Raw genomic sequence first — 139,206 nt, 5'->3', positions numbered from 1 at the left:
TGCCATCTCTTAATCGTCATGTTTTTCTTCTTTGAAATGTTCTGCATTTCACTAGAATAGAGTGGCAGCTTGGCTAACTTTTTGCGCTAGTAACGTTCTTTACGTACTAGGTACTAAGTACTAATGTGAGATAGCAGTGCGTGCGTAGAGCGAGCTGCTCACTACCCACACACCCCTTGAGGGATTTTTTCTTGAAGTTTAACCGGCGCACACAACACCTAGCCGGTCTTCGCAGCTCCGCCTTAAGAGCAACGTCCCGTAATCGCGCACCCAGCGGAATATATATCGAAAGCAAAGCATAGAACGGCCGGTCACATTATGAGAAGAATCGATGATAGATGGACTAGAAGAACGGTAGACTGGACCTTTTTACGCGAAGGGTCCTTCGAAGAAGACCGCAGACGATAGTTCGCTGCACGGATGGGCCAACTGAGAGCTCAGGTGGATACGGCTAGAGGATTTCGTCAACATCAGTCACGAAACTTAAGATCATCTTGAGTAACAATGGCGGGAGAACGAAAGAAGTAGAAAAGATGCTGGGCTCGCACGTCCAGTGAAGACGCACTATCTAACCATGTAAATGACTATGTTATATCATCCTGCGCTTATTGAACCTCACCTTTATAGGCTTTGCAAATGCCTAATGTGGAATTACAGTTGTTATGAATAATGCAACCAACCTTGCAAGTCCATGCAGAAGGGACATGAAAGGCAGCGTCCCACGAACTGACGATATTGGGTCACTGTGGGCAAATATATAGAATTCGGTATAGATTACGAGTATGAGCGTGAACCCTAATCGTCTTGAAAAGGGGCGTGGGAACGTAGTTTATTCCTAGGAGGTGCGTTGTAACGCACCTCCTAGGAATAAACTACGTTCCCCCTTTGTAGACGGTCCGATCAAAGTTTGTCGAATTCGCACACTCGGATAGTGGAGGATATGGACAGATGGACAGAATTATGATCCTCTTCGGCGCTCGGGCAGTCATAAAGGAGATTAGCCCCAAGGACCAAGTGGTAAGATTAGGAACATAGTATACGACGAGTTTTTCCGTTGTAAAGCCAAAAACATCCTATTTTCTCGAAATAGCCAACAGAGTCCCTCCATGATTCGGTTGTTGAGGGTTGTTGCGTGCGGTGCTTGCGGCGCCTCCGCTGCGTAAGGGAGCGCTGGAAGAACTGTGGAGTCAAACAGATGGACACGGTGATATTGGTCCGTCAGTTGGTCCGTAGCTTCCCTGACGGGTGAAAATGCTGCCCAAGCTCCTCTCATCCTCCCATTCAGTTCTTCCTTCATGTCGTTTTTCATACGTCGTCCAAGGTAGACATTCGACGAAGTTTTCACGATATGGTAGTCTTCAAGTTGTACTCCTCCGTCCATGCAATAGACGTTCTTAATGAATTCTTCTTTCGGTTTATTGGCAATCCTATTCTTTTCCCTGTTTCGCTCAATTCCTTGAGCATCCTTTCTGCTTCACTGGTACGTCTCGAAAAGAGAACGACGTCGTCCGCAAAACAAAGATTGGAAAGGAGGAATCTCCTCTCAACTCGTGTCTCGCTTTGTTCCCAGAAAAGTGATTTCATCGTCAATTGCAGTGCGGCCATGAACAGCTTCGGCGATATACTATCGCCTTGCCGTGCCCCTTTTCCAATAGCTATGGTGATGGGGGGGGGGGCGTGGTGGAAAAGCTGTAGGTTAGTGGTTTGGTAGTAGCAATTGGCTAAGGTCCTCGGATAGAAGATGGAAGATTCACGCATCCACACCTTGGTCGACCAGCACTGACAGTACTGCATCCGTTTCTACGCTGTGGAAGGCCTTCTCATAGACGACGAAGGTTAGAACAAGGGAGAGGCGTTGTTCCCGGCAAACCTCCATGACCTTCGACACGTTCTGGATGTGACCCGAAGCTCTGACAGAATCCTGTTTGTTCTTGAGGGTGAGCTTCATCCAGCGTCCTACATATGCGCATGGGGATGATTTTAGTGAGTACTTTATATATATACAGTATATATATATATATATATGTATATATATATATATATATATATATATATATATATATATATATATATATATATATATATATATATATATATATATACAACACCGCTACTAACTTGTGTCCCAAAATCCGTCGCAAACCGTCGGAATTCTTGGAAGTGGGCAAAATTAAATTTTGAAAATACCATTCGAAAGCAAATGAGCTGCTGATTTCAAATATACTTCAAAAATTTACTTTTGACAAATGTGTGTCCTGAAAACGGGCAAAGTTTCCTTAAGCCCCGTTAATTACTTTCACACCTCCGCAATCCTGCCATTGGGATATCCCGCGGATACATCTCCATGGAAGGAAAGGGTGTTCATAGGATTTCCGCTTATTTCTCGAAATTAAACAAAATTTTTATTACATCCGTAATCAGGAGGCTATTTAGAGCATTTTGGTACCCCACATCATATGTTGGTTCGAAATTTCCATTCTCTTCAGAAATTGACGAAAGTGCTCCATCGAAGCTTAATAAAAAGCCATACTTTCCAAGCTGTGAAAAATCTCCTCGGAAATTTTTCAGTGAACAACTTGTACTAGACAATAGTTTATACTGAAAGTTTCTAGGTTTGAAAACGTCTAGTTTTTCCAGTGTCCAACTTACAACATTACTTTATTTCGTTATTTGGTCCAATTTTTGAACAGCTGTCAACGGCTTGGAGTGAACGCTTCTGTCTCGCGATTAGGTACCTGCTTAGAGCTCTTCTTCCTTTGCGAGAAGTGAATTAGGTGCTAACATTGGATGACAGCTGGTCATGGTTTTAGAGTGACCAAATTGGAGAAAATTTCGTCTGTCTTCACAAAACAGAAATTTTTGTAGCCTCTATGAATTTTTTCAGTACCTCAAATAGCCAGTTCTTCTCACAAAAAGACGCTCTTTCGAATGATGTTGAATTCACTTTTATTTACAAACTTCAAAATTTCAACACTGACTCCGCCCTCCTATATAGCAGGCAATGTTCTATAACTGGAATGGTTGTCGCGGCCCAGGCATGGTCAGGCATCTCACACCTTCGATAGGTGACTCCTCTGGCGATTCGGCGTCACAGAGAGACAATAATGTTTGAACATAAGTGAACAAGAACAACAATTCTACACAGTTCTTAGTCATCGGAACCATACAGCTTCTTCAATTTCACAAGCTTTCAGAAAGAAATACAAACAAACGAAATAAACCTCCTGAAAAAAAAACAAAAATAAAACAAATCAAGACGTTTGATGGAGGAAAAAATCGGAACTTCTCAAATTTTTTTAATTTTCCGTGTCTTCCTTTTCTTCCCTCTCCTCTTCTTTTTATTTCTTGGCTTGGTTTCGTCAGTCATTTTCCTTCCTAGCCGATTCAAATTATCGCTGCTGTTTTTACAAATAAGAACTCTTTGGAAGTCTCGTCCCTGTTCACTTATGTTCAAACATTATTGTCTCTCTGTGACGCCGAATCGCCAGAGGAGTCACCTATCGAAGGTGTGAGATGCCTGACCATGCCTGGGCCGCGACAACCATTCCAGCTATAGAACATTGCCTGCTATATAGGAGGGCGGAGTCAGTGTTGAAATTTTGAAGTTTGTAAATAAAAGTGAATTCAACATCATTCGAAAGAGCGTCTTTTTGTGAGAAGAACTGGCTATTTGAGGTACTGAAAAAATTCATAGAGGCTACAAAAATTTCTGTTTTGTGAAGACAGACGAAATTTTCTCCAATTTGGTCACTCTAAAACCATGACCAGCTGTCATCCAATGTTAGCACCTAATTCACTTCTCGCAAAGGAAGAAGAGCTCTAAGCAGGTACCTAATCGCGAGACAGAAGCGTTCACTCCAAGCCGTTGACAGCTGTTCAAAAATTGGACCAAATAACGAAATAGAGTAATGTTGTAAGTTGGACACTGGAAAAACTAGACGTTTTCAAACCTAGAAACTTTCAGTATAAACTATTGTCTAGTACAAGTTGTTCACTGAAAAATTTCCGAGGAGATTTTTCACAGCTTGGAAAGTATGGCTTTTTATTAAGCTTCGATGGAGCACTTTCGTCAATTTCTGAAGAGAATGGAAATTTCGAACCAACATATGATGTGGGGTACCAAAATGCTCTAAATAGCCTCCTGATTACGGATGTAATAAAAATTTTGTTTAATTTCGAGAAATAAGCGGAAATCCTATGAACACCCTTTCCTTCCATGGAGATGTATCCGCGGGATATCCCAATGGCAGGATTGCGGAGGTGTGAAAGTAATTAACGGGGCTTAAGGAAACTTCGCCCGTTTTCAGGCCACACATTTGTCAAAAGTAAATTTTCAAAGTATATTTGTAATCAGCAGCTCATTTACTTTCGAATGATATTTTCAAAATTTAATTTTGCCCACTTCCAAGAATTCCGACGGTTTGCGACGGATTAATCCGTCGGCGACGGTTTTTGGGACACAAGTTAGTAGCGGTGTTGTATAGTTTGCTCAGCAAGCATATCGGATATAGCATAAAGGTAATTAAATCGACTTTGCGGACGAAACGATTATCGTATCCGTAATCAGCGTACACCAGATCCGCAAGCACGGTCAAGCGATCTGACACAACGTTGTGGGATACAACTCCACCCTCCCGAAAATTGGCTGAGTAACGAATGGCTAAGGTGAAAAAAATCGAACCGAAAAAAACACCAATTAGTGGAAAAGCAAATTCGCTGAAACGTTGTTGAAATATTATTGTTGAAACATTTCCACGTTTTAACATCTATGAAATATCTTTAAATACTCATCAATGAAAATAATGGAAACAAAAAATAGAAAAGTGAGCTGCAGGGGTCGAATTAAGAGGAAGGACGAAAAAGAAAAACAAAAAAAAAACTTCTTTGACAATGTAATAATGGGGCCGCACACGTCCAACACCCCGCTGAGCCAAATTTTTACAAAAGAGATGGAAACTTGGAACTGAAAACTCTTGCAAGGTGAAGAGTTTGATGGTACATAGTTTTCAGCAATTTAAACGTCGATTTAATATAACTTAAATGTTAAAAAAAGCTCACAATCTGTGCTCATTGATAGGTTTGGAAGATCGCAAATAACTTCCTGATAAGAGCCCTCTTGAGAAATACTTTCAGCAGTCTTTTATAAGAGAACGTTTGCCCTATAAAATAGCAAAATAACTGTTTCACGGGACCTCCTAGTTTTTTTGAGTTCAAATGAGACAGAGGAGGAAAAATTCCAATCTCTCATATTTGTCTCAATTCTAAAAAAGATAAAGTCTAAAATTTTGAGAGACGGCAAAACTTTACAAATCGCTATATACACGAGCTGATAGTGAAAGTCTTTGGCTACAAAACACCAGAAGACGATTTGCTAACATAATGTTACTCCGTATAAGCTAGACTTTATTCAAGATCATGCTCTTTTTGGAGCTCGAGGAAAAATCGGAAAAAATCGGAACATTAGCAAGTATTCTCAGCAAGTATTCTCAAACGGAGTTGTTCTTTAAAAAATCATCCATGTATTTAGATAGAGCGACTCAGGAACCTCTATATGCAGATTTTTTCTTTTTCTTTTTTGTTTAGTTTAGTTTTTTTTTAGTTTCGGGGAATAGTTTAGTTCACCCAGAATTCAGAGAGGAGAAAATTCAAAAGAAGTTATCTGCAGCCGAATAAGTGTCTACAGAAGAGGCTGTCGGTAGGCTAGAGCAGGCACATCTTAGGCTAGCAGTGATCAGTACACCACGCCCATCCATCACCACATGTGAGGTTATGTGCCACTCTGTTTGTATTGCAATTAAGTGATATAGTTAACTTCTAGGAAAGTTCAAAGAACGAAAAGGTAGCAAGTGGAAAAAGACGTAGAAATTGAAAAATGCTCAAAATGAAGCAAAAACATATAAGATTTCTATAAGAAGAGATCAACATCAGAAAACATTATTGAAGCTTAAAACGTTCCGAAATAAAAGTTTAAAAATGTAAAAACGAGAGCCCGGTCGTTGGAAGACGTAGATTTGTGATTGGAAAAACTTCATAGAAGATATAGACATATATTTGTATTTATACAGAGTATTTATTGCACGTAAAATACTGCTATAGTTTGTAAATGTTTCGATTTGTTTTTGTTTTACACAAATAAAACACTATTATTTCCTATTTCTGGGATTTTTTGTGCAGTTCGATATGTCTCTGTATGTAAGCGATCGATACTCCGCACAGAAGCAATACCAGAAATAGTGTGCTCCTGTGAGGCATGTTTCGCACCTTATTAGACGATGAGGGTCGAAGATGGACGATGTGATGGGCGGGGCCTAAGGCGAACGCAGCGCAATGCTCTGCCGTCGCAAAGCTGCGGGTACCTAACCATGCGTACCCAGTGCTATAAAAGGAGCATGCAGAACTCGATAACCCAATTTGCTTCTTTTTTTTACTTTTATTTTTTTTTTACAAAAAAAAATTGGAAAGGAACAAGGTACTCTAGAGAAAACAAATCCAATTATAATTGAAATTCAGTGTAGCCATCAACGACAGACCAAAAACATGGAATGTCTTCAGTATAGCTCTGCAAGAGGCTCAGTAGTAAATAATTCCCACTATGACGTCACTCCTCTTCCTCTCAAAAGCTGCTCTTCCATACCATGACGGATAGACGACAGGACGGATTCTCACACACAGAGCATTTCCACCACTTTTTTTTTGATAAGATTCCAAAGTCGTTTCCGGTTCAGACACTAACCACGTGCTCCACGTTGTTTAACTGACGTAACAACCGGGTGGTGTTTTCAACGTGGTGTGGCCATAAGTGTCTCATTCCTAGTACTCCTGCGGCACTTCGGATCCCGTAAAATATCAAACCGTGTGTGTTAAATCAGCATCTATAGAACCATTCAACTGTCAAATTTCATGTAAGTAAGATTTAAATACGGTGTCAATCGAAGAAGCGCCCTCTCTATGCTCTATTTTCTATTTTCGTATTCTCTACCTTAGCTAGATTGGGTATCAGATTTTCAAAATGTCGAGCAGAAAAACATCCCGAGATCACGCTAACGTTGCTGGTATTCCCCCTATGATAAGAAGCAAAGGGTGCCTGGGATTCTCAACCCGTTTCTTCTCCAGGTGCTAACAAGGCCCAACGTTGTTTAACTGGCCAGATATTCACTCTTCTGAAACAACTTCCGCTGTTCTACTGCTTCTGATCATTGGAAAATTTCCATTCTATCGGTTTTTCAGCTCAGAACTGAACTGAAGTGATCTTCAGTTTACTTTTGCTGTCAAGATTTTTTTAGTGAGGATGTAATTAAGTTCACTGATCATCAACAAAAATGGTTATTTACAAAACATAGCTGTTCACTTACATATAATGTAGGAGGATACAATACTTGCATTTACTCTGGAACGGAGAGAGCTGTTAACTTCAGGTTCTTCATTAATCCCGTAGAAAACGCGTCTAAAGATAGGAGGTGCAGTGAAGAGTAACCTTCTAAACCATTTACAATCTTATCACTTCACAACACTACGCAACTTTAAACTGCTTGAAGACAGAAGGAAACATTGTTTCCTTCGTATGGACCAGAATGGGATTTATTCTAACTAAATTCCCTGCCCTTACAATACACAGTATTTAAATTCGTGGACACTTTTTGCTACTAATGACGACCTTGGGCAAATCAAATGTTGACAACATGTTGGTGGGTGGCGGGACGAAAAGAGGTTAATCGTGCGTCCGCGCATTAGTTAAGCGAACGTGTCCCTACAATATCTCAACGACTGTCATGCCACAAATACTTCATCTCTATCTTCTGATTATATCGACAGTATCCCGTAATGTTTTCCTAGTATAGCACTTTTCACTATACATGTTGCTAAGATAGACGTTATTGCAGTCCGTCAGCCTTCGTGTCCCAATGATCACCAACCCAAGTTGGATAAAATAGGTCGACCAATTCAGTGCCTTCCAGGTACTTTGTCTCGCCCATTGATCCATCTTTAGTCTGTGGAGAACTAAAATACAATTTTTGCAAACTAGATTTGCAATTTTGCTTATGTTTTGTTTGATTGTCGGGATATATATTGCACCATTGGGATTAATTCAAGTGCTAATCTTAAGGAATAGTCTTCTCCAAACTAGTGTTTAAAAAATTATGGATGCTGTTAACTCCAAAAACAATCAACCGCAACCCAAGCAAGGCGCATTGAAATAGGTCACGGAGAAAGAACCTGTAAGTATCAAGCATAGAAAGTATGTATGGTGTGAAAGTTGTCGCGGTCATCCGGCTGCAGAATTTCAACTTATCCAACTCTACATAGTAGTCAGGAACGATTCAAAGAGAGTTTTGAACAACACAGGATCCTTGAAGGTAGTCCTGTCAGACTTTTCCGAACTTTTCTGAAGCGTTTTCGAACTACCTAAAATCCTAATCGAAATTTTAAGGAAAGCAGACACAGTTTGGACCATTCCTGATCATTTTCGCAGCAGTCAAGAATTCTCAGAGGCAAGCCAGAATTGCAATACAAGCTTTGTTTGCAATGATATTAGATGGAGCATTTGACCAGAAATCTTATTCGTATATTTGTTGAAATATAAACTGTGTCAAATGATAGTAACGAACATGGTTTGGGTGGAGAACATGTGCGCCTTGAAGAGGAAATGCAAAAAAATACCGCAGAGACGGCGTGATCTTGCGGGCAAACATAAGAACATAAACGTTGAGGACTACGTGCCTGACATTTAAAACGCTTCACGAAGGACCGCTGAGACTCGCATTTTCAGGGTCGTCCTCGCACTCTGTATGCGGTGATGGTCATGCATGTTTCTTTTCTGGAATGAATTACATGTGTTGCCCTACCAATCAGTCCTCGGGTAGACATCAGCACACGTGTCCCGCTCCAATGGTTACTGTTCTGGACTCAAGTGGAGCACCGCTGAGATGCAAGTCTTGGACTCGCGCATGCCCTCAGGTAAGTATTGGAGAGACTTGTGAAGTCTTCCATTGTTGTGCCTTATATTTCTTTAATAGGTGGGATATGTATGCAATTTGGTGATCACTTTCTATATCGGGGTCTAATCACTATTGACAGCCCAGACATAACGTGATTTCGAAGGTTAAGAAATGCAGTGCTTCCACACCTTTCTGCACAACTCTGAAAGAATAAAAATTTATGTTAATATAATCTCCTGTCTTGTAAGCTACAACCCAAATGTCTATCAAACTGTGCTTCTAGGATCAAGCGTGTAGTTGGGACACGATCCTCCAAAATCCCCTTGTTCACTCAAGTATAGTCGTTCATGTGGCAATCAGAAATCAAATGTTATAAACGAGTTTTGAAAATTAATGACAAATCAGTGAATATATAAAAATAAAAAGGTGGTGAACAGCAGGTAAAATAAATATAGATGAATAAGAATAGACATACAGCATTTACGCGCGATTTCGAGGTGACCTTAGTGATAAACACCGACCCTGATTGTGACCAACTGTAGGTCTGGTGCGGGTTTTGGCAGGTTGAACTAAGTATTTATACCGTGGCAAAAAAGAAATATGAAAGGGCTAGTGGGTGTGCGTTTCAAATAGGAATATTTGCACTACAAAAAAATTTAACTATCGTTATCAACTTCTTATCCCCATAGGTCTCCTGATTCTCCCTAAAACTACTTGAAAAAGATCTAAAGATGACAGGAAAAGTTTACCATTTTTCTCAACCAGGTTCCAAAAAAATAAAAGTGTTAGAGACACCAACTTTTGCACAAATATAGAAGTATCTTGTCTCCACAAACCTGCAAAATAGTACTGCATGAAACTTTTTGAGAACGTCTTACTTTACATTAATTTTACATATATTGTCAGTTGTTGTCTATTTTCGCATACAAGTAGCGTCACATTTTTTTTGGTGATAGTATGGAAATTCATCACTGTGGAATATCCTTACATAACCCTATAGTGCTGAATGCAAAATTTCACTCCTGCCAGGAATTGATCCGTGACAGTAATAATAGAAGTGAAGCTACACTGCACTGTGCAATACAGTTACACCAGCCAGCCACCTCTCACCAATCTACACATCAGCCATCGTAATAAATATATTAAATTTACTCAAAATATTAAAGTGGCCGTAATGGAGGGGTATCGGAAGAGTGTACAAGCTATACAGGGAATGAAGGTTGCTTCCTACGGTCCTTCAGTACCTAATACGAAGTCACCTCTGGCCAGTTTCATCTTTCTAAAAAAAAACTGATTACACAGAAGTGTGTAGTACTTTTGTCTGATAATTGTGAAAGCAACTTGATTTTTCAGAGGAAACTCAGTTTTTGGGTAGTTACGTGCATTTTGAACTATTGCCCTTCCCATTTTATTACCTTCACATTTTTTTAAAATTAAGTCTCCATGTAGGACTTTAAATAAACCTCGGCATGTCTACGATTCAATATTTGTGTTCTTAAGTTGAATCGAACGCGAGGTTGTTACGATCCTTTATCACTGGCTTTTTCAGAGCCTGGAGATGATATCGAACGTGACTTATCCTATCAAAAGCCGCATCCGCCTAACAAAGAAAGTCCCAAGTTTACTGTTGGGTCTCACAATTACACTTGGAAAAAATATTAAAGTGGCCGTAATGGAGGGGTATCGGAGTCTTACCTTAAGTCTTGCCTAAGACGCTGAGGATTTCTTGCCTCAGCTATGTAGATACATGTCATAAAAGGCTAGCGCACCCAAAAAGCAACCTTATGTAGGTGCTGAGTTCCCGCATAATCTCTCTTTGCGATTCATCTTTGGACTACTGGAATGTATCCAAAGCGCTTCCAGGGCCTTTCGCGCGACAACACTAAGTTCGCTTGTTTGCAGTGGAGGAGAGGAAAGACAAGAATCAACTGAGCGCACTAGGGAAGTTGCGGTCAGTAACGTCGGTAATCTGGTATGGAGAAAATACCCTTTCGTATGCCGTTCATTTCCGATGAGGTTAGCGCTGCCATTTAGCGGCATCTGAGGAAAGTAAATATTAAAGAGTCCGTAACGATGATTGTAGAGCTCCATCAAGCAATCTTAAGCAAAGACTCATAAACAATTGCCAATATGACCGTATTTGCACTATACCGGAGTGCAAAGATGTCCGTCAACAAGAAGAGTGATTGCATGAGTTCATGTGTTGATTATCTATCTGGTTTTCTGTATGAAGTGCGGTGACGAACAGATAGGAGAAACGCCCAGACCCTTTTGTGTTCGAGTTAAAGAACAGCTGGATGGCAAAGAGAAATCACGCGGCTCTACGGCATTAGGCGGTCGGAGGGTGCACCGTCCTAATGGAGGGGATTTTGAAGTTAAGATCAATATGTTGGCGTGTGAATCTAGTTTTGCCGCGCGAAGGGTTCTGGAATAGTTTTGGTTCCGTTCCAAGCGCCCAAAGATCAATTGTAAAGGGGAATGTCTCAGTGTTACGCGAGAACACGCTCCCTATTTGAGGTTCCTATTTTATTCGCCTCACCACAGGTATCTAACTGCGACAGAAAAATCATCCGACCCTTAGTTAGGCCTTACACTTCCACTTGTAACTATGAGACTAAACACTAAATTAAGGATTTTCTTTGTTGGGGGATAGGACGTTTGATCGGATAAATCACGTTCAATTTCACCTTTTCAGGCTCTGAAGAAGACAAACTCGTTGAACCGTTAACCAATAATTAAGGATTATATCAATCTTGCGTCTAGCTCAAGTTAAGAACACGAATATTTTATTACATTGTACATTTGTAGTCCACCAAAGAGTTTTAGTTAATCGATGGTTTTCCCTCATATTGACAGCTGACCGTATATACCGGATATGATTTTGCACGGTTTAACCCAGGGAAGCGAACCCTACGTCATCAAGCAAAGTTTACAGCGGCAAGAAGATCCTAAGTTATCCATCATCAAGATTGACTCATGGGGTAGACTAGTCCCACTACCGGAAGCATTTATAACAACTTTTTAAATTTTGATTTTGTACCTTGTGTACTCTCATGTTATCTAAACTATTTTCCCCGTTTTAGTTGCGAGATTTTCTCAACCATTTACTCAAATATTAGACGACTCCATTTCGAAGATAAATATCGAGTATGACCCCTCGAGACTCGCTCTACCTCCTATCCTCTCTTATAATCCCTCTTGGAAAGATCCTCTACTTCCTATCCTCTCTTACGATCCCTCTTGGGAAAATCGCAACGTACGATCGATTCTGTGTGCTACCTTGATACTAACTTCGGTTACTATCGGACGCTGGTCAATCACCGCCAACAAAAGTCTCGTATGTTTGTCGTGTTTCCTAAATAGTTTGGTATCGTGGAGAAATAGTGAATTGGTTTTTTTCCTCCCTGTTATTGTGTTCGCTGTTTTCCCTTCCGCAGCGTGCATAATTGGATTAAAGGCATCACCCCACGAGTCTAGGGTGGTGCGGGTTTCAGGTGGGTTATGCCTATACTGGGTCGTAGATTATGGCGATGAGGGTGATTCCGTCCATTTCTTCCTAATTGCCGTAGAAAAACGGCCTGGAAGATGCGGCTTCTACCGTTTCGGGGCGCTATCTTCTACAACGATTTCGATTGGAGCGCGCCAGCCTTGTGCACGCGCCGTATCTTCCTGGCTCTTCTTTTACGGCAATTAGGAAGAAATGGACGGAATCAGCGTCCTCCCCATAGTCTACGACTCCGTTAGGCATAGCCCACCTGAAACCCGCACCACCCCAGATCCGTGGGGTGATGCCTCTAAACCAGAATTAGTCCGAATTGAGCATACAGCGAAGATGTCGCTGGCGTCCCGTATGCATATGTCTCTCTAGTGTAGAAACCTGTATGACACAAGAGGTGTCTCCTTTGCTGCTTCTGGGATTCGAGAAAAATGATTTTTGTGAGCCGTTTCCACAAGGCCACACTGTCACCTGTTCCTATACGCTAGTCAGCTCCAGAAGTTCGCATCGGCCGTTCGAGAAAAACGGCCGAGACGAGCTTCAGAAGCTACCTCCTCCACGATAACGCTAGGCCCCATGTAACTAAGGAGATCTATGAAAAACTGTACGAGTTAGGCTGGGACACGGTGCCCCATCCCCCTACTCTCTCGACCGTGCCTCTTCAGAATGCCACTCATTCCGGCTCTTCAAGGCTTTCCTTGCTAAGAAAATCTTCACCAAGTTTGAAGAAGTCAAACGGGCGGTCAGCGACTTCTTCGACTCCCAGTCTCCCCAGTCGTGGAAGAAAGGGATTGCTGACCTGCCTATTAGGTGTGACATTGTTGTAATTACTAATGGTGATTATATTATTGATTAATTTCTATTGTAAGCTGAGATAAAAAAAGCAGAAAAAGTGACAAATGGCGACAAGACTTCCCGTCCAGCCCAATAGAAACACACTGGAAGAGTTCAATCATGTTTCCTGTTCTTTACTTCTTGTAGTCATTTTCCTACAACTGTCTCGATATTCTACGTCTGGAGGATACTAAAACTTGATTTTACATCCATATTCCTTTGACTACCGCAGCAATTTGAGCACATAATTTGTAGTATCAGACAAGTTTCTCGTTTTTCTACTCATCACTTGTAACAGAATGCAAAATGAAGTCACTTGAACGTCAATCATCATACTCATAAAAATAAAGCTGTTACGTTAGATCACGTAAACTGCTAACTACTATTTAGGAAGGGTCTGAATGTGTGTATCCAGTCTCTGAAGAAAGGATCCGGCACACGTGGTGAAGGTAATTACAATAGAGTAGTTATACGGAGTACATTAGAGTCTATGCAGCTGTTACGACAATAAAACAGCCCACAATGTCTCGTTTATTCAACCACAAAACGCTCGGAACTACTGTTCTAGTTCCTGGGACCATTGCACCAAACTTGTGCCGTGAAATCCCACTCAGTGTTTTCTGGTATGTACGAATCAAGTCAACGACTTAGACCCTTCTCATCCCATTTTATCGCTTTTTGACGCTGTTGGATCTGTTATTCTGCTTTCTCAATTTAATTTCAGGCACCTAAATGCACGTGACAAAGTCCGTTGATATATAACATGTACTGGAGAAAAAAAAAACACTGCGATAACACCCCAAAAACACCGTGTCTGCTTATGGAAGGCAACTGCATGGTCACCGTGCTCGGATGATTGGAGTCCCAATGACTTTTTTCTTCGGGTGCGCCCCGACAGAGGTTTTCAAAGATTGCCCTTGCTCCTTGCACCAGCAAAAGCAGTGCATTCAAGAAAAAATTCAAGGGATTTCGTCCGACATGCTAGTGAGGATATCGAAAGATTTACAAGAACGGCTCCATATGTACATGAAACGTCAAGGCCGCCATTTTGACGACGTAGTTTTCAAAACATAAAGTAGTAAACCATGCTGTCTATATTTGCAGAATAAAACGTTTTTCTTAATATCTCGTACCATTTCTTTCCAATCCCCTTTAAAATAGGCGAGTTATTTCCGCCGCATCCTTTACTAGCTGTATGTTGCTAGACAAAATCGTTGAAACAATGCTATGAACTTGCATCGAAATATTCTTGGAGTGCTGTCTCTAACTTATGTTAAAAACAGCATTCCGAGAATATTTCTATGCAAGATGCCCTTTAGTGGCAAACAGGTTGGGGATTGAAATTAGTTTACATGTACACTTGTACGAGTTATGAAATGAAAAACGCATAGGGAGGATTCCAGATGAATTTACTTAAGCAGCAATTTACATTCCTAAGATCAAATCAACTTTACAGGTACCACTTCACCCCTTCGGAGTCGAATATAAGGAATTTCTCCGTCGAGTGGTCTAATGTAAACTGGTCAATCTCAACCATCTTGTTTCTGGGTTTATAAGGGGTGCGGCCTGTCTTTGGTGTTACTTGAGAATGTCGTCTGAAACCCTAACTGCTACCGAAGAGGACTCAACATTTGCCTGAATGCTGCCGTAATTACAAAAAGATTTTAGACATCAATGACCTGTTTTGCCACTGGTTTTGACCACATATGTTGTAAGCGTTGGTTGGGAACACAGTACGCTAACAACACAAACACCACATCGCAAAAGGTGTCGCGAAACGAAAATGATAAGGTTCTCGAGTGTCCGCAGAATTCTATCGGGTTGATTGACCGCAAAGGACTGCCTGTATTGTGTAACTCTACTAAGCGATGTTCGGTGAGTTGTATTTTGATTTCTGAATAATTTCTAAACACTGGCGTCTTACCTAGAGGAATGCGTTTTGCCACACTGTCGGAAGTCGTTCGATATGCTGTGAACGGTACGAGTTCGCTTCGAATGCTCTTGAACATTCGGTAACCCCTCCTCCTGCACTGATTCTACCTTCAGTAACAATTATGGACCTTACTAGATCGAACAATTCCGGTAATTCCACTATTTTTATTGTTTAATTGCTCTAGCTGTGTCATTAGATACATACAAATACTAAGTATTAGTGGCGAGTTGCGCATGTTTTTTTTTTAGAAAATGCACTAAAAATCGTGGAATCGGCTACAAACTACAGAGCAGAAAAAGATGATAAATCTGAGAGGTACCAGAAGCCTTTTACTTCATACAAATACTCCACCACAGAACAACGTCCCTCCTAATTATTAATGCAAACAATACCACCCTCTTCGTTCATAACACAAAACCCTAACAAATTGCCACAAGCAAACAATTCAGGAATGTTACATTAGTTTTAGTGTAAATGTAATCCAAAGACACTCAATACATAACCGCTATCAAAATCAATGAACTTTCTCCATCATCATTTCAACAGAGATTGGCTAGGCTCTCTGCAGATTCTGATTCTGTCTGCTTGCATCCGACAGTCGTATTGCTAGGTTGCCACCTCCATCACTTGTCACCTGTGGAGCACCTGTGTTCCCGTTGTTGATCGATTTGCTCGAGCGGGCATCAGTAGCACTTCCATTTGTTACGATCGCATGCAGGTGCAGTAGTATCTCTTCTCGCGAGGTACTCGAAGAGCGTCGTACTTTTCTTTGAAGGACTTCGTAAAGAGGTAGATGGTCTTACTGCAGTGCGTTTGATGTCGCATGGTATCCAGTCGCTTACTGCTCTGGTCCAACGATTGTCGTTCACGCAAACGGATCACGTTTCCGGCCAACCTAATTTTGTTTTCCTCGGCATATGCGGAAGCATCTCTCTTCTTCGGTGGATGACGTAGGAGTGAACTTTGAATCCCTTCTTTCACTTGCTTAAATCGAGTTGCTCCTAGCATCACCCTCTCAATTCCGCGTTCTATGACGCTGGTCGCATGTATGACGTTTCCTCCTGCTTGCGAAACCCCATGTTTCTGAAGCGTAGATCAAAGCAGGAAGAACAGTGATGTTGAACAGGTGCGCACGGAGCCGGATGTTCTTAGTCCACTTCACTACATCCTCGATGCTCTTGAATGCTCCACAAACCGCTCGTTTCCTTCTGCTCAGCTCGGAGGTCAGGTCGTTCATCATGTTGATTTCTCGCATTAGATGCACACAGTTGGAGCATTCGGATATATTTTTCCGTCGAGCATGAGTGAATAATCAGAAACCCATCCGTTCTTCGTGAACATTTACCTTCCTCCTGGTTGATGCTTGATGTTATAAGAAGGATGTCAGCCGCAAAACGAAGATGGTGTGAATGTCCGCCGTCAACTTTCATTCCCATATTTTCCCATTCCAATCCTCGCATCGCGTTCTCGAGAGTGGCATCTAACGTGTCGGGTGAAATTGTGTCACGCTGAGGAACCCTTCTCTTCTTTTCGATTATGACACCACTGCAGAATAGGAAATTTTGTTCGTGAATTTGCTATACAACTTACGAAGTATCTTTATGTATGGAGTAGGGACGTCTTGGTTGTCCGAGGCCTCCCTACTCCATACATACTCCATACGCTTCGGTCTCTACTGTATCAAAGGGTTTCTTCAAATCGATGAAAGTGAGATACAGCAGCATCTTGTACTCTCGCGATACTTTTATGAGTTTTGAAACCGTATGTATGTGGTCAATCGTACTGAGCCCTTTTCGAAACCCTGCTTGCTCGCCTGGCTATCTTTCATCTAATGTTCTTTCTATCCTGTTTAGGATTACTCTTGTGAAGAGTTTGTAGTTGACAGACAAGCAGATTGGGCGATAGTTTCCGAAGTCATCTGGGTTTCCCTTCTTATACAACAGCACAGCTTTGTTGGTTTTTCATTGCTTAGGAACCTTGCATTCCGACAGCTAACGAGTGAAGAGCTTCTCTATGTGATGACGAGGACTAGTGGTAGGTACTTCAGATGTTCATGCTTGATTCTGTCGGGCTGAGTGAAATACAATTCTTCACCGACATGATGGCATGTCGGACTTCGGAAGGGAGAACTTTGAGAATGACATGTCCATCTTCCCTCAGATGGTGAGGAGGCAAGTGGACGTGGCTGTCGAAGAGATCCGAGTAGAAGTAGTGAATGGCCTTTTCCATCACCATTCTCGATGCTGTAGTTCTTCCATCTGGGGTCCGGAGAGCAGTCATTATTGTATTACGATTGGCGAAGTTCCGATGGGTGTAGCGAATGCTCTGCCCCACCTCTACAGCTTCAGGCAACAATTCTGCTCTTCTCTCTTTGAGGTCTCCCTTTATCGCCTCTCTGCAAAGCCTTGCGGGCTTGGACGTGAGTTCTTGGTTGTTCGCAACTCGTGCAACTCCACGCTGACGTATTAGCTTTAGAGTTTTCGGAAGCAGGCGTCTCTCGGTGGTTTTGAAACTCTTTGCTTTCCTCGCACAGTCGTGAAGATGTTCTGGGGAAGATGTTCTCGGTGGGGGCGATGGTTCTATCCTCGATGGCGATGGTCTAGAACTCTGGCACAACAGCGACATCCGTCAGGCGGAACCTTTCACTGACAATGGTGTGGTCTATTTTATTACGGTACCCTTCACCGGGTGACTCCCACATCCAGCGTAGAGAGGAGTGCTTCCGGAATTGCGAGTTCCCATGGATAGTCTTGGTCGTCGCGGTGAACTCGGAAAGCCACTCTCACGTCCAGCGTAGAGAAGAGGGTTACTGGAATTGAGAGTTTCCATGGGTGGTCTTAGTCATCATGATGAACTTGGAGAGCCCCTCCTCCTGTTAATTCCACTGTAGACGATGGGTCCTATATGAAGCTCCTCAGGCATTCCCCTTGGGCCAATTTTGGCGTTGAAATCACCAATTTTGACTTTGTAGAAGGTATGATCTCCTCTGTAGAACTTCTCCAGGTCCATACAGAAAGCTTCGACTACTTCTTTTTTCGTAGCTTGATGTTGGAGTGTAAACGACAAAGATTGTCAAAGCCGTTTTTGATCCACATCTTCTCGGCCATATACGTCCGAATCTAGTTGTAAGAACTTCGGAAAAGTCGATGTTTACTACCACACTCGTGTTGACGAGAACACTAACTCTACTAACTCCTCTACTGTCGCATATTAATAAGAACAGTTCTCTAGTGTCATACACGGCGTTCGCTGGGTAGCGTCGCCTCGTCTCGGTCATTCCGATGAAGTCGTACTTAATTAAACTTCAGGGCTTGCATCATCAGATCTTCAATGGCCGCATCCGATGCAAGCGTTTGGGCGTTGTAGGTACAGGTCGTCATCCAGGTCTTTTTCCGTTTCGGAAGCCTACATGACCACCGTCGTTCCTAGCGCTACCGTACCAGGCTTTCCTCTGGAATCAGGAGACTCTTTTCTATTAGATTGAGTCGAAAGTTCTCGGACAAAGTGGTAGTGATGACTTCTAGAGATCATTACTCAGCAAAGAGCTGACAAAAATGGATGTGTTAGCTACCGTTTGATAGAGTAAAAAATTCTCTTCAAAGTGTAGGTTAACAATTACACTGAGCTAGTTCCTTTCCTGCCACCATGCCGCGCAATTTCAAGCCGTCGTCACTCCACCTCCGCAACGTCATAATCTTTCTCCATCTATCTGGCCAAGAACCTGCGGATATCGATAGACGTCTGAAGGAAGTTTACGAGGAGCACACCCCCGCTAGAAGTACAGTCTACAAGTGGCACACGAAGTTCGCGTCGGGTGACTATTCCATGGAATATGAAGACCGTTTGGGACGCCCGATGGAGTTGGATTTCGACATGCTGCGGAGACAGGGGGAAACCGACCCGTATCAAACCACTCGCGAACTGGCAGTCGCTCTTGGGGTGAGTCAAACCAGTTGTTCGCGATTTGAAGTCAATCGGCAAGGTGCGAAAACTAGGTCGATGGGTACCACATGCCCTGACGCAATATGAGATGGACTGCCGCGCTGATACAGCACTTTTTCTCCTCACGCTCAAGCGCACCCACACCTGGCTTGAGCACCTGGTCACCGGGGATGAGAAGTGGATTTCCTATTCTAACATTCACCGGCGTGCCCAGTGGATTGACAAAGGTACGGATGCAGAAGACGTCCCTAAACTCGACGTGCACGCCAAAAAGGTTATGTTCTGCATCTGGTGGAGCGTACACGGCGTCGAATACTGGGAACTGCTCGCTGAGGGATGTACAGTGGCCGCAGACGTCTACGTTGAGCAACTGAGGAATTTGAAGACATATCTCGAAAATGCACGCCCGCAGCAGAGCGAAGTCTGCTTCCAGCACGACAACTCTCAGTCACACATTGGAAAAATGACCAAGGCTGAACTGAAGAAGTTCTTCTGGACCATTTTACCACACCCACCGTATTTCGTAGGTCTGGCTCCCTCGGATTACCACCTTTTTCCCTATCTCCAAAATCATCTGGATGGTCAATACTTCCAAACCCGCGACGACATCAAAAAGGCACTCGAGCAGTTCTTCAGGGAACAGTCGCCAGCGTTCTGGAGAAAAGGCATCTACGATCTGCCTAGACAGAAAACCATCGATGCCAATGGGGCACACTTCAAATGATTTACAGTTATCGTTCGAAAATTGCAAAGTAAATAAAAATATTGTCAATTTATCCGAGAACTTTCGATTCAACCTAATATTACTATGTTTTGCATAAAGGGTGGAGCTTATTTGTTGGAGGCGACTCTAAACCGCCTCCCTTGCACCTCCCAGTCATTTGATTGCAGGCTTTTGGTCGGACCGACGTACGGTATACGGTAGTATTATGAGCCGATCCTGGCACAGCAGAAACAGGGAGTCTATCTCCACCCGCGTCTCAGGGCAGGTACAAGGTCGCGTTTGGTCCGCGATCAGCCCCCTATCCGCCACCTGGGGACACGTCACGTAGTCTCGCGAATAGCCGGCCGTGTCCCCTCCAATGAAGGAGATCGGTGGTGCCACCTCCATAACAAAAAAATGGCGTCACGTTTGGAGTTCAGGAGCATTTCCCAAAGATAGTGATCAACGCCAAAGACTTCGTCACTTGAAATTCAAGGAACATACACGCTATGCTACCTTCTAGTGAGAGTATGTGCTGACATACCATCAAAATGAAGAAGTAATTCTGTAAAATTTAAAGACGTCCTCAGAGAGTAGGGTCAAAAAAGAATCACTTTGGCTACTTCGGTCAATATACTTACTTCCGACGAACCTTCAGTTGAAGCTTCAACACCTTCATTAGTTGTCATTAGTTGTCATTGGTTGTCACTTGCACCGGTAAGGGTCGCTCATGCGTTTGATCTCTTGTAACCTAATCACCTAATCATAAGCATTCCATTGTATAACTGATAAGCTGGAGATTTGAAACCATAAGCAAAGCTGTATTTTTGATATAACAACGCTACATCTCCGGACCTCACCGGCTCATGGTATGAAGCGTACGAGTCTTGTCCAAAATACAGCGAACGTTTGGTCAAAACGAGCGCATAGAACATACACTCCGACTTTATTTAAAATATTTCGGAACGATCCGTTTTCTCCGAGGCGTGCGCGCGTGAAAATTGCATGTTTTCTTTAAATTAACGCAGCGTGATGTATCGTTTTCGCCGTATGACCACATGGGTATGGTTTTTGTTCAGTCATTTCATTTTTTGAGTTTATGAAACAGATTTGGTTTAGCATTCTCTTACCACAACAAATAAAACCTAGGTTATTCATTAATATTATAGCAACAATGAATGAACTGAACCCCAGTTTCGATTGGCTTTGCTCGAGAGCGAAGATGAAATGGACACTTCCTGAGACGAGTATCAAGTAGCGGCTAAAAGTAGCGAGGAGGGCAATTATGATTGTGAAAGTTTTGGGTAGAAGGTCATCTGGAAAGCGTCGAGTGGACTTCAAGGACAGATGAGCTTCAGCATTATAATTCAGCATATCTTCCAAAACAATAATCCAGTCAGCAGTCATGAGGAACAGTGCTTTGGTAGACGTGATACACTATGTTTCTCCCCGGCCACACAGCCATGAGACAGCGATCTGGTGCATTAGTGTCCGCAACGTGTTAACGTACTCCCTTTGTAATGGAGAGTATACTCCGAGTGTTGGGCATTTGTGGAAACTTCCCTGATAAGCATTTTTGGGATGTTGTTCAGTTGAGCTGTTGGGTTTGTATCAAGTTGGTTAAAACTCTTGCATCAAATTTCACACTTTTTATTCAAACAACTATAACGTTATTGTTCATAGATATCAATCAACAAAACAATGACTATCATCATCCATTACTTATGACCAACACTTCACTAGACTATCAATTCCAGAGCTCTGGCGGCTGTGAATCGAAGAAGCGCGAAATCTCACTTTCTAGCTCTTTGGATCGAAGATCGAAGAAGCGCGAAATCTCACTTTCTAGCTCTCTTTGATCATTGGATGTTTCCTCTTGTAGGTGCAGCTTCAGGGGCCGATACAAACGGTATTCTGAGGGGCTAAGTCAGTAGAATACTCAGGGTGCGGTAGAACATTCCAACCAACCTTGAAAATTTTCCAAGGAAAAATTTTTGTCACGTAAGATCAAACATTGCCATGAAGTGGAACAACATGAGCAATTTCCTCACGCTCCAGGCGAACTGCGTGTGCCAATTTACGTAGGCGAGTAGAGTATGCTTCAGCGTTCACGGCGCACCTAGATGGGAGTAGTTCAATGTACAACTGTGCCTTGAAAAAAAAAGACCAACCTAATATAATGCGTTCAGATCGAGTCGTTTGCAACGCCACTTCCAACTTCAGAGATAGCCTAAAATCATACGAAACTATTATGGGAATAGGTTCATCATCATGACAGAACCGCCAAGGTTTTGCTGCCCACGTATCCATGTAACATCAAGACAATGCTACATCGTCTTGATTTATCAGCATAATCCTGTCTGATTAAATTTTACACCAGAGACATCTTATCAATGCCTTTTACCCCAAGCTTCTGCCAAAATCTCATTTGGTATCGTCGGTCAGATCGTTCAAAGAATTAGTAATTCGGAGGCAATCAATCGCTAACGAAAAAGTTTGATGGTCAAGGTACGTTATGTACGTTGAGAATTTCTCAACAGGGGCGTTGTAAAAGAGTGTGTAAGCAAGAGGGAGAATCGTGAGAGAGGCCTGAAGAGGAAAATGGAAAGAGCAAAGAGGAAGGACATCGAGGTAAGGAGAAATGTGTTATCCTAAGTACGAAGACGAGAAAAACAGCCTATATTACACTATGCGTTCTCAGTTAAAGGCATCACCCCCTGAAGTGATACGGATCTCAGGTGGAGTATTTGTATACGGCATCGTAGATTATGGAGAGGAAGGTGATTCCGTCTATTCCTTCCTAATCGCCGTAAAAAACGGCCCGGAAGATACGGCTTCGAGCGTTCCGGCACGCTGTTTTCCACAACGGGTTCGATCGGAGCGCGCCAGCTTTGTGCACGCGCCGCATCTTTCGGGCCGTTTTTTACGGCAATTACGAAGTAAGGGACGGAATCACCCCCTCTGCATAATCTATCATGCCGTATACGAATACTCCACCTGAAATCTGTACCACCTCAGATTCGTGGCGTGATGCCTTTAAGGTGTACAAGCTTGCTTAAAAGTGAGGTGAATACAAATCATGAGTTTTCCAGTCAACTGCCTATACGAGTACCATCGACTACTTGAATAATTAAAATTACAAATTATCGTAATCATTTTAAAAATTGTGGTAAATGTTGTGAAGGCACTGAAATGAAAAAAAAAATGTTCTCAAGGTACCCAAAATTTCGATCCTTTTAAAAAATCAACTTGTCAAAACTATTAAATGTGAGCACTACAAATTTTTTGTTATTGTTTTATATAAAAAATAACCTCTTTTGTTAAATGGCTAATTAAACTGTTGAAGAGGATGGTGATGTTGTTGATGGCGTAGCGCTTTGTAGCGCTATTTTTTTTTTTACTGAAACGGTCGGGGATCAATCCTGACAGAAGGTGGATATTTGCAATCAGCGTTAAGTAGTTTGAAGGCCACATTTTTATCCAACAATGAATAATTTTCAAATTATCGCTCAAAAACAATTTCGATGCTGTTACTAAGCGAAAAAAGACATCTAAGACCGAAAAGAAGGATAAACTTAGTGCAAAGTAGGCACCACGAGTTTTCTAACGACGCTCAAAGGAAACCTCCTGCAAGACAATTCAGGGCCCTTGTAGAGACTGATCTTGTCTATATTTAAGCAAAGTTCGGTGTTTCTAACTTTCCTAGTTTTCTTGAAACCTAGTTGTGAAATGTGCTAAATGTTTCCCCAAATTTTCGACTTTTCTCAACTAACTTTTGAGAGAAGCAAAATTCCTACAGAGATCAGAATTTGTAGCTATGGTTTTTCTTGATGCTCTATTAAAATATGGTACCGAATTTTTTTACCGTGCTACCGTAATCTCGCGAAGAGAAAAGTGCGAAATTTCAGATTTTCGGCAGCCCATCAAAATCTGTATGATTTCGAACAAAGTTCAATAACTCATGTCATGCTTTGTAAAAACCACTCATCTTGAAGTTTGTTACAGAGGAATTTCTGCTATCAGAATTAATTTTCAGTTTTTTTCCAAGTAGTTTTCATTTTATTCAAAGATGGTTGAGATAGAGTTGAAAAATTTGTCAAAATTCTCAAACTTTCTCAACTGGTTAAAAAAAACCAGTTCTCTAAAAAAACATTAACTGTTTTATAGCGCAAATTTTGCTATTCTTGTTTACCTCAATTTAACAAAATCAGAGCGGTTCAGCAGTCATTTCCAGACAGAGCCTATGTTAATCGCCAACATTACCTCTCAATCACATTTAGGTGCGGTAAGTAATGCTGCCAGTACAACTTCGAAAAAACTGCTGGTGTTTGTTTCTCAGTAACTTTTTTTCGTTTGTAAAAATCAAGATTCTGGTGGGGATCGTCTGTTTCTATGAGTAAAATTGTGTGTTGGAAGTAGGAGGTAGTATGAAAATGTTCTTTGAATGCTTTCACGTATATTACTTGTTTTTTTTTTCTTCCATTCTGCAGTAATGGAAGAAAGAAAAGAAAATAATGATTCCGCCTGGGATGGAACTCTCGATCGTTTGTTATCACTGTCAAAAGAAAAACTGTGTCGTCAAACACCCGTTGAGAACTTCCTCATCTTTTCAAGTTATATGTTCACGTATGCAGTGACACACCTCTAATCTTTGCAGTGAGCTATCTGTGGCGTCTAAGTTGTATTGTATATTTTTATCTTACTTGCAGCACTATATATTAATATTCATTGTTGTACCATCTATTAGGTATTTACTGCATCATTTTATTTTAGTTCATCTATTAAACGTAAATCTGTCCCTTGAATTATATTTAGTACAACTAATTCTTGTTTGCTTTGCTGCTATTTGTTTGGATACCATGGAGGCCAATATCTGCTTACACTTACCAAGGCGGAATCGTAGACCGTAAACTGCAGCTAGTTTTGATACGAGATCAAGGACATACTGTAGCTTTGCGCTACTTTAAGCGAGTATTACTACTTCGTCAGAGGTTAAGGTCGGCGGAAGGTCGGCCAAGGGATGAGCAAGTGGTTCTAGCACCACATCAATGGGACACTGCTTGACTGTTCTTCTCATTATTTCATCGACGGCACAATTGAACGGAAAAGGTCCAGCAACAGCTCCTTGTCATATTCCAGTTTCCACTTCGAACGTTTAAGTACATTCAGCTGGTGTTCGAACAGCAGCAGTTGTTTTTCGATTAACGTCCTCGATTAAACAAACGAACTCACAAGGAACACCACTACGTACTGAAATGACGGCTTCGATGTGAACATTTTTCGTTGTCTAGGAAGACCGACTGCGTAGGTTTTGAGTGCCTATGGTACACTTCGATCACTCTCCTGACAATAAACACGTGGTCAGTCGTAGAGTGACCTGAGCGAAAGAGGATTTGTTCATCATGGGTGGTTCAGAGATATTCCTCTGTTGTCTTTAGGTTCCGTGATGGATAACTTCTTGTAAAGGGAAATTGTGATCGCGTGTCTTCACGAAGCAGGAATTCTTTCGTCAATCCGTACTAAAGGCCTCAGTAGAGCACATGCTTGCCTCCGGTTCTTGTCCTACACAACTTTGTCTTCAGAACTGGAGGGTAGTCAAAAACTAATGCAACCTCACAAACAGCTCTAGATTTTCAGATATCCGGCAAGGACAAGTCGGTCGCTCCTCACAGCTACGGGACGTCCTCTGATGTGTTTTCCCTGCATTACAGCAAATGACGGATACAGATGTCGTGGCAGTCTGGACAAAGCGGATTGCTGGAGTCCACTCGACAGCCATCAACAGTTCAACGTTGTGAAACAGATCTGGCAGATTTCCTGTTCCCCATAGGCATTTGACGTATGAGTTATATGAACTCTGGCACCTTTTTGCAATGTTTGGGAAGTCTGTGCCATACAGCAGAGCAAGTTCTACTCCCATGACGTATTCTCAAACGCCTGTTTGCGTTTAGTGAAGTCAGAGACTACGTGCAGGTGACAATGAGACTTGCATATGCGGTCCCTATATCATAAATAGTGAATCCGAAAGTTATTCGTCAACAAAATAAGTCTCGGGGTTTCGGATAGTTACTAAACCTCTCATAAAACTATATTGACTGAGATTTAAACTAAAATCCACTTGTGAAACTTTAATGTTAATAAAGTAAGTCGCGAATCCTTATCAACTAAGAATAATTGCACCTACAAATTCGAAAAGTCATGCAAATTGACTAGTAATCAATTCGAAAGCAAACCAGCTCGAGACATCAACAATGATTAGCACCTATCAGAAGGAATCAGTCTACCAGAATAAGCAAAGAAAAAATCATATGCAACTGTAAGTACGGATGCTAGTAGGCAGGTAAAAAAGTTTTAAATTGAAAATTAATTCATTTTCAAGGAAGTGCAACGTCGTGCCATGTTTTAGATTCACTGGCAAAACCAATGAGTGAAAATACAGAAAACTCCCAGTAAACGAAAATGTAAACGAATAAACAAATAAGTGGGGGGGGGGCACTCTATAACTGCTCTGATCGCATTGCGGCTAGAGCGCGAAAATCGCTCTTGACTGCCAAATGATCTTTCAATTTGAGAAGGCGGTAGCTCATCACAGTTCATCACTGGAAGTGAAATGCTTAACAATATCGTGTTTTACTTTCAACGAAACAAAAATACCCGAAAATGCATGGGAGATGCTGAGAGATGGCTAATGCGCAATCTTCATGTGACAATAAGGATCGATTTTTGTTTTCTAAGAATAATTCATATGCTCTAAATGCAGTTTGATTACAGTTGTTTTAGAGTGCCCCAAAAAAAGAAAAAGTGAACGAAAGGAAATGGAAAGATTCCTTCGCCGTAATCCTGCTAAATACTCTGTTCATATTTGTTTCAGGCCATGTACCTTCATTACCTTGATCACCTTGACTTCCTTTGTTCTTCGAACTGGGCGAGCGGGTGCCAGAGTTGCTCAGTGGTTCCTCTTTTCGCGTAGGACACGGAGAGCATCATAATTTTCTTCGAAGGACTTCGTGAAGAAATCTGACCATTGGGTCTTCCTGTAGCGCTTAATATCGAGGGAAACCCAGTTACTCACGGCTCTGGTCCAACGTCTGTCGTAAAAAGCGCCTCGCGGCCACCTTATTTTATTTTCTTCGGCAAATGAGGTGGCGTCTCATCTTCGATCGCTGACGTAGGAGAAAACTTTGAATCCCGTATCTCACCTGTGTGAAGAAGGATACTCCTAGCATTACTCTCTCAATTGCGCATTCAATAACGCTCATCGCGTTTCCTTGCTGTTTGCGAAATGCCCAAGTTTCCGAAGCATAGGTCAAAGCGGAGAGTACCAGTGTTGAGGAGGTGAGTGCAGAACCGGCTATTTTTGGTCTTCTTCACTACATCCTCGTTGCTCTTATACGCTCCCAAATCCGCTCGTCTCCTGCTGCCCAGGTCGGAGGTCTGGGTCGTTCTTTATGTTCATTTCCCGACCCAGATAAAAGTAGCTGGTGCATTCGGATGCGTTCGCTCCGTTGAGTTCGAATGGGGCATCCAAGACCCATCCGTTACACATGAACACCGTCTTTTGCTCAGCTGAAAGTGAGATTGTATCACTCTGCCGGACCCCTCTCTTCACGTCAGTGATGATATTCTTGTAGAATCGCGAAATTCTGTTCAAAAAGTTACTGTACAACCTTCGAAGTCTTTTATGTAGTGAGTAGGGACGCCTTGATTGTCCAAGGCTTTCATGACCGCTTCTGTTGCATCCGTGTCGTAGGCTTTCTTCAAGTCGATGAAGCTGAGACAGAGCGGGATCTTGTACTCTCGTGATACTTCGATGATTTTCGAAAGAGTATAAATGTAGTCGTGCTGAATTCTTTTCGAAACCCTGCTTGCTCGTACGGTTGTCCTTCATACAAGACCTTTTCAATCCTATTAAGGACCACTCTTGTGAAGAGCTTGTAGATGACGGATAGTAAGCAGATTGGGCGATCGAAATTGAAAAGTGACGACTTCCAATGAACCTCGGCATAATTGAATGTCGAATTGATTTGATAAGCTGTACACGAGGTTGTTAAATAATTTGTATTGCTAACGTTTCGGTAGAATCGCCTTCTCCAGAGTCTGAAATGGGCGATTCAAATTACAACTTAAACGACCAAACCTCTACAAAAAAAATTGATGAACTCCATGGCTACTTTTTGGTGGGTAGGCATGGAGCTCATCAGTTCAGTTGTGGAGAGGTTTGTTCGTTTAAATTATAAATTGAATCGCCCATTTCAGGCTCTGAAGAAGACGATTCTGCCGAAACGTTAGCCAATAAAATTATTTAACAACTTCGTGTACAGCTTATAAAAATCAATACGATTAGGCTATAGTTGCCGATGTCATGTAGATCTCCCTTCTTATACAACAACACGATCTTGCTAGTATTCCACTGTTTAGGAATCTTGCATTCCGACAGGCAACGTGTAAAGAGCCTCGCCCGAATGTTGATGAGCACTGGCGGAAGATTCTTTAGGTGTTCTGATCTTATTCTGTCGGAACCGGGTGCCGTACGATTTTTTACCGACATGATAGCATCTCGTAATTCGCACGGAAGTACCTCTGGAAGGACATTCCCATCTTCTCTTAGATGGTGGGAAGGCAAGTTCACGTGGGTGTCGAAGGATTGGAGAAGTTGTGGATGATTTTCTCCATTCCATTTCTTGATGTAATCGTTGCTCCATTCGTGTTCTGTAGAGCAGACATCTTTGTCTTGCAATTTGCGATTCCTCGGCGGACACGGAGAACGCTTTTTTTCAGCTAGCACTTCTTCTGGCCTCTCTGAGAGTTCTTCTTTTATTGCTGCTCTGCAAAGCCTTGCGAGTTTGGAAGTGAGTTCTTGGTTCACTGTGGTTCGTGCTGCTCCATGCTGGCGTATCAGTTCATGAGTTTCAAGAGACAGGCGTCTCTTGATGGTTTTAAAACTCTCAGCCTTCCTCGTGAAGCCGTGAAGGTGTTCAACTAACCGGTCGTATTCCTCGTTGATGTTGTCCATTGCGGAATCTTCCCAAAAGCCAGCTAGCGTAGCGAAGAGATCCCAGTTAATGATAGTTCTGAGACTTTCTGAACTTAGCGGCTTTCTCTTCTCTCCTTGTGAAGGAAAATCTTCTTTGATGGAGGCGATGGTCCCATCGCGTATAGAACTCTGGCACAACAGCGACATCCGTCAGGTGGAACCTTTTACTGACGATGTTGTGGTCAATTTCATTATGGTACCCTCCATCGGGTGACTCTCACGTCCAGCCTAGAGAAGAGGGTTGCTGGAATTGAGAGTTTCCATGCGTGGTCTTAGTCATCATGATGAACTAGGAGAGCCTCTCCCCTGTTCATTCCACTGTAGACCATGAGTCCCATATGAAGCTCCTCAGGCGTTCTTCTCGGAACAAGTTTGGCGTTGAATTTACCAGCAATGGCATTATAGAAGGTATGGTCTTCCCCGTAGAACTTCTTCAGGTCCATATAGAAAGTCTCCACTTCTTCTTCGTAGCTTCATGTTGGAGCGTAAACGATCCGATCCGTTGTACTTGTTCAGGCCATATACTCCTACTAATCAATGAAATTAGTTATAAAGACAAAGACGACTAAGCGAAGATTGGATGCACCAACACATTCGATTCAGAATCGTTTGAGATTTAGGAACGCGTTTGCGACCTGATACAATACCGCGGCTGGTCAAGTAATTCTATTACTTGACCAGCCGCGGTATTGTATCAGGTCGAGCAGTTCTATAACTGGTCAAGTAATTCTATTACTTGACCAGTTATAGAACTGCTTGACCAGCCGCTGTATTGTGTCAACGTTTTCGGCCTTCGAGACAAGGGTGGTAATAATTTGTCGACCTCGAAGGGGAGAAAGGATTGATTACCCTACGGCGACTTCGAACCATTGAATGTACAGTCGCAGTTGAACTTCTTGCTACTGAGCTATACTCATCCTTGAAAATAGCTACAACGTAAGTGCGTTGTGACGGCTCTTGAGGCCAAGAAGCGAGCCCTTTTAAGGCTTGCTCTCAGCCCTCTCTAAAGTATAAAAAAAGCTTCCCAAATTCGTTTTTCCTTGCTTTTTCTTTCCGACTATTTCTTTTGTTTGATAGTGTACGAATAGGATCATGTAGTCTTTGTGGAGTTCATATCCATTACTTTTGTCGTGTGTTTTGCAGCAAGAACGCTTCCAGTATCTTACAACGAATTTATTTCCGTCCCTTTTTTGATTAATTGTTTCCGCAGTCGTGGTACTGAGAACACCGGTTTCAGCTGGTTTGATAGTTTCTGCTGATTTCAGAGTTTCCTTTGAAGAGTTCGGCTTGTAGGAATTGGATTTCTGCCCACTTTTTGTGTTACTGTGCATAGTTAGCCTAGAACTGATTTTGGGATTTTACTACGACTTCATAGTCATAGTGAAAGTGAAGTGCACAAATACACAAAATAGGACAGAAATTAAATCCTCACAAACTAAGATATTGGAGACTTACAATTTTAGTTCCAGGAGCAAAACATCGACAAACCTATTGAAAAAGCACTTTGTTTATGCCGCATAATTCTATCTATCTATTCTTCTACAGGAAAAAAAGTACGGACAACTAGAAAAACCAGAAGCCGAAGAGGCCCGGAGAGAAGTTCTGTAGAGGGAGCCCAATGCACACCTTCACCAAGGCGTTATCTCGTTATAATACATTTGTGAGGTTGCCCACTTTTCCGATTCGTAGCAGCTACGGCCGTGAGTTAAGGGAATATGAGTGCTGTCGAATCGTACGAGGCATGTTATAGACCGTGATGAAAGATGCATCATTGAAATCACATTGCAGCAAACTTATGAGTGCTTGAAATAAGGGAAACTTGTATTCAGCTCTGCTTTCTCAACCTAATACCCGCCACTTCATCTCACGCAATATGGTATTCAAACGAATTATCACAGAGATTTTCCTGTTGGCCTTCTGTACAACTAACCGTCTCCCTCCCAATGGGTTTCGAAGCAATTTCAATTTCGAAGATGGGATTCCTATGTAGGTAATAGCAAGTGCAAACAAAATAAACAATGGGTAGTCTATCAATAAAATCGTACATTAACTCCTCTACCTTGTCAAAACCGCAAATCTAAGTTGTTTCTTTGTTTGAGGTGACATTGTTCTCATTACCTTCTGCACTAGCTTTCTTTCCACATTTTTTCATCATTCCAATTACTTATCCTTAGACATCCCGTGGTTAAAGCGCAGACATTTGATGTCCTATTGGCTCTCTGCCTTACCTCCGTTTCAAGTTCGTGTCCTATTCGTCGTTATTAGACTGATGCAAAAATAATGAAAAAAGAAACTTTTTGTTGCTCTATGTTCACGACAAATTTTTTCCCGTTACACTCAGCTTTAATATTAGAAGCCGTAGATCGTTTTATAGTGCATTTCGCTGTGGTTATTAGTGGTGAAGTGATTTTGAACGGGAATCAATATTTGGTGAGTATCAAGGCTGAGAAGATAATATGTCTAGGCAAGATCTTCACCAAATCTTCTTCTACGAGCTCAAGCTGGACAGATCTGCAGCGGAGACAGCTCGAAATATCAAGTTTGAGGTAAAGGAAGCACCATCGAATTTAGGATACGGCGTTGGCTTCAAAGGTTTCGTTGTGGCGATATGAGTCTCGAAGAGAAAAAAGCTTGCGGCCGCCCTTCTGAAGTTGACGACCACTTGCTGAAGGCAACCACCGAAGATGACCCGCTTAAAATTACACGAGAGATTGCCCAAGAATTAGGCTTGGACCACTCAAAAGTTGTCCGCCATTTGGAAAAAATTGGAAAGGTGAAAAAGTCGAAGAAGTGAGTGCCGCTTGAACTGAGCAAGTATCAAAGAAACCGCCGTTTTGAGATCTGCTCAGCGCTTCTGTTATGCAACAAGAATCTCTTCCATTTTGCGATCGTATTGTAACGTGCGATAAGAAATGCATCGTTTACGACGACAGGAAGCTCCTAAGCTCTTCCCGATGCCAAAAGTGCGCCGAAGGAGACCCTGGTGACTGCAAAGTTGTGTGCTACAGGTGTAATCTACTACAGCTTCATAAAACCTGGCGATGCCATCACCGCATACAAGCACTGCCAATAACTGGACGAAATGCAAACTCCAACTCCTTTGTATGGCGTTAGTGTACAGAAAGGTCCCGATTTTCCTACACGATGCCCAGCAATTTCATTTCAAAAGTGACGCCACCGAAGTTGAACGATTCTGCCTCACCCATACTCGCCAGACCTTCCGCCACCGACTACTACTTTTTCAAACTTCTGGACAGATGTGTAAGAGGTAAGATATTGATGCCGAAAACGACTTTCGGATGTTCGTGGACTCCAAAAGCTCGGATTTGTACGCAGCGGGAATAAGTCATCCTGTGTGTCTTTGACGAAGATGAAGATGAAGAGACGAAGATGGACTGTAACGGTTTTCTTGTTTCGATTGATAAAGTTGATTTTGAGGCGAGTTGTAGCGTTTTGAAGTGAACGTTTGAAAACGCGCATTATTTTTGCATCAACCTGATAGGATGTTCTCCACCGTCTTTATTAGGTGTAGTCTTACATTCCAGGAATGTCATGTGTTTGAAAAATAGATTTAGAAAGAAGTCCATTGTCACGACTGTGAGAAAACTGCATCCTTCGATGGCGTTCGCACCTGCTGTCCAATGGACCACCTCCTCTTCTATCACTGAATTGGGACCAACATTTGTTTCTGCTGCAAATGAAGTCACTACGAAATTCTCTATAACAAAAAAGGTGAGGAAGTATATTGTGTAGATTTTAATGAAGGAAAAATTATAGCCCCATTTCTTGGCTATATTGATATGGCATGCCGCACTTTTTGATGTAACATTTCCATTCCAGAGCGTAAGAAGGAGTCGTCCAGCTGCAGTGTTTGCTACCGCAGTGGGGGCATTGATTGTGGAAAATAGCGCTAAGCCTACTGCCGTAATTCCTCCTTCACAACTCTTTTCGAAACAGGCAAGAAACAAGTTTTGTAGTATACTGCTGCAACAGTCGGCAACGCTTCTACGAAAAACGTGGAGTGTCTCCACAAGAAAAATCTATAGACGCAAATGTCCCAACTCGACGCTGTTGAAGAAATCTTTCTCCGGATCGATGAGTGTAATCAAATACTGAAGTTGCTGATATACCCAACGTAATGAGACTTCGGCATAGCACTGTCGAGTTCATCGGTCTTTCAGGTTCACAGAACCAAAAACCTGACGCTTCCGCGTGATTTTTGCTGATAATGATGGCTTTTTGTGATCTTTGTCATCTTTTGCAGCATTACAGTATCTCTATTGTTATCAGTTTAGTTAAGACATTTAAGTTTTTCACATCACAACTGCGAATACTTCTGCTTGATTGTGTTTTTTACCTTAACTGTTGTCATTGTCTTTGACTTCAGTTCGGGATACACGCATCAACTGCAACAAGATGGCAAAAGCAAATGAACGCAAAGAGTGAAGGGGTTTGAGAATGCATGAATTGGCAGGAACCTGAGGAATGCCTTCATTACACAAACAGTATAGCGGCAAGATGAAGGGATGTTTACTAGTCTTCGACGCTGCAAATGGGGCCGCCCATGTGATGTTATCGTCATTCATCAAGGGAAGCTATCGAGAACTCCAATTGCTGTTATACATATATATATATATATATATATATATATATATATATATATATATATATATATATATATACATATATATATATATATATATATATATATAGTTTTGGAACGGATTATCTAAGACATACTTATCAAACACCCATGATGCAAAAGCCGACGTTCTGGTCGACCTACGCGTGACTTATTGTCCATCGTCAGAAGAACAATGAATCGAAAATCAACTGCTGTGTTTCCAGCATCTCTCGCATATATTTTACCGTTTGAACTGAGTGAAGTAGGATGAGAGGCAGTCGCCGTAGTACCCTTTCTATTCAAATTTGCAATCGGTGGTTTCATGCATTGAACAATCGATGAGTGCTCTGCCGATATCATATTGTCACCAGCAACATCCTTTCAAATGGATTTCAAGTCAACTGAAGATGTTGTTATATCTGCAGAAGGCAGTATGGAACCATGACAGGGTGTCGATTCTGTACAGAATCTAGCTCAATCACACTTCACATGTCTATTCCCTGATAAGTGTTGGCAAATGTGGGTCTTTGAGACTTTCAACGAGAATCAGATTAAACGGTTGGATCGGTGGCTGAGTTCTGCTTTTGGGCTGCATGCTAAGGAGCAACTTAAGCTACGAGAGGGATACATAGGAAGAATAATAATACAATAAATAAATAATAATAGAATAATAATGCATAACAAAAGCCTGCTCACGTTAACTCATCGACCCATGATATTCTTGATGTTGTGGTCGACTTCCTTTATTTACGAACTCTACTTATCGGCTATTTGCCCTATCAAAATCTATGGATCAGGGAATTGAGGAACACTACCACTGGTGATGGCAAAGCAGGAGAAGGAACCTTGCTCGACGGCTGCTTTTTTAATTTCAGCCTAGATTATGCCATAGTGAATATCTTTATGCGGAAACGGACGTGGTGTACATTTAGATGGCTCATAGAATGCATTAACACCTTGCACAAGAAAAAATCGTCTTTGCTTCTGTTACTTATTTATGGGAAGATCAGCAGAGCGCTGCGTTCAACTTTTTCTCAAGAGTCTTTGAAATTCAACGCGGAAATGACCGGCTGTCCGGAAACGAAAGTATGAACTAAGGTGGTGAACTAAAAAAGGATCTGAGCATGCTCAGCATCGATAAACAGTTAAAGTGAGACATCGATTTTACGTAATATGAAAGAGCGGGAACAGATGAGTTTCTCTCTGCGAGAGGGTTGTTCAGGGCTGCGTTCGAGGACGACTCTTCTCGACAAAGCTGCGAGCTAATGCTTCAGGTGATATATCAGTCAGCCGATTGATTCAAGTCAAAATAAGACAGAGACTACACTGAGAAAGTATTTTATAAAATTTGGGTGGGTTTCTTCCGTGTGAGTTGAGCAGAGATCTCTAATCAACAGCCTGCAAAATCAGGAATAAGCAATATCAAATGTAACCGCATGTCCTTTGCCAGAACTGCATTAAGGTTCAGAAGGGAACTATATCCGTGAGTGGCACTTTGCGTCACGGCACTATGCTACGAATTTTCAGAGCGAATACAAGACATTCGTGGGAAGATAAGCAAAACTTATAAGATCGTCAGGAAAGAGTGCCTAGCATGGTCTTAATTCTCCCAATCAACCTCATCAATAACTCCAGTGTGCAGTTTTTCAGAGAAACTCTTTTTTTCCAAAGTTTCAAGTTGTTGATTGGAGCTGCTTTAGTGCAGTAGCATTAGTCAGAGCTGGCTGTGCCTAGCTTCAGACTTCCTATTAGGATTCAAAGACAGCGGATATGTATCCATCCATAGTCGTGATCACGCTCGACTTCCCTTAATAATCCAGAAGGGTGAAATAGCATTAGATACATCCGTGTGCTCAACCACGCAACTTCTTACAGGTAGTGGAACGATGACAATTCGCAGTACGTCTGCGTACAAATGTTGGATGACGACGGAATCGTCCCCGTTCTATGGCTGCGATGTAACAAGTTTCATGCTTGAGGCACGGGTGCAGCTACGACTGTGTTCCCACGCCTCTTAAATCAAAGCCTCGTTTCAAATATACCTGCAAAATTTGGATAAATTGGTTTGAAGGCAGTAGCCGGAATAATTCTCGAACTTGGGGTTTTTCCACCAGTAGGTAGGCACTGGAACGTAGTCCACAAGTATAAAGGTGGAAATTGGTATACAAATCTAAAACTTTCAAACACAAGCAATCAGAGAAATCATTCCGCGTTATGTCTGCGAAAACTTGTCCGAAAAAATTACTTATGCGTATACATAAAATGAGGGAAATGACAAACAATAACAAAACGAGAAACACAACAGATCTGCAAAAAAAACTCTAATGATTAACTCATTGATTAAGCACTGTACATGACTTCATTTTGTGACCGGCTTTAAACTCTCGAAGGTGGCTTTCAGCACAGAACTTAAATAATTTCCGCTATGATTGCGCTGAAGTTTAATTGAATTGGAATGATGAAAAAATTTGATTCATTGATTAAGTTGATCCGTATCTAACCCGGAAATTGTACATGTTCATAACAAGGTGATTCCAAAATGACTTTTCGAAACCCCAACTTCAGTCTGAATGACTTAGGCTCAGATATGATGATTTGGCCAAAAATAATTTTGACAACAAAGACATTGATGAAAAATTCTGGTTTTAATAGAAACAGTATCGTTGTCCCACTGGAAAGTAGACGGGTATTATGTGACTGACCTTGTTAATAAAGTTACGGTGAACCTTGACACCTTCAGGATACCACACCCATAGTGGCAGACCGCTCTCATTGTTGATTTAAAACAAAGGATAATGCAAATGTTTAGGTTTGGGACAGAATCTATGACGAATTAGCTAATAACAACTATTTCTGCTGGTAATATAGGGTTTCTTTTCCCATATGTTAATTTTATAATGAAATAGTGATAAATAATTCTACTATTGACTATTATTAATTCCCTCCACAAAGGTTTACCGCCTGGTGGTTCGTCCTCCGCTGTGCATCGCAGTTCGACGACCAAGAGACTACGAGCAGAAGGAGCACATACGACAAATGAATGACGGTACACTTGTCATTCGTGTAGAGAAGGTCCGTCGCGAAATGTAGGCGGTGTTGGTTTTGTTATGCACCCATCTCTCATCCATCTTGTCGATTCTAAGGATACCGCTCAACTCATCTGGCCATTCTTCCGCCCTCTGCGCGAAAAACCCATTAGCATCATCAACTGCTACTCATCAACATCATCACCAACGTCCAACGTCTCCTTCGTGCAAAAATACCACCTAGCCACACGATGGAGAAGAACATCTGTTATCGGCAACGAAGGAGGAAAGAAGTCGTGAAAGAGGGAAGAAATCGATTGCCTACTCGAGTACTCCTCGTCTCAAGGTGACTTGCACATCGAAGATAATCCGAACGCGTACTACGACCTGCTGCTTAGAGTACTGCGAGCCTGTGCTGAATGTGGCCTCGAAGCCGCGCACGACAAACTTGGAACGAATTTTGAAATCCATCAAGGGATTGTTGGCAAGGAGGACTTTGAGATTTGATCCGAATGCATTGCACATTGAGCGGTCAGTAGCAAACACTAGCTGCAGAAAGGCGTTGCAGGAGGATATGTCGAAATACAAGCAAAAGGAAATGCTGGAAGCAGCACAAAGAAGGACAAGTCCAAGAAAGTGTCGCTGGGATCTCCGCGGATATAATATTCCGTTAGCAGCCTTGTTGAGCAAAGACGGGACACCCACCTCTTTTCGTGAGATGGAAATTATTACGGAGAGGTTCTACTCGAACCTATTCCGTTCATCATCTCCTATGTCAAGCCCGATCATCCCCACTGGTGAACTTCCACCATACCACGGCTTATTGTTTCGGAAGTACGAGTCGCTATCAAAAGCATGAAAGCTGGCGCAGCCCCCGGAACAGATTTTATATCAGCAGATTTTCTGTGGGTTGGTGGCCATCCACTTCATGTAATCTTAGCGGCGCACATGATGTCTTTTCATCAAAAAGAAGAAAGAATCCCAAACCAGTGGATGACATCGCGAACCGTTCTTATCCATAAGAAAGGTGACCGAGAGGACCTTCGGAACAACCGTCCGATATGCTTGTTCAGCGTGTTATACAAAGTATTCACCAAAAAATCATCCCCACGCGCACATACAGAATGGTGGATGAAGCCCAACCTCAAGAACAAACTGGATTTTGTCAGGGGTTCAGCTTGGACCACATCCATACCGTGTCGATGGTCACAGAAGTTTGCCGGAATACCGGCTGCCCTTTGTTCTAACCTTCGTCGGCTATGAGAAAGCCTTCAGCAGCGTAGAAACGAGTGCAATACTGTCAGCGCTGGTCGATCAAGGTGTGAAACTTTCGTATGTGAGAGCATTGACCAATTTCTACAATCGATTCATCACTAGGATACAGCTTTTCCACCATCCCCTCAAAATACCCATTGCATAGGTGGTACGACAAGGCGATACTGTATCGCCGAAGCTGCTTACAGCTGCATAGCAATGGATAATGAAATCACTTTCTTGAAAAGAAAGGGGAGGGGGGGCATAGGCGGGAGATTCCTCCCCAACCTTCGCTTCGTGGACGACATCGTTGTCTTTTCGAGAAGTATCAATGAAGCAGAAACGATGTTCAAAGAATTGAACGAAGCAGCGAAGAGAACGGGACTGCGAATAAACAGAATGAAGGCACAGTTCATGAAGAACGTCTACTGTGAGGACGGAAGAGTACAACTTGAAGGCTTTCGACAGACACGAGTACAAATCGTGGAAACTTCGTCATACATATACCTCAGACGTTCTATGAAAATGGAAAACGACTTGAAGGAAGGACTGAATAGAATAATAAGAGCAGCGTGGGCAGCATTCGCACCCGTCAGGAAAGATACAGACCTACAGCTACGAACAGACAGATCAAGATTTCCGTGTCCATCTGTTTGACTCGACAATTCTTCCAGCGCTCTGTTACACAGCGGAGACGTGGGCAGACACCGCTGTCGCGTCTAGGAAGCTACTTACTACCCACAGATCCCTTAAAGGCATCACCCCACGAATCTGAGGTGGTGCAGATTTCAGGTGGAGTATTCGTATACGGGATGGGAGACTACGGAGAGGGAGGTGATTCCGTCCATTTCTTGCTAATTGCCGTAAAAAACGGCCCGGAAGATGCGGCGCCGCACAAGACTGGCGCGCTCCAATCGAACCTCTTGTACAAAATGGTGCGCCAAAACGAATGAAGCCGTATCTTCCGGGACGTTTTTTACGGCAATTAGGAAGAAATGGACGGATTCACTTCCCTCTCCGTAGTCTCCCATCCTGTATACGAATACTCCACCTGAAATCTGCACCACCTCAGATTCGCGGGGTGATGCCTTTAAAAGATGTCTCTGAAGTTTCAGCAGCGCACAAAACACCTAGATGGCCTTCGCAGCTCCGACTTGAGAGCAGTGTCCCGTCTTCGCGTCTTAGCGGAATATATATCGAGAGCAAAGCATAGATGCCCATTATGGGACGATTCGACGATAGATGGACTAAAATAACGCTAGAGTGAATCCCAATTTTCTTTGTGAGGTAGGGAGTCTTATTTCTACGCTCATTATTTTTTGTCAGGACGAAGCCAGATTTCCTCACATAGCGTCACTATAAAACAAAAATCTTCAAGTTTTTTTCTTTCGAAAAGAAAAGTGTGACTTAGCAAACGGTATACTTCCAACGGATGGAACAGACGAGTGAACGATATGTTTTTAGAACTTTTTCAATTCGCGAACTACAAGCGATTTGCTTTTATTTGCTGCTCATTTCGGCGCTGCATAAAACGGCGTGAGGCAATTTTCCATGATCGCCGACTTCATCTGCGTGTGTTCAGATTAACATTCTCAAAAATCAAAGGCAGTGTATCATGAAAGTGACGTTAAAAGTGTTGGAATCTCTAAACAAAAAGTCAGAGAGACGGCTTCAGACCACGCGTAATTCCTCGTAATTGTTCTGAAAAACGGTGTGGTAGACTGTCCTCATGTTTGAACTTTCCCACGATTCACCTTATAACGCGCCACCCTTGTACACACGCCACATCCACTAGCAAGCCTACAAAATCAGTGAGGTTTCCTCAGCAGCCTAGTCAAGCTAAACGAGAGATGCTATAACCTTATCCTTTGTTGGGAGATCCCAACATTGTTCATTTTATGAAATGCCGGCTTTAAATACCAGTTTGTTTGTTTCAATCAAAGGCATCTAGTACAAAATAAATTAATGTTGAAACGCCGACAATTGTGCATAGTAAAAAAAAGCTACTCGAGTTAAAAGGAATGAACCTGAACGAATATTAATATCGTCGAATCAGATACTTGCTTTTTCACGTGTTGTTGCTATAATCAGTGAGTGGTAATAGCGTCTGGACTTGATCTCCTTCTGAGTTTCTGTTATCTTATAACACCCTTTATCCATGAAAGGTAGGTACTTGCTGAATTTTTGTTGTGATGTGATTATGATAGTAGGACGGGCTAAAGATTGAATTCCAGGAGAAACGTATAATGACTAAACAGTTTTTGACTCATCAAATCCACAATGGGTGGCCGTATGACGATCGATTTTACAGACCAGGTTAGTAACTAACCGCTCGTCTCAACACTTGCATGAAAATGATCGTACACGGAAATATTTCTAGATGTGGACACATTTTCCTTACAACAGAGGCAACGCATGGCTCAGATCTATTTTGCAGATAATTAATTGGCATCTCCACAGTTTATTTACTGTTATCTATAAATTTACTCCTTCATTTTCCTACTCTAGCATTACCAGTACTTACTCTCGAGTGCTCTGCATAGCGAATGTGAATGATGATTACTTAAGGAAATTGTAATATAAAATAATAAAATAATAAATACAAATAATTATGATAATAAATCGTAACAATGTAATATATTCTGCCGTGTTCTACACATATATATATATACATATATATATATATATATATATATATATATATATATATATATATATATATATATATATATATATATATATATATATATATATATATATATATATATATATATATATATATATGACGATGGGATTATCGCAGAAATGCTAAAATATCTTCCTCCGTCTGGGATTCGTGAGATGACAAAGATAATCTGTTCAATATGGATAGACGAAAGGATACCTCATTCGTGGAGGCACGCTATCATAATTCCCCTCCACAAGAAGTTATCCGTCACGGACCCCAGGAATTATCGAGAAATCTCTTTGCTGCGTGTTATGTACAAGGTACTGGAGCGGATTATCCTGGACCGACTCATTAAACATCGCGAAGAAACAACGCGCGACGAGCAAGCTGGCTTTCGTCCTGGCCGATCTACGATTGACCAGGTTTCATCGTCAGGAGAGTGATCGAAATCTGGCAGCGGTATTCGAAGCCAATGCAACTAGCGTTTCTGGACTTTGAAGCCGCGTTCGACTCTCCTCACCGAGGCCGTCTTCTCAACGCGCTTCGCGCCGATGGAGTACCAGGAAAGTTCGTTCGTTTGCTCGATGACATGAATCAACGAACAACTGCTGCAGTTCGAACACCAGCCGGATGTACAACACCATTTGAAGTGGTAACTGGAGTAAGACAAGGGGCGGTGGCAGGACCCTTCCTGTTCAATTTCGCCATCGACGCCATTATGCGAAGAACAGTCGACCAGTGTCCTGCCGACATTGTCTTGGCACCATGAGGGTGCCCCTTGACTACCTCGAGTACTCCGACGATGATGTCATATTCGCGGAAAGCAGTACGAAACTTCAACATGTTCTCAACCTTGTATCTAAGCTGGCTGCAGCCTACGAACTACGCCTACGTCCTGATAAATGCAAGCAGATGTGAATCTCTTCGAGACTTCGAACGGGAATCAGAGTGGACGGGCAACCGATAGAACTCGTCGATGAGTTCTGTTACCTGGGCTGTATGCTGAAGAACAACGGCAGCTACGAGAGAGATGTTCAGCAAAGATGCGCTAAGGCCACTTCTGCATTTAACTCCTTAACGAAATGCCTGTGGTCGACCCCCATCACCAACGAAGTCAAGCTGCGAGTCGAAAGCGAAAGTTCGAATGTTCGAAAGCGGCTAAAGTAAATCGTCTTCGCTTCTTTGGTCATATATTAAGGAGACCGGCAGATCGCCTTGTCCAACGAGGCCTGAAGAGTTCGTCGGGTTCGAGCTGGAAGAAGCCATCTGGCCGAAAATGGAAGTTCTGGACTGAGATGATGAAAGAGGACCTGAGGACACTCGGCGTGGATAGGCAGTTCAGGCGAGACGTAAGATTTCGCAGAACATGGAATAGCGACGAATGGATTGATTCTGTGCAAGCTCTCGCAGAAGATCGAGAAGGTTGGGCAGAGCTGTGTTCAAGGACGGCACACCTCGGCGAAGATGCGGGTAATCGCGTCAGGCGATGACACATGCACATACACATACATACACATACACTTACACGCACATACACATACACATACACACATACACACGTATACACACGTAGGCTTTTCGAGATGTTTCAACACGTCTGGCTCTACCACATTCGGAGCTGCTCTTTTAAACCTTTCTACACTTATGGCAAGCGTTTTCAACTAACGGTAGAATTCATACGATGCTGCCGTCTCCATTACCTTCAAAGACTTGATAGTGTTCTAGCCATCATGTAAACTATGGAACTAGCTCGCTTGTTTTTGCCATGACCGATACTGTCTTTTATTCTTCGTGGCTTACATTACAGGTCAATGCCTCTAGATCCTGCCTCTAGATAGATTGATAATTGTCATAATTGTCGTGCATGAGCTTCAATCTGTTTTGTTGAGGTGTTCTCCGAGATCCTTCTGTCAACTCATACTTTTTTTCGGCCGGAAAATAAACAAACCTTCCGCGCCATATCCGCTCTGATAAGATCCCATCACTGTTTCAGAATGACCTTCGAATATCTCACTCATCAGATGGATTAATATGCCTTCAGTTAATTCTTCCCTATCGTACTTCATCGGAAATGATGTCAAAATTCAGGGCATCCCCTACTTCCTACGTTTGTAAGTTTTCTGACGTCCGCGGGATGATGCCTTTAATGGTGGGGAGTGACCCCTGAACTGTTTGTCCGTGGTTCCCAGCAATACCGAAAAATGAGTACACAAGATAGGTGATATGCAGCCGTGGGATTTTGATCCAAACATAAAGATATACTCTACTGGAGAGGTTGAGTACCATGCAGTCAACCTCCCCACTAAATGAATAAACGATGCAACTGAGTTGTGCAGATCCGTTCATACGCATTATTACGTACCAGCTGCTGGTTGAGGTTTGCTGGCGCCGTTTTATCGTCTCTAAGGACTCAGTTACAGATGGGTCTATTGCCTTCACAAGCTCCCATTTGAATCGGCGAACTGGGACACCACGGAATGAATGTACACCTTATGTCTCCCCTCCCCCTATGTACCTACAAGACCAATTTTTTGTGGTATATATTTCAAGTTGGTGTCTGTTTCAACCATACATAATTGGAATAGGTTCGCAGGGAGTTAACGGCCTGGATAACGTGTTACTAACTGCACTGCTAAGAATGGTGTTGCCTCTTCCTGAACGTCACCTCATCGTCGCCCGTCCTACCCCATCTCCGGTGATCGATCAGTACAACAGTCAAAGTATTGCCTGTACAGGGAGCACCGGAGAAAGCCCGAAGCCAGGATAAGTGTTGTGGAAATTGTTCAATGGTCGTCGAAGCTCAACGTTTGTCTCCTCCCCTCAATGTGTCTGTCTCTTTGTGTACGTTTGTGATTCATTGGACCGCCCATTCTCACAATAATCTCCATGCGCAACTATGAGCTACAATCATCTATTTAAAGTGGGTTTACTAGTTTCTTTTGTTCTTTTTTGTCCTTGTTCTTACTCTTTACATTTCATTTGTTTCTTCTACTTATTTTAGATAGTTGTGGTTGGTGACCATAATTGCGGAAAATCGTGTATGTTGCTCCGCTTTGCAGAAAACACTTTCAGAATGGATCATCTGAGCACCATTGGTGTTGATTTCAAACTGAAAACGATTAAGCTAGGTCGTGATAAGGTATCACCTGATTCCCTTTCGTGATTATGTCGGACAATCCAGCGTAGTTAGTGTAGTTTTTAGATTCGGTTGGAATTGTGGGACACGGCTGGAATGGAAAGATATCGGACAATTTATAACTCGTATTATCATTCTGCTCATGGCGTCATGTGTGTGTATGACATGACGAATGAGAAATCCTTCAGCAGTTTAGAGAGTTACTGGTTAAAGCAGATCAAAGAACATGCACCTCAGAATTCTGTATTGATGTTAGTTGGCAACAAAGCTGACTTGGGAGATGAAAGAAAGGTGAGTTCTATGTTGTTGTTAATCGTGACATTGCTTAGAAATTTGTTTCATCTCACCATTATGTCTTTCTCCTTCCTTGAAGTATTTGAAGGCTTCACTGCTTTTTTTCGGCGTATAAGAAGGCCGGTGTAGCTTTGATACTGTACTTGAACAGCCTTGTGGCGACCCGCGATACAGAAGTGCATAGCTGTATTATGCAGGCAACTATGTAACAATCTAACCAGTCCAGTTTGATGTGATGGTTTTGAGCGAAGTGATTGATTAACCCTCAAGGGGCTGCTTTGGTCTTGTTTATACTTTCAGCATTAGTCTACTCTTTAGTGATTCTTTGCGAACGCCAATGGATCTTGAGTAGTACAAATTTGTGCACAGACTTGTTGAAATTGGGACTAAGGATGCTCTTCATGGCACGCACATGAAGTTTTCAAATTTTAAAGTACTAAGGTGAAACCAATAACATTGGTGTGTTATGGAATTTCTTGCTTGGATCAATTTCTACGGAGCCTTTAGAAGTAGGTGATCAGGCAAAATAGTCTTCGTTGTGATAATACTATTGATTCGACAAAGTCTTAAAGATGACGTTCACGAGCATAGAAGAGATGTGGGAATGAAGTAACATTTTCAATTTACTAACATTATTATTCCGCTATTTTCGAGGGCTTATCCTACACGTTTGTTTCTTTCCTTGAGGAAACTGGGGAATGAAAGTTATTTCAACTCACCAGAAACAAGGATTTCCCCCTATGCAGATCATCCGCACAATACACGAAGATTTCAATTAAAGCGAAAGCAAAACGGTAATTACTGAATTTTGTAGTTCTTGGAACACACTTACTAACTCTTCGTGCATGCCATTTTTCTTCTTGTTCAATGCTAAGTTGTTGTACTCTGTCTTATTTGGCAGTGGTGCAGGTTATATAAGTTCCCAGCGGAGGTCCCAGAGAAGTGCGGCGTGATGAGTAATCACGAGGAACCCTTGCAAATACATTACTTATTTACTTAGATACTTAGATGGCCCGTCTTCACTGGACGTGCGGGCCCCAGAATCTCTTCCACTCGTTTCGCTCCCTCGCCATTGTCATCCAAGATGTTCTCAAGCTTCGTGAGTGACGTTGACGAGGTCCTTGCGCCGTATCCAGCTGAGCTCTCAGCTGGTCCATCCGTGCAGCGAACACGTCACCCCATCTCGTTGGCGGTCTCCCTCGGGGGCGTTTAGCGTCCCTTGGGATCCACTCTAGCGTTTTTTAGTCCACCTATCGTCGATTCTTCTCATGATGTGACGGGTCCATCTATGTTTTGCTTTCGATACATATTCTGCTGGGTCGCGAATACGGGACATTCCTCTTAAGTCGGAGCTACGAAGACCGGCAAGGTGTTGTGTGCGCCGGTTAAACTTCAGGAGACATCTCTCAAGGGCTCTGTGGGTAGTAAGTAGCCTCCTAGACGTGGCCGCGGTGTCTGCTCACGTCTCCGCTGCGTAACAGAGCGGTGGAAGGACTGTCGAGTCAAACAGATGGGCACGAAGATCTTGGTCCGTCAGTTGGTCCCTAGCTTTCCTGACGGCTGCGAATGCTGCCCTCCCTGCTCTCATTCTTCTATTCAGTTCTTCCTTCAAGTCCTTTTCCATGTTCATAGAACGTCCGAGGTATACGTATGACGGAGTTTCCACGATTTGGAAGCCTTCAAGTTGTACTCCTCCGTCCTCGCAGTGGGCGTTCTTCATGAACTGTGTCTTTCCGTTTATTCGTAGTCCTATTCTCTTCCCTGCTTCGTTCAATTCGTTGAGCATCGTTTCTGCTTCATTGGTACTGCTCGAAAAGAGAACGATGTCGTCCGCGAAACGAAGGTTTGAAAGAAATCTTCCATCAACACGTATGCCCCCTTCTTCCCAGTATAGTGATTTCATTATCCATTGCAATGCAGCCGTGAACAGCTTCGGCGATATAGTATCGCCTTGTCGTACCCCCTTTCCAATGGGTATGGTGAGAGGGCGGTGGAAAAGCTGTATCCTATATCCTATCCTGTATCGTGCATCGATCGTAGCAATGGGCTAATATCCTCACACACGACACGTCCACACCTTGATCGACCAGCACTGACAGTATTGCATTCGTTTCTACGCTGTCAAAGGGTTTCTCATAGTCGACGAAGGTTAGAACAAAGGGCAGGCGGTATTCCCGGCAAACCTCTATGACCTTCGATACGGTCTGGATGTGGTCCAAGCAGCTGAACCCCTGGCGGAATCCAGCTTGTTCTTGAGGTTGGGCTTCATCCAGCGTCCTAGATATGCGCGTGAGGATGATCTTGGTGAATACTTTGTATAACACGCTGAACAAGCATATCGGACGGTTGTTCCGAAGGTCCTCTCGGTCACCTTTCTTATGGATAAGAACGGTTCACGAGATCTTCCACTGGTCTGGGATCCTTTCTTTCTGAAGGTAGGATGTCATGTGCGCTGCTAAGGTTACATGAAGCGGATAGCCGCCAGCCCGAAGAAAGTCTGCTGATATAAAATCAGGTCCGGGTGCTGCGCCAGGTTTCATGCTCTTGATAGCGACCCGTACTTCCGAAGGGAGAATCCGTGGTGGAGCTTCATCAGTGGGGATGATCGAGCTTGACACAGGAGTTGATGAAAGGAAAAGGTTTGAGTAGAACCTCTCCGTAATGATTTCCATCTCACGACGAGAAGACGTGCGAGTCCCGTCTTCGCTCAGCAAGGTTGCTAGCGGAATATTATATTTGCGGAGATCCCTGTGGCGCCTCTTTAGACTCGTTCTTCTTTGTGCTGCTTCCAGAATCTTCTTCTGCCTGTGCTTCAAAAGATCCTCCTGCAACGCTTTTCTGCAGCTAGAGTTTGCTACTAACCGCTCAATGTGCGATGCATTCGGATCAAGCCTCAAAGCCCTTCTTCTTTCCAACAATTCCTTGGTGGTCTTCGAAATTCGATCCAAGTTTGTCGTGCGTGGCTTCGAGGCACGTTCAGCACAGGCTCGCAGTCCTCTGAGCAGCATCTCGTAGTCCACGTTTGGGTTCTCCGCGATGTGCCAGTCACCTTAGGACAAGGAGTCCTCGAGTACGCAATCGTCGTAGACGACTTCTTTTCTCCTTCGTTGCCGATAGCAGATGTTCTTTTCCATCCATTTTGCCATCGTGTGGTCAAGTCGTATTTTCGCACGAAGGAGACGGTAATCAGAACCACTACAAAAGGATGGTACTACTGAGACGTCAAGTAGACACCACCTCCGGTTGGTGAGTATGTGGTCGATCTCCGCAAAAGTCGCGCCATTGGGCGATTCCCATGTCCACCGACGATGATCTTTTTTTTTTATGAAAAGAGAGTTCCCATGAAAGAGGCGAGCAGCGGACAACAGTCCGGCGAGACGATTGCCGTTTTCATTCCGGTCCCCTAGTTCAAATCTCCCAATCCTGTATTCCTCTTCTGTGGCCTTTTCTAGTTTTGCGTTGAAGTCTCCGACAACGGATTTGTAGAAGGACTTCTCGTTGCGGACTACTTCCTCCAGCTCCTCGTAAAACGCGTCCAATTCGGATTGATCAGCTGCTGATGTTGGTGAGTAGCAGTTGATGATACTGATGGATTTTTTGGCGCGGAGGCGAAGAATGGCCAGAGATGACAGGATCTTGTGGGAATCGACGAGATGGACGACAGATGGGTGCACAACAAAACCAACACTGCCTACATTTCGCGACGGAATCTTCTCTCCACGAATGACGAGTGTACCGTCATTCATCTGTCGTACGTCGCTCCTTCTGCACTTGGTCTCCTGAAGACCAATCACGTGAAATTTGATACGCTCTGCAGCTCCGAGAAGGGCATGCAGGTCAGCGTCTGTGGAAACTGTTCTCGCGTTGTAAGTACACAGTTTGAGACAGTCTCCATGGCGAGTCGTGCGTATGTCGTCTTGGTCCAGAATCAATGACGTCCTAAGCAACCTGAGATTTGTTCGCCTCTTACCGGTCGCTATACCGTCCGATATCTGAGACGGCAGGGCCCAGTGTGCAGGGTACTGAGACAGTGAATATGCTGGAGTGGCAAAGAGACTTCTCCCCAAACTAAGCAACCATGCCACGGCGAGCTTAGCTTTCACCACAGGTCGTCGCCCAACCTATATGGATCAGGGAACCACCTTGCGACATTTTGCCAAGACGGTGGTGAATCTTAGCAGTGGTTTACTCTTAGCTAAGCTTCCGATTCCGAGAAGTCGGAATGTCGGATGTGTCGAACTCCTTCTCAGCTTGGGAGACCCTGCCGGAGGACGAACTTCCGCTGTGCATCGCAGTTCCACGCCCAGTGTCACCCCCACTCCACTATGAGCCGGTAAACTGTTGTGGAGGATAACAAAATCCGAACTATGCGATTAATTAAAGTATGCTGTAAAAGAGGATGTAATTTGCCACAAGTATTTGCAGAAAAACCAGACCAAAACATGTTTGAGGTTGCAGAAATCCACTTATTCTATCACCACCTTCAAGAGGAAATTTCTTCTTAAATAAGTCCGTTCTTCAAAAGCCAAGCAATACAGTGAGGGGTACATAACTGCCCTAACTTTCTTCACTCTGTACAGAGGATATTTGATTGGGCTGTGAAAATGCGTCCCAAGTTCAAAAAAAAAATAGCTGTATTTTTGCGCCTGAGAAGATACGTCTTTTCTAAGTAACCTGCGAGAGTTATCAGTTTCTTTCTGTTTTCTCTGAAGAATCAATTTTCTGTTTTCTCTGAACGGAGATAGCTGTTTAACACTACGAATTCTTGCAAACCGTGTCAAGCACGCTCTAAGTGCACACCCTCGTTCTGTTGGTAGATGACTCCTTCACAACATTGCTTCTTTCGTTCTGTTGCATTACATCCTCCAAAATCGTTGTTCGTTGTTTGTTCCATTGTTCTATCCTTTTTGTTTCTTCTCGTTCTTCTCGTGGTAACTGGACAGCTGAGGTAAAAGGGGTCACATCGCCAACCACCCGAGGGAAGCCAGAGCACCGGCTGCAACTATCTCATATAATGCTAGGAAGACGAGAGTCGCTGGGTTTGGACATTGCTGGCGTCATCGATGAAGATGTGACCGACACATCCCCACAGATCGCGAAAAGTCTTGAGCTCCTTCTTGTTCTTCATAGTTTTCTCCTTTTGTTTTTTTGTTTGTATTATAGTCCGTGGATTGCATGGTCTTAGCGAGGTGTTTTCCCACCAGTTTTATCGTTTCTTTACAGTTACGGCGCCTTTAAGGCTGTAGTTTTTAGAGATAGATTTTTCCTTTTCTGGTGTCTGTGCTGATTGACGTTTTTGGTGTGGAGGCGTCGTGAAATCCCAAAATAGGTAATGGAGGATCGCTAACTCTGCACAATTACGCGAAAGGTGTGGAAATCAATTTCCCACATGTTGAAGTTTTTGAGGAGGTGCTCTGACATCCGAAGAAAGAATTGAACTAGCGGAAGAAAAGCTTTTCTTAGTATTACGATTATGAAGGACGTGTACAAATACCCAGAAAGTGTGTAGAGGACTAAATCTCTGCAAGCTATGATCTCAGTCGCCTCAGGAGCAAAACTAATGGTATTGCTAAGGCTAGGTAGTTCTTTTTACAAACTGTTGTGCAGAAAAAGATGGAAAACTAGGGAAAAGAAGAAGAAAAGCGCACTGACGAGCCTGTTGATGTGGCAGGGATGGAAGAGTGCATTCATTCATGGTGGATGCGATGCGGCGCCTCTTATAAAATACATTTTATGCCGGCTTTAAGTGCTCCGCTGTGCATGTCCGCTATGTTGAAAATCATTGTTATTCGTAATAAATCTGGCATTAAAACCTTGTTGGGTGGGTCAAGCGTAGGGTTTTCTAAAGAGAGCGTCGTAAGAGGAGGGTGGAGGGTGGGAGCAAGGGGCGGGCCGTAAGGGGTCATATTCAATAACTGTTTTTGAAATAAAATCGTGTAATATTTGAATAAATAATTGAGGAAGGCGACACTTGTTCAGGAAAAATAGTTCAGTTTAGATGAAAGTACACAAATCACAAAATGGTGAAAAAGTCTTAACCTTTATACTTCTTGTAATGGAGCTAATGTGCTTCTTCAGTCGATCTTGAAGGAGCACTTTAGTTCCATTATCAGGAGGACGACTTAGCATTTCCTTTCTGCTCTGAACTATGCTTAACTTCGGGGTCCCTTCGCTGGCCCAAGCGGTGCAAAATCGTATCCGGGGTATCTACGCTCAGTTCTCGATGTGAAGGCAATCAGAGTAAAGGCAAAGGTAAATATGATGCATTATAAATGACGGGATAAAAGTTCTGAAGATAATGAAAAAGAAAATAAATAGTTTATAATGTTTGCAACGAAGTAAAAATTTCGATACTTTCGAGAAGTTAATTTACTCTCACAGCTGTATAATCTAAGCATTGCATGTTTTCTATTAGTGTGCCACCAACAGAGACCGTTGCTACACTGTGCAGGGACAAGTTCGTGCTGCCAGTGGCCGCTTGTCCAGTGGAACATTGCCTCTCCGAAATCGACGACAAACCCGAAATATCAGGCTGATAAAGTTTCCATCTACAAGCATCGTAGACACACTAATAGGAAGCATAGACAGAAGTATGCCGGGGTTCCAAGATACAGGAACATTTGAACTAAACAAGCAACTTGTAAGTATTACAAGTTTTTGTCTAATAATTTCATTCAAGAGAAATGGAGCACAACAGTGGTGGCTTCGTATTGATTCCAAGTCGTCTGACACAAAAAATCCGTGTCGTATTGAGTACTAGGAGACCGTAGAATTTGAACTTCATTTTCTGTGTAGCTTGGACACTGCTTCGGCGATCCTCAGTTTCGACCAAATCAATATACTGAAGACCCACATATTTATCAAGTTACTTAATGAGTACTTTGGTGAAAGTTGCAGTGGCACTTGAGGATACGTTATTGGGTGGCGCAGCGCAGTGTACCACCGCTCTTATGAAACGGTCATCGACCAATCTATGACAGAAGTGAGATTTTTCTATCGTGAATGAGTTAAATGAGCATATTTCTCATCCAAAAAATGACCTTCTGTATTATCATTCATGGAAGAAATTTCGGCGTCATTACCACGAGAAAATAGACACCTGCAATCGGAAATTGAGGTAAAAATAGGGCAAAGTAGAATGTTGCTCAATAACAGCTCTTATAATAAAGTTCATGCAGTTCAGTGTTGCAGGTTGGTGGAGATGGATCTTGCCCATACGTATGCAGAATTGGGCATTTGTATCTTTCCGATTTTTTTTTTTTTGGAACCTGGTTGAGAAGAAAAGCAAACTTCTCCTTCTATTTTGAATGTTTCCCAACCAGCTTTGGAGAGAACCAGGACGCCTGCAGAGATAAATATTTGTAGTTAAGGGTCTTCCTTGATACTCTATCAAAAGATAGCATTCTCTGATCGCACTTCCGTGGTCGCGCAACGAGGAAAACAGCGAAGATTTTTGACATGTGCCAAAATGTGTGACTTCGAATGTGGTCCAGTATCCTAGCTCAATCCTTATAAAAACTTATTCGTGTTGAAGTATGTTATAGGGAAGGGTATTCCTTGCTACAATCATGTATTAACTTTTTACTTTTCTTCTCGCTTTCTCAAAAGTTGAATAAGAAAAAGCTGGGAAATTTCCAGTTCTACTATGATGACATAAATATTTTACAGCGCAATCCTTGTTCTACAAGGGGCATTCTTATTTGCTTTTCTAGTTTTTCTTCTCAACCAAAATAAATAATAATAAAAAAAAAATAATAATGTAATAAATGTTTACTTCAGCGTGCCATAATCTGCACTAGTTCTTCACCTATTTCCAGTAGGGGTCAGTCTTCATGGCTAAAATCACTTCAGAATCGCGCATAAATTGTGTAGATTTATTTTTATTCATCTGCATTCCTTTACCTGTTGTTCGTTATACTAGATTATTTAATTTATTTACCAATTTTTGGTCTGTTTTTCAAAACTTTTCTTTATTAAATTTGATTTTTAATTGCTAGCGAGTATATTAGAGAGGATGAGAGGAAGGGAGGTCGTTTTTGGAAGGATCGTACCTCAACACTTGACCCCGCTTGCAGGTATAGTTGGGAAGTAAAACTATGTGAAGCATATTTTCTTTTGAGTTATGTTACATTGGTCTTTGAAACCTCACACATTAGTTTTTTCTGTCTGTCGCCTATTTCATGCCGACTGTTCGTCATACTTGTCTCGTATCTAACGGTTGCTGAAGGCATTTACATAATCTGAAGGCGTATCTTGCGGATTTAGGGTTCTTGGATAATCACAGAGAGACTTCAATTGTGCTTGTGCTTGGGCCTGAAATGTTCAATTGGCCCATTCTTTGAGTTACATCACTCTGTCGTTGGAAATTACAAGCTTTATCGGATTCATATAGTTTGGTTGGTGTTCCCACCAGAGGAAAGGAAAAGTTCGTTGCCCCTTAAGTAAATATGGAAAGACGAATTGAGGGACACAGTACAAAAGGATAGGGAAGCGGCAACGGTGGGAGAGAACTGCGAGCTCTGTACACTGAAGTCAAGAGGAGTCTCTGCTCACATTTCTTGACTCTTGCGCTTCCGCTTCTTTTTGGGAAATCGATCGGCAACGATTGGTAGCTAGGTAGCATTCGTTGTAGTTCGCGAAATCGAACCCGTCAAGTTTGCTCGCTGTGCGTAAATTTTTGCATAGCAACGCATTAAAACTAGTTCGAAACTAGTTGAATGCTGTAGGCTTATAACACGGTTATCCTGTATCACATCTGCTCCCGTTGTTTGTCGACTTGTTAGAGCGAGCATCAATAATAGTTCCATTTGTCCCGATCGCGAGCAAAGGTTGCGCAGTGGTTTTTCTCTCCGTTAGGCACTCAAAGAGCATCGTACTTTTCTTTCAAGGACTGCAAAGAGGCCCTAAAAACAGACAGGCGGCCTTCCTTCAGTGCGTTTCATGGAGCGCGTTATCAAGTAGTTCACGCGCTGGTCCAGCGAATGTCGAACGATGTTGAAGCGCATCACGTGTCCGACCCACCCAATTTTACTTTCTTTATCACGCATATGCGGCGGCGTATTTGATCTTTGATAATTGTCGTGGGACTGAACTTCGAATACCTTCTTTCACTTGCGTAAAACGGAAAAGTCGTAGCAGAAACCTTTTACATCAGCGTTATACGACGCTGACCGCGTTTTCCTCCTATTTGCAAAATACCCAGATTACCAAAGCGTAGGAAAACGGGAAGATTGCAGATGTTGAATAGGTGAGCAGGGAGCCGGATGTTCTAGCCCTCTCCTGCTCTTGCATGCTCTTCACACTCTTGAATGCTCTCCAAGCCGCTCGTTTCTTCCCACCTAATTCGGTCGTTCACCATAATAATTTTCCAATCTAGATATACACAGCTGTTGTGGTCGGGTATTTTCGTTCCGCTGAGCTTGAATGGGGCATCAGGAACGCATCCGGTTCTCATGAGCACTGTCTTGTTTAGATTCAGCTGAAGTTCTATCCTTTTATATGTTTCGTATACGCACGGCATTTATACGCAAGGCGGAGGTGGCGCAAGAGGTGGAGCGTTGCAATAGAAGGAATCGTACAGAACAGCATTCAGGAGCCGGCTGCTTGCACTGATTTAGGGAGAGATGAGCGAAACTCGAAACTACCCCGGTCTCCATAATCTATGACCCTGTATACGGATACTCCACCTGAAATTCGCACCACATCAGATTCCTGGTATGCTGTCTTTAAATAGAATTTGTGGTTTATTGTAAAACCAGTCTGAACGTCAGTCTAATGCCGGACAGACTTCTTCTACTTTACACTCCGCTCGGCTTCCCTGATCAATAGAGAATGAAGAGTAGTCAGACTTTAGTTTACATCTATTAGGGTGTTCGGAAAGTATCTGCCGAAATACGGCAAAATTTCTAAACAACAACTTTTTAACAACATTTTATTATTCGACGAAATAACAAGAAATACTCTATCAACATCGACAACCTTCTGCCAACGTCTCACAAGATCACGGATTCCTTTGGCGTAGAACTCCGGTGACTTGGAGGCGAAGAAAGTCCGAAGGTCATATTCGAGGTTGTCTCGATCATCGTAGCCCTTATCTTCCAAGTGATGCTGAAGCGATCGGAAGAGGTGGTAGTCGCTTGGGGCCAGGTCTGGACCCGATGCGGTAGAACTTCCTATCCGAGCTCCAGAATTTTCTGGGAAGTCTTCTTCGCGATGTGAGAGCGCGCGTTATCGTGCAACAAGCGAACGTTGTCGAGCTTCGGGTGTTCCTTGTGGATCTTGTCGGCCAGTCTTTGCAGTTGAGCGCAGTAGACTTCGGCAGTAACTGTCGTGTTCTCCGGCAGCAGTTCGAAACGGTAGATTCCATGAACTCCCCACCAGACGCTCTGCATGACCTTCTTCTCATGGATTTCACTTCTCACGAAAGGATCCGGCATTTCATCGCCAGCGCACCACGCACGTTTGTGGGTGTGCTTGACGTAGAGGACCTATTTTTTATCTCCAGTGAAAATGGTGTCCAGCCAGTCGAATCTGCGGCTTTTGGAGAGCAGCTGAGTGCAGATGTCCAGGCGTCTTTGGCGGTTGCCGTCGCTGAATGCATGTGGGATTTTGGGCAGATACTTTCCGAACACCCTAATATTTTCTTTTGATACTGCCAAAGTTTGGGAACATTATCGGAAATATGAGTTTTTCTCCTCTTTTTTCTCAATTATTAGCATAGAATGTGTTAACGAGAAATGACGTGAACGTCATCATCGTACTGAAAAAGAGGGCGTTCTACGTCAGATCACATAAACTGTTAGCTACTATATAAGCAGCCGTTTGTATGCGTGTTTAAAATTTCTGGAGAAAGGATTTTACCAACCTGATGAAGAGGGCAGTGGGATGGACAGGCAAGAAATATAGTTGTAGAACGGAGCAGATGCAGTTTCCACGGCCATGAAACAGTTCATATCGTCTCATTTACTTCAATGCAAATTCACTTGAAAGTGCTACGCGGCAATACCCTGTTGTGGCGCACCAATTCGATGGAATGGGGCCCGCCTGAACTCATTTTGCCGCTTTCTGGCACATACATACAACATACATACATACATACATACATACACACATACATACATACATACATACATACATGCATACATACATACATACATACATACACACATACATACATACATACATACATACATACATACATACATACATACATACATACACATACATACGTACATACGTATGCATACATACATCGGCAGAAAGCATACATACATACATACATACATACATACATACATACATACATACATACATACATACATACATACATACATACATACATACATACATACATACATACATACATACATACATACATACATACATACATACATACATACATACATACATACATACATACATACATACATACATACATACATACATACATACATACATACATACATACATACATACATACATACATACATACATACATACATACATACATACATACATACATACATACATACATACATACATACATACATACATACATACATACATACATACATACATACATACATACATACATACATACATACATACATACATACATACATACATACATACATACATACATACATACATACATACATACATACATACATACATACATACATACATACATACATACATACATACATAAATACATACATACATACATACATACATACATACATACATACATACATACATACATACATACATACATACATACATACATACATACATACATACATACATACATACATACATACATACATACATACATACATACACACACACACACACACACACATACACACATACACACACACACACACACATATATATATATACATATACACACATACAAACGCACACACACAGACACAAACGGACGAGACAGAATAGTTCCCGTTATTATGTAGCATGATTCTAAGGATGGACTCTTGAGTTTTTCAACAAATAAAGAGTACCGAAAAGACGCGGCATTGACCACAAATCTCATTCCTTCTCAATACTGTCTTCGTGTTGAGGAACATATGCAGTTCACGTTTTCAAGGCGACATAGAGGCGTCATTCTGATCTTATAATTTACATCGTCTTTGCATTGCTTGTCTACAAGCGCATTACTTTTGGTAAATTAAAGCAATCGCTTATTTAAAATCGTTTGGCGTTTTCTCTTAAAAGCAAATATCGGTGAATGAGTTAATTGTATCCAACTACCCTTTTAGGTTGACTTCAGCCGTGCTGAGAAATTAGCAACTCGGTTAGGAGTGTCTTTGTTCGAGGTTTCTGCAAAAACAGGTACTTTTGGCACTTGTCACAATGGATTTCTTCGGTGGCATGATCGAGCAGAAGAACTACTAATTTCCTTCAAGCAAATCTCTTAGGAAAATTTCTGCGAGTTAATTAATAGTTTTCAACTGTGAAACCCAGTGCAAAAATAACGTGCAACAGTGGTGCAAATGAAGAGTATATACATTTGCCGCAAAATCACCTTGTGGAAAGTTCGATCCCGTATCACAGTTTGTAGGAATGATACAGAAAGACAGTCAATTAATCTGTAGTTTGGCAGGAGGCAGAAAAATTCTAATAGTGAGGGACTTGACTGGTGTTCAGATTGCTCTGTTCTGAGGTTTACACCGAAACGATACTAGTTAGGGTTTCACGTGCACCTGCCACAGATACGCAGGTTTTATAATGCGTGAAAAGCAAAAATGTCTTTGCACGAAGTCACCTGGACCGTAGAATTCAGTATGATGTCTTTTTAAAGGCATCCATCATGTCAACGAACGCTGTAATGATACTTGATGTTCCTTGTTCTGATTTCCTTGTATGGAATTTTAGTGGGCACGTAATAGAATGCTGGTTTTTGTGGGGATTTTGTTAGGAACCTCTTGAAACTCCTACCGTCTTCTCATTAGGTTTTCCATGTATTGAGATTCTCAGTTTCGGTGCATCACTGAAACTTTCTTTGATTAAAGGTAGGTATGAAGGAGATCGAGAACTCCGCTTGTCTGGCAGCGTTTGCAACATAAGAACTGTCGGAGAAGGAACTTTTTCGAAAGTCTGAAAGTCTTGTTATAATTATGGAACAGTGCAAGCAAAGTAGAAATAAGCAATAATTTGGTTGCGAAATATCAAACTTATCATGGTCATCCTTTCTATATTTATTGCAGTGAGAAAGTTCTATATTTACTGCAGTGAGAAACAATTATGAAAGATAAGTATGGAATCAGTCATGAGTTTTATCAGTTGAAAAGTTCTATAGACTTCTAAAGACTTTCAATGAACCTCGGCATAGCTGAATGTGGTATCGAGTTTGATAAGCTGTACACGAGGTTGTTAAATAAATTTATTGGCTAACTTCTCGGCTATATCACCTTCTTCAGAGCCTGAAAAGGGGGGATTCAATCTACAATTTAAACGACCAACCTCTCCACAACTAAACTGATAAACTCCACGTCTACTTTCAATCACCAGTTTAGCGACTACACTGAATGCTCACCTTAGATCGGAGACGCCTAGCATGGAACGCTGACTGGTCGATCACGAGGGCGAATGGTTCAAATGTCACATTCGGATCGGAAGAACCATTCGAGATATGGCGCGAGTTCCTGCGTTATCGTCAGACATTCGCCCTTGCGGTTCATTTTAGGATTTTTGGCTTGGGTCCAAAATGCCTCCAGCGATTTTCGACCCAACGTTTCAGATTCGTGCGCTAAGATTTGGACCCTAATTTTAAAATCGGCTCCGTCGTGTTTTTGTGTTCTATGAGCACCTAGAACACAAAAACACCTAGGGCACCTAGAACACAAAAACACCTAGGGCACCTAGACCATAAAAACACCTAGGGCACTCAGAACACAAAAACACCTAGAGCACCTAGAACATAAAAACACCTAGGTGCCCATAGAACACAAAAACACGACGGAGCCAATTTTCAAATTAGGGTCCAAATCTTAGCGCACGAATCTAAATCGTTGGGTCGAAAATCGCTGGAGGCATTTTGGACCCAAGCCAAAAATCCTAAAATGAACCGCAAGGGCGAATGTCTGACGATAATGCGGGAACTCGCGCCATATCTCGAATAGTTCTTCCAATCCGAATGTGACATTCGAACCATTCGCCCTCGTGATCGACCAGTCAGCGGTCCATGCTAGGCGTCTCCGATCTAAGGTGAGCATTCAGTGTAGTCGCTAAACTGGTGATTGAAAGTAGGCGTGGAGTTTATCAGTTTAGTTGTGGAGAGGTTGGTCGTTTAAATTGTAGATTGAATCCCCCTTTTCAGGCTCTGAAGAAGACGATGTAGCCGAAACGTTAGCCAATAAATTTATTTAACAATCTCGTGTACAGCTTATTAAACTCAATATTACAGTTTTATCAGTGTTTTGAAATCCGATAGAATAGCTAGCGCAGCAATTACGTCGTGAAGTTGCTGTTTGAAACGAATTGCATTGTTTGTATTGCTTGCATTTGCAGGATTTAATATCGTGATGATGTGATTATAAAAATATAAAACCTTTCCATGTAGTGAGTTCAGGTTGAATCTTCAAAAATGGAAATGTGTCTTTACATGAAAAAGAGATCTTTAGAAAATTACAAATGTACGCTTTCAATAGTGTAGGATGTTCAGGAAACACTTAACAAATATTCTCCGAAAATGACAACTCACACTAAGATTAAAGCGACCTGATTCATGTTGCAACATCGCAAGCCGTTACCTACGCAGGCAGTCTCTTGGAGGGCGGCGAAGCTTTCATTCGCACACCGGTGACTGCGAGTATATAAGTGGGGGATAGCCGGGAACAGTAGGGAGAATTTTCCACCGTTACCCTGTTCTTGTCCACGAGGAGGCAGAGACATGCGTAACAATGCTTCGACTGAGCCATGCTTCATTTTATTTCCACGTTCACAGAGACACAGGCAACTACCCTAGATGTCTTCCTGGCTATAGAGACGCAGAGAACTATGCAGTTTTAAGCAAATATGAAAAGAAGAATACACAGTATGATTTAAAATAATTTATTCAATTCTACATTACTTATTGAGTAGTGTAGTGCTCCTCTGAGAGTGAAAGAGCGATTCTATCCTAGAGCTTACTTTCCGGATGTTTAGAAATCCATCCAAATGAATACTATTTTCTTTAAACAGGTCAGAGACAGAATTTCCCTTTCTCGAGCACCTGTTTCACCCATCAATAGGTCAACTTTTCATCACTTTATTTAGTTCATTCCTTTCCATTCTTATTGGTTTCAAGACAGACAACTTCATTCGTGGACGTCCAAAATATGGACAATTTGCTAGATATCGAATCATTTCCGTTACTTTTGAGGAGGAGTATGAATGATGTTAGGGGAGCTGGAATTTGTAGCCGTATCAGAACCAAGAGAAGTCCTGACGTAAAATGTCGGAGAGGGATGTTCCTAATGCCTTCAATTACGCATATAAAATTTCTACTAAAAACAACTCATTGCGTGTAGGTGGGAAAAAAAACCTTGAAAATGACCCTTATAAAAGGTCCAGGAAACAACACCACTCAGTAAAAACAATAGTAACTTGCTTGGAATGTAGACATGCACAGCTTTTTGAGAAAGAGGAAGAGAGCAAGCTATTGCTGGCATGCTCCATTACCCCGGTTCTGTCACCATTGTCCTTGACTGTCTAGCAGGAGAATTTACAACCGACCTTGCTTCAATCTCCTTCATCTCCATTATAAAAAGGGATTTTCCCTACATGTTATACTTTTTTTCTGATATATTTTCTGATAGAGCATTAACTGATAGCCTGGTATACAGCACTTCCCTGTTTGTTACGAAAAGGTGGAAAAAGAAGCAAAAACGTTCAGGTCCATTCTTTTACTTTGGTCGTCAGAGTGAAAAGACAAATTTGATAAGGTATAGTGACAAATTCCATCCTCTATCTCACTATAAAAGAAGTTTCTGGCGTTAATCAATCCGCTTGGGATGCGTCCCAACGTTCGCTTCAATTCAAAAATCGTTTGAGGTTTACGAACTGTAACTGGCCCATACAATGACTTGCGGTGGACAACCGATGTTTCAAGTCAGTGTTTTTATCCTGCCAGACGAGTCGTACTAATTTATCGACTCCGAAGGGATGAAAGGCTTGGTGAGCACTAGGGCGGATTCGAACCTCCGATCGATCGTGCAGGAAGCGGAACCTCTAACCGTTACACTACACCCGCCGTCTCACTCACTATACTGTCCGTTTTTTTTTTTTTTTGACTTCTTCCGCAACGAATTTATAGGCTCAAAACTGAAACCGCTCAGTTTTTCATACCCAATTCTGGGCTCCAACTTTTCACCGGAAGCGAAACCATATTTTGGATGTGTTGCATACTGTTTAATTCGTCACCGTTGTGGTGTATTTCCAGACACCTTTCACTGACTGGCGATTGTTTTCTCTTAATGGAGATATTAGTCGATTGGTTCCGCGAATTTTCGCAAGCAGTGACAAGCACGCCCTGACTGTACGTCCTCCCCCTTTTGGAACATGACTCCTTCGGAACATTGCTTCCTTATTTTGCACTATTGTATTACATCTTCCAACTTCTCCATTATTCTGTCTTTTTTGTTCCTTCTCGTGGTAACTGGACAGCTCGAGTAATGGAAGTCACTCCGCCAACCGCCATATAAAGTGAGGGGAGCCGGCAACTATCGCCCAATCTGAATCTACTTGAACGGTTGCGCGGGCATTAGTGTAGCGGAAGGCTGGATCGCTGCTACCGCTTATGTATCTGCAGCTCCATCACACGCGTGAGAGCCTGTGATTGTGAGAATTTGTTTTGAACTCGCCTCAAGTATAGAAGATTTCTAAGCTCTGCCAAAGCAACAGAAGGAATTTTCCTTTTACTATTTGTTAGTTTCGACAACAGAGCAGATCTCTACATTAAAAAAATCTAGAAGTTTGAAACAGAAAATTTCTTCTAAAACTAGTATATTGGTGTACGAGCATAGAAGTTGACAATATAACCTTGCTTATATGTTTGTTCGCGGAAAACGAAGAAAAGATACGGTTGCTAGGAACCAGCTGAACTAATTGCTTCCATGAACATGATATTAAAGTTTTCGATAGCACTTCTGCTCAATTTCAGGGAAAAGCTTGAGAATCTCAGAGCCTTCTTCTCTGCCGCCTGTTCTCATTAATCTTAATTCTCATTATTTTTTTAAAATGAATTTTGAGAAATTATACGACGTTACTAGTGTTTAACGTTGAAATGGTAATACTAATTCTTTTATTAATGAATTATCGTTGTTTTCGAGACACAATCTGATGGCCGCTCAAAATATTTTCCTCTCTACATTTGTGTTAATTTTCGCCATCTTTTTCAGTCAACCTGTTTTAGATGGTTCATTCTCGAATCATTATATACCAGAGGAAACATGTTTGTCCATAAAAGTATTCATTATCCATTCAGCGTAGAGATTGATTGGGTAGCTACGAGCAAACAACTTTCAGATGTAACAGAAAAAGACCTCAGTAGGATGGCACTTACTCCCTTAGTGAAGTGTGCAGGGTGAAAGCTGGGGAGGTCACTCACTGAAGTCCCTACCAAACTCAGCGCCACGCTACCATATGTCATCATGTCATGTTCTAACTAACAATGCCAGCTTTACACATTATTTTCAAAATAACCTACAATGTAGCGTGCACAATATTAGTTGAAGGTTAGTTGCTATTGAGTACGCATCCAATGTTTGCTGAAACTGGAAGAAGTACTCCTAAAACAACTGCCTAATGAAGTTGTGCTAGGTAACAAAAGTGGTCATGCCTTCTATTCATTATTCAGGTTCCAAATACTCTCATCTAAATCAAAACGAATTCGCACACGGACTTAAGTAAGCGAAGCTCCACGCTCGCTAAACAGCCGCAGACACGGTAGAGCTGACCGCGATCCAGCGCGCTCCAAATTTACTGGGACGGCTACCACGACCGCGACCACAACCGATTAAGTATATTTAAATGAGGCCGGTGACTCTTTCGGAGTATTACATCCTTATTTCGTACTATTGCTTTACATCTTCCAACGTTTCACTGTACTATCTGTTTTGCTCCTCTCGTGATAGCTGGACAGCCTACAATACTGTGTATGAACACTGAAAAACCGACTGTGAGTGACGGTGTAGCAGCCGTTGCGGCCTCCGTCGCTTGCTCGTAACTATTCTATATATTATTAGACTCCTTTCTTTTGGATCTGTCCAAAAACTTGCATATCGTTGAGAAACGAGCAAAATGACCTTAAATATGCATCAAAAAGCGGTAATTGGAACCCAACATAGCCTGCGGTCATAGTTGAAAGTGTTCAGAGATTCAAACTTTAACATTTTGCTAGAACAGCAAGGAATTGTTAGAGATAAGTACATGAAATTGTTGATTTGTTATTCCTTTTCATTCATTTCTCCGATTTTGATCATTGAGTAAAATTGCGGTTCGCCCTTACTTTGAACTTTTCTGGCAAGGAAAAAAGTAATCAAAATAGCCAATAAGATTGCGATTATGCACAACTACACCTGTGTTTTGAGAGATTTATATTGCATGTGCACAGAACTTCGTTCGTACATTAGAGTGGTGGAAAGTTTGAAAATCCCACTTTTTGTCCTTTTCCTTTTATTTTTCTCCACTTTGCTTCTCTGTTAATATCCAGGATAAATTGAAAGAACGTAAGCAGAACTCTTAAAACATATAATGTACTATGCTCTTTGATTTACAAAAAATTGAGTTTGCCGCAGCTTCGAGTTGAATGATATCGTTTTCAAAGCTACTCGAGATTTTTTTTCCATCAGACTTCACGGCCCTGTGTTAGAACTGGCTAGGCCCAGAAATGGGGAGACTGGAAGTCGAAGAAGTTGCTGACCGCCAGTTTAGATTCGTGCGCTAATATTTCGACCCTGATTTCAAGCTCGGTTCCGTCGTGCTTTTGTGTTCTATGAGCACCTAAAGGTAGCTTATAAGTATAAGTGTATTCTCGTGATTTATTCCTTCCGTTGATGTGCTCTTTGATGCGGACATATAGCGGTCGTGCCGTTTCAGCAACATACTCGTCGCCACAATTCGTGAAAGAAATCAGGTGGATTACACCGGATTGTAAGCAGTTTCCTGGTCCAATTGCGGGACAAATAACACTGTTCGGTGTATGGTAGTATTGTACAACGAGCTAGCTGCGTTTCAAATTGTTGGGAGGTATTTCAACGACCGAAACGGAGCTATCTCAGTCTGCTCTGCTCAGACGCCGCTTAATGGCAGTGCTCATCTCATCGGAAATGTAAGGAAAGCAGAGAAGTATCTTATCCGGGGTGAGGGTTTCCAATTGCACTTTTTTCTCTATCGCAGCCTATTTCAACTGTAATTTTGCTCAAGATCACTTGTGCCCTACGAGAAGTTCAAGAAAGGCTCTGCAGGTAAGTCAATTTTAAAAACGGGAAAAGGAACCAAAGATCACTCAGAGAGAGTCTGCCGATACCCTGCAAAACTCTCTCTGAGTCTGAGAAGATTAGTGATGCGGATTCCTGATGCACTTTGTGGAGGAATCCGCATCACTAATCTTCTTCCTGGTCCGTACTCCAACATGAATAGACACACGGCGGAAATTCGTTCTGCATTCTTCCTCTTTCAGACCTGCCATGTCGATTTTCGGTTGAAGAGGAACTCCTCGGTTTCTCTTGTGGAACCGTATCTTGAAGCTGAGAAGAACTGGACGGTGGTCAATGTCGAGCGTGACGTCCCAAACAGCTCTAGACTTTCGGATATCTGACTGAGGAATGTTCCTCGCCAGAAGATAGTTGAGCTGAAGCTTAAGAGTCCTCATCTTCCGCTTGCGCTGCTCTTCAGGCGTTAAAAGGGTTGATACCTCCCACGTGAGCTGATGGCGTCGATGATTCCTCTTAAACATGGAAGCGATGATGAGGCCCGTCTGTTCGCACAAATCGACCAGACGGTCACCGTTGTCCGATGTGCGCTCTGCTGGATAATACTATTTTCCTAGCACATCGGATTGCTGTTCGAATCCGACAATGACCACCTGCTGGCTTGCTATTTTAGACATCAATGCAGAGTTCATCGTGGAAGGCGTCCCTACTGTTGTCTTCAGCGGTTTCCGTGGGTGCGTGAGCACTTACGATCCAGAGTTTACGTCATCTGCGATCCCGCAGTAGTTCAAGGGCTGTTCTAGGTGCATATAGACGACGTTGAGCCGAATTCCTCCACCGGGTTCTTGTAATCGTTCCTGACAGCTATCGCACGGCCACCTACTTTGTTCTCGTCAGCATCGCCGCAGTATATGGTGTAATTTTCGATGCTGAAGACGGGCCGATCTCTCGTGCGTGTTTCCACACCTTTTCGCAATGTATGGGAATCTTTCGCCATATAACGGTACAGGTTATATAGCTCGTACGTTCCCAATGCGTACACTCGAACGCCTGATTGCGTTTAGTTGAAGCGATCAGGCGTTCGAGGTCACCACGTGCAGGTACCAATCAGACTCGTATACGCGTCCCCAAGAAGGAGAACAAACTAGCTATATCTAACTAGCTATAGCTTATTGATTTATAAATCTGAAAATCTACTAGGAAGTAAAATAAGAATTCAGATAGAAATATAAGAAACTGGCTTGAAGCAGGCTACTCGCTACTCATACATCTAACCAGTAAGATTGATTTTTTGCCGAGAATAGATAGATGGATTTATGTATTCTCCAGTAAAGATATTGAGGGCTTATCAGTGTTCTTATCAGTATCAGTGTATCAGTGTTATCAAGCGAGAGGTGTAGTCTAGGCTGTTCTAGGCGGTCTTGGGGGCTGCCTATTGATGGAGCTGCAGCTGTAATTAGGTGCATGCAATCCAGCCGCGCCAGCAGTGGTCAGCCGATTTTCGCGGGTTCCTCTTGTTCCGCACTCTCATAGATGTTCTTCAGGAATGGTTCTGATCATTAGATATCTTGAGTGCATTGTCTCTGTACCCGTATTTTTGCCTATGTAGTTAAAAAAGTTCTAATTATTAGCAATAATGACTTTTTTGGTATTATTATATGTGCTTTAATAAGATTTTAGATTTACGACTGCAAAAGCTCTGTGTGGTATGTCATTAATCTCTTTGAAAACAATCCCTTCAAGGTATATAGTCGGATAAACGCGACATGAAGCGCGGACAATTGCGTAAGCTGCTGCGCTCAAAGCGGTGTTGCGGAGACAGCGGTTGGAATCGAGGTGGGACGACAAAGTACAATGATGGGTGGCGGTAGCGAGGATCCTCACACTATCCTAACCGCTACGCTCCACCATGTCGCTTCGAGTGCAGCCGCTTACGCAACTGTCCGTCCTTCATGGCGTTTTGACCCAACTATATGTAATTACCAATAAGAAAGCTGCCTATTGTGCATGCTGTGTCTTCTGTCATTACAATGCTCAGAATTGTTAGTATCCTCATTGATACTACAGAGGATCGAGGATAAAGTGCATGGCGTTGATTAACCCTTTTGGAATGCACTTTTGTGTTCGAATTTAATTTAGAATCGTTTTGGTTCATGAACGCATGTGCAGCCTATGCTATGATGAATGACCGTTACATCAAGTCAGTGTCTTGTCTTGTTAGACAAGCCTTGTGCCAAGAGTCTGGTTATCGAGGGAAAAGAATGGCAAGAAGAAAAATTTGCTCTTCTAAGTTTTTTTTAAAAGGGATAATTTTTGTTTTTCTCTCGAGGAAAAGCTCCAGTACGTATCATTACATGTGAATTATTGAAAGTATTGAATGTAGACCCATATTTGAAGTAGGCAGTTTGCTGACGAGAAAATTATCTGTCGAGTGATGTTAAACTCAACTGAATTTGTGAAATTCCAAATTTCTCCTCCGGACTCCGACCACCCATTACGCAGGCATTTATCGCGACCTCAGAACGGTACGCCAGACATCTCATCCCGCAGCTGGGCGATCGTTCCACTCTTTGGTGCAACATTTACACAATTGTATTTGAAACAAATAGAGTAACGGCACATTTACAATATAGTTAGTTATAAAAATTAGAATGAAGTGGTTTTAAGGGCCTGAAGAAAAGCAATTGCGAGAAGAAAATTATTTGCTCTTCAACGTTTTAGAGAGGATAATTTTTATTATTTCTTTCAAGGAAAACCATCAGTTTTGTCCATAGGGAATCATTTTTCATCCAACGTTCATTTCTAGTTCTATCATTATATAATTAGTTGGGGGAGTGGCAAAAGTAGCCACTGAATTCATTCTCTATAGGCAGAAATATTTGCTCGTAAAGTTGTGAACGTAAGCAAATAACTGCTTTTCTACGTAAGCAAATAACTGCTTTTCCTCAAGCTTCTAAAAGCAGTCCCAATTTTTATGATTAACTATTTTGTGGATGTGCCGTTACTCTCTATTTGTTTCAAATATAATTTTGTCAATGTTGCAGGAAAACAGTGAAACGATCGCCTCGCTGTGGAGTGAGATGTCTGGTAGAGGTCGCAACAAATGTGTGCGTTATGGATGCCGGAATACGGAAATTTTGAAGTTCAGAATTTCAATTGAGTTTGACATCATTCGATAGATAATTTCCTCAGTATACTTCAAATATGAAAATGTTCTGTAAATTCCACGGAACTCAGGCATGAACAGTAACATTTTATCTCACTTCGGCTTGCTGAAATCCACTTTCAGCTCTCACAATTTGTCGACTTCGATGTCGCATCTTAGAGAAAAGACAGAGCTCTAGAAAAGTCCCTAGTTTTCAACTCTAACATTAAGCTAACCGTTTGATTGTGTACTACTTTCTTAAGCAGAACCAAGATTGTTATTGATCTTTATTCTGGCTAACGTTTCGGCGTCGTCGCCTTCTTCAGAGCTTGGAAAAATCAAAGACACGTGTAATCTACTCCCTTGGACGCCTCGTCATCCCACAAGATATGATTTAGCAAACAGATTATTTAAAATTAAGCTAACCATAACTCGAAAATCCGGGTAAGTAACGAAAACGAGGAAAGATGTGTACTTGATATCGAAAAAGCCAACTATTTTTCCTGAGAGGAATGTTAATGTTAATGTTATTGAAAATAAATAGTTCTCCAATAAAATCTTGTAACAAACCTTTTCTAGCTCTGACAACATGCACCACTTTCGCCAATTTCCGGAAATCTTAGAATTCTCCAATATACATATGAGTGCGGTACCAAAATGTTCAGGACAATGACTACTTTACGAATATTTGATAAATCACGTTTCTCATATTTCGTTTGCACCAAATGTCATTTATCCTCAAGGCGCATTTATCTTAGAGTCTGGTACCCTAATTTGTAGCCGCTGGTAATTTAGAAAAAAGTGTTTCCATAAAAAATTTTCAAAATTTAAAATAAGCTAGATAGATAGATTTTATCAGAACGAGTCGATTGATAACCTTATGTCATGATACAGAGCAAAATGAAGGAATCAAAGCTCTGTATCATGACATGTTCGAAAAACGAAAAAAAACCGCAGATCCTCGTTTTTTTTCGTTTTCTTGCGAAAAATTACCGTGTCCACTGTATTGACAGAATCTATTGACAGAATCTTTTCATGCTTGTGCAGCGTTTGATGTCCTAATCCTATTTTTCTCTAGAACGTAGTCGAGAAAAATGGTTAATTTTCCTCTTATTTTTGTGTATTTTCCTACTGGCTTTTGAATGCACCAAAAAACTTGCAGTCTGCAGTGAAGGGTTTTCCTTGATGCTCTATTGAAAGGTGGTGGTGGATTTTTCAATCGCACTACCATTGTCGCGAAATAAGGAAAAGTGCAAAAACTCGGACTATTCGCTGTGGGTTAAAATGTGTGTGACTTCGAACAAAGACCAGGAACTCAGCTTCTTACCTTGTAGGAAGTTATTCTATAGTGAAATATTTCGAACAGGAGGATTTTTCTTACTAGATTTGTGTTTTACTTTTTCTAAAATTTCGTTCTTTCAAAATGTAGGTGAAAAAAGCTAGCAAATTTGTTTAAGTTTCCAACTTTCTCTCAACTAACTTCTTAAAAGAATCAGGTTACTAAATTGTTTTACGTAGCAAACCGTTCTCTGCGAAACGCTCCCTAATTTTACTTCCTGAGTTTTTTTTTACACCAAGTCAAAAAAGTATTTTAACGTACCAAAATCCGCGTCAGTCCTGCTCCCTTTTTATGTCGTGAGACGTTTCCGTTTCTCAGAATAGTTAAGGGAAATTGAGCGTGATTGCGCCCATATTCGTGATATACGCTGTTTTCATGGAAAGATCCCAACACTGGACCAATTTATCGACCTCAGAGGGATGAAATGCTTGATTTGCACTAGGGCGGATTTGAACCTCCAAGCGGTGGTAACCACAGCAGAACCTCTCATCGACTGCACTATACCGCTCCAGAACGTAACATATCTATCATTCTCAGTGGCTGCAGTCTCTTCCTTTGTCCTTCCCATTCACCTTTTCAAAATTGGGAATCGGATATGCTTAAATTTAATGCACAACACACTACGACCACTGTCGACGCGATGCTCAATAGACAAAGGTTCGCAGCACTCAAAAGACAATTACACATGAACAATATGTGCGCTGTCGACGTTCATACAAATCGCAAATAAATAAATGTACGTCTGTGCTGTTCACGTTCATGAAAATCGCTATACGTAAAAAGAGCACGTTTGCTAAAACAAATATTTCAACAGAAAAGTAGCGCAAAAAATGCAGCAGGAAGAAATGTAATATATGTTACAAAATTAGTTATTTCAAATTATATCAAAAGCTCAGTAACTTACTATTATATGCTTGATTTACTTTAACTTCGATCAAATATTACAGCTTAATGTCATTGAGTATATATCTCAAGGCGTCACTGTTTCCTTTGAATGTACACGTAATGATGAGATTCTTATGTTCACAACGGGCCAACCAAAGGACTACTGCGATCCGACCAAGCAAGCGCATCGGATCCCTTCACCAGGGCTTCACAGCAATCGGGCAGTCTCAATCTTTTTCTGCTCACCAACATTAGCGCAATAGAAAGTGTAGCATTTGGTGTTAACGGCAGGTGCTCTGTGATACATGTTTCTTGCGTACTGCAAACGCTGCTAACGTATATCGCAATGGTCCGGGCAGAACCGCTTCCTGCAGTTCACTCCACAATGTCCGACAGGTCAGCGTGAGGGCTGTTGGCAAAGATTTCTTTCACTATATTTCACCTATCTTTATATAGGTTTTGGCGGTGTGTTACACGCTAAAAACCACTCAGCGGTACATGGAGAAGCGGCCGCAAAATTATGTAACTTCTGTACATCGTACGCTCAAATGGCATATACTCAGACCCGATTATTTTTAGTGAAAGAAGGATGAGCAGATCCAGTTAACAGTCAGACGTGTGTATGTGGCCCTATTAATATTTAATATTAATATTATTAATATAATATTTATAATATTTAATGACAGTTTATTTCAGGATTATTCCAGGAAGTTTTAGTCCACTGTAAGGAGGAAACCATCTTCATTTTAAATTTTCAAAGGGTTGAAAAACCGCACATAAAGGAAAAAAAGGCCAAAGAAAAGATTGTAATTCAGGAATCCAGCCACTAAAACCATTCTCACACGATTTCCTACTAATCCTACACAAATTTACTCATCGACAGCGAAAACGAATGGTTGAGAGTTCGATCTCCGCTGGAATATTGATCTTTGCAGAACCGGAAAAAAAAATAACTGAAAAGAAAATATCACTGGCTGTTTTCTGAAGTTGTATTTAGAGCACTGTTCGCCGAATATAGGTGTTATTTAGAGGTCATTTTAGCGATTAGAACCAGACTGGAAATTATTGCTGGATTGGTCGGATTTTAGTAGCTTGAAATAAATGTGAATAACTGTGTAAGCGAAGATTTGCGCTATGAAAGGGTTAAAACATCTTTTTCAGGGACCCTTTGGTTTTTTTGAAAGCTAATTGAGAAAAGTGCTAAACTTCCCAACTTTTTCTCAACTAGCTTTTGAGAGAAAACTAACTGTAAAAAAAGTAAAAACGAATTATGATAGCGAAAATCTTCCTCTTTTTCAACATACCTCAAACCGAATTTGTCTTTATTAATTACGAGCTGAGTTATTCGACTTTGTTTGAAGTAATACAGATTTTGATGCGTTGCCGTAATCAGAGATTTCGCATTTTTCCCGTTTCGAGACTACAATAGCACGGTTGAAAAATTCGTTGCTATATTTTGATAGAGCATCAAGGAAGAGGGTTTCAAAAAAAAAATCCAGGAAAGCTAGAAGCACTAAACTTCGTAGAAATATGGAAGAAATCTCTCCCTCTAAAACGAAGCCAGCTTTATTGCATGGAAATCACTTCAAATCTCGTTATTCAGAAACTCGTTGGACTAATATTATTTATTTACTTTTTCGCATACACCAATGGTGCACCAGAACTTTGTCTGAGTCAGAAAACCTTACGAAAAAAATTTACAAATTTTACTGAAACCGAAGCCCAATTTATTGTCAAAGGAAACTGGCGCTGGGTTTTTTTTTTGGGTGGGTTACAAGTCGAACATGTCGTTCTACTACTCCAGAAAGTGAAACTTCCTATTATGACATCTACTCCCCCATCCAGAGCGCTTATCCTTAGTCCAATTATCGATATCTCAGAGTTCGGACTGCCAACTTAGCCCAAGGCATAAAGAGCACGTTGGAACTAGGCGCGAATCTGATGGGGACCTCAAGCAAGAGAGTTCACCAACTTTAGTGATCCTCAAATGACTGACCATCACAAGAGGCAGTCAAGACCAAACCTTTTAAAAGATGTTAGACTTAGTAAGAGGATGTTATTAAGAAGTAGTTGAGAGAAGAGGTAATATGATGAAACAAATTAAAGAGAGATTTGACCGCAAGATATTAGTATCCTTGTTAGCGAATGAGCTTCAGTGAGACTTCATATGCAGGAGGAATTAAAAGAGTGGCCTCGCAGTAAGCTGAAAAAGATAACTATAGGAGAAACAGTGCAAGAGATGGAGAAATGTAAGAGACAACTAACAGGTATCATTGGTGAGAATCCGTGATCCGGTTCCATGCCCTGTACAAAGGCATCAGACATCAGAGAGTTGCTAGAATAAGAGGCATGCGGTTAGACATCAATATTGAAACACCGGCTTATGTCAGTTTTCTTCAAATTCATCTTGAATGTTCTATAGAAGAAGTTATTGAACAACACGGCAAAGTTTCTATGTTGTATTTTAGCGTAATTGTAATTGAAACCACCAGTTCTTTAACTAGTAGATCTAGAGCACCAATACTCGCTTAGTGCTAACTTGGTTTTGTTTCTGAGTACTCGAAAAAAGAAGATTAGGTTGTCGTGTATACGTCTGTTCCTCAAGCTGTTCATACCTAATTTTTTGAGACAATCCTCGTAGCTACTCACCGCCAGGTCTGCTGATATTCTTCTGAATAAAATACGGGTAAAAGCCTCCTGCACCGTTTCGAGTTTTGCTGTCTTTTCTTTGAAGGACTCCAAACAAAGAGCCATATTCGAGATGAGGTAAGACGAACGATTTGTATAGATGGGTGAGAATAGTTGGATTAATGGTGTGGCAATGCGGAATAGCCGTAAAAGGGAAGAGTATGCTTTTCTTCCAATGTGATCAATATGTTCTGTGAAGTTGAGGTTATCATTCACAACAATTCCTATGTCTCTTACAGATTTACAAATTTTAAGTTACTCCATTCATAATATACTCAGTCACATTCCCTTTACCTACATGCAAATCCAGAGACTTGTCGTAGTTAATGCGCATATCCCATTTGGAAGCCCAGTCGGACATTTTTGCCAGCGATGTCTGAAGTGCAGTGCATACTTCGAGTAGTTTTCGTCTTTTCGTGTATGCCCTAAATCTTAATGTCATCAGTGTACATTTGGACGCTAACGTGAGAAGAAGTTCTGAGCACATTAGGTACGTCGATAGTGTAGGTGAGAAACAAGAGAGGAAACAGGACTCCTTGTGGAACTCCGCTTTTGCGAGGGAATTTGGCAGAGTAATTGTGGTCAACTTTGACTGTCATACTTCTCATGTTATAATACAAGATCAACATCATTGTACTAATTTTATCCCTAATTCCGCTTGTAGATGTCTTTTTTCACTCAGTAGCATAACCGAAATTGGTTTTCTGAGAGAGTAAAGAGTAAATTCGTCACTGTCAGATGAGAAATGTGCTCTTTACATTCTTTTTCGCTAAATGCAAAAATACAACTTATAGCGGTGTTTCATCACTGACCGCCTCAGTGGAAACAGTGAGGCACCACGTTGCGCTGTAGTTCGAGTGTGTAGATAAGAAACAGGAAAGGGAACAGAGCTCCCCCGTGAGGAACTCCGCCTGTGCAAGGGAATTTGCCAGAGTGTTTTTGGCCAAATTTAACCATCATATTTCTCATGCTAAGACAAGAGATCATCGAATCTAATATATGGTCGCATATTCCAAGGTATTGGAGTTTTGCAATTAGTTTTGAGTGACATATTTTATCGAAGGCTTTTGACAGGTCATCTTATATAATATCTATAGATTTGCCTTAGTTGCAAACTAGGGACCAGTCGAAGACACTATCAATTAGATTAGTAGATGCCGAAGCTCCTGCGATAAACCTATGTTGTTGAGTTTGAATCAAATGGAACTTCTTTAGCCAAGACAATAGTTTATCCCTGATTATTTTCTCCATAATTTTGACTGGCGTTAGTGATAAGCTAATAGGACGCTGCGGTAATTGCTCCGCAGATTGGCACCTGGGGATTTAGGAATCGCTGCTATTATGGCGCTTTTCCACACCTCCGGAACTTCACCTAATAGCATTGAGATGTTAAAGATTTGGGCTAGAGGACAACATAAAGTAGCAGCACACTCCTTATGTATAATTGCCGGGAGTCCATCATACTTTTCACTAACCGACGGTTTTAAGAGACTTGAGGTATTTGTAGACATCTGAAGGATGGAAAAATATGTCACTGCACTGCTGTTGGATAGAAGCTATGCCAACAATTTCTGGTTTGTTATTACTGCAATCTGAAGAAAAGACACTGGCGAAATGCAGGGCTAGGGCATTAGCTTTATCACCATCTAATATAAGTAACTCCTGTTTGATCCACAAGACAAGTAAGTTTTTCATGGTGGGATAGTGCTCATTTCCTCCTAATCGTTGTAAAAAACGGCCCGGAAGATGCGGCGTTCCGGAACGCTATTTTCTACAGCGAGTTCTGTTGGAGCGCGCCACCCTTGTGCACGCGCCGCATCTTCTGGACCGTTTTTTTTACGGCAATCAGGAAGAAATGGACGGAATCACTCTCTTCCTCACAATCTACGACCCCGTATAGGCATAACCCACCTGAAACCCGTACCACCCCAGATTCGTGGGGTAATACCTTCAAGTGTAAATAGAAAGGCTTCATGGATTCGCCGTGCACTAAGCGGCGTTCTCGATGAGAAAAATATCTTTTCATGTGGGTGTCAATGTTAGAACATACTTTCTGGTATAGCAGGCTATGTGAGGGATAGTCTTATTCCTCAAAAAGACGTTGCCTTTGGGAGATTAAAGCTTTCAGTTGAGGTAGAAAATTCAAACAAAAAGCGCGGGGAAATCGAAAAGGGACCAATTTTGCAAGACTCTCATAACCTTCTTGCATAATCTCAGGTAAATATCCGAAAATGAGGAGTATTGATCAAGTAGAGTAAACCAGTCAAAACCAGAAAAGTAATTGTTCAAAGAATAGTAATCAGCCACGAAAAAGTTAGGCATCGGAATTTTTGGAGCTGATATAAATACAAGTGTTTCGAAATAGACAATTACCCGGTCAAGGCTAGCGGTGGAAAAGCGCAACATCAAGAGTGTAGGTGGTGGGTGTAAGGAGAATGTCAAGAACGCTATCAGCGTGGGTGGGCAGATTCAGATTTTGCACGAAACCAGCATTGGTGAAGAGGTCTAAGAAAAGCGATGAAGATGAGTTGAAAGCTATAAAGTTAATCTAGTCTACATGAAGATTGAAGTCGCCAAGATAATACTTTGTTAATTCACGTTCGCAAGATCGCTGAGAACGCCTTCAAGTTTCTTTTTAATCATCGGCCGCAGAACTATTTGGAGGACAGTATACGTTGTCAGGAGTAACGATTTAGGCACTAGTAAATGCCTTGACACGAACGCACCCCTCCTCCCCCTCTTCTCTTGGATTGATCTGAACGATAGACATTATAGGGCAGGTTGCCAACGAGCTCAGAGCCCAAGATTTTAGTGGTTAACCAAGTTTCACTAATAAAAATTAGATACAGTTTTTACAAGCAGTGAAACATTTCTAAGTGGTGCATTTTATTGACGAGACTACGTGCATTAAATAAGTATGATTCTAGTGCCGAAGAAGCACCGTGCCGCATTAGGCGTTTACGCTTGGCTTAATGTCAGAGATGTGCCATAGATCAGCGCGGTAAACCACCCACCTCCGTTGAATTTTTCGTCTATTACGCTCACGTGCCTGTGGTCTCAGTTCATACTCTCGTTTTCTTTCATCGGTTGTCATACATCTGCGGATATAAACATTGGAAAAGCCTGCACCGAGAAGAAGGTGCGCATTTAGCAAGCGCTCGACGCCAATAGAACTGAGAGGCGAAGACGACCTTTACTAGGCGTGGACGTGAAGCATTAGCTTTGCAGATATAGATCAACTGGACGACAGCTTACGTTCAATGCAAGCAGAATATGATTGAGCAAAATATGATTAATAGAATAATCAATAGAATATGGTTCGTTGACTTTGTCCTCCAGGTTGTCCAGTCTCTCTGAAGACCCTGGTTCAGGGAGGCCACTGATTACTATGCTCCGAGAGCGCTTGTCCGCTTCAAACTGTTCGGCAAAATCCGTCCTAACGTTTTCAGAAAGTACTCACACTATCTTAGTTGTAACAGGGTCTTTGTTCCGTTCAGCAATAGCGCTGATCAGGTCTGTTGCTGACATTTCGTCACAGTTCGCTTCTATTTTTTGTGTATATTCTGCCATTATTGTCTCACTATCAGGGTTTGTCTGCGAAGAAAGTGCACCTTGTTTTTTTGCAACGCAAGTGGATCTAACTGACATGACTTGATCTATATTACATCTATCAAGCAGATATGGATAACTCAATCGTTCACAGCAGCTGGCAAAAAGAAAGGATTAGTTAAATGGTTAAAAGACCACAGAAAAAGCTCGAAACTGTTTAGTATAGGGTTTCAAGTTAACATATCTTAGAAATGTAGATGGGAGTGTTAAGGAACAAAAACGTTAAAAAGATTAGGGTAATTCAAATGATTAAAACAGCTGTGTGAGAATAGTTAGAATGTTAAAAAAAAAGAATGATGGTTACACAAAAAAAAAAGAATCTCAGGTTTCACCGAATGTGATAAGGAGAGAGACAGGAGGAGAAGCGTTAGAGAGATAAGTAAGAATACATTGCGTAATACTGCGCTCATTTGCAGTAGGTTACGAAAATTAAAGCCATTTTATTTATTCCAAGCTTATTTTAAACTTGTAATGTTCTGAGTGTCTTATTTGTCACCTTCTACCTTTGAAAATAATATTCTTAGGACGCAAAAGCGTAAAGCGCTACCGCTCTTCTGAAGCGTTCCAATTCTAGAGCTCATTTGAGCACAGAATGTTCGAAGCCATGAAGAAACTTATCAAAAGTACTATGTAAGCGTAAACGTATTCTTTTTTTTTTCGTTTTTCTGCAAAGCTTTGGGGACAGTGGCCAGCCGTCACTACTGCACTGAATTACTTCAAATTCCTATTACAGCTGCAGGTGTATTAAGCCTCTTGAATGTCGGATATCGGACGACGTTTAACCCTCCGAACAGCAGAAAAAGTGCGAAGCTGTTCATTCACCTATTTTGTGGCTGTACTACCTTCAAATTTTGTGCTTTTCAGGTATTAACTGTGACGATGCTTTCCATACTTTGGCTGCGGCAATGAGAGAAAAAGTCACTTCCTCTAATATGCATTGTGATGAATCTAATGAACACGAGGTAATCTTTTCCATTGATCCGTAGATAACTGCGTGACTCAGTATTGGGTCGCTCGTCCTAGGTTGCGTGGACCTGAGTAAAACCTGTGGGTTGCAGTTTTCTAATTGCATGAGTCGCTCTATTTTGAACCCTTCAAATAACTATACTATTATTATTATGTATTCGATAGGTAAATTCCCTTCAAGCTAAATCAGTACACGCAATGTTCTATGAACATTTGATTTATTTAGAAGATGTGTAACATAGTTGAAAATTCAGTAGCGAGGGACACATTTTTTCTCGTGAAACTTTTGAAAATTGTCAATACAACGTGTCAAGGATAACTTATATCTCGCAGATACTTTCTATCAAAATGTAATACGCAAAGTGCACTAATGAGAATCGTATATTTTTTTTTTGTTCCGGAGACAACTTTGAGGCATAGCGATGTGCCAAGCATTTAATTCATTTCGTGTAAGGTTCTACTTGATCGCTCTCTCCAACAAATTTCATCAGTTTGTTGTATTCCTCAACCAGCTCAGGTTGTTCTGACTTATGGAGTCGTCAGGGGGTAGAAGAAAGCAGAAGAAGATCTCGTTTATCCTCCCATTCCAAGATTAGTTACTCTTCGATAATTCTGTTGGGGTTTTACTTGGCCTTTCTTTAGCCTACATCCATCACTTTTTCAGGAAAAAACTTTCTGTATTTACGCATACCACTGGTCATATCGGCTCTCGTCTTCATTAGTTTTTTGACTCCTCGGACACTGCTATACCTGGTGTCAACGCATAGTTTTCAAACATCAGGTAGTCCGTACCTTAGCTCCAAGACTACAGAGTTTGCTATGGAGCCATTAGGTAAAAGTTCCCTTCATTCATACATTTTTGTTGTTCAGAAGTGTCCTCCTTTCGCAAAAAAGCTTGAAAAACTGTGCTTCCTCCCCATAATACGTCGACGAAAGATCTGTGAAAGCCGCTGGAAATTCGTCGATAACAGCTTTCTGTTCTAATCGAAGTACAGATTCACGTTTCGCATTGAATATGAGCAGATTTTGCAAAACTTCCAGGAACGGTCTCTTCAAAGTTATCCACATGTTTTTGTGCTGGAAATCAGGATTTTGTCAGAAAATAGGAACAAAAAGGACAAAAACAGAGGGCATTCACGTAAAAAATAACGAAAACAATAACAGTTTCAAAAAAAAAGTAGATTGAAAGGTCCCGGAGAACATATGACCCATGAGTAAGTCACGCCTGCACCTGACTGAAGTGAACCTTGGGCTCGCACGCTGTTCTTGTGAAATTTGTGCGTTATATCATTGGATTAGAAGTCATAGTTTTAGTGCGCTCGCATCTTCAGCAGTTGAAATTAAATGAAATTTCAATGTCATATCGATTCAAGTTTTTCCGTTCGCTTAATAACACTGCAGTTTTTGTGCGGTCGATTGTTATTGTTATTGTGTGTTTAGGAATTTAATTCTGCGTTTCACGTGGATGGAGTACTCGGCAATAACAAGAAACCTTTCCCGAGATTCACATGTTGTTCTTCTATGCCTGAGCCTATGTTTGTTTAGTGATTGTACGCAACGAGACTTAACATGGGTTAACAATTCACGTCATTCAAATGCTATAAGAATATCCTTGAATTACATGACTTTGTCTGAGATTAAAAGGTTCTCATTGACTAAGCATAATAGTTATCTTGCAATCTATGCATATTCCCGTTCCGCTGCACTCTTGTTCGTAGTACCTTTCAGAATGATGTGTTTCATTTAGGGTTGGTGTTTGTTGAGAGTTTTGTTCATGCCCCATTTATGTTGAATTGAACGGGTATTTTTCGTTTCTTTTCACATGATTTGCAAGCCGTCTACCACTTTTGCGCAGAATTCTGAAATGAGAGAGATGCGTTCATTAAAACAAGTGGCACTATCTCTAGCTGAGGTTTTAAATATCGATCTGTTCTGTTGTCGTTAACAGTTTGAAGCAGATTCTGCTCTAATCAAGAAAAAAATATGATACGACAAGAGAGAAAAAGAGAACTCATTTCAACCGGTCTAGGGCAACGTCATTAAGATGCGCCTTAGGACGATTGCAAGATCGCAGAGGACTCGAACTCTAGATCCTACGGAGACCACCTGGGACTACAACAAGGACGTGTTTTATGATGAACTCAATACGCTGATGTCCAAGATACCAAGCCAGCAGGCCGTACTTGTCGGAAATGATGCGAATGCAAAGATGGGACTAGAACAACATTCCGATGTGCTTGGAGAATTATCCTAATGGTCCTATCCCATAGAGTAAACATCGGACAAGGGAAATCGTCTGAAAGACCTTAGTGAGCAGACGAACCTCATATTTGGATACACCGTTTGAGAGGAATCATCGACGCCGTCAGCTTACGTGGTAGGAGCCAACTCCTTTAACGCCAGAAGAAAATTGAAAGTTGAAAACCCTTGAACTACTGTTCAACTACGTTTTGACAAGGAACACCCCTTGTCGGATATCCGAAAATCTAGACCTGTGTGGGACGTTGCACTCGATACGGACAACCGTCCACTTCTTCTCAGCTTGATGGTACGATTCCAGAAAAGGAGGCGTGGTGTTCAGCGTCAACCGAAGGTCGACTTGACAGTTCTGAAAGGCGATGAATGCGGGAAGAAGTTCAGCCAACCTCTTCCGATCAATATTGGATTACGGACCAAGAGGAGAGTGGATGACGCTGATTCCTTCACTTAATGTATTCGCGACGCTGCAAAGAAAACTCCCGGTTTCAACAACGAATAAGACGTTCGCCTTTGCATCAAAATTAGCAACTGAAAGAGGGAAAGACTCGGAACGAAAATAAAGTGGATAAGTAAATAACATCATGTTGTTGCGAGACGACAAGATGACAGATAAAAATTTGCGTAAAATACATGATTAAACGAGAACTCTGGGGTTCCATTCGGTTACTCGAGGAAACAAATAAAATGTGTTGAGGAAGGCGCAAAGAGCAAAAGTAGAGAGTTACCTGGATTTCTAACAAATGCGGAAGATGGATAAGGTTCGCGAAAGGCAAGATGAGAGAAGAAGAAATTCTATAAAAGGATCCTAAATGAGATAGGCTTTTAACGAAGAAAGGTTACGCGCTTCAAGCTGTGAGATTGATGACCATGACCACTCGAATGCACGAAAGAAACAACGTTAGTAGTCATTTAAGATACCGTAGAAAAAACCAAAAGAAATCGTTTCTTGTAGTTATGCCTAAATGGTTCAAATCCAACCATACTTCTCTTCTGGACAATGACTCGCGAGAAAGTTTGAGATCACTCCAACAAGTCCCTCGACTCGAAGATTCGTTTCGGGAAGATAACTAGTGGCTAGTCCGCTTTATCTTCCAGAATCTAGCCAATATGCAGTGTGATCCCATTAAGTACATAACTCTTAAGGATTGGCTTAAGCTAACGTAGGTTTTACCAATGTCAACATTTGATTAGTACTTGTCATTCGATTTCTGAAGTCGAAATTGAAAGATAGTGATTGAGTTATCAGTGTGATATAAAGATCGGTTTCAATTCTTCAGTGTCCTTTTTGAAGGATGAAACCAAAAACGAGAAGAGTTCTTATTCGAATTGTCTGTTGTTCGAGTTCCGGAACGGTAGTTACGCAACGAAAGATTTAGAAAAATTTATGAAGTTTATCTAGCATCTATTTATCTATCAAGGTACATTTACAGAAGCATTTCTTACCCTGTGCTAATTGTCTCATACTGCTTCATCCATTGCCAGTCCTAGGATAAACTAGAAAATAAATTATCCAAAGGCGGTTACTTGGTGAAGTTAAGTGAAGTTTCGACTAAACACTCGTTCTACTATAACTAGAAAAATACCATTTCACGAAATCCTATCTTATTCTTCTAAGAATCTTCCAAAATCTTAGAAAAAAAGATATGGCTTTGCAAACGGTATCCTTTTATAACTATGGCAGGGTTTGATGAGAGCAAGTGGCAGTTAAAGGCATCACCCCACGAATCTGAGGTGGTGCAGATTTCAGGTAGAGTATTCGTATACAGTATGGGAGCCTACGGAGAGGGAGGTAATTCCGTCCATTTCTTGCTAATTGCCGTAAAAAACGGCCCGGAAGATGCGACGCCGCACAAGACTGGCGCGCTCCAATCGAACCTCTTGTACAAAATGGTGCGCCAAAACGAATGAAGCTGTATCTTCCGGGCTGTTTTTTACGGCAATTAGGAAGAAATGGACGGAATCACCCCACTTTCTGTAGTCTCCTATCCTGTATACGAATACTCCACCTGAAATCTGCATCACCTCAGATTCGTGAGGTGATGCCTTTAAAAGTTCCCAAAACCTTCCTAAATTATGAGACATTTATTGTATGTACTGTACTCTTTATCGTTAAGTCGGCATTGCGTGATTCAGCGTGAGACCATTGTCCTTCGTTGTCGACTCAATTTCTATATGTGTCTTTGATTGAAACTCTTCTAGCCGTGCTTCTCTTCTAGTGACGTGCTTCTTCTAGCCGTGCTGAAACGATGCCAAATCACAATTTCACACCTTTGTTGCTCAGTTCGTTGCAACTTTTCTCGAGTGGAAAAGACTAGAAGTACTGAATAAGTCCACGGATCTCCCTCACTAGAGGGATCACAGCCGGTTAGTCGCGAGGCTACGTGGCGCGTCCCCGGGTGGCGGATAGGGGGTTAATCGCGCACAAAAAGTGACCTTGTACCTGCCCTGTGACGGATGTGGATTCAAAGGATGGACTCCCTGTTTCTGCTGAGCCAGGACTGACCCATGACATCCTTGTATCCCGCACGTCGGTCCGGCCAAAAACCTGCAATCAAGTGACTGGGAGGTGCAAGGGAGGCGGTTTGAAGTCGCCTCCAACAGGTAAGCTCCATATGTCCACTCTGGGAGAACGCAACATTCTTCCAAAAACTCATGGGACTAGAGTCTTGCAACCTGTCCATGGGTTTTAAAATTTTACGCAAATGAAAAAATAGAGTCATAGTAATAGAAAAGTGTCTCCTGATTCCGGAAAGCCTAGTACGGTAGCGCCAAGAAAGACGGGGTTGCAGGAGTCATAGGCTACCGAAACGAAAAAGGACTGGGATGACGATCTCTACTTACAACGCACGTACGCTTGCTTAGGAAGCGGTCATCGAAGATCTGATGATGCAAGCCAAGAAGATTAAGTACGACGTCATCGGGCTGACCGAGACAAGACGACGCCACCCTCTCAACGCCGCATATGAAACTGGAGAAGAACTGTTCCTAGGAACATGCGACAGTAGAGGTGTTGGTGGAGTTGGCGTCCTCGTCAACACGAGTATGGCAAAGAAAATCGACTCTTTCGAACAACTAACGACCCTAATCTGACGTCTGCGGATGAGAAAATGTGGTCCAACACCAGCTTTGACTATCTTCATCGCTTAAGCTCCAACAACAAGCTACGAAAAAGAAGAAGTCGAAGCTTTTTATATGGACCTGGCGAAGTTCTACCGAGAAGATCATGCCTTCTACAAATCATAATTGGCGATTTCAGCGCCAAAGTTGGCCCAAGAAGAACGCCTGAGGAACTTCACATCCGGATCCTTTGGCCATGGGCCTACGATGGAATGACCAGGGGGAGAGGCTCACCGAGTTCATCATGACGACTAAGACCATCCATGGAAACTCGCAATTCCAGAAGCCCTCCTCTCTACGCTGGACGTGGGAGTCACCCGGTGGAGGGTACCGTAATGAAATAGACCACATCATCGCCAGTAAAAGGTTCTGCCTGACGGACATCGCTGTTGTACCAAAGTTCTATACGGTATCGGACCATCGCCTCCTCCGAGGAAGATTTTCCTTCACAAAGAGAGCAGAGAAAGCCGCCAAGTTCAGAGAGAGAAATCCCAGGACTACCATCAACTGGGATCTCTTCGCTACGCTAGCCGGCTTTTGGGAAGATTTCACACTGGACAACATCGACGTGGAATATGACTGGCTCGTTGAACACCTTCACGACTGCACGAATAAGACGGAGTTTTAAAAACCATCAAGAGACGCCTTTCTCTTGAAACTCTTGAGCTGATACGCCAGCGTGGAGCAGCACGAACCACAGGGAACCAAGAGCTCACGTCCGAGCTCTAAAGTTTCGCAGAATGACGATAAAGGAAGGCCTTAAAGAGAGAAGAGCAGAAGTGCTGGCTGAAGCCGCAGAGGCGAGGAAAAGCATCCGTTATGCCCGTCGAGACTTTGCCAGTCGCAAGACAAGGATGACTGCTCTCCGGAACCCGAAGGGAACAACCATTGCATCGAGAAGGAGGATGGAGAAAATTATCTACGACTTCTACTCTGATCTCTTCGACAGCCATGTCCACTTGCCTCCCCACTATCTGAGAGAAGACGGACATGTCATTCCAAAGGTTCTCCCGTCCGAAATACGGCATCCTATCATGTCGGCAAGAAATCGTACGGCAGCCAGTCTCGACAAAATAAGACCAGAACACCTGAGGAACCTTCCGCCAGTACTCATCAACACTCTGGCGAGTTTCTTTACACGTTATCTGTCGGGATGCAGTGTTCCTAAAGAGTGGAAGACAAGCAGGACCGTGTTGTTGTATAAAAAAGGAGATCCACATGACATTGGAAAGTATCGCCCAATCTGCATACTGTCCGTCATATACAAACTCTTTACAAGAGTGATCCTTAATAGGATTGAAAAAGTCTTTGATGAAGGACAGCCATGCGAGCAAGCAGGGTTTCGAAAAAGGTTCAGGACGATTGACCACATTCACACTGTTTCGAAACTCATCGAGGTATCACGAGAGTACAAGATGCCGCTCTGTCTCACCTTCATCGACTTGAAGAAGGCCTTCGACCTAGTTGAGAATGAAGCGGTCATGGAAGCTTTGGACAACCAAGGCGTCCGTACTCAGCACATTAAGGTACTTCGAGAGTTGTAGAGCAACTTCACGACCGGAATTTCGCCATTCCACAAGAATATCATCATTGAGGTGAAGAGAAGGCTTCAACAGGTTGATACAATCTCACCTAAAATATTCACCCTCGAGAACGCAATGCAAAAGTTGGAATGGGACGACATGGGGTGAAGGTTGATGGTCGGCAGCTACACCATTTATGCTTTACTGATGACACCGTGCCGATAACACCTAGCATCAACCAAGCGGAACGAATGCTGACCGAACTCGACGAAACATATGGATGCATCGGTCTTCAGCAGAATCTGCAAAAGACGATGATCATGCGTAACCGATGGGTCTCGGATGCCCCATTCACGCTCAACGGAACGAACATATCCGAATGCATTTTCTGACCCAGGTACGTTTACCTAGGTCGGGAAATGAACATGATGAACAGCCTGACACCCGAGTTGGGCAGGAGGAGACGAGCAGTTTGGGGAGCGTACAAGAGCATCGAGGATGTAGTGAAGAAGACCAAGAACGCTTGGCTCCGTGCTCACCTCTTCAACACCACCGTACTTCCTGCTTTGACCTATGCTTCGGAAATCTAGGCAGAAAGAAACGCGGTGAGCGCCATTAAATGGGCAGTTGAGAGAGTGATGCTAGGAGTATCCCGTTTCACGCAATTGAGGGACGGCATTCGAAGTTCTCCCCTACGTCAGCGATCGAAGATTGGGGACGGCGCCGCATTTCCCAAGGAAAGTAAAATAAGGTGGGGCGGATACGTGATGCGCTTTAACGACAACATCTGGACCAGAGCCGGGAGCGAGTGGGTTCCCCGCGATACAGGAAGACCGCCGATCCGATGGTCAAATTTGTTCAAGAAGTCCTTAAAAGAAAATTATGATGCTGTTCGTTTCCCACGCGAAAAGAGGAACCACTGTGCGACTCTGGTACGCGATCGTGAAGAATGGAAGAATTACTGGCGCCAGCTCAACCACGTCGAAGATCAACGGGAGTCAAAGTGATCAAGGTGATTGAAGAGGTCAGAAATGAAATTTCAAGCTATTCGTTCAGAATCGACCATTCGGTAGAGCGGAATTGGAAATTTGGCAAAACGAATGCCAAAACGGTTGCTGATAACAGGAATAAAGTCATCATCGACCAAAAGTAAAAATATTGACTTTGTGGGTATTGAACCTGCATCGTCCCATTATCACATGGTCAAAACAAGTTGTTGATTTCTCAGATTTTTTCTATCGTTCCTCTGTAAGTCCACCTATTCGACCCACCTCACTCTTCTCTTTCTTTGTCGCATTTTGTGCTTTAATCAGTGTTCAGAAAAATTTTGCAGATTTTAGAATAAAAATGAATATACTTCAATACCAGTATTTCAACAAGGTGGGTGTGGTGCAGTCGGTTAGAGATCCGTTTTAGCCACACTGCCGATGGTTTGATACCTCTCTAGTGCAAACCAAGCTTTTCATCCCTCTGTTGATGATAAATTGATACCAGACCTGTCTGTGAGGGTAAAAACAGTGACGTGATTATCGGCTTTCCCTCGTTAGTCACTGTATAGCCCAACACCCGTTCCAAAATCCCAACGATTACGAATTGCAGTAAATCGCGTTGGCGCATCCCATGTGGATTGGTACGCTAGTGAATTTATCCCTTTATCCTTTTACTTTTGCCGAACAGGACGTTTTTTCAAGAGTAGAGCCTACATTAATGCAGCAAAGAGTCCGCTGTAAATTGCTTTGCAATATTACTGCTTGAGCTTGTACTTCTCGATAAATTTGCGGGAAAGATTGTACCTGGTAAGCGTCTTTGTAAATAGTGTATTCGCGTATGATCAGCCTAAAACGTGTTGTAACGCTTTGCCGCGACACGTCGTAAAAGCATGCATTCGTTGAGTGCTGACTCTCTGCAGTGAGCGAAAAACTTCCTCTTTGATTGTTTCGATCTCTCTTCTTTCTGCTTTTTATGTTATTTTTAATTTTTTTAAAATTTTTCTAACACATAACAATGCATGAGTAAGATTACATAGTTTGAAGGCGTTTTCCATCAGTTTTTTCGTTTCTTTTGCTTCTAGAACGCTTCTAAGATATCACTTTGTAGAGATTTGATTTCTGGCCTTTTTTTTGTAGAACTGTGCCTAATTAGCCTTTTTCGGATGAAATGTAGTTGGGTAGGGGGACCCGTTAACGAAGTAAATAACTAAATCAATTGGGTTCTAAGACCTAAGCATTAGTCTTAAAGGATGTATGACATGTAATTTAAAGTTGCTAAGAGAAAAAGCAAGTTAGAGCGGAAAAAGCGGGAATAAGCGCGCTACTGAGTGCCCCCACCCAAACACGGTCAAGCGTGTAGTTGGGAAAAAGCCTCTTGAAAACTCCACAGAAAACCCTTAAGAAAACGATCTCACTAAGTCGTTCTTTCTAGTATAGCCCCGCTCGTAGCAGTGAAAAATTAGCTAGAAGAGAAATTAAAGAAACAAAATGGACGCTTAATAAATAAATCAAAATAATATAATATAGCAAATATTAATAGATACTACTATAAGTGAAAACAACAGAGAAAACATAAAACCATTCTCACACTATTTCCTACTTTTCCTATTTGCTATTTGCACACAAATTTACTCATCGGCAACGAAAACGAATGGTTGAAAGTTCGATCCCCGCCGGAATATTGATCTTTGCAGAACCGGAAAAAAAATAACTGAAAAGAAAATCTCACTAGCTGTTTTCTGAAGTTGTATTTAGAGCACTGTTCGCCGAATATAGGTGTTATTTAGAGGTCATTTTAGCGATTAGAACCAGGCTCCGACTGGAAATTACTGCTGGATTGGTCGGATTTTAGTAACTTGAAATAAATGCGAATAACGGACTACAGAAGAAACGGAAGAAGGCAGTCATAGCGGCTTTTGTAAGCGAAGATTTATGCTATGAAAGGGTTAAAACATCTTTTTCGGGGACCCTTTGGTTTTTTTGAAAGCCAGTTGAGAAAAGTGCTAAACTCTAACTAAACTTTTTTCCAGTTAGCTTTCTTTCTCTCAAAAGCTAGTTTTTCTCAACTAGATTTTGAGAGAAAGAAAGCTAACTGGAAAAAATAAATTACGAATTTTCGCTACGAATTATCGTAGCAGAAATTTTCCTCTACAACAAACTCTAAACCGAATTTGTCTTTATTAATTACGAGTTGAGTTATCAGACTTTGTTTGAAGTAATGCGGATTTTGATGCGTTGCTGTAAATCTGAGACTTCGCACTTTTTCCGTTACGAGATTGCGGTCACTGTTGAAAAAATCGTTGCCATATTTTGATAGAGCATCAAGGAAGACCCTTATCTGCAAATTTTGGTCTCTGTAGGTTTTATGGTTCTCTCAAAAGTTAGTTGAGAAAACTAGAAAATTTAAGGCAAAATTTAGAATTTTTCTCACCTAGGTTTCAAAAAAAAAATCCAGGAAAGCTAGAAGCACTAAACTTCGTAGAAATATGGAAGAAATCTCTCCTTCTAAAACGAAGCCAGCTTTATTGCATGGAAATCACTTCAAATCTCGTTATTCAGAAACTCGTTGGACTAATATTATTTATTTACTTTTTCGCATACACCAATGGTGCACCAGAACTTTGTCTGAGTCAGAATACCTTACGAAAAAAATTTACAAATTTTACTGAAACCGAAGCCCAATTTATTGTCAAAGGAAACTGGCGCTGGGTTTTTTTTGGGTGGGTTACAAGTCGAACATGTCGTTCTACTACTCCAGAAAGTGAAACTTCCTATTATGACATCTACTCCCCCATCCAGAGCGCTTATCCTTGGTCCAATTATCGATATCTCAGAGTTCGGACTGCCAACTTAGCCCAAGGCATAAAGAGCACGTTGGAACTAGGCGCGAATCTGATGGGGACCTCAAGCAAGAGAGTTCACCAACTTTAGTGATCCTCAAATGACTGACCATCACAAGAGGCAGTCAAGACCAAACCTTTTAAAAGATGTTAGACTTAGTAAGAGGATGTTATTAAGAAGTAGTTGAGAGAAGAGGTAATATGATGAAACAAATTAAAGAGAGATTTGACCGCAAGATATTAGTATCCTTGTTAGCGAATGAGCTTCAGTGAGACTTCATATGCAGGAGGAATTAAAAGAGTGGCCTCGCAGTAAGCTGAAAAAGATAACTATAGGAGAAACAGTGCAAGAGATGGAGAAATGTAAGAGACAACTAACAGGTATCATTGGTGAGAATCCGTGATCCGGTTCCATGCCCTGTACAAAGGCATCAGACATCAGAGAGTTGCTAGAATAAGAGGCATGCGGTTAGACATCAATATTGAAACACCGGCTTATGTCAGTTTTCTTCAAATTCATCTTGAACGTTCTATAGAAGAAGTTATTGAACAACACGGCAAAGTTTCTATGTTGTATTTTAGCGTAATTGTAATTGAAACCACCAGTTCTTTAACTAGTAGATCTAGAGCACCAATACTCGCTTAGTGCTAACTTGGTTTTGTTTCTGAGTACTCGAAAAAAGAAGATTAGGTTGTCGTGTATACGTCTGTTCCTCAAGCTGTTCATACCTAATTTTTTGAGACAATCCTCGTAGCTACTCACCGCCAGGTCTGCTGATATTCTTCTGAATAAAATACGGGTAAAAGCCTCCTGCACCGTTTCGAGTTTTGCTGTCTTTTCTTTGAAGGACTCCAAACAAAGAGCCATATTCGAGATGAGGTAAGACGAACGATTTGTATAGATGGGTGAGAATAGTTGGATTAATGGTGTGGCAATGCGGAATAGCCGTAAAAGGGAAGAGTATGCTTTTCTTCCAATGTGATCAATATGTTCTGTGAAGTTGAGGTTATCATCCACAACAATTCCTATGTCTCTTACAGATTTACAAATTTTAAGTTACTCCATTCATAATATACTCAGTCACATTCCCTTTACCTACATGCAAATCCAGAGACTTGTCGTAGTTAATGCGCATATCCCATTTGGAAGCCCAGTCGGACATTTTTGCCAGCGATGTCTGAAGTGCAGTGCATACTTCGAGTAGTTTTCGTCTTTTCGTGTATGCCCTAAATCTTAATGTCATCAGTGTACATTTGGACGCTAACGTGAGAAGAAGTTCTGAGCACATTAGGTACGTCGATAGTGTAGGTGAGAAACAAGAGAGGAAACAGGACTCCTTGTGGAACTCCGCTTTTGCGAGGGAATTTGGCAGAGTAATTGTGGTCAACTTTGACTGTCATACTTCTCATGTTATAATACAAGATCAACATCATTTTACTAATTTTATCCTTAATTCCGCCTGTAGATGTCTTTTTTCACTCAGTAACATAATCGAAATTGGTTTTCTGAGAGAGTAAAGAGTAAATTCGTCACTGTCAGATGAGAAATGTGCTCTTTACATTCTTTTTTGCTGAATGCAAAAATACAACTTACAGCGGTGTTTCATCACTGACCGCCTCAGTGGAAACAGTGGGGCACCACGTTGCCCTGTAGAATACTGAGACATTATGTATCAACAAGTTCTTCCATAGACTACGTAATACATTTTAATACGAAGTTACCTCTAGTCCGTTCCATTTATTTTATATAAAAGAATAGTACGGAAATTTGTAATGCTTATATTTGGTGGTCATGAGAGCGAGTTATATTTTTAGGAGGATCAAAATCCGTGTTTAGCCGCTTCCATAAGAAACATTTCATTTTTTTCATTCCATTACCTTCACAACTTCTATTATATTATTTATAATGCTTTATATTTATTTCGGTATTTGATGGTTTTTCTTCAAATTGACAGCTGAATTTGGATACCGGATACTTTTCCCTTTTGATTCCTTCTCTCATACTCAACATTTCCCATTTTCTTGATGGAAATTTTTAAACAATTTACTTTAAAACAAGACTGCAAAGCTTAGTTCAGAACGCAATGAATAATTTACATTCTTTTCTTGGTACTCACCCCCCCCCCCCTCTTATTTATCCTAACATCGATATCCTTTTTTTTGCTTAGCATTTTCCTAAACTAGTCCCGAAGCAGAAGGTGAGGAGTTATGCCAGCAAAATATTTAATAAATACTTCACACCAGAAATTTTTCTAATATTTTGCATCCCTGAATATGCGTTTGTTTTGAAATCGGCTGTCTCCTCCTCTTTTTTCATTGGTGTCTTCTTTTTTTCTCAGAATAAACAAAAGTAATGGAAAAGAGCTTTTAAGAGTGCTTAAGCGTATTCCTAGTGCACTAGCATACGGAAGAGACAGTGGAAATCTATTTAAAAAATCAGAAAAAAAGGAGTCAAAGGAGCTTCTCTCATACTGTAGAAAGAACTCACTTTACGCCAAATGTATGTGTTGAAAGGTAACGAAGCTGCGATTTCTATCCTGTGCATCCAACTTTATTTGTGGTGACTAGGTAGTTTTTGTATATACTTAAACTTGAACTCATACTTGAACAAGTCTTGTTCAAGTTCGAGGATTTAAGAGCCCATCATGTTGTAGGCTCCGGGTAGATGTGATGTTTCATGCTGCTCGTGAATACATAGAACGAATGAATAAAATGCGAATCTATAATAAATGCCGAAATCTTCGAACAGATTTATCGATGTTATGTCAGGTAAAGTAAACACACTAACACAATACAAAATGTTCAAGCCGAGAGATATTAGCAATATATATATATATATATATATATATATATATATATATATATATATATAGGACTTCAGCAGTAAACTGTTGTTCTCTATAGATGACTTATTTTGATCACTTTTTAATGACATACACTGGCAGCGCAGTTCGCTTGAAATACCTTAAAAAGAAATTGACTTCGACACAACGAAGTGTTGGGTAAGCTAACCTGATACTAGGCTCCAGTTTCGACCATTTCTTTTGAGATTTGGTGAATTTTATTTTACGGCTACCCACAAAAGGACCACACTGTTCGTTTATGTCGATGGGTTTTGGTGTTGCTAATCCGAACAGTACTGAAAAATAGATTCGAATGTGTTCCTAAAAATGTCTGCGCCCTCCATCCGAAGCGTATATCCAAACGTTAGGTTCAATGGTATCGCAAAATGTTAGCATAGCTTTGTGACCATGAGAAATGAAACATGAGAAGCCTACTTGGTTGGATGGCGCAGTTGTAGCTCATGAATGTTCTATCGAGATTAACCTAACAATGCAGTGACGAAGAGTACTCCCATGAGTGATTTCATTTGTATTACCTGCAAAAAATGATTATGAGATGTAAGAGATGTTTGAAATGCAAGTACAAGGTTTGAAAAACCTGCGAAAGGAACGAACTCAATTTTAAAAAGCATTGAAAAAATATTTGAGTAGACGAACATTACGCATATTAAACTGTTGACTTTATATCCCAAACATTAACTGATAACATATCTTCGTCAAGATTTTAGAGAATTGGAGGCTGACTTGTATTTGTGGGAGAGAAATACAGTAGCAGAGAGATAATGTTCAGACATGCGCAGGTGTACGACACGATTCAAACTGTTTCTGCCTTGTTTAGCAGTTTCACGGTGGTACGAAATCACAAGCATTCTATGTGACGAATGTGGGCATAGCTCTGTTTTACATGAATTCCTGCGCAAAGCCTTCAATCAAGCATTCTCTGAGAAACGATGGCCAAAGTAAATAGCACAAACGTTAATTAATGGCATCAGCCTGTTTCGGTAAATGCAAAGGTTTGATGTGATCCGAAGCCAAAACCCATATATGACTTCTATCTAAGAAAGATAAAACAGAAAATCAAAGTGAAAGTTCTATGCTCTGTACTGCGTATGCATTGGATTAAGAGGAAGTTGTTCTAGGATTAAACATCTATGGCCCTCACGTCAAGCTTGCATGATAACTGCAGAGTTTTGCGATCTTAAACGTGATCTTCGTTCGTTTTCCGTTGTAATGAGCTCTGTGGTTTATATCTTTACGTTCCAGAGGGGTCCCGTATACAAGTCTGATTGTAACCTGCAAGTGGTGGCCCTGTTTTACCAAGACGCAATCAGGCAGTTGAGTATACGCAGTGGAAAAGTTCGAGCTATATAATCTGCACTGTCATATGGCAAAAGCTTCCTACACATTGCAAGAAGGCACTCTCGTCCAGCGCCATACCAAAGTCCATACTCAGGAAGATCGAATGCCTGAGGGAAACATGGGATCTTTGACAAAAAACATAACACTGAACTGCCGATGGCTGTCAAGTGAATTTTATCAACCCGCTCTATCCTGACTTATGTGATGTCTAAATACACTGTTTGTTGCATTGCAGGAAACACGGATCAGAGATCGCCCTCTCATCAGTATCAGCAACTACACTATCTACTGCGACGGTGCTGATATGCGCTAAGACCACTACTGCATTTAACTCTTTAATGAACTGTATGTGGTCGACTCCCAACGACGAAGTCAAGCTGCGAGTCCGCCTATCTGCAATTCAACTCATCATGATGTACGAATAAAAGACTCGGGCAGCACCAGCAAACGAAGCTGCTTAGACGGCTGCTTGGCTACCTTTGGCCTAAGGTATGCCATAATGACGATTTTACGCGAAAGATTTTACGCGATTTTACTGCCATCGAAAGTGGTAGAAAATCAACGAGTTCTGAGGGGTTTGTCGGGTTCAAACTAGAAGGAGCCACCTGGCCGAAAATGGAAGTTCTAGACTGAGGTGGTGAAAGAGGACTTGAGGACGCCCGGTGTGGATAGGCAGTTTAGGCAGGCGTAAGATTTGGCAGAATACGAAGCAGCGACAAATGGATTGATTCTGTGCGATCTATCGCAGAAGATCGAGAAGCGTGGGCAAAGCTATGTTCAAGGACGACACATCTCGGCAAAGATGTGGGTAATCACATCAGACGAAAATATCAACTCGCTGATTAAGTGAAGTAAGTCAAACATATAGTTACATCAAATTTTTGCAGTGATGTGTAGCAGGGAGATGGTTTTTCAATCATATCAAGCAAGTGTAAATGTAAGGATTGTTTTTTGCTTGCCGCTGTTCACCAGGTTTGGCGGAGAAATGGAGACAACAAAAAACAGTGAAAACAACGACAAACTTGGAGTGGGATTCACAGATAGCAAAAAGCTTAAGCTCGTAAACGTCGCAGTGCTAAACATAAGGAGCAGAAGTCATCCAACAACTCTTGTACTTCTAGTCGATAGGAAATCGTCCCGACACTAAAAAAAAAAACGAAATGGGACCATGGCGAGCTGCAGCAATGAACGATAGTAGCAGGAGTCCTCACTCAATCCTAACCGCCGCCCTCATCCGCACCGCTTCGAGCGCAATCGCTTGTGCAACTGCACCGTGCTTCATGTCGTCTTGACTCTACTATAGTTATCGTCGAGTAAAAGCGACATGAAACTTGGCGCAGTTGTGTAATTGGCTACACTCAACGCATCCTCATTCTACAGATCTGGAACTGAATGTCAAGCTATCATGTATAAGAAGGTTACTCCCCCTGTATTGCTTCTCGCTTCTCATACTGTGGAAATTATCCCGAAATGAGCTTTTTCGCCTCCATTTCTAACAGTATCCTTCATGTTCAGAAACTACTTTAACACTTCTATACTATTGCTGTTTCAGCGGGTGTTCGGAGCATGCAAGACTCTGCCCGCTATGTGAGCGATATCTTTGCTGTAGTGATCTTCATCTCCCTAATCGGAACCCCGAAAAAGCATTAATAGAGGCAAATTCATGTGATTCTATTTCTGCAAATTATGTACATGGTTCTTCTCGCTCTGCGTGAGTGTTTCTGCGCTTTAACTCGAGTAAAGCATCGAGCATGAGGAATGAACATATTAGTTTAATTTCATTTTCTCTTTAGAAGTAAAGTAAAGAAATAAGAGGAAGGAAGAGAACAGATCTCGTGAAAGATATCCTCAGAATATTTAGAATTCAAAGGTGGATGTCAAAGTCGAGAGCTTAGGAGGGGAATCTAGCGAAGAACAAAGTTCCTTCAAGCTGTTCGCCAGCTACGGTACTGCATAGACTATAAATGAAGGAGTAAAGAAAGATGCGTACATTGTTGCTCATACGTATACGCACGTCGTGCGAATAGCTAAACATCATGCCTGCAGTAGGTGGTCTCAGAATAGGAGAACGTGCTATCACACAACAAAAATTAATCAGCGAGCAATACGGGTCTGAAATTAAATCAGCTCGTACTTTGAAGGCACAGCATATAGTCTGTAAGGACGACAAGGAAAGGAAACCTACACAACAAAGAGACGGTCGATCCAACAATCAAAAAAACTAGAAAACCAAAAGTAAACCAAAGGAAAATTCGTTAGGAAGTAGATAATCTTCAGCTAGCCTTCAACAATCATTGTACTTCCATGGTCCTTTCAGACGCTCTTCGTTGACTATTCAACGTAAACAGATTTGCACGCCAAAGAACATTTCCTCCAGATTTCTGTGACTTTTCTCGAAAGCACTTTTGAGCAGTTTTTGTTCACTAGTACCAGTCTATTTTATTAAAGATCTTGAGACGGAATCCAGTAAAAGCAACATGTATACGGAGAAAGGTTTATGCATCATATAAGACACGAAAGGTTCAAGTAAACGTCACGTTACCTTTTCTAGTATTATTAAGCTTCATATAGGTAGTCAGGTTCAAATAGGAGGGAAACAGACCATTAGCTTTTTCGTCTGAAGAAAAGCAAAACATGTGATGCTAATTACCTTGCGAAATGGCTACGCTTTTCCACGAGTGAAGATATATTATTGCATAATGAGCCAATACTAAGGCTCTTTTGTGATTTATTGTGTGGTTTCTGGGTAAATGGAATGAAGGTGAACGATTATGAAGCCTATAAAACCTGCCACAGTTTAATTTCTAGTTTCGGAAGCATTTATCAATACATTGCCGCAAACAGGTTACTTCAAAATAGCTTACAATGCTCTAAGCTAGAGTAATGCATGAAGTATTCTGCTACAATTTCAAGCTGAAGATCTACCGAAGAACTAGTAAAATAATAACAACTCGCTGGAAGCAATTGAACTGAAGAATTGAATTGAAAAATTGAACAGTTGAAGAATTATATTCAACAGAGGTAACTGAAGAAAAATTGGCAATGTTCCTGGAATAGTTTAAAAGTAGAAGTATCTGAAATAGCAAAAAGCACACAAACCACATTATTTCTTCATCTCCGTTTCTTGAAGTTTTCACACCATGTTCTATTCAGGGTCAAGCATGTGATGGGGTTTTCCCAGAAGGAGTTCGTAAAGGGAAGGGCTTGCAAGGGAAGGCGGTCGTAAGGGAGTGTGCGCTGGACGGTAGTGAATGGAGGATAACATGATAACTAGGTCAAAATATTACGCAATATTAAATAATTATATACATTATAAAGTATTACTTTAAGTTCCTTCCGTTTTGACAATGTACAATGTGTTGACAATATGACAATGCGGCCACGCAGGTTCGACACCCCGCTACGTCAAAATATCGCAGAAGAGTTTGAAACTTGAAACCACTTCTAAAAGATAAACAGTTTAATTATACGTAGTGTTCAAGAGTTTAAAGAAAACGACTGGTGCCACCCTGGTTTTCAAAATCAACAAATTGAACTCCGCGATTTAACTGTGGTTTCCGTAGCATGTCAATTTCGTCATACGCTACTTTTGAGCAATATCCTCTCAGCAAATCAAACGAAATCCAAATGCGGAGACGTGCTCTACAATTGTTTAACATCTTGCAGTGGTGTTAAGGTGACTGCTAAGGTGGAACTGTGATGCACAACAAGGGTTTAACCTTTTGCATTATCTCTTAAAGGCAGACTAAGACAAAATTGAAAATGTGAAGGTTTTTCAAGAAGAGATAGGTGTAGAGGTGTAGGGTTCACGTTAATCATTTGGTTGCACTACTGTCCCAAACAGCGTAACTGAATATGGGTAGTAGAACGACGGGAATCTCCAACGCGTCTGCGACTCTGAATATTGGGGAGCTTCTAATGCTTACTCGTAAAAGTAAAAAGTAAAATTCCATCGTACAAAACTAGTCAGCCGAGCTAAGGAAACGATCTTCCAACTGGAGAATATGTTGGAAAATTTGGATTTGCATGAAGATGTTGGAGAAATCAAAATGGTTCTTAGCTGAAAGGCAACATATCACATTGACAGTTTTGAACCAATCTACAAGCTACACCTCTTAATTGAGGTGTATCTTGTAGATTGGTTTTGATCTTCTTTATTAACTAACAGCTAACGTTTCGGCGTTATCTCTTTCGTCAGAGACTAGAAAAAAGCTATCAGTGACTTATCCTCTCAAGCTTTTCACCACCCTCATCTGAGGCTCAAGGGTGCACTGTCTCCATAAACATGGCAAACCGCATTGCTGAGTTCAATTAGTACCCAACAAAGGTCTCTTATTGAAATCGGGGCTATGCAACTGAGCGGCGGTGCCACAGGGTAGAACAAGCAACAAAGATCCCTTTCTGCTTTCCTTTTATTTCGGATGGCATGAGCAATGCAGTGCGAGCAAGCTTACGACAGGCGGGTCTGCAAGACTCAGTCAGAGTAGTGGACATACCACCTGAAAACCTGAAGCAGCAGCTAGTCCGCAATCGCGCATATGACAGACTTTGTGAGACACCTAATTGCATTGTTCGTCCGAACGGGAGGCAGGGTGATTGGGTGGTATCGGGGGTTATCTACCTAATCACCTGTCACTTATGTGGGGCTGAGTACGTTGGCGAAACAGGAAGATCACTATGGATCCGCGTCAAGGAGCACCTAGACGGACTCGTAAAATCAAAAACATTATCCCCTTTAGGTGCTCATCGCACACAGTGTCATGACAACACCCCTTTCAAGATAGCTGTCACTATCTTAGCACGCGAATCAGACGTTCTAGCGCGAAAAACATTGGAAGCGTTTTATATCACGGCCAAAAGTCCTATCATGAATCGTAAAGAAGAATGCATCGCTGTGACCAGTGAGCTGGCGCCATATCAGGACCTTTGCGGGTTTTGACCTACGGGGTCAGAGGCGGAGGCATCGTTACTAGTTAATACTAGCGGCGCAACTCTCACAACTGGTGGTCCGCTAACATCACGATTTCGTGGCTATCAAGGTGAGCGCTGGTCTGCTTTTCTGACCTTGCTTTTAAATAATCTGCTTGCCAAATCATATCTTGTGGGATGACGAGGCGTTTAAGAGAGTAGATTACACGTGTCTTTGATTTTTCCAGGCTCTGAAGAAGGCGACGACGCCGAAACGCTACCCAGAATAAAGATCAATAACAATCTTGGTTCTGCTTAAGAAAGTAGTACACAATCAAACTCTACGATGCCAAGATTCAAAGAAGGTCGAACTTGGAACCTACAGAAACCATTCAAACGATGAGCAAACTCAAAGGACAACCTAACGGCTTGATAAGGGGCTAATTGCTTTGTGGCCGCCATGCACTCATCCTTTCTGCGCATTTTTGGGCTTTTGGCGGTTATCCAAAATTCCTCTAGTATTCTGCGTGTTCAGTTCAGTTCATCTAGATGCTCCTCGATCTGAATATGCAGAGGGCGTTCCGTTTCCCCTATATAGTCGTCACCACACGAGCTGCATGTGATACGATGCTCCTGATACCATCCAATCACCCTCTCCTCCATATGGACAAACCACGCAGCTGGTGGTTGTGCAGAGTCGGTCATGCGCACGATTACTTACTAGCTAATGCTCGAGGTTCGCAGGTGGTATCTCTACAACCCTTATGTCGTTCTGTTACAACCCTTATGTTGTTAGAACAGCTTTGTGTAGAAAGCTCCCACCGTTCAGCTCATATAGTCGCGTATGTAACGAAGATAGAACTGGATCTATTCTCGCCCGTCCACGATGTTGCCCTTTCGGGACGGAAGTCGTGTCTGTCGAGTGACACAATCTCCAGTCGGGTACCTATTGGAAATGGCCACTTTGTGAGCAAGATTTACAAACCATGTTTTTTCTTGGCTACTCGATGCAACTCTTGCCTCCGTCCTGTGCATGTTACCTATAATGGAGCCTTTCGTTTTGCTGGGATGTGCTGAAAGGTAGTGGACTAAGATGTTTTTGCTACTTGGTTTTCGACATCCCATTCCTCACCTCTTCAATCACATTACGGGGAGGGCTTTCTAGCACATTGCCGTTATAAGACTGGACCCATCCTATGAAAGAACAGCAGCGAAGATTACATTATCTGTTCATTCGCAACAGTTCCTTTGTTCCACGGAATGTTGAAGAAAAAGATTTCCATTCAAGCTGTAACAACTAGCTGGTGATTTTTTAAAATGTGGATTATGGTTTTTAGTTTGTTCAGTGTGTTCTCTTTTTTTGTTGTAAAAAATTGCAAAATATCCAGTACTCTGTTTTTCATGTTGTTGTGAAAAGGAACTACGTAGACTAAAGGTACAACAAACTTTCGCTTCTATTTCTTTTTTTTTGTCGTTTTCAAGGAGAGATCCTGAACATCATCACCCGAACCGTTGCCAAGTGGTTTCGGGTGATGATGTTCAGGATCGTCAGGTGTTTATCACTGTTCGATCACTCTCCTGACGATGAACACCTGGCTAATCACTGATCGGCCAGGACTGAATCCAGCTTGCTCCGTTGAGCGTTCATTCTTCGCGATGTTTTAAAAGTCGATCGACTATAATCGCATCCAAAATCTAGTACATAACAATTAGAAAATATTTGAATGTTGCGGATATGATGTATAAGATGTATAATAAAATTCGTGAAGGGGCTGCTAACTTTGAAGAAAAAAATCACTCTGTTTCTGTTGAAATTTGTCTTGTCAGATTCTGAATGATGCAGTTTTTCTGTCAACAAACGGATAACGCTCTCGGGTTGGTGCACTAACCGATCAAGTGAAGGTACATTTGGAGAATAGTTAAAGGTCAGCGCATCGTTTTTTTTTATTTCCTCGAGGTTACTTAAAGCTACAGGCGTAAGAATGCATACATCTTAATGTATTGGAAAAATCCTTTGGCTCTCATCGGAGCTGATGTTACAGAGCAGATGTGATGATACCGATAACTGGCGTTAAAGAAACACCACATAAAATACCGTAGAACCATGAGATCACTTAAAATATTGAAAAAAAAAACTTTCTTGTATTTTCATTGAAGGTAGCATTACAAAAGCTCTGTTATTCTGACGACAACTGGTGTGAAGGCAACAGCACATACAATACCTAACATTAGCGCTATAGCGGCTGCCATTCCACTGATTTTCTTCAGCGTATACATAGAGCGCTAATGTTAGGTATTGTATGTGGTATTGCCTTCACACCAGTTATCGCCAGAATAACAGAACTTTTGTAATGCTACCTTCAATGAAAATACGAAAAACTCTTTTTTTTTCAATATTTTAAGTGATCTCATGGTTCTACGGTATTTTATGCAGTGTTTCTTTGACGCCAGTTATCGGTATCATACATAACAAAAGAACAGATTTTAGGTAATACACCAACGCGTGGAAGCTACTCATTTTTCGTCATTTTGATCTGCAACATATTGAAAACAAATGCTACTGATGTAATCTGCTGAATCTTTAAAGTACGCTCAAACTGGTGCGGAAATGGAGACGCACTCTTCCTTCTTAAAGGAACGAATCTGGGGTGGTACGGATTCCAGGTGGGTAGTTTTTATACGGAGTCGTAGATTGTGGGAAAGAGGATTTGAGCACTCCAGCCTTGTGCATGCGCCGCATTTTCCAGGCCGTTTTTTACGGCAATTAGGAAGAAATGGACGGAATCAACCTCCTCCCCATAATCTACGACCCCGTATTAGCATAACTCACCTGAAACCAGCACCACCCCAAATTAGTGGGGTGATGCCCTTAAGTTCAGCTTCATTATGAAGGTGTGTGTTTAAAGAGGGTTGTCGGATTTTCGAGCAACATGTCTCGGCAGCGATGGAGCGTGTCCTGTGGAGATTCACTATCGCTGCTACCTATGTCACAAACGTGACCATAGATCATAAAAATAAAGAACTAAAGGAACTATTTACTCTCGGTGAGAATGCTCAAACAAAGAGCATTCGAATAACAGGCAATTAATGAAAGTTGCACTCTCGCGCAGCTGGGTGGGCAAAAACTACTCGAGCACAATCAGATTGGGAGAGCGACATTGTGCCAACAACAAACAAAGAGGTTGGACAGTACAGTCCAACCGTGTTATTGCTCAAAGCAACGTTCATCCAATAAGCATCTCTTTAAGTCCTTGCTCATTCCTTATGTACGTCTGCATGTTTTTATATACCTCGATTTTTCTGTGGTTTATTTCCATTTACTCGTTTTGTTGTTCGTGTACTGCATCTTATTGGCACTGTTTGTGTAATGTGCCTTATTCGCATTATTCGCTTGTACATTATACTGTGCTTATAAATTCTTTGACAAACGTTCAATTACCCAAGTTTGAGGCAAACTGACGTGGCATTCCCAAAAACAACTGAACCACCGTTAGCTCAATTGGTGCATCATGTTACCTTTACGTTTGCATTTCTCAATACCGCCTCAGTTGAAACTTGGGAAAATATTTCTCTTGCATCTCAAGCATCCTCTTATTTTTACACCGGTTGAACATAATTTTCTGAGCATCATCAGTTGAAAAAATTATATTTCAATCCGACCAAACCAAAAAAGGCAACATCTCTCAAAACAAGGAAAAGAGTTTTGACTAGGCACTTCAATACATTAACGCAACTTTTGACAAAACATGCGAAATTGGAAAGCAACGTCAATCTACAGGATAGGGAAGCATGCAACGCAGCACTAAAGCAAGTCCAGAATGCTATAGTGGAGATTAAAACCCTTCAAGCAATCTTTGAAGGAACCTTATACGGATTCACGGACAAAGTGGACAAAATATCGGAACCCCTCACCAAGGAAGAAGAGGATAAAATGTCCGAATATATTGCTAACGCAGAGGGACTTATCGCCAGTACTTCTGACCTGCTTCTTAAGTTGGAAATGACCAGAGCTAGTCTAGCGTCTCATAACCCTACATCTCCAACACATATTGGATCTCATCCTTCACTAAAAATTTCTGCAGCCAAGATAGAACTGTCGAGGATACCAATACCGGAGTTCAACGGCAAAAGCTGGCAATGGGACAGCTTCTGGGAGCTACTCAACGCTACGGTGTATTATCTACCGCTTTCCAATTTGCAAAAATTCAACTCCCTTTTGAGAGCATTAAAAGGAAAAGCCCGTGAATCAGTAACTCGTTTTCAAATCACTTCTGAAAACTATCTACTAGCAGTACAGCATTTGAAGGAGAGATGCGGCAACGTCCAGAATATAATCACTGGACTACATCGACAGCTAGAGCATTGCAGTGCTAGGAGCCCACAAATAAGGGACCAGCGAAAACTGCATGATCAACTGTCGGCAATTACCACACAACTCGAAAGCAAAGGCGAACCTCTCGATAGTCCATGGCTGCCATCAAAATTTCTTTCTAAATTTACAGAAAGGATTCAACGCAGCACGCTTAAAAAACTCTCTCTCTGCCCCAATTAGGACCTGGACATTAAAGAAATTGATGACAACAATTGACATTGTCATAAAACGCGAAGAAGAAATTGAACTGCAATTGCCAAAGAGGATAGAGCGTTCACAACTTCTAAGCAAAACTACAAAGGAACCGGAGTTTCAAATCAAAAGGCGGACTCGCTTTTGTTTCTACTGCAATAGCAAAGAACACTAATCCACAAAATGCACAAAAATCGCGGCAACTAAAGCACGATTAGAACACTCAAAGAAGGCAAACCCTTGCATTGGGTGCGGATCAAAGTCCCATATCTATGCCGATTGCAAAAGCAAGGGCTGCATAAATTGTGGAAAAAAGCATCATACGTTTACATGCTTCAAGACTGCACCACTCAAGCCCCCTCAAGCCCCCTCAACAAGGTTCTGTTTCAAATGCAAAAAAGGAACAAAGGAAGAAGCCGTCACATGCACGGCAGAACTTCACAAGGTGCGAGGGGCAAAGCACACACGTTACGGAGGGCTCAATACCCAATCTCACAGTAATGAGAATAGAGGACACCTCCAACAAAACCCAACAAGGGAAGATATTCCTTTTGACAGGAACCTTGAAGGCACAGCATCCAAAGACACAAAAACTCATTACGCTTCGGATACTCTTGGATACAGGTGCAGATCGAAGATTTATTGATATTAAACTTGCCAAGGAACTTGAATTACCTAGTCAAGACACTGATGCTATGGAACTACAAACCTTTAGAGCACAAACCTCCAAGGAAATTCAGTGCTCCTAAACATGTCTGAATGTATGGGACTCTGAAGGAAAGCAATATAAACTTCGCGTCTACACTCACGACAACCTTACGAAGGGCTTCACTCAAGGAAAATTAGGGAAAGAAGACCCACAATTCATTCATCAACAACAAATAAAACTTAGCACTCCATGCGAGGAAAACACTACACCTCCAGAAATATTGGTTGGACAACGTATGAATGATAAAATCCAGCATGGAAATCAAATCCACACCTCAGTAAATTACATGGAATGTCATGACTATGAAGATCCATGGGAACGTCACTGGAACATTCAGTCTCATGATGTAGAAAAGGAGTTCTGTGGTCCCGAGAATTAAGAAAAAGCTAATATAAACGCACAAGTACTGAAAAACTTCAACAACTCTATTGCCAGGCGAAATGCTGGTTATGTTCTTCGACTTCTCTTTAAGGGAGATCATGAATACCTTCCAGACAATAAAGTATTAGCGCTCCACCGACTGCGAAGCATGCCTCGCAAATATCAACAAGAACCACATATTCTTCAGCAATATCACAGCATCTTTCAAGACCAACTTACTGAAAATATCCTCGAAAAAGTGGACGAGAACAAAGACACAGTTGGGAATATCAAGCACTATCTTCCACATCAACCCGTGTTCACCCCACAGAAATGAAACTACGAAATTAAGAGTAGTGTTTGATGCATCCGCGCATTATAAAAACTGTCCTTCACTCAATGATATTCTCCATCAAGGACCAACCATACCGCCTAAGCTGCACGGAATTCTTCTACGTTTCCGCACTGCAAAATACGTTCTTCTATCAGACGTGGAGAAGGCATTTCTTCAAGCACATCTTCACCAAGACGACAGAGATTTTGCAAGATGCTTATGGACCAGAGATATTACCAAACCATTGACAAATGATAATCTAGTGGCATACAGATTTGCCAGAGTCACCTTTGAGATCAATGCTTCACCATTTCTTCACAGCGCAACAATCCTCTTCCACTTGAGCAACTATATCAATAATGACGGATTAGCTCGAGAAATTTCGTCTTATCTGTATGTCGATAAATTATTTGTTGGAGCAGAAACAATTTTTGAGAACGTACAAAAATATAAAGAGCTAAAATCTATCTTTAACGACCTCAAGATGAACGTAAGAGCATTTGTCACGAACCACACGGACATCATGGATGCAATATCCACAAAGGATCGTTCTTCAAATCTGTGCCCTAAGGTACTTGGAATCTATTGGGATTCTATAGCCGACAACTTCTTATTATCGATTAAGCTGCCTACGATAGAATTTGTTGGCAAAAGAACCGTTGCTCAACAAATTGCTTCCATCTATGACCCACTGGGATAGTTCATACCACTCCTGTTCAAAGCAAAACGTTTCCAACAACTTTTGTGGAAGGAGCAATATGATCGGGATGAACTACTCAATGAAGAACATATACGTTAGTGGAACCTCATTATAACGAAAATCCAACTTCCATAAAAATGTGTCGTGGAAAGTCACACTCGACAACTCCGCAACGTGTACACTGGTAACCTATTCAGACGCTAGTGGAATTGCTACGACAGCATGTACTCATCTCACTAGCCAAAGGGAATCCACTTTTCTCGTGGCTAAATCTAAGGTTACGGACAGTAAACGACCAACCACGGTACCGAAACAGGAAATAATAACCATTGGAGCACGACTTACCTTCAATACCTTCCTAAGCTTAAAATCTTCAATAAGCATAAACAAAGTCAATTTCTAAGGGTTCGAGAATCGTCTTAAATTGGCCGAAAGGTTCTCTGGATCATCATGAAAGAAGACCCTACGTCAAAAATCGCATACGCGAGATACGCGACATTGTTCTGTCATTAGAGCGTAGGGAAGTTGGAGTGGAATTTGCCTATATCGACATAAAATGGAATCCTGCAGACATTGGAACACGAGGAGCTTCCAATTATGAATTCGTGTTTCATATGTGGTGGGATGGTTATCCTCTTGGGAAAATTCACAATGACGGGTTTACATCCACTCTCTTTTCCCTTGTTAAAAATGCGGAATTACAAAATGATATTCTACTGAACGTAGAAGCGAATGTTATAAAAGCACACACAACGACTGATAACGTCGAAGAAATGCTTGATCTAACAAGGTACAATACTAAAACCAAGTCACTGAGGATCTTAGCCCAGTGATGAAATCTCTGAGAAGCATTACAACTCATCTAAAAGGCCCACTGCAGGAAAGGCTCCGAGATTCTTTACCCTGCCTAGTTCGACAAGCAGAGGATCAAGAGCTCACCGCTACTGACATACTAGCATACTCGTCAGAAATCAGCAGCAGGTACACCTCAATTCTCAGTACAAGAAGCAGTTGTCAAACAACTTGAATCTGAAAGAAGAGGAAAATCATGTGTTTAGAGTATGTGGACATCCTAATAAATCCAATTTAAACATTATAGCAAAAAATCCCATCCTTATTGTTGCAAATACGGAGCTGTGTCGTCTTATTATTCTCGAAGCACATCATAACAGTACAGGACATACAATAGCAGAAGTTCGACAACAGTACTGGATTCCACGGCTTCGAGAACAAGTGAAGAAATGCATGCGGTCTTGTGTCCCCTCTCAAAAAATGAATAATCTACCATATAGATATTCGAAATGGCCGATCTTCCACAAGGAGAGTAACAAAAACACGCGCGTTTGAAAATATAGGACTGGACTATTTCGGCCCTGTAACCGTCTATGATGATCATAAGGAACGTACAAACGTTTATAGATGCATATTCACATGTTACGTAACTCTCCTCATCTATCTGGAAATCGTATCTGACGGAACCACTGAGAAGTTTCTGAACGCATTTCGTTGATTCGTAGCTCGTAGAGGAAAACCACACCTAGTTACCTGTGACAATGCACCAACCTTTACATTGGTAAGTCAAATCTTGAACGATTCTCTAACCGATACTTCAACCAATGAAGACATAGTTCGTAATATGAGCAATCAGATGATCGAATGGAAGCATAACATTCCTTATTCACTTTGGAAAGGCGGCTTCTACGAAAGTCTCATAAAATCAGTCAAACAAGCCCTATTCAAGGCGATTAGAAGACGCATTTCAACAATAGAGCAGCTGCACACATTCCTCGTAGAAATCGAAGGATGTCTTGATGTCTGTAGGTCTCTCACCTACCAAAAAGACGATATCAACGATGCTTTTCTACCTTTCCGTCGGATAGATTTCGTGTAAAGCAAAATGGAAATGACTCTTCCGTTTAATTTCTCAGAAGGAGAAAGGGCAGATCCCATCTTCCTACCTCCCTCGGAAGCATAACAATTCGAAACCAGACTACAAACTTAAAAAGCATTGCTTCCTACACTCTAACAGAACGTTTCTGGGAAAAATGGAAAAACTATTTAACAGCTCTTCAAGAGCAACATCGCTGAACCATTGACGGTAAACGAGGAAACGCTTACGAAGTCCGGGAAGGTGAAATAGTTCTTATAACGGACGGTCCACAAAAAAAGAATCACTAGAAAACCTCGTTTTACGAAAGAATACCGTCAGAACAACGGTATTATCTACGGATTGACCACAAAAAGATCATCGATAACGTGGCCTACAACACTATATCCAAAGATGGCCCTCACTTTGGTTGTCATCTCGTTTGTCAAGGGAAAATTCCAAGAGAGAAACCAAAAACGACTCAGAATTATCCCCACCCGAATTATGCCACAGAATGCAAAAAACAACAACAAGGTTATACCTTTATGCCCCACAGGCACAAGAATATGAATTACGCGTTAACAATTATTGCGTAAGGGAGAAGTCACCTCCACTACATAAACTTACGCTTGCCACCAGAAGAAGTACTTTACGACTTTGAAGTAAACTGGAAAATACGCATAGGAGATAGTCCCACCACAGTTGAAACGGCTTGTTCAGCACTACCTTTCTGCCCTGCAATAAACTGCACTGTGTATGCCGCCAATATTTTAAACCCCGAATGTTGGCCCTTGTGGCAATAGCAGGGTTAGGTATAACACTATACCTTCTCATTGCCATCTGTTACACCCTTTGTTACATACCAGTTACAGTTGGCCGACTATTCCGCATCATCATTGCGGCAATAGACAAAATACTTGACTTAATGGTACTCTTCATATGGTGTTGCTGTCAGCGGACTACTCTCTGGGTTCTCCATAGAGGAAAACAGCAACATCCAAACCGAATTCTGCAAGCATTAGCCATATGCAGCTTCTTGCAAGAAACTGTAGCATGCCAGGAGGTGAACATTTTTCAACATCACCTGCAAAACTGTCGAACCACAACAGAAAAAGCAGCTGTAAAGTAGAAGTAGCCTCAGTGGTAAAGATGACCCCTTCAAAAAAGACGTGTGCATAAGTTTCCAGAGAAACAACTGTATCGTACTAAGAACGCGTCTTCGGTGGGATAATCTGCGACTGCATACCGGTAACGTATACCCCTAATGTGGTACAAAAAAATTATCGACAGTAAAAGGTGCCCAGATATAGGATCATGTACGGGGAACAAGTGTGCTGACATCAACACGACGAGCATATTGCCTGATTCAGCCATCGGCAACCCTTTCCCTTGGATTATTGACTGCATCGAATCATGCGGTGGCCCAAGATGCGACTGTTTCCATCTAAGTTCCGGGTGTTTGTTCTATAGGATATACGCAGTACCAACAGATACCAAGATAACGTCTACGAACTCTTCAAGTGCATACGTTGGAAAGAAGAAGTTAAACTCCGTCTTGAGATAAGTAAAGGCTCTACACTTCACTCGTAAAATGTAAAAGAAATGGAACTAACCAGAGGTGACTTCTTATTGAGTACTAAGAGACCATGGGAGGCAAACTTCATTTCCTTCATAGCTTGCACATTGCTTCGGCACTCCTTCGTTACAACCAATTCAATATATTGAAGATCAGCAGTGCTACGGAAACGTAACGTCGAAAATTCGCTTAAGAACGGATGAAAAACGAAATTCTCAGAAACTAACAGAAGTCCAAGAGCACTAGGTAAATGCAGAAGCATAGTCGCAGTGAAAAGCGAGTACGATTGCTCAAGTTGGTAAGTGTAGTGTAGATAAAGTGCCTTATGCGTGACCATTTCCTATCGATCGCATGTTTATGCGTAATTACGAAGGCTTCGATAGGGACATCTGTTAATTAGCTATTATGTACTCCATCGAAATAATCATGATGCGTACATCTCACTGAGATTCGACTGCGCAATGCGATGTCTTGGTGTTATCGTTACGGCGGTCAAGAATTTGTATTTAACGTAAAAGAATTTAAAGAGCACATTTCTCATCCTACAGTGACGAATTTCTTATCATCACTCAAAAAAGCAATGATGATTTTGATACTGTCACTGAGCGAAAAAAAAGCATCTACAGACGCAATTAGGAATAAAATTAGTACAAAGTAGGCGCCACGAGTTGCTAAATAACGGCGCTCAAAGTAATTTTCATGCAACAGAGCTGGCTTTGTAGAGAGAAATTTCTTCTATATTATTACAACGTTTGGCGCTGCTAGCTTCATTAGTTTCTTGAAACCTAGGCAAGAAAAGTCTAACCTTTGCCTCAAATTTTCGAGTTTTTCTCAACTAGCTTTTGAGAGAACCACAACACCTACAGAGGTCATAATTCGCAGTTAAGAGTTTTCTTTGATGCTCAGCTAACTAACTAAATCAGCTCGTTTTTTTATGAAAATGATTCGGTTTATAGAGATTTTTGGATGGTTTAGAAAGATTTTTGCTACCAGAATCTATTTTTATTTTTTTCAGGTAGTTTTCGTTCTTTCAAAAGCTAGTTGAGAAAAATTTGAGAACAATGCTAAATTTCCCAACTTTTTCTCAAGCTTTCAAAACAAAGGGACCCTGAAAATGATGTTTCAACTCTTTTATAGCGCATCCTCATTTACAAAAGTCGCAACAATTGCCTTCTTCTATTTTCTCTGTATTCGTGCTTATTTCGAGCTAACAAATCTGACCAATCCAAAAATAATCTCCATCCAGGACGTGGTTCTAATCGCTAAAATGACCTCTAAGTGACGCCTATATCTTATCCTGTCTATATGCGGCGGATAGTGGTCTAGATTCAATTTCAGAAAAACTGCTGGTGAGATGTTCTTCTCCGTAATTTTTTTTTCCGGTTTTGCGAAAATCAAGATCGAACTATTCACCGTCTGCAATCATTGTCAATGAGTAAAATTATGTGTAAGAAGTAGAAAATAGTGCGAAAATGCTTTTAGAATGTCATCTGTGTCGGCATTAATTATTTTTTCCATTTTGCAAAAATAGAAAAATTCCGGTAGGGATCGAACTCTCAGCCGTTCGTTTCCATTGCCGTTGAGTATAATTTTTTGTAAATAGTAGCAAATAGAGTGAGAATAGTTTTGAAACGTGTGCTTCAACGTTTCCTACTGTTTTTTTTTCCATTTTGCAAAATAATGGTTTCGGTGGTGATCGAACTTTTGATTATCTTTTTATCAATGTCGAGCAGTAAAATTGTGTTGACGAATACACACTGAGAATTTACTCATTCTTTCAAATTGTATGTTTGCATATGTACTAACACACTTGTAAGCCTTGCAGTAGCGTTTGTGGCATCTATTTCGTGCTAATGCTGCGTGCTTTCACCTAATACACCTAGAGGATATTTTTGGTAAGTAGCCAATGTGATAGAGATCGGTCTTTCTGTAGCATCTTCGGCAATTCGACTGCTCATTAGTTAGTGTTTGTTTATTATCTGAACACGTCATTTACTCTTCACGCCTAATGATAATTATTTATTGGATCTATTTATAGACTAAATCCACTATTTACAGTATCAGGATGTATCACGATATTTCCGCCCTATCTCCTGAGGAGAGCTTTATATGTTTAAATGAGGTTAACTCCGAACCAGGACTTTCAGCCGAGTGGCCAACAAGACAAAAACGCGGAGAGATGCATGGCTCACTTCTTCACCTACGACAACGAAAGCTGCACTCTCAGATCAATCGAGTACACTGCTGAACGTAGTAGTTCTGGGGTCATTTCTGCAGATTATGCGGCTCCCACTACTGATAAGGGCCTTCTTTCTTGCTAACACTTTTTCTAGTCTATTTATGAGTTCTATTGAAATTCAATGTTACCTGCAATCAAATTATTTCTGCTCAGAATTGTGTTGTGAGACGAAGGCGGCAGAGGACCCGTGAGTGCGAACAACAGTAACATGTGGAGTTGATCGAACAGTCTCTCCGCTCGAAGTCCTTGCTGCTCGAAACAGAAGAATAACAGCATTTGTTAGATATGCAAAGTGCAATGAATATCTTCCTGTGTTGTCTTTTCGCTGCACATTGTTCTACACCTCCATACAAGCTACCTGAAACACATAGTATTACAGAAACTCTACAGAATACTAAAACAAAATATTCTAACCGTGCCTAGATCAGTGCAACGAGAAGTTGAATGCTCCTTTTTCTCGACTATTATTCTTGATCTTTTCCTACCTGGCACACGTCACCCGACATCATGGGCATGTAATCAAAATAACCATACAATTCTGGTTATTATTAATTCTATTGGGGCGGGTGTAGTGTACCGGCTAGAGGTTCCGCTTCCTGCACGATTGATTGGAGGTTCGAATCTGCCTTAGTGCTCACCAAGCCATTCATCCCTCCGGGGTCGATAAATTGGTACCAGACTTGTCTGAGAGGATAAATACACGGACTTGACACATCGGTTAGCCACCGCAAATCCTTGTATGGACCAGTTACATGTTCGTAAACCTCAAGCGATTTTGAATTGAAGTGATCGTGGGGGCGCATCCCAAACGGATTGATTAATGTCAGACACTTTATCCTTTATCCTTTATTGATTCTATTGATATCGCTATATTACATTATATACTTTTATTTTACTTATAGCGCTACTATTTATTATTTATTTATTATTTTATATTATTTTAATTTATTTATTAAGCAATCATTTTTTTACTTCTTTTTATCATACCTAATTTTTGGTTGCTATATGAGCGGCTACACTAGTAATAATCAGATAGGGTGTCGTTTCCAGGAGGGTGTTTTTCCCAACTACACGCTTGACCCTGCTCTTTACCGTTGCCCTGCGAAAAGAGCCGGGCCGCGCACTCTGATAGAAAATAAAGAATCTCAAATAGCTTTGAAAACAATATCATTCAACTCAAAATGCTGTGACGAACTTATTTTTTAGTAAGTTAAAGAACATGTCACTGATGTAGTTGTATAAAATCTATCCGAAAGTCATTCCTTCCTATTATGGAAGGCTATGAATGGCCGGCGTTACAAGAAAGCGAGTAAATCTATTCAGAGGAAAAGTTGCTTTATAAACTAAAGCACATTATGTGTTTTAAGAGTTCTGCCTATATTTTTTCATTTTGAACTCTGTTCTGGAGATTAACTGAAGTGTAAATAGAGATGAAGTGAAAGGATAAGGAGAAAAAGTGAGATTCTCCTATTCTAGTGTAGAAACAAAGTTCTTCTGTCGAAAAAATCTGGCGTAGTTGTGCTTAATCGCGATTTAGTTGGCTGTTTTGACAACTTTTTTCCTTGCAACAAAGGTTCAAAGTAAGGACAGAGCAGAATTTTACAGAATAATCAAAATCGCACAAATGTTGCGAAACTTAGTTACCCGACTACGTCAACTCTCTCCGGTTCCACTCCAGCTATCTCACGTTCTCTTGAACTCTCTCTTCAAAGTTCTTTGCAACTTTCCCTCACAGTACTTGTTTGCTATCGAATTCGCGTCTATATTTAGCCTTTGATGAAGTTTATCACCCACTTTAGGCTGCACTTTCAAGCAACCCGACTCCAAGATATAGCCGTACAGCTTGCTCCACTGTCCGCACAGGTCTCGCACCCTCTCAGGAATATGGCCCCTATCAAAGGGACTTTGGACATGCAGCACAAACTGAATGCTACACCTATACGCTACATTTCTCAACGATGTAACACCGAGAGATTCAGCGCTGGGCTCCTCCCCGTTCACTCGCCGTTACTAAGGGAATCCTTGTTAGTTTCTTTTCCTCCGCTAAATGATATGCTTAAGTTCAGCGGGTAATCACGCTTGAGCTCAGGTTGCATTGCAAATGACACATCCACATGGCGAACATCGTTATCCTTCACATTGTCTCCGTTCAAACGCTCATAAGTCGCGAGAGCGATTAAACAGTGAACAACGATATGTTCATGTCATACAGTATGCACCGCTGTCATACGTTAGTAAACTAGCCAACTAACGTACTGAAGAACAGCGTGCACATGTCGCACGTGTGTTCTTCACTTAAACGGGAATTGCTGAACGCGTGCAATGTGTAGAACAAGTACCGTTCGACAAACAGTGTTCAACAATACTCGGTGAGAGTATCGTAACAAGCTGCGCTGTAGTATTATCGTTAACAACCCTGAACCAGACGTGCCGATGCGCTATGCGTTCAAAATTTCACCACTCTAAGCGTCTGCAATTCGTGGTAAATAACGCAGCTAGCTGCGTTTTTCATCGATACGCGAATCGATCCATCCATCGCTGAAGCTAGTCGAGTCTAATGTGACGACTAAGATGAAGTCACGATCATCTGCAAACATCAAATGCGGGAAAAAATAATAAATCAACAATTTCATGGGTTTATCTCCAAAAATTTTCCGATGTTCTGACAAATGTGAAAGTTGGAGTCCCTGAACACTCTTTCAACTATAACCTCAGGATATGTTGAGTTCCAAGTATTGATTTTTGCACATATTGGAGGTCATTTTGTTGTTCTTAAAGGCATCATCCCACGAATCTGAGGTGGTATGGATTTCAGGTGGAGTATTCGTATGCGATAGTGGATTATGAAGATTGGGGTGGTTCCGTCCATTTCTTCCTAATTGCCGTAAAAAACAGCCCGGAAGATACGGCTTCGGGCGTTCTGGCGCACTATTTTCTACAAGGAGTTCGACTGGAGCGCGCCAGCCTTGTGCGGCGTCGAACCTTCCGGATCTTTTTCACTTTTTCCAGACTTTTTACGGCAATTACGAAGAAATGGACGGAATAACCCTCCTCTCCATAATCTACTATACCTTATAAGAATACTCCACCTGAAATCTGCACCACCTCAGATTCGTGGGATGATGCCTTTAAACTGTTCTCAAATTTCATTTTTGTGACAAGTCAAGAGCAAGCGACGCTGCTGCGCCGTCATTCACCGTCGCGTTTTCAATATTGATGCGTAATATCGTGCTAACTGAGTTATCGGACTTTGTTAGAAGTATAATACAGATTTAAAAGTGCCGTCGAAAATCTAGAATTTCACACTTTTTCTCTGTGTGCGATTAGTGTAGTGGGGTTAATTTAGTGCCATAATTTGGTATAGCATCAAGAAAAACACTTGTATGCAAAAGTTGCAAATTTCTGTAGGCGTTCTGGTTCTCTCAAAAGCTAGTTGAGAAAAATTCGAAAACTAGAAAAAGCATCCAGTATTTTTCTCAACTAGGTTTCAAAAAAAAACTTCAAAGAAAGTTATCTACCCCATTTGGGTGTTATTTAGAGGTAATTTTATCAACTAACGTAGGTTCTAATAGGAAATGACTGCTGGACTAGTCGGATTTTGTTAGGTTGAAGTATACAGGAATAACGGATTCGAGAAAGGTCGAAAGAGGACAAGCACAAGGACGTTTGACTTACAATGACTTAATCAGCGGGCTGGTGTCATCGCCTGGCGCGATTACCCGCATCTTCCACGAGGTGTGCCGTCCTTGAACATAGCTTTGCCCAAGCTTCTCAATCTCTTGCGATAGATTGCACAGAATCAATCCATTCGTCGCTATTCCATATCCTGCGAAACCTTACGTCTCGTCTGAACTGCTTATCCACGCCGAGTGTCCTCAGGTCCCTTTCACCACCCCTGTCCAGAACTTCCATTTGAGCTAGGTGGCCTCTTCCAGCTCGAACTCAACATATTCCTCAGAACTCGTTGAAAAAGTCGGTTTAGTGGTCTCCTTAACACGTGACCAAAGAAGGGAAAACAACGTCCTGTAGCCACTTTCGATGGCGGTGCAAAGTGTTGATACGTTTCTCAAGTGATCCGCCGGTACATCACATCGATTTCCGCGTAAAGATAGATCTCCGTGCCACAGGCATACCTAGGGCCAAAAGTACCCAAGCAGCCGTTTAAGCAGCTTCCTATCCGTGCAATCAAGCCTCTCCATTGCCATAGATGGTGCTGCTCAAGTCTTTGATCCCTTCATAATGGGGCAAATTGCGGATAGGTACACTTGCAGCTTGAATCCGTTTGTGATGGAGGTCGACCGCATCCATTTCGTTAAGGAGCAAAATGCAGTAATGAACTTAGCGATTTTGTTGAATACCTTTCTCGTGGCGGTCGTCGTTAGCCTATGTAACAGAACTCATCGACGAGTTTGATCGGTTGTCCGTCCACCCTGATTCCCGTTCGAGGTCTCGAATAGATCAGCATCTATTTGCATTTTTCAGGGCCTAGACGTAGTCCATAGATTGTAGCCAGCTTTCGAAACAAGGTTGACAACATGCTGAAGTTCCGTACTACTTTCCACGAATATAACAACATCGTCAGCGTACTCGAGATCGATCAAGGGGCGTCCTGATGGTGCTAGGATGATATCGACAGGACACTGATCTGCTGTTCTCCGCATGATGTCGTCGACAGCGAAGTTGAACAGGAGGAGTCCTGCCACTGCCCCTTGTCTTACTCCAGTTACCACCTCAAACGGTGTTGTGCAACCGGCTTGTGTTCGAACTGCAGCAGTTGTTCGTTGATTCATGTCATTAAGCAAGCGAACGAACTTTCCTGGTACTCCATCGGTGCGGAGCGCCTTGAGAAGACGGCCTCGATGAGGAGAGTTGAAAACGGCTCTAAAGTCCAGAACCGCTAATTGCATTGGCTTGGAATACCGCTGCCAGATTTCGATCACTCTCCTAACGATGAACACCTACTCAATAGTAGATAGGTCAGGACGAAAGCTAGCTTGCTCGCGTGTCTCCAAGAGTCAAGTATCCTTTCGTTTATTCATATTGAACGAATGATGATCTTTGTAATCTAATGAATCCCAGACGGAGGAAGACATTTCAGCATTTCCGCGCTAATCTCTTCATCTCCTCCAGATTTTCCATTCTTCATCCTTTGGATACAGATCCGAACCTCCGACTTGGTCGGTGGTTCCTTGTTAACCACACCTGTCGTTCTATCAGCGTGATCGAGTTTAGGAACTGATCACGCTTGCCGGTTCAACAAGGTCTTGAAGTGATACCTTCAAATTGGAAGGGTTGCCTCACCGACAACTACTCAATTAGCTGTGTTGAGGATTGGAGAACATCTTTTCATTTTGCTGCTATACTGTTTTGGTAAAGCATTGGCTTTCCGCTGGTTCTTGCCTTTTCAAACTCTTTCGCTCTTGATGCCCACTCGTTTTCGCGGTCTTTTTGCAGCTGGCGACGCAACCTCCTTCTCAGACGCTTTTCCTGGCTGAAATCACCAGTGCTGCGGGAATACAGAATTACACGTGTATTTTTGTTCTGCAAATGCATAGACAAACTTCTTCCGCGGCAATCGAACCAGGAACGTTTCCCTGGCAGCGTCCCGGATCCATTTGTGAAAGAACCCGCATCGCAAAGCTTCTTCGTAGTGCGCACTCCAACATGAATGGATACACGTTGGTGGAAATTCCTTCTGCATTTCTCGTCTTCCAGACCTGCTTGTCGTTTTTCAGTTGAAGAGGAACTCCTCGGTTTCTCTTGTGGAACCGTATCGTGAAGCTGAGAAGAACTGGACGGTTGTCAGAGTCGAAAGCAACGTTCCAAACAGCTCTGGACTTTCGGATATCCGACTGAGGAGTGTTTCCCTCCAGAACGTCCAGCTGAAGTTTTAAGAGTTCTCGCCTTCCGCTTGCGCTGCTCCTTAGGCGCTAAAAGGGTTGACCCCTTCACATGAGCTGATGGCATCGATGATTCCTCCTAAACGTGGAAGCGACGATGAGAAACGCCTGTTAACATAAGTCAACCAATCACCGTAAAACGTTTAAGTTGTCTTTTCAAGAGGCTCTATGGTGTTCTGAATGCTAGTTGAGAAAAGTTGAGAATTTTAGGAAATTTTTCAGCTTTTTTCAGCTAAATTTTAAGAGGAACAACTGGAAAAAGTAAAGATGATTTCCGGTAGGAAAAATTCTCCTCAACTATATCTTTTAAACCAGAAAAAAGAACCGAATCGATTTTTACGCGCAGCTGAAAGTCTGAAATTCCGCACTTTTCTCGTTGCAAGGTTACCGTAGCACAGGCGAAACTCCTCTGTCACACTTTGATAGAGCATCAAGGAAAACCTTTAACTGCAAATTTTTATTTCTGCAGGTATTCCGGTTCTCTCAAAAGCTAGTTGAGAAAAATTTGAAAGTGCTCAATTATAGACAAAATCACTTTCCACAATCCTGCAAGATCGTACTGCATGAAATTTAATTAATTCGTCATTATCCAGAAACTCGTAGAGTTCACTTTGGACTAAAATTATCTTTCTTTCCGGCCTTATATGTCTTTCCTTCGCTTAGCAACAGTACCGAAATTGCCTTTTTTAAGCGATAGCAAGAAATATCATCATTGCTGGAAAGGAATTATGTTCAAACTCTCAAACGCTAAATGGAAAAGTCTCACTTCAGTCAGGGACTGATTCCTGAAAGGTTGAATAAAATTAGATTAGCTACGACGCGCTACGCCACCGACTGACTACATGCTGCAGCACATCACACGCTGTGCACATCAACAGAGTATGTATTAACTAACTAAGAGATGTTCCTATCGAAGCCTTCGTAATCGGCCAAAAAAGGTATCTATAGTGAGAGGTCACATATAAACCACTCTATCTGCATTACTTTTTCCAACTTGAGCACGCGTACTTGCTCCTCTGTGCAACTATGCTTCTACTTTCAACTATCGCTCTTACACTTTTGTTAACGTCTGAAGATCTCGTTTGTCATCAATTCCTAAGCAAATTTTCGACGCTATGCTTCCGTAGCACTGCTGATCTTCAATATATTGAATGGACTGGCAAAGAACTGCCGAACAAATTCTTCTTCTTCTTCTTCTTCTTCCTAGCGTTTGTCCCGCGTTGTTGCAGGGTCCGCTTTTCTGCTTCTTGTCTTCCATTTGGTTCTATCCATTGCATCAGCCTTACACAAACGTGCATCTATCATATCCAGCTTCACACGGTCTAACCAGCGAATCTTTGGCCTTCCGCGCGGCCTCACTCCTGAAACGTCGAGCTTCAGAGCGGTTTTGGCAACAGAATCTTCCTCCCGCCGCAATACGTGACCAAACCATCTCAGTCGCGCCTCCTTCATCTTCTCAGTTATCGGGACGACACCGAAGATGGAGTGTCGTTGGATACTTTCTCTTTTAGCGTCACACCTATCGTCCACCTCAACATCCGCATCTCCATAGCGTGCAGCACTCTTTCCAAGGCTTTCGTTGTCGGCCAGCACTCGCATCCGTAAAGGGCAACAGGACGCACAACCGTCCTGTAGATCTTCGACTTCAGTCGAACAGGGACTTTCTTGTCGCACAGTACCCCTGTTGCCATTTTCCATTTCATCCATGCAGCATTAACACGTGCTCGACCTTCTTGATCAATGTCGCCTGTGGAAGTCACTTTGGATCCAAGGTACTTGAAGCAGTTCACCTTGTTTAATTCGGTGCCATCAACACGAACTGAACCATCCTCTATCCTTGGTCCGCACTCCATGTACTCAGTTTTTGATGTGTTGAGGCGCAATCCATATTGCTGCAGCTGATCCTTCCAAGACTGCACTTGTTTCTGAAGATCATCTCGAGACTCCGACGCGAGCATGACATCGTCGGCAAAGAGTAGAGTCCACGGATGCTGCTTCTGGATTTCCTTCGTTATCGTGTCCATGCACAGTATGAACAGCAGAGGTGAGAGGGAGGAACCCTGATGAACCCCTACTCGTACAGGGAATGGCCTGCTTGTTCCAACAGCACATCGTACAACGCTGGTAGGCTTCGCATAAAGCAGCTTCGTCCACCTCACATATTCTTCTGGTACTCTATGCGACCTCATGGACATCCATAACAGCTCATGTGGGACACGGTCGAAAGCTTTCTCGAGATCGAGAAAAGCAAAATGCACACTGCGGTTCTTCTCTCGATGTTTCTCCAGGAGGATTCGGACAGCATGGATAGCATCTATAGTGCTGCAGTCCTTCACAAAACCGCACTGGTTGAGTGAAACGCTAACAATTTTCCTCAGACGAGCTTCCAGGACACGCTCAAAAATCTTCATCGTATGGCAGAGCAGTCGTATAGGCCTGTACGAGGTGCAGTCAGCAATGTCTCCTTTCCCTTTCCAAACAGGCACGGTCACGGAAGTTTGCCAAACGTCTGGAGTCCGTCCTTCTGCAACGATCTTGTTAAATAGAGTTGCGAGCCACATGGACCCTCGATCTCCTAGCAGCTTCCAGATATCAACAGGTATGTCATCAGGACCGGTTGCCTTGTTCGACTTCATTTTTGCGAGGGCAGCACTGACTTCGACGGCAGTAATTGGTAGAACAGGACCCTCGACGCTGGGAACGGTTGGGATGGGAGGATGACAGAACTCTTCGTTACACAAGTGATTGTAGTACTCTCGCCACCTCTCCAGGATCTGACCAGAGCGGGGCAGAACGGCTCCATCAGCTCCCTTAACGATCTTGGTGTGCTCCATATCCAACGTTGAGCGATGACGTGCTCTGACTAAACGATACACTGCCCGCTCGCCTTCTCTGGTATCAAGCATGTCGTATACAGCCTTGTAGCGGTCCGACTTCGCCTTGGAGACTGCCTTCTTAGCCTCCCTCTTCGCCGCTAGGTAAGCACCCCGATCTTCAGGCTGACGCGTCCTCCACCAGAGCTTATACTTGGACTTCTTCTCACGAATTGCCGCCTGAACTTCCTCGTTCCAAAACCACGTAACCTTTTGTACCTTTGGCTTACCTAGAGTCGTCTTTCCCAGAGTGTTTTCCGCGGTCAAGCGTATAACGCTGGAAGTAGACAACCACATTTCCTCCACACTATGAGTAGGGTGGAGAAGTGTAGATGGAGCCACGGACGCGAAAAATACCTCCTTTCGATCCTTCAGATTCCACCATTTGATGCGCTGTGTTTCAGTCCTTGGATGTCTCTTCCTTGGACGGGAGATTTTCAAGTCCATAACGAGCAGATGGTGTTGGGCAGCGACATGATCTGTAGGGATGACTTTTGAATCCTGCAGAAGTCGGCGATCTCGTCGGCGTAACATCCAGAAATCTATTTGTGTTTCACGACCGCCGCTGGTGTACGTGATCAAATGCGATTTTCTTTTCCGATACTGCGTGTTAGCAATGATCAAGTCACTTGCAACAGCATACTCCAGGATTCGCAACCCGTCGTCGTTACGAGCTCCATAGCCGTATCCACCATGACAACTCTCGAATCCGTCTTTCCGGGAACCGACATGTCCGTTGAAGTCTCCTCCGATTAAAAGTACTTCTTCGCTTTCCAGGGATCGGACGTACTGCTCCAGATCTTCCCAAAAGCACGCCTTCTCTTCTTCACTACAGCCCATCTGTGGCGCATAAGCAGAGACGACTCGCAATTCCACTTCTCCTGTATCTACTTTTACAGCCATCAAGCGATCCGATAGTCGATCCACCGCTGTGACGCTATTTCTAAACGACTCGTTCAATATGATACCAACGCCGTTGCGATTTGATGTGCCGTGGTAGATCAGCTTGTAGCCATCGCCTAATTCCCTTGCCTTGGAGCCTTTCCAGCGAGTCTCCTGTACACAACATATGTCAACACGGCGTTTTCTGAGACTGTCTGCCAGTTCACGACTTCTTCCAGTAAGCGTCCCAACGTTAAGTGTTGCCAAGCGCACTGGATGTTGCTGGCGATGGCGGACTAACTTCTTTGGCCGGCTTCGTCCTCTAGCCGGTAGCCCTCGCATATTTGCCACATTGCCCGGGCGAGGACAATGCGCGTCGCTTCTGGGGTACGCCCTAGCTTCTGAAGAACACATAGTAGACATTAGCAGTATGACGCGACGGGGGTGTTGTCCTCGGTCGGCTTGTCGCACTAGCAAGCTAGCAGCCTGGCACCGGAATCGTCGTACTACCTCCTCACTTAGCTAGCCTGTAGCCTTGGCCCAAGGACCGGGCTACTAGCCGGACACCTTTGTGGCATGGTTGAACCTGCCGAGACGAAGTCTCGCCACCATAGCTGCCCGACGGCCAGGGCCACCGCTGCGCCGCTTTGAGGCGTGAGGTAGGATTTGCAGCAGTGCCGAACAAATTCAAGCTATGAAAAAAATGAAGTTTATTTCCTACGACCTCTTAGTACTCGATAAAGACTTACCTCTGCTTAGTTTTATCTCTTTGATATCATGCTATATAATAACGCGCCTAGTCCGTGTGTGTATGTGTGTGTGTTTGTCTGTGTGTCACGAAAATACTCCATAATGATACAAAAATCTTCGCCGGTGAGATGCCGAGCCATCTCCATGCACTTGATAGGCGAGCATTCTACCTTTTTAACCATTGTCCAAGACCTATTTGGAAATGTATGTTGGCTTTAATAAGGCAAGTTAGTTTCTCTCATATGTTAGTGAAGGTAAATAAACTTTTACGTATACTGTATATGAACGTTTACTTCCAAATTTGCGAAACTGTGTAAGTGATTAGTCCTTCGATTATAGAGACAGGTTGAAAGTTTTTATTTTAAATTCTATCAGGTAAACTACCGTTAACTAAACATTTTTTTGAGTTATTAACTAAGTCTACACAACCACAGTTTTTTTTTTTCAAAGAAAAAATTAATGAGTGTACATAAGTGTTCTATTAATCAATAGGCTTTCTACTTAGGCATTACATGACACTTCTAGAATACCTCCTGGATCGACATTACTGTGGAAACAAAAGAGAAACAGGAAAATACGGAAAAAGTGCAATAGATTGAAATATTTATTTCTGCACTTCCTAACCATTAAACATTTCCTAGACATTACTTTTTCTAACGATTTTATCCCAGGTTTTACTGATGTTACCTATTTAGAAGCATTAATTATGGCTTTGATTCCAAAGAAATGAATTCCAAAAGAAATGAGGTTCCAAGGAAACATGACAATGTTAGAGAACGCAATTTAAACATGGCAAGAAAAGAATAATCGAATGCGAAAGTTTTTTAAAAGTCTGATCTTAGCATTACTTGAACAGAAAGGTCTAGATCGCATCCACAAGATCAACTATGGATGAATGACAACGCTCCCCATTTTTCCATTAGAACGCTTTTAACTTTTTTTAACACCCTGAAAAGAGTTGGTTTGTTCATTTTTTTTTAAATTTTTCCTATCATTTATGTCTGCTATTCATTTTTTTACCATTTTAAAACTGCTCGGATTAGTAGGAAATCTTCGCATTCTTCTTTTTGGTCCTGTTGAATTGAGTTTCTGGACATCATCACATTATAATATAATCATCATGCTATATAATAACGCGCTTATTCCGTGTGTGCCATGATGATGCGTATATATATATATATAAGAGTTTTGCATCATTATGGGGTATATATATACCCCATAATGATGCAAAACTCTTATATATATATATATATATATATATATACATATATACAATACTCTGCATGAACATTGAAAAACCGACGGTGAGTGACGGTGCGGCACCGTCGGCCACCGTCGCTTGCTCATAACTGCTCACAAAATGGAAACTTCAGGACAACTTATATATCATTAGATTTCTCTCTTTGAGATCTATACGAAAACCCACATATTGTTGAGAAAGGAGCAAAATAGCGCCAAATATGAACCAAAAAGCAATAATTGGACCCTAACATAGCCCAAGGTTATAGTTGAAAAAGTGTTCAGAGACTCAAACTTTCACATTTGGTCAGAACAGCAAGAAATTGTTGTAGACGAGCAATTGAAATTGTTGATTTGTTATTTTTAGTCATTTGTGCGTCATTTTTAGTCATTTTAATTGTTGCATAAAATAGCGGTTCGTCCTTACTTTGAACGTTTGTAGCAAGGAAAGAGGTTGTCAAAACAGTTTTTTGAAAATCCCACTTTTCGTCTTTTTCCTCCTTTTCCTTTCTTTTCCTTCTTTTCATAACATTCCATAGAAAGGAAGAGTATGAAGCTTACTATTAAATTTTATGCAACTATTTCAATACCATGCTCCTTGATTTACAAAAAAATTGAGCTTGCCACAGCATTTCGAGTTGAATGATATTGTTTTCAAAGCTATTCGAGATTTTTTTCTATCTGACTCCGCGGCCCGGCTATTTTCGCAGCTCAACCAAGGCTGACCTGTTGCACCATTGGCATCACTGATGTAGCATTGGAAGGAAACACTGTGTGGATGTCAACTCCACATTTTATCCCAAGAAATTCAAATATGTGCATGGACTAGAAAAAAATTGAACACTTCACCATAAGTATAATAATGCCAATTCACTTCACTATCAAAATGTTGATATTCATTCTCTCATGTTGGATTTATTAGTGCCAGCTGGGTAGCTCGTTTTTTCGTTGTACTTGGAGTCAATTTTGAAATAACAACAACAATGAATTATATAAAAAGATAGTCATTGTTCGAACTACATATATAAAACAAAGGATAAGATAGTTTAAATTTTATCGTATTGATGACAGCTGAACTGGAGCGGTCAGATCAGGTGACAATATTAATGATCTCATCTTCACTAAAATTCGATTAATCTTAGTCCTTGATTTCATTACGTAATATCTGCAAGATTTTAGTTCAGAACTTTTTCCAAACAAAAATATGCGACGTCTATATAAATGTTGCCTTTCCAAAATTGTAGTTGCCAATGGTGCAACAGGTCAGCCTTGGTTGAGGCGCGAAAATAGTCGGGCCGCGGAGTCAGATAGAAAAAAAATCTCAAATAGCTTTGGAAACAATACCATTCAACTCAAAATGCTGTGGCAAGCTCAATTTTTTTGTAAATCAAGGAGCATGGTATTGAAATAGTTGCATAAAATTTAATAGTAAGCTTCATACTCTTCCTTTCTATGGAATGTTATGAAAAGAAGGAAAAGAAAGGAAAAGGAGGAAAAAGACGAAAAGTGGGATTTTCAAAAAACTGTTTTGACAACCTCTTTCCTTGCTACAAACGTTCAAAGTAAGGACGAACCGCTATTTTATGCAACAATTAAAATGACTAAAAATGACGCACAAATGACTAAAAATAACAAATCAACAATTTCAATTGCTCGTCTACAACAATTTCTTGCTGTTCTGACCAAATGTGAAAGTTTGAGTCTCTGAACACTTTTTCAACTATAACCTTGGGCTATGTTAGGGTCCAATTATTGCTTTTTGGTTCATATTTGGCGCTATTTTGCTCCTTTCTCAACAATATGTGGGTTTTCGTATAGATCTCAAAGAGAGAAATCTAATTATATATAAGTTGTCCTGAAGTTTCCATTTTGTGGGCAGTTATGAGCAAGCGACGGTGGCCGACGGTGCCGCACCGTCACTCACCGTCGGTTTTTCAATGTTCATGCAGAGTATTGTATATATATATATATATATATATATATATATATATATATATATATATATGTATATATTTTTGCATCATTATGGGGTATATATATATATACCCCATAATGATGCAAAACTCTTCTCCGGTGATGTGCTGAACCATAGCCATGCAACTGATAGGCGAACACTCAACTACTAGGCCAGTGCCTACAGTTGTGCGTTCATGTATGTTAACCTTGATAAAGCAAGTTTGTTTCTGTCATATGTTAGTGAGGGTAAATAAATTTTTATGTGAATGTATACTTCCAGATTTGCAAACTATCATGCTATATAATAAGGGGCTTATTTTTTCACGTGTGTACGTCCGTGTACGTGTGTGTCTCAGTCACGAAATTCCAAAAAGGGAGGGAGACGGATACCACGGCGACGGATTGGTGCGCTGGAGCCCCGACGCGATAAAATTGGATGAGGCGGGTCCTACGGCGTCGAATTTGTGCCCTGGACCAGATAGCTGTAAAATGGGGTGGGTCGGGTCCCACGGCGTCGGAATGGTGCGCCGGTGCCAGAAAGCTATAGAATGGGAAGAGACGGGTTCCACTGCGTCGTATTGGTGAGCGGGAGCCCCAACGCATTAGAATGGGTTGCTATGTTTCCTTTGCATATCTATTTCTCAGTCAACAGTTTACGCGACGTTTAGTTTACGCCTTCCTGATGCTGCTAACATCCTTTCTTTAAAAAGAGGGAGCACAAGTGCAAACGGCCGCTTAACTACAATACATAGTAGTCAACGGTTTACGCCACCCGCCGTAGAACCTTATTTTTATCGCTACGATAGTGATATTCACTAAATTCATGTTAGCACATCATTCTTTGCTGATAGCTGAAAACGGAGGAAACTCGCTCTTCAAATAATGTTTCAAAATTGTGGAGGTTTGAGAGAAACATAGATGTAAAATCAAGTTTGATTGTTCTCCAAATATAGAATTGACGCGTTTAGGGAACAACCATAAAATCTTTCATCTATGCTTGAATTTTTGGTTAAGAAAACTGAAGAAACCGTTGATAGAAAAAAAACAATTTTAATTTTACAAAGAAGATGTCGCTACTGCTATTTCTTATTGATCGGTGAAGGCGAGTGAAGCAAAAGAAAAAGTCTGAAGTCCGGCCTTAGCCGGACTTTCAGGCTGGTAACAGAATAAGTAAGAAATGTAATGTTAGGATGTGATGATTATGGCGGCAAGTTGAATTTTTGGAAGGATCAATATTTTTATTTAGCCGCGTGCATTTTACGCTCTCTGTTTTCCATTTTATCACCTTCACAACTTTTATCACTTTGTTTACAATGCATTATATTAGCTTCAGTATTCGATGGTTCGTCCTTACATTGACAACTGACTAAACACCGGATAATCACTCGTTTCGATTTTTTTCTCTCATACTCAATATTTTCCATTTTCTTGGTGAAATTCTTTGTAAACAACTGAAACATGGCTGCCAGGCTTAGTCCAGTGCGCGTTGTATAATTTGGACTTTACTCCTTGCCTTGGTGCTCATGATGTCACGTATTTATCCTAATCTCAATGTCCCTTATTTGTTTGGTACTTTCTCAATCTAGACATTCTCAATCTTTCTCAATCCGAACCAACAGGTGCGAAATTATAATAGCAAAATCTTTGAAAAATACGTCACGCCATCTATTTTTCTAAAATTTTGCATCTTTTGATACGCATTTGTTTAACATCGACTACCCTTTTTCTTTTCTTCCTTGCTCGCTTCATTCTCTCTCCATTTTTCCCCAGCTTCTGATCACCACCCCCACCTTCTCTCAGTGTGCGTTGAGAAATTCCCAACGCACGCTTGTTCATGGAATCAGGTAAAGGAATAAGAGCTGAAGAAAGTGATAAAAAGCTGGTCATGTGGTTATTAAATGGCTAATACGTTCTGCATATGTAACCTCTTGGAATGAGAAAAGTTCATTTGATAAGATTTCTACACCTCCTGAAGATGATATCTAGACAAAATTCGCTCTTTCTCCCTGTTAGTATCACCATACAAAATATTGTTTCTTGATTGATTCAGCTATTTCGACAACTATCACCAGCCTTCTTCCCATTAGTCTTTGCAACTATATAATTCTCTGCGTCTCCATGGCCAGAAGAGCATCCAAGACGGTTGGCTGTATTTCCATGGAGTGAAGCGTGGCCGTGGCTTTGTTGAGGCATGTCTGCGTTACCCCGACCATATCCACCAGTAATGTTTCGGAGAGATTCGCGGAAAAGTCTACGAGAGGTTCTCCACCGTCCCCCGATCCTGGCAGAAACATGGAAATCTTTGTACGTTTAATCAGACTTCTTCGAGTGTCAACTGTTTAAATGTGGACTGCTAAGGATCTCTAAGAATCTCGAGATCGGTTTCTCTAGCGAGCGATTTGTTTTTTTAGGAATACTTTTAGGAATCTTCGCGATAACTTTCTCCCTTTTCCAAACTCTGGCAATAGTACTTGGATGAACATCTTAACGGATAACAACTTCTTCCTTGTTTGAACCGAGAAAACGGGTTTCGCTATTAGCTGTTCCACATTTAGAGCATCTTTTTGCTTTTTGCCAATGTCTGAAACAAGGAAAGTTGTGAAGGAAGTGTCTACCATGACAAGGGGACAGCAAGAGAAGGCAGAAGTAATGCAACCAGTGCAACTGATAGCTAGACTATTGTCCGCGATGTCTTCAATAAATCTAAGAACTTACATTAAATACTATATTTACCAAAATAAAATGAAAATTCTAGAGAAGAACTCGATGGGGGAAAATGCTTAACTTTTTCCATAATGGTCTGTATTCTTGAAAGTTGCCATTTCCTACTTCTACTGTCATAAATCGGTCTTCTACGGTCTCTCCTTCTACTTAAGCAAGAAATGATGAAGGCAAAAGTTTTTGTGTTTTAAAGACAGAGGAAAGAAGAAAGTTTGTTCTATCGAAAACCTTCGAGAGATCAAAGAAAATAATGGCAACTAATTTTCCAGCTTTGGTAGTGGAGATCTAATCGCACAAGGAATCAACGAATTAAGTAGTTATGAATGTTTCAAAAAGAAATTTGTACTGTTCGTTTGAAATTACTTTATTTCGAAACGCGAAAGTTCGACCTTCATTAAACATTGACATAGAGATTGCAACTTGTCGATTATCAGATTGAAGCAAGAGCTAAGAACAAATCTTAAAACAAACTTTATTACGGGTAACGTTTCGGCGTCGTCGCCATCGTCAGAGCTTGGAAAGTCAGATCATTTGTAATATATCCTCTCAAATGCCTCATCCAGAACAAGTCTTCATTCCCTGAGATGTTACATCCAAAATAAAAATCGAAAACCTAGTAGTAAAAACGTATTAGTTCAAAGTCTTTCTACCTGTCTTACCCGTGGAAAACCAAGAAATCAGTCATTTTCAACATGCTTAGGACAGCCGTGAAGGTGAAATCTGATTTCCAGCAGCGGATCGGTGCGGTTAACCTAGCGCAACAGATCGCAACTTCTAATGATAACATTGCTAATGTACCGCGGAGGCCAGGTTTTATTGTGCAGCGAGATTAAGCCACAGCGGATGACTCAAAACAGAACAATTTCTGTTTACCTTTCATAATCGACGACCTGAGCAAGGCAATAAGGGCCAGTCTGGTTAGGTGTGGTCTCGATGGCCAAGTGAGAATTGTGGAAGTACCTCCCAGAAATCTCAAGAAGCAGTTAGTCCGAAACAGCATGTACAATCGCACTTGCCTGACTCCAGACTGCGTAATTTGCCCATTCGGTAAGGCAGGCGACTTCACGGTACCTGGTGTAGCTTATTTAATTTCGTGCAAAACATGTTGCGAGCAACATATTAGCGAAACAGAGCGACCTCTTTGTGTTCGTATTGAAGAACATCTGTATGGGATGAAACATTCAATAACAGCAACTCCTCTCAGAACTCATCGTAAAAAATGTCAAGCTCCTTTCCACATAGCTTTAACGATCCTATTGTACTAACCCGAAATTGTGGCTCGCAGAACTTTGGAGGCGTTTTGGATAAATGCTAAAAGTCCAAAAATGAATAGAAAGGAAGAGCACATAGTTTTGATCTACGAGCTCATATGCGGGTCGCATTCCAGTTTTTAGTAGTAGTGAAGCAATCCCCTACGCGGAAGTCCTCTAATATCACATCAACGCAGCTACTTAGGTAAGCACAACGATTTGAACCCTTTTGCTTTCCATTTTGAATGTAGCATCTTAGGGAATGATGACTTGTTCTGGATGAGGCATTTGAGAGCATATATTACAAATAATCCGACTTTCCAGGCTCTGACGATGGCGACGACGCCGAAACGTCACCCGCAATAAAGTTTGTTAACAATCATGGCTCTTGCTTCAATTTGACAATCGACAAGTTACTTTAATTCTAAATCCTCTAAATTTTAGGAGGAGGATGCGAAAGAGCGATTAAACAAAACGGACATCATCAAGGTAAAATTTCCTCCAATATTTGCAACACAGGAAGGGTGATGCCGATGAGTCTGAAATCAGTCAGAAAAAATGCTTTAGCATTCATTGGAATAGTTGCGATGATTGCTATTTTTCGAAACCATAGACCGTCACTGTAACACAGAGGAAGGTCGAAGACACGAAGCAGAAGTGAAGGAAATTTCCACAACTACTGTAGATAGTTTGTAGAATGACATCAGAAGTAAACGAGACTATATGCGCAAATCTTCTGGGACATCTTCGTACAGACAGAGTCTACGCATTTGCTAATAATCACGGTGCAAATAGCCCTGAATGAAGGTAAGGTGTGATGAAAAAAAGTGCTGGGACACTAACAAGCCAAAACAAAAGTTTTCTTAGAACAGTCTGGTCAAAAGCTACTGTAATAACCTTTTGATTTATGACGTTTTCCTGGTTTCGTAGCAAATGTGACGGTATATATCCATTCACGATTATATATAAATTCAAACATAGGGGAATCAATGTCGGCACACATTTTTCTGTGCACTGCGTTGAAAGAAAATTTTGATACGTGAAGAAATTACATGCTGCTGGGCAAGAAATTTCAAAATTTTTCGAAACTTGGGATAATAGCGAAACAGAACAACGATAAAAAGTGAAGGGACCAAACTTTGCAGGAGCTTCATAAGGTATAATCCGAATCCCGCAGATAAACGATAAAAGAATAAAGTTTCTGGCGTTAATCAATCCGCTTGGGATGCGCCCCCACGTTCACTTCAATTCAGAATCGTTGGAGGTTTATGAACGTGTATCTCGCCTATACAATGACTTTTGTGGTGCCTAGCCGATGTGTCAAGTCAGTGCTTTTATCCTCCCAGACAAGTCTGGTACCAATTTATCGACCCCGGAGGGATGAAAGGCTTGGTGAGCACTAGAGCGAATTCGAACCTACGATGGATCGTGCAGGAAGCGGAACCTCTAACCGCTACGCCACACCCGTCCACCCCGCAGATATAATCAGCAAAGGTGTTATTATCAAATACTTTCCATCAATTGGGGCCAACAGCATCAGTTCCTCTGTAATCAGGCAACGGAATTTGGATAATGCTTAGAGAATACTTTTATTTTATTCTGAAATGCAAGGCATTGTTGTCGACTGAACCATGAGAAGGTAGACAGTATTTTGAACAATGGGAGAAAAAGAGAAAGCAAAGTCAGGAGGCGATATGTTGGCGATTTTCGTATTTTTCCTATTGATTTTCGAAATTACATCTACAAAAAAACGAACAAATGGAGCTAAATTAGCTAAAGAGCAATTCCTAATCATTTCTTAGTAGATTTCGTGATTGATAAATAAGAAAAAGATGAATTTTAAAGAATGTGAATAAATCAGTCGAATTGGACATCTGAACATCACTCATATTGACATACAATATCGAGACCTGAGAAATACTCGCTCATCAAACGCAGGACAGGACCTCATCCCTCCGGCTCGAACGGTCAGGTCGGAATATAGCCTATTTCAGACTTGCAGTTACTTCAGAACCAGAGATTTCTGACGATATTCAGAATTCTTGTGACGAACAGGAAAGGATATAACAAAACTATGAGCATTGTGTAAGTAACAATTCAGACTGCCACTCTTCACGGAGAATTTCTCGTGTCTCTCTCTATAGTGCTCATATTCAAGTCAAAAACAGTTCTTAACTTTCGGCGGAAAACAATCCACCCTTGTTACATCTTCCTCAACCTCTCTACCGAACCAATTTTCGCAATGCTGTTTTCTCTCAGACTCTGTCATCTTCCAACATATGAAAAGGCTTGGAGACCAGCAGATTTCAGAAAAGGACATTTGCTAGAGTAAATGATAAGAAGTACTTCGATGAAGAAACAATATTTACAAGTTGTGGCTTGTTTGGATAGAGCTCGCCACTGGCAGTAGAATTTCTCAAGGGGGCACTCTAACTGCAGGACATCCAACACTTTCTCTGATTTTCCTATTCTCCAAGCGTTTTAGTCATAAAGTAGGATTTCCCCTTAGTGCTTCCTCTTTCCCGTCCAAAACCACGTCCACGTTTCTACTTCTACACTTTCTATTGTATTGAATTTTATTTACTGGAACTAAAAGCGTTGATGCTGAGTACGTTTTACTGGAATTAACTAATTTTTATTATAACTGTATACAACAATTAATTTGTCATTCAGTATGCACTCCATCAAGTATGGTAAAGAGTATGTATTATTCCAATGCATCCTAATTTTTCATATATTTGCAAATTATGTTCGTTCCATAATTTGGATTCTGGAATTGTCTTATCTTGACACCAACTTCGCACCCGATGACAGCTTTTGAAAAAAAAAAACAAGCAGCTAACAAATGAAGCAAAACGAAAAAAAAAATCCCGTACTCATCGTTTTGACTTGCTTCGAAAGCAATATTTTGAGAAACTTTTGCCGATTTTTTTCTATATCAAAGTCTACGCCATAACGGTCTTGGGTAACCCGTTCCAGATTTTTACTTATCCGTCCTACTTAGCCCATTTTGTTATCCGTTCTACTTAGTCCATTTCTTAAAGTACTTAATAAATCTTCAGTAGATTCATTCTTTTTTTTTTTTTTTGAAGACGATACCATTACCTTTATTTAGATAACAAGGCCTTTTCACTCCTTTGGCATATAAGCAAGCAACGAAAGGTAAAAGTGGATCCGACGCAGCTACACTGATTTCGTAGGCTATACAATTCGCTAACTAATATTATCAGCATGAGTCCAAGAGGATACAAACTCTAAGTGTTGAAGAAATTTTGCTATTGGATTGTAAATACAACCCACTCAGATTCGCACTCTTGACAGAGTCAAGTTAAGGTTTGTTTAAAATATCAACTAAATCTATGAGTAAAAATTTGTTGACAATAAATTTTAGAGAGTCGTATACAAACAACATATACACATACCCTAATTTCAAATATCCAACATACTAGTATTATTGGTTAAAAGTAGAGGTTTTCCTGCAGGAGTACCTCTCACTGATAAATGCAACTGACACTTTGCATGTTTCAAAACTATGTTTTCTTCTGGAAAATGTGCTCGATTTTTAATCTTTCACAGCGCCTCCTTGTAGTTTTTTTTTGTTCTAGATTTGTACATGAAAAAAGAACTTTTCCTTGAACTTTGGTTTGAAAAAACTACAAAACGGTGCAATGGAACCAACTAGTAAAGCTAAGGTAGGTGTTGGAGATGACGACAGTTAATCCGCTACCTGTGCAAAGGGTTACATTGTGAGAGTGCGTATTGCTCGTTCGGAAAGGGTGGAAGTATGGCGGATGGGGGGAGAGATGCGTCACCATCGTTCGCACAGATGACTACGTGGCCGCATACTTTGTTTGGTTGACACGTGCTGCTGATGAATGTGGGCACATGTTTGTTGGCTGACTTGTTGCGGGCAAAAAGTTCTCACTCTTCATAACAGGAAAACAAGCTTCACACCACTTCTAAGTTACAGTCCTCACACTGTCAGTGGTGAGACGGCTCAGACCTTTGCTGGCGTTCTATTCATTAAAACTGCAAATTCTCGCATTAACGTAGCCAATGGAATCCAACTTGTAGGGCCCAAAATATCCATGTAATTAGCTCATAGAGAAGGTAATATATGAATTACACTCTTTAGAAGCTGTAGACCAATCAGAACTCGTACCCTGCAAATGGCGTGTTGTTTACATAAACAACGTGTATCGCTTTCCATGGTAGCGCGGCCCTCAACCTGCGTACTTTCATCAGAAAATCACGTGGATGTGGCAAATGACGGCTGTCGCAGCGCTTCCCCGCCAAGACGCGTGTGAGACACATGCTTCGAAATTCATTTGTAACCCCTTGCTGCAATGTGGAAACACACACTCTCTCTCTGTACATCTTTTAGCACACAACGACTATCCAAAACAATCCAAACATAGTTCATTGATGACATAAAGAATTATGGATGATGATCATCATACACGGAGATGAATTGGCAAAAAAGGTGGCATGTCAAACGAGGCACAGGCGCGGGAGGGAGTGAGATCTAGGTAAGGATATAACGACGGCCGAGGATAACATATGGGTAATGCTGGAAGTAAACCTTCAGCCACTGGGTCAATAATGATGGGCTGTGGAGACTGTGCTGGTTTCGAAGTAGGTGAATATTCCAGGAACACCGGCGAGTCACGTGAAAGACGAGAGCTAGTCGAAGAAGGGCGTGACGTCGACTGGGACGTACTTTCTCTCAAGCGTTCCAGCTCATTTTGTAGCATGGACTTCCGATCTTCCAAACGATTTCGTTCTTGTTGCAGCGCTGCGTTACCCTCTTCCAGTTGCTGAAAGTGCTCATTTTCAAGGAAAATATTCTTTCGTTTGCAGCACGAGTGCAGATACACGTACATTATGTAGAACTATTCCAGCCCGCCTACACCCATCACCTGTCACGAGGAACAGTGAAACTGTAAGGAAATCCTTCTTACAAAATCACTTTAGTCATGAGACGCGATCTTAGGCAGAACCGGCACGTGATTATCATGCGACCTCACCTTGATGTGGTCACGAGCACGCGTCAGCAACGCAAGCGTCGTATTACGAGAAGCATCGCCAAGTGGTGGTACGAGAGTTTTGAGAGTCTCCAAGCATCCTCGCAGATTTGCCCGACGGGTTTTTTCAAGTTCATTGTGAGCAGCTCTGCAAAGATTAAGCATTAAATCATGATGGGATTCACCTATAACTCAAATACTAAGGCATATTGTCGCGGAACAGAGCTTCATTGTTACTTGGGAGAAGGAAAGCATGGAATACAGATATTGAAATGATGTTGCGTGAAAGAATCATCAAGAGACACACCGACTATGCTTCGTTGAGTTTTTCCGTGGCGATGAAGAGAAACAGTAAGGTTGGGCACTCGTTGACGCAGAATATAGCTTCCGTTCAACTCGCATCTTCTTTGATATAATGCCCCTGAGTTCCGGTTGAATGGAGTCTGAAAATTACCAGCTTGGGATCGCGACAGGGCTGAGATGTGTCCAGCTCAGAACCCAAGATCTATTTCCTATCAGTAAAGTAGCGTCCACGCACAATCCAGGAGGGTAATTCGAGCATATGCACAAAGTAGTCTAGAAGCAATTACCTACCAGCATAACATGGTCGGGCAGTGAGCGGCGGAGACAGCGTAGTAGGGCGCATGTCTTGCACAGGAGGCAGAGACTGAATGATAGTATTGGCCTCATAGCCTCCCTCCAGAAGTCTAGCAGCGGTCAGTAAAGTTTTGATGCTTAACTGGGCGTCCATTCGATGGGATGTGTGCAGCAGCGAATGTGCGCGCGACAAACGTACAGACTAACAAGGGGCGTGGCGACGGCGCGCCAGAGAACGGCCTTCATCCACGTGCGATACACATGGTCTCACTCGACCCCAAACTGGAGAGATGCCGAGCGCAGGGTTCGTGGATGACTGCACATCTTTGTGAACACACATGTGCTATTTGGTACATGCCTACCAACAAATTAGTGAACCAACATAAGAATAGTACAACCTCTACTTCTCCGATTAACCGTGTAACAGAACGTCATCAATTATGCAGAAATCAGTGAGCAAACTACCCTACAATCATTCTCGTTTAACTCATAGTCCTAGCACTCCTATGTTTTCACGTGCAAGCGCTTCGGTAACGAACTCTAAAAGCAACATATTCTAATCTTCTGCAGAAAATAATATGGAGTATAAAAACAGATCAAACATAAATAGTGGAATATTGCGCTTCCGCCTACGGAAGAGATTATACCGGTAAGATAAAAGTCATTTTCCACTCGAGTTACTACGCATATCCACACCGCATGAACCATTTGCCACTTTTTTACCCTACTGGACAAACCTTAACGAATTTCTGTTGATCTCTTTGTCAAGTTTCGCGCGGACATACCTTACCACTAAATAAGCAGAACGCAAATCTTAAAAAGGGCTAGTGGAGGGCGTTTTTCTCAACTACACTCTTTTTTCTTTACCACACTCACAACACATATCGACAAGATGAAAGGGGCGGAAGACGGCAAAATGGGCAACTCTGCACGACAAGTATTGTTACTTTCCAAGTACTGTACTCCGTTGAACAAATGATAATAGGAATTAATTTTTTTCTTTTCTTAAGCAGCTGTACTGACTTTGTAGGTAGAACCACTGAGAAGGTGCTGGAAAAGAGAAGATCGACAACGCTGAATCTTGTGTGTTCAGTGAAGAAACAATCCTCTTCTAGGTATGTCTAAAAAGATCTAGGAAACGAAATGTCATGTCCAAAAGAGAAAGTGTAGATGTTAACAGTCATGATAAAAAATGTCACCACTGATATACAAATGTAGACCAGCCCTCATGCGTTTATGAAGAAGCGCTGGAAGACATAAACATGTTGTGAGTGTGTACGCTGAGCGGCGTGTGGACTTTGCTCTGGGAATGACATCGTGTGATTGTGGACTGCCGATACACGTGCGTTTCGCTGCAGCGTCGGGTCTCTTCCCACGTGCCGCCAGCGCCCGAATGACTTCCTCCACCTCCTCACGTTGCTGTGTCGGAAGAAAGAAGGAAAAAGGGGTGTTCTTTATTTTCATTTTCCTATTTACCACATATCTGCATTCGTGTTGACTAAACCCTTGCCATGTGTCTGAGCAAACTCATTTCAAAGTAATACTTGTTGATTTGTAACTACGTCCTGGACACATTCCCACAATAATTCAGTAATGTGATGCTGATGTTCTGAGTTCTTGTTCAAGCCACCCGTTTCTGTTCACCACTGTAGGTAAAACAAATGTTGAATTAAAAAGGATGTACATGTGAAACAAGGACGTCAGATATTTGCTGCGCAAAATTGGCTCACATTCTTGGAAAAACATCACCTGCATCACCAAATCTTTTAGTTAACTTTTCACGATGCAGTAATAGGTACATAGAACGATTTTTAATAATTGTGTGGCAGTACACAATAATTGCTTTAGTCTGTCTACTCTGGAAAAAAGCACAAATACATGATACCTTACGTTCTTAGATTTCCCCAAATCTCGAAATCTCATGAGTTCATTCCAGTTCATGAAGTAGAAGTAAACATGCACCCACTCCGCGTCATTTATATTCTAATTTTTTATTTGAGGCGACACTAGAGAACAAATCACTAGAGAAGGTCCAATTTAGAAAGTGGAGACGATTACTTATTGTATGTATGATGTGCAGGCAAAATATAGGTGAAAATACAGCAACAAAGCTGTGCAGTGCTGGTGACGCTAACACTGGAAAGATCGAGTACTACTACAACGAGACTGTAACCAATCCCCAACCGAGCTCTGTCTAATTTGAGAGCGTGAAAAATGACAACATTGTTTTCTTTTTCACATACGGCAGTTATGCAACAATTTTGCGATCTATTAATAATAAACTCCTGAGCATAGTCTTAATACTTATTACGCGTTGACATAAAACATAGTATAGTACGACTAGAGCAATACACCACTCCTTGGTGTGGAACATCAATGGAAGCAAAGATACCATCAGCGTCAAGCGTGTGTTGAGAATTTCTCAACAGGGGGTCGTAAGAGGGGTGTCGGATCAGTGGGGGGGGGGGGGGGGGAGGGACACATATTAAGGCGTACAAAATTCAGTGTAATTTAGGTATGCGACATTCAGCAGAAAAACAGAAGTGAAAATTGCTTCTTTTCAGACGTAGTGCTGAAACTTGAAGGAGGATCAGCAGTGAATGGCATGTTTTTACCGTATATCAGAAGATATTCACAACTGAAACGTATTCTAAAGTCTTTTTTTTTCAGGTCCCGATATCTGCGACTAAAAAATGAAAGAGTTGTCTCAAGGAAGAAAAAACGTCAACGATGCATATTCATTACTTGAGTTCAAAATAAATTTGTTTAATATTTGAATAAACGATTGAAGAAGACTCGCGGTTGCGGTTGAGGAAGACTATTGTTGCATGAATAATTAAGCTAAAAAGAGGGTACACAAACCACAAAATGATTTTTTAAAAATTTATTCTTCATAATTCTGGTAATGAAACTACTGCACTTTTCGAGCCAAACTTGAAGAAGGACGCCTTAGCATTTTTTTACTGCTCTAACTTATGCTTGATGACGTCGGAGTCGCCTCGGTGGCTCAAACCATGCAAATGTATGTGGTCGTACGTGCAAGGCGGTAAGGGAGTCCACATAAGCTGAACGAAAAGGAAAATATTCAGAAAGGAGAAGGAAGAAACTCGTAGACGAAGCAAACGTACCAGTGGCAATAGCATCCTTTCTAAAATATCAAGATTTCTATAAACAAGCCTCTCGATTACTTTTGAATTAGCACAAACAATTGAAATCTTGAATAAATGTGATGCATCATGCTATATAATAACGCGCTTAGTCCGTGTGTGTGTATGTACGTGTGTGTTTGTCTGTGTGTCACGAAAATACTCCATAATGATGCAGAATTTTGCGCCGGTGAGGTGCCGAATCATCGCCATGCACCTGTTAGACGAGAACTCTACCTTTTCACCATTGTCGAAAGCTATGTTGTCATGTATGCTTTCTCTGATAAGGCAAGTTAGTTTCTCTTATATTGTAGTGAGGGTAAATAAACTTTTATGTAAATGCTTACTTCCAAATTTGCAAACTACCATGCTATATCTAGTCGAGTACTATGGCGTCGAATTCGTGCTCCGTAGCCAAATAGCTGTAAAATGGGGTGCGACGGGTCATCGGGATTGAAATGGTGCGCGGGAGCTCCAGCACAGAAGAAGGGGTTCCTTCACGTATCTATTTCCAGCATGTCTCCTGATGCTGCTATATTATATTACATATTTTCTATTATATTACATATTTTCTTCAAAAAGAGGAGAACGCACGTGCGAACGGCTGCTTAAAGGCATCACCCCAGGAATCTGAGGTGGTACGAATTTGAGGTGGAGTATTCTTATACAGGATAGTAGATTATGGAGAGAGGGGTGACTCCGTCCATTTCTTCTTAATTGCCGTGAAAAACGGCCCGAAAGATGCGGCGCGTGCACAAGGCTGGCGCGCTCCAGTCGAACTCCTTGTAAAAAATAGTGCGCCAGAACGCCCGAAGCCGTATCTTCCGGGCCGTTTTCACGGAAATTAGGAAGAAATGGACGGAATCACCCTCCTCTCCATAATCTACTATCCCATATACGAATACTCCACCTGAAATCTGTATCAGCTCAGATTCGTGGAGTGATGCCTTTAAATACAGTACATAGTAGCCAACAGTTTACGCGATCTGACGTAGAACGTTATTTTTGTCACTACGGTAGTAATATTCACGGCATTCCATGTTAACACATCATGCTGTGCTTATAGTTGAGGACGGAGGAAACTCATACTTCGAGTAATGTTTCCAAATTCAGGAGGTTTGAGAGAAACATAAAGGTAAAATTAAGCTGGATTGTTCTCCAAGTATTGAACCGAGCGTTCAAGGAAAAACCATAAAATCTTTCATCTATGTTTAAATTTTCGGGTAAAAAAATTGAAGAAAGCGTTGATAGAAAAAAGCAATTCTAATTTTCCAGAAAATGTCGCTACTGTTATTTCTTGAATCGGTGAAGGCGAGCGAAGCGGACACCAAAATAAGCCTGAAGTCCAGCTTTAGCCGCACGTTCAGGCTGATAATAAATAACGTGATAATGTTGTGGAGGTGATAAAATAGAAAACCAGTTATTTTAAATGCAATTAACTACTTAAAAGTTTTGATCCCTTTAAAAAATCGACTTGTTGTGAAACCCACCAAGTCTAAGCACTACAAAATTGTGTGTTACTAATTTATAAGAAAGAAATGAAACTAACCAGAGGTGACTTCGTATTGAGTACTAAGAGACTATAGGAGGTAATTTTCATAGCTTGTACAGTATTTCGGCACTCTTTGTTACAGCCAATTCAATGTATTGAAGATCCGCAGCTGTACGGAAAAGTAGCGTAGAAAATTCGCTTAGGAAGGATGACAAACGAGATCTTCAGAGGTTAACAGAAGTGTAAGAGCACTAAGTAAAAGTAGAAGCATAGCTGCAATGAAAAGCAAGTACGCTGGCTCAAGTTGGTAAGTGTATTGCAGATAAAGTGCATAATGCGTGACCTTTCCCTATCGATCGCTTATTTATGCGCGATTACAAAGACTTCGATAAGGACATCTGTTAATTGGCCATTACATCCTCTGTAGAAGTAACGGTTGTGCTTCCCATGATTGGATGGCTCAATGGGATGCGTCCCTATTTTCATTGTGACGGTCAGGGATCAATCCTTTTTCTTGCTTTTTTGCTTTTTTGCATTTAGCGTAAAAGAATTTAAAGGGCACATTTCTCATCCGACTGTGACGAAGTTCTTACCTTCACTCGAAAAAGTAATTTTGATGCTGCTACTAAGCGAAAAAAAGACATCTACAGGCGCAGTTAGGGTTAAAATTAGTACAAAGTAGGCTCCACGTGTTTCTGAATATCTACGCTCAAAGTGAATTTTATGCAATAAGGCTGGCTGCTATCTGTAGAGAAAAATTTCTTCTATATTTCTACAAAGTTTGATGCCTCTAGCTTTCCTAGTCTTTCTGAAACCTAGTTGAAAAAAATCCCACTTTTTGCCTCAAATTTTCGAATTTATCTCAACTAGCTTTTGAGAGCCTCCACAACGGTTTACCGCCTCATAGTGGCGTGGAGGTGACAATGGGCGTCGAACTGCGATGCACAGCGGAGGTTCGTCCTCCGGCAGGGTCTCCCAAGCTGAGAAGGAGTTCGACACATCCGACATTCCGACTTCTCGGAATCGGAAGCCTAGCTAAGAGTAAACCACTGCTAAGATTCACCACCGTCTTGGCAAAATGTCGCAAGGTGGTTCCCTGATCCATATAGGTTGGGCGACGACCTGTGGTGAAAGCTAAGCTCACCGTGGCATGGCTGCTTAGTTTGCGGAAAAGTCTCTTTGCCACTTCAGCATATTCACTGTCTCAGTACCCTGCACACTGGGCCCTGCCGTCTCAGACGTCGGACGGTATGGCGACCGGTGAGAGGCGATCAAATCTCAGGTTGCTCAGGACGTCATTGATTCTGGACCAAGGCGACACACGCACGACTCGCCATGGAGACTGTCTCAGACTGTGTACTTACAACGCGAGAACAGTTTCCACAGACGCCGACCTGCATGCCCTTCTCGGAGCTGAGGAGCGTATCAAATTTCACGTGATTGCTCTGCAGGAGACCAAGTGCAGAAGGAGCGACGTACGACAGATGAATGACGGTACACTCGTCATTCGTGGAGAGAAGGTTCCGTCGCGAAATGTAGGCGGTGTTGGTTTCGTTGTGCACCCATCTGTCGTCCATCTCGTCGATTCTCACGAGATCCTGTCACCTCGTCTGGCCATTCTTCGCCTCCGCCCTCTGCGCCAAAAATCCATCAGTATCATCAACTGCTATTCACCAACATCAGCAGCTGATGATGATGGACGCGTTTTACGAGGAGCTGGAGGAAGTAGTCCACAACGAGAAGTCCTTTTACAAATTCGTTGTCGGAGACTTCAATGCAAAACTAGGAAAGGCCGCAGAAGAGGAATACAGGATTGGAAGATTTGGACTAGGGGACCGGAATGAAAATGGCAATCGTCTCGCCGGGCTGTTGTCCGCCGCTCGCCTCTTTCATGGGAACTCTCTTTTCATGAAAAAAGATCATCGTCGGTGGACATGGGAATCGCCCAATGGCGCGACTAGTGCGGAGATCGACCACATACTCACCAACCGGAGGTGGTGTCTACTTGACGTCTCAGTAGTACCATACTTTTGTAGTGGTTCTGATCACCGTCTCCTTCGTGCGAAAATACGACTTAGCCACACGATGGAAAAGAACATCTGCTATCGGCAACGAAGGAGAAAAGAAGTCGTCTACGACGATTGCGTACTCGAGGACTCCCTGTCCCAAGGTGACTGGCACATCGAGGAGGACCCAAACGTGGACTACGAGATGCTGCTCAGAGGATTACGAGCCTGTGCTGAACGTGCCTCGAAGTCGCGCACGACAAACTTGGATCGAATTTCGAAGACCACCAAGGAATTGTTAGGAAGAAGAAGGGCTCTGAGGCTTGATCCGAATGCATCGCACATTGAGCGGTTAGTAACAAACACTAGCTGCAGAAAAGCGTTGCAGGAGGATCTTTTGAAGTACAGGCAGAAGAAGATTCTAGAAGCAGCACAAAGAAGAACGAGTCTAAAGAAGTGCCGCAGGGATCTCCGCGAATATAATATTCCGCTAGCAACCCTGCTGAGCGAAGACGGGACTCGCACGTCTTCTCGTCGTGAGATGGAAATCATTACGGAGAGGTTCTACTCGAACCTTTTCCGTTCATCTACTCCTGTGTCAAGCCCAATCATCCCCACTGGCGAAGCTCCACCACGGGATTCTCCCTTCGGAAGTACGAGTCGCTATCAAGAGCATGAAACCTGGCACAGCCCCCGGACCTGATTTTATATCAGCAGACTTTCTTCGGGCTGGTGGCCATCCGCTTCATTAATATCGCCGTATTACAATATATATTTTGTTTTACTTGTAACATTACTATTCTGTAAAATTATTTATTATTTATTTATTATATCGTATCATTTTAATTTATTTATCAGGCGTTTATTTGTTTTTTAAATTCTTTTTACTATACCCAAATTTTGATTGCTGTGTGGGCAGCTAAACTGGTAGGAACGAGATGAGAGGGTCGTTCTTGGGAGGGTCGTTCTTGGGAGGGTCGTTCTTGGGAGAGTCTGCGAGAGGGGGAGGGGGGGGGGGGGGGTCGTTTTTAGGAGGGATTTTTCTCAATTATACGCTTGACCCTGGATCATCAGTTATGTTTTTACACGAAATTTACGTTGGCTAAGGTATGCATAAAAACAGTATCGGCAGCTGTTATATGTTATTCAAGTCAACAAACTGCATACATTTACTGATAGTAGCACTAGTGTTGTCTGCGTTTATGTTGCTCATTCATGCTATCATGTTCATAATATAT

General features: G+C 41.8%; 31 protein-coding genes across 46 annotated transcripts in view; 17 read left to right on the top strand and 14 right to left on the bottom strand.

Annotated features, from left to right (window-relative positions):
- RB195_024913 (uncharacterized protein) overlaps nt 1-1,948 on the bottom strand; it is a gene marked incomplete at both ends in the record, with an annotated part of 2,250 nt that extends 302 nt beyond the window's left edge. The window contains 2 exons of the mRNA XM_064212851.1: nt 1,096-1,455; nt 1,765-1,948. Of these exons, the coding sequence (XP_064068732.1) occupies nt 1,096-1,455; nt 1,765-1,948 (544 nt within the window). The remainder of the gene's footprint in view (nt 1-1,095; nt 1,456-1,764) is intronic.
- A 5,698-nt stretch (nt 1,949-7,646) lies between these two features.
- Nucleotides 7,647-13,713, top strand: RB195_024912 (uncharacterized protein; the record flags this gene model as incomplete). The annotated part of the gene is made up of 4 exons (XM_064212850.1): nt 7,647-7,707; nt 7,881-7,955; nt 8,768-8,955; nt 13,657-13,713. 4 exons carry the CDS (start codon nt 7,647-7,649, stop codon nt 13,711-13,713), a joined length of 381 nt encoding a protein of 126 aa, XP_064068731.1.
- Nucleotides 13,714-14,940: 1,227 nt separating this feature from the next.
- RB195_024911 (uncharacterized protein) lies at nt 14,941-16,098 on the top strand (the record flags this gene model as incomplete). Of its 2 annotated transcripts, XM_064212848.1 has the most annotated exons (5): nt 14,941-15,141; nt 15,195-15,348; nt 15,448-15,514; nt 15,810-15,917; nt 16,008-16,098. In XM_064212848.1, 5 exons carry the CDS (start codon nt 14,941-14,943, stop codon nt 16,096-16,098), a joined length of 621 nt encoding a protein of 206 aa, XP_064068729.1. The 2 variants fall into 2 exon arrangements, with proteins under 2 accessions (XP_064068729.1, XP_064068730.1); XM_064212849.1 differs by lacking the exons at nt 15,810-15,917; nt 16,008-16,098 and having other exon boundaries at nt 15,448-15,572.
- RB195_024910 (uncharacterized protein) lies at nt 15,902-16,207 on the bottom strand (the record flags this gene model as incomplete). The annotated part of the gene is made up of 1 exon (XM_064212847.1): nt 15,902-16,207. One exon carries the CDS (start codon nt 16,205-16,207, stop codon nt 15,902-15,904), a length of 306 nt encoding a protein of 101 aa, XP_064068728.1.
- A 140-nt stretch (nt 16,208-16,347) lies between these two features.
- On the bottom strand, nt 16,348-16,923 carry RB195_024909 (uncharacterized protein; the record flags this gene model as incomplete). The annotated part of the gene is made up of 2 exons (XM_064212846.1): nt 16,348-16,744; nt 16,844-16,923. 2 exons carry the CDS (start codon nt 16,921-16,923, stop codon nt 16,348-16,350), a joined length of 477 nt encoding a protein of 158 aa, XP_064068727.1.
- Nucleotides 16,924-17,242: 319 nt separating this feature from the next.
- Nucleotides 17,243-17,824, bottom strand: RB195_024908 (uncharacterized protein; the record flags this gene model as incomplete). The annotated part of the gene is made up of 1 exon (XM_064212845.1): nt 17,243-17,824. One exon carries the CDS (start codon nt 17,822-17,824, stop codon nt 17,243-17,245), a length of 582 nt encoding a protein of 193 aa, XP_064068726.1.
- A 1,020-nt stretch (nt 17,825-18,844) lies between these two features.
- On the top strand, nt 18,845-19,865 carry RB195_024907 (uncharacterized protein; the record flags this gene model as incomplete). 3 transcript variants are annotated; one of them, XM_064212844.1, is made up of 2 exons in its annotated part: nt 18,845-19,138; nt 19,182-19,865. In XM_064212844.1, the coding sequence occupies 2 exons, from the start codon at nt 18,845-18,847 to the stop codon at nt 19,863-19,865; spliced, it is 978 nt and encodes a 325-aa protein (XP_064068723.1). The 3 variants fall into 3 exon arrangements, with proteins under 3 accessions (XP_064068723.1, XP_064068725.1, XP_064068724.1); XM_064212843.1 differs by having other exon boundaries at nt 18,845-19,228; XM_064212842.1 differs by lacking the exon at nt 18,845-19,138 and having other exon boundaries at nt 19,419-19,865.
- Nucleotides 19,866-27,231: 7,366 nt separating this feature from the next.
- RB195_024906 (uncharacterized protein) lies at nt 27,232-29,025 on the bottom strand (the record flags this gene model as incomplete). 2 transcript variants are annotated; one of them, XM_064212841.1, is made up of 3 exons in its annotated part: nt 27,232-27,410; nt 27,512-27,686; nt 28,423-29,025. In XM_064212841.1, 3 exons carry the CDS (start codon nt 29,023-29,025, stop codon nt 27,232-27,234), a joined length of 957 nt encoding a protein of 318 aa, XP_064068721.1. The 2 variants fall into 2 exon arrangements, with proteins under 2 accessions (XP_064068721.1, XP_064068722.1); XM_064212840.1 differs by lacking the exons at nt 27,232-27,410; nt 27,512-27,686 and having other exon boundaries at nt 28,147-29,025.
- A 2,461-nt stretch (nt 29,026-31,486) lies between these two features.
- Nucleotides 31,487-40,227, top strand: RB195_024905 (uncharacterized protein; the record flags this gene model as incomplete). 2 transcript variants are annotated; one of them, XM_064212839.1, is made up of 5 exons in its annotated part: nt 31,487-31,668; nt 32,454-32,610; nt 32,719-32,835; nt 40,017-40,098; nt 40,163-40,227. In XM_064212839.1, 5 exons carry the CDS (start codon nt 31,487-31,489, stop codon nt 40,225-40,227), a joined length of 603 nt encoding a protein of 200 aa, XP_064068719.1. The 2 variants fall into 2 exon arrangements, with proteins under 2 accessions (XP_064068719.1, XP_064068720.1); XM_064212838.1 differs by having other exon boundaries at nt 32,448-32,610.
- A 695-nt stretch (nt 40,228-40,922) lies between these two features.
- Nucleotides 40,923-41,219, top strand: RB195_024904 (uncharacterized protein; the record flags this gene model as incomplete). Its single annotated transcript, XM_064212837.1, has 1 exon — nt 40,923-41,219. The coding sequence occupies one exon, from the start codon at nt 40,923-40,925 to the stop codon at nt 41,217-41,219; it is 297 nt and encodes a 98-aa protein (XP_064068718.1).
- Nucleotides 41,220-41,532: 313 nt separating this feature from the next.
- On the top strand, nt 41,533-43,217 carry RB195_024903 (uncharacterized protein; the record flags this gene model as incomplete). Of its 2 annotated transcripts, XM_064212836.1 has the most annotated exons (3): nt 41,533-41,920; nt 42,871-42,986; nt 43,044-43,217. In XM_064212836.1, the coding sequence occupies 3 exons, from the start codon at nt 41,533-41,535 to the stop codon at nt 43,215-43,217; spliced, it is 678 nt and encodes a 225-aa protein (XP_064068716.1). The 2 variants fall into 2 exon arrangements, with proteins under 2 accessions (XP_064068716.1, XP_064068717.1); XM_064212835.1 differs by lacking the exons at nt 42,871-42,986; nt 43,044-43,217 and having other exon boundaries at nt 41,533-41,940.
- Nucleotides 43,218-43,346: 129 nt separating this feature from the next.
- Nucleotides 43,347-45,093, top strand: RB195_024902 (uncharacterized protein; the record flags this gene model as incomplete). 2 transcript variants are annotated; one of them, XM_064212834.1, is made up of 4 exons in its annotated part: nt 43,347-43,370; nt 43,452-43,589; nt 43,653-43,877; nt 44,881-45,093. In XM_064212834.1, the coding sequence occupies 4 exons, from the start codon at nt 43,347-43,349 to the stop codon at nt 45,091-45,093; spliced, it is 600 nt and encodes a 199-aa protein (XP_064068714.1). The 2 variants fall into 2 exon arrangements, with proteins under 2 accessions (XP_064068714.1, XP_064068715.1); XM_064212833.1 differs by lacking the exon at nt 44,881-45,093 and adding an exon at nt 44,107-44,142.
- Nucleotides 45,094-45,339: 246 nt separating this feature from the next.
- On the bottom strand, nt 45,340-45,783 carry RB195_024901 (uncharacterized protein; the record flags this gene model as incomplete). The annotated part of the gene is made up of 1 exon (XM_064212832.1): nt 45,340-45,783. One exon carries the CDS (start codon nt 45,781-45,783, stop codon nt 45,340-45,342), a length of 444 nt encoding a protein of 147 aa, XP_064068713.1.
- A 490-nt stretch (nt 45,784-46,273) lies between these two features.
- On the bottom strand, nt 46,274-46,888 carry RB195_024900 (uncharacterized protein; the record flags this gene model as incomplete). Its single annotated transcript, XM_064212831.1, has 1 exon — nt 46,274-46,888. The coding sequence occupies one exon, from the start codon at nt 46,886-46,888 to the stop codon at nt 46,274-46,276; it is 615 nt and encodes a 204-aa protein (XP_064068712.1).
- A 42-nt stretch (nt 46,889-46,930) lies between these two features.
- RB195_024899 (uncharacterized protein) lies at nt 46,931-74,898 on the bottom strand (the record flags this gene model as incomplete). Of its 3 annotated transcripts, XM_064212828.1 has the most annotated exons (6): nt 46,931-48,001; nt 53,859-54,028; nt 63,564-63,732; nt 63,796-63,908; nt 71,665-71,795; nt 74,831-74,898. In XM_064212828.1, the coding sequence occupies 6 exons, from the start codon at nt 74,896-74,898 to the stop codon at nt 46,931-46,933; spliced, it is 1,722 nt and encodes a 573-aa protein (XP_064068709.1). The 3 variants fall into 3 exon arrangements, with proteins under 3 accessions (XP_064068709.1, XP_064068711.1, XP_064068710.1); XM_064212830.1 differs by lacking the exons at nt 63,564-63,732; nt 63,796-63,908; nt 71,665-71,795; nt 74,831-74,898 and adding an exon at nt 54,128-54,316 and having other exon boundaries at nt 53,841-53,987; XM_064212829.1 differs by lacking the exons at nt 46,931-48,001; nt 53,859-54,028; nt 71,665-71,795; nt 74,831-74,898 and having other exon boundaries at nt 63,439-63,837.
- Nucleotides 74,899-75,571: 673 nt separating this feature from the next.
- On the top strand, nt 75,572-78,199 carry RB195_024898 (uncharacterized protein; the record flags this gene model as incomplete). Of its 2 annotated transcripts, XM_064212827.1 has the most annotated exons (5): nt 75,572-75,602; nt 75,713-75,781; nt 75,844-75,941; nt 77,386-77,480; nt 78,001-78,199. In XM_064212827.1, the coding sequence occupies 5 exons, from the start codon at nt 75,572-75,574 to the stop codon at nt 78,197-78,199; spliced, it is 492 nt and encodes a 163-aa protein (XP_064068706.1). The 2 variants fall into 2 exon arrangements, with proteins under 2 accessions (XP_064068706.1, XP_064068708.1); XM_064212826.1 differs by lacking the exon at nt 78,001-78,199 and having other exon boundaries at nt 77,386-77,490.
- On the top strand, nt 77,990-78,199 carry RB195_024897 (uncharacterized protein; the record flags this gene model as incomplete). Its single annotated transcript, XM_064212825.1, has 1 exon — nt 77,990-78,199. The coding sequence occupies one exon, from the start codon at nt 77,990-77,992 to the stop codon at nt 78,197-78,199; it is 210 nt and encodes a 69-aa protein (XP_064068707.1).
- A 2,888-nt stretch (nt 78,200-81,087) lies between these two features.
- Nucleotides 81,088-81,447, top strand: RB195_024896 (uncharacterized protein; the record flags this gene model as incomplete). The annotated part of the gene is made up of 2 exons (XM_064212824.1): nt 81,088-81,244; nt 81,353-81,447. The coding sequence occupies 2 exons, from the start codon at nt 81,088-81,090 to the stop codon at nt 81,445-81,447; spliced, it is 252 nt and encodes an 83-aa protein (XP_064068705.1).
- A 70-nt stretch (nt 81,448-81,517) lies between these two features.
- On the top strand, nt 81,518-81,949 carry RB195_024895 (uncharacterized protein; the record flags this gene model as incomplete). Its single annotated transcript, XM_064212823.1, has 1 exon — nt 81,518-81,949. One exon carries the CDS (start codon nt 81,518-81,520, stop codon nt 81,947-81,949), a length of 432 nt encoding a protein of 143 aa, XP_064068704.1.
- Nucleotides 81,950-82,061: 112 nt separating this feature from the next.
- On the top strand, nt 82,062-83,434 carry RB195_024894 (uncharacterized protein; the record flags this gene model as incomplete). The annotated part of the gene is made up of 3 exons (XM_064212822.1): nt 82,062-82,847; nt 82,917-83,008; nt 83,242-83,434. 3 exons carry the CDS (start codon nt 82,062-82,064, stop codon nt 83,432-83,434), a joined length of 1,071 nt encoding a protein of 356 aa, XP_064068703.1.
- Nucleotides 83,435-86,925: 3,491 nt separating this feature from the next.
- On the bottom strand, nt 86,926-96,488 carry RB195_024892 (uncharacterized protein; the record flags this gene model as incomplete). 4 transcript variants are annotated; one of them, XM_064212819.1, is made up of 4 exons in its annotated part: nt 87,726-87,900; nt 89,611-89,637; nt 89,686-89,812; nt 90,001-90,031. In XM_064212819.1, 4 exons carry the CDS (start codon nt 90,029-90,031, stop codon nt 87,726-87,728), a joined length of 360 nt encoding a protein of 119 aa, XP_064068700.1. The 4 variants fall into 4 exon arrangements, with proteins under 4 accessions (XP_064068702.1, XP_064068700.1, XP_064068701.1 ...); XM_064212820.1 differs by lacking the exon at nt 90,001-90,031 and adding an exon at nt 89,952-89,979; XM_013438822.2 differs by lacking the exon at nt 87,726-87,900 and adding an exon at nt 96,435-96,488 and having other exon boundaries at nt 89,592-89,637; nt 90,001-90,052.
- Nucleotides 95,302-96,102, top strand: RB195_024893 (uncharacterized protein; the record flags this gene model as incomplete). Its single annotated transcript, XM_064212821.1, has 3 exons — nt 95,302-95,467; nt 95,615-95,776; nt 96,032-96,102. The coding sequence occupies 3 exons, from the start codon at nt 95,302-95,304 to the stop codon at nt 96,100-96,102; spliced, it is 399 nt and encodes a 132-aa protein (XP_064068699.1).
- Nucleotides 96,489-96,669: 181 nt separating the features above from the next.
- RB195_024891 (uncharacterized protein) lies at nt 96,670-100,335 on the top strand (the record flags this gene model as incomplete). Its single annotated transcript, XM_064212817.1, has 2 exons — nt 96,670-96,749; nt 99,495-100,335. The coding sequence occupies 2 exons, from the start codon at nt 96,670-96,672 to the stop codon at nt 100,333-100,335; spliced, it is 921 nt and encodes a 306-aa protein (XP_064068697.1).
- Nucleotides 99,715-100,335, top strand: RB195_024890 (uncharacterized protein; the record flags this gene model as incomplete). The annotated part of the gene is made up of 1 exon (XM_064212816.1): nt 99,715-100,335. One exon carries the CDS (start codon nt 99,715-99,717, stop codon nt 100,333-100,335), a length of 621 nt encoding a protein of 206 aa, XP_064068698.1.
- A 4,941-nt stretch (nt 100,336-105,276) lies between these two features.
- On the bottom strand, nt 105,277-108,408 carry RB195_024889 (uncharacterized protein; the record flags this gene model as incomplete). The annotated part of the gene is made up of 2 exons (XM_064212815.1): nt 105,277-105,401; nt 108,261-108,408. 2 exons carry the CDS (start codon nt 108,406-108,408, stop codon nt 105,277-105,279), a joined length of 273 nt encoding a protein of 90 aa, XP_064068696.1.
- A 4,202-nt stretch (nt 108,409-112,610) lies between these two features.
- Nucleotides 112,611-113,039, bottom strand: RB195_024888 (uncharacterized protein; the record flags this gene model as incomplete). Its single annotated transcript, XM_064212814.1, has 1 exon — nt 112,611-113,039. The coding sequence occupies one exon, from the start codon at nt 113,037-113,039 to the stop codon at nt 112,611-112,613; it is 429 nt and encodes a 142-aa protein (XP_064068695.1).
- Nucleotides 113,040-115,235: 2,196 nt separating this feature from the next.
- On the bottom strand, nt 115,236-115,484 carry RB195_024887 (uncharacterized protein; the record flags this gene model as incomplete). Its single annotated transcript, XM_064212813.1, has 1 exon — nt 115,236-115,484. One exon carries the CDS (start codon nt 115,482-115,484, stop codon nt 115,236-115,238), a length of 249 nt encoding a protein of 82 aa, XP_064068694.1.
- An 8-nt stretch (nt 115,485-115,492) lies between these two features.
- On the bottom strand, nt 115,493-118,201 carry RB195_024886 (uncharacterized protein; the record flags this gene model as incomplete). Of its 2 annotated transcripts, none has more annotated exons than XM_064212811.1 (1): nt 115,493-118,201. In XM_064212811.1, the coding sequence occupies one exon, from the start codon at nt 118,199-118,201 to the stop codon at nt 115,493-115,495; it is 2,709 nt and encodes a 902-aa protein (XP_064068692.1). The 2 variants fall into 2 exon arrangements, with proteins under 2 accessions (XP_064068692.1, XP_064068693.1); XM_064212812.1 differs by having other exon boundaries at nt 115,493-118,129.
- Nucleotides 118,202-130,157: 11,956 nt separating this feature from the next.
- On the bottom strand, nt 130,158-131,478 carry RB195_024885 (uncharacterized protein; the record flags this gene model as incomplete). The annotated part of the gene is made up of 4 exons (XM_064212810.1): nt 130,158-130,520; nt 130,731-130,875; nt 131,035-131,170; nt 131,322-131,478. The coding sequence occupies 4 exons, from the start codon at nt 131,476-131,478 to the stop codon at nt 130,158-130,160; spliced, it is 801 nt and encodes a 266-aa protein (XP_064068691.1).
- Nucleotides 131,479-137,212: 5,734 nt separating this feature from the next.
- RB195_024884 (uncharacterized protein) lies at nt 137,213-137,806 on the top strand (the record flags this gene model as incomplete). The annotated part of the gene is made up of 1 exon (XM_064212809.1): nt 137,213-137,806. One exon carries the CDS (start codon nt 137,213-137,215, stop codon nt 137,804-137,806), a length of 594 nt encoding a protein of 197 aa, XP_064068690.1.
- RB195_024883 (uncharacterized protein) lies at nt 137,652-138,671 on the top strand (the record flags this gene model as incomplete). 2 transcript variants are annotated; one of them, XM_064212807.1, is made up of 1 exon in its annotated part: nt 137,652-138,671. In XM_064212807.1, one exon carries the CDS (start codon nt 137,652-137,654, stop codon nt 138,669-138,671), a length of 1,020 nt encoding a protein of 339 aa, XP_064068688.1. The 2 variants fall into 2 exon arrangements, with proteins under 2 accessions (XP_064068688.1, XP_064068689.1); XM_064212808.1 differs by having other exon boundaries at nt 138,048-138,671.
- Nucleotides 138,672-139,206: the final 535 nt, after the last annotated feature.

The sequence above is a fragment of the Necator americanus genome, chromosome X (genome assembly GCF_031761385.1).
Source record: "Necator americanus strain Aroian chromosome X, whole genome shotgun sequence".
In the NCBI taxonomy this organism is placed as follows: domain Eukaryota; kingdom Metazoa; phylum Nematoda; class Chromadorea; order Rhabditida; family Ancylostomatidae; genus Necator; species Necator americanus.
This window is presented reverse-complemented; position numbering and strand designations above follow the sequence as displayed.